The 139,124-nt window shown below is 43.3% G+C and overlaps 2 protein-coding genes and 1 long non-coding RNA gene across 4 annotated transcripts in view; 2 read left to right on the top strand and 1 right to left on the bottom strand.

The window, feature by feature from the left end:
- Positions 1-46,417: 46,417 nt before the first annotated feature.
- Positions 46,418-53,304, bottom strand: LOC142445052 (uncharacterized). Its single transcript, XR_012783974.1, has 3 exons — positions 53,045-53,304; positions 51,616-51,678; positions 46,418-49,281 (listed from the first exon to the last, which is right to left on the bottom strand). It is a non-coding gene; the product is annotated as an uncharacterized LOC142445052 (long non-coding RNA).
- A 95-nt stretch (positions 53,305-53,399) lies between these two features.
- ALKBH8 (alkB homolog 8, tRNA methyltransferase) lies at positions 53,400-107,261 on the top strand. Of its 2 annotated transcripts, XM_075546545.1 has the most exons (13): positions 53,407-53,521; positions 61,469-62,558; positions 65,248-65,383; positions 70,768-71,005; positions 73,227-73,358; positions 74,208-74,303; positions 76,427-76,531; positions 77,633-77,703; positions 88,506-88,612; positions 91,609-91,760; positions 93,058-93,314; positions 102,940-103,089; positions 105,271-107,261. In XM_075546545.1, the coding sequence occupies exons 2-13, from the start codon at positions 62,542-62,544 to the stop codon at positions 105,823-105,825; spliced, it is 2,016 nt and encodes a 671-aa protein (XP_075402660.1). In that variant the 5' UTR covers positions 53,407-53,521; positions 61,469-62,541; the 3' UTR covers positions 105,826-107,261. The 2 variants fall into 2 exon arrangements, with proteins under 2 accessions (XP_075402661.1, XP_075402660.1); XM_075546546.1 differs by lacking the exon at positions 61,469-62,558 and having other exon boundaries at positions 53,400-53,521.
- Positions 107,262-130,226: 22,965 nt separating this feature from the next.
- Positions 130,227-139,124, top strand: part of CWF19L2 (CWF19 like cell cycle control factor 2) — a 92,929-nt gene continuing 84,031 nt past the window's right edge. Inside the window, exons 1-3 of the mRNA XM_075546544.1 lie at positions 130,227-130,357; positions 133,422-133,532; positions 134,768-134,887. Coding sequence (XP_075402659.1) covers positions 130,265-130,357; positions 133,422-133,532; positions 134,768-134,887 — 324 coding nt within the window. The 5' untranslated portion in view covers positions 130,227-130,264. The remainder of the gene's footprint in view (positions 130,358-133,421; positions 133,533-134,767; positions 134,888-139,124) is intronic.

The raw sequence follows: 139,124 nt of genomic DNA, 5'->3' as shown, positions 1-139,124 counted from the left end.
GGAGGGGGCGGAGGGAGGGGACTATGGACTTTCTCTAGATGAAGAGAATAAGGCATGCAAAGTCTTAGAAGCTAAAGGAAGGGCAATATGCATTGACAGAGGTAATGCTCAAGATGACTTTGTGTGGTGCCTTGTGAGCGGGGCAGGTGAAAATAATGTGAAGAGATGAAGGTGGTAAAGCATTAAGGGGCAGATAATGAAAGGTTAGGTGAGCAATTTAAACTTCACCCTATGGAAAATGAGTGACTGAATGTTTTCAAACCAAGGTGTGATATGATCAGATTTCTGTTTTTAAAATACATACTGATTGAAGAGTAGAGAATACATTGGCTTGAGGTGCGATTAGAGGTAGGGATACTGTTCAGAAGGTTGTTATAACCACCGAGGCAAAGACAACAGTGTCAGGATAAAGCAATGGTGGCATAGCAATTATTACACCTGGGCTGGGATCCCCAAGGTTGGCAGTTTGAAACCACCAGTCGCTCCACGGGGCTTTTCTCTTCCTGTAAACAGTGTCAGAAATCCACAGGGACATTTTACCCTGTCCTATTGGGTCACTATGAGTCAGCATCGACTCAATGGCATTGAGTCAGGTTTTGGGTTTTGGTAGCCGAGTGAACCACCTCTCCAGAGTGGAGAGTGCACACATCCCTTGTAGAGCGTAGGCTGTTCTCAGGAGACTGACTGAAGCACGCAGTGTTTGGCATCATTCCTGGTGTGCAATAGGCCTGGGAGGAGCCCTCGCGGTCCAGTGGTTAAGCATTCACTCAGCTGCCAACAGAAAGGTAGGAGTTCTAACCCATCAGCCATGCAATGGGAGACAGAGGTGACGATCTGCTTTCGTACAGATTACAGCCTTGGAAATCCAATCAGGTAGTTCTACTCTGTCCTAGAGGGCCGCTAACACTAAGCATCCACCCGAAGGCAACGGGATTTCAATTTGCTTGCTTCTTTAATATGCATTAAATGTGTGTTACTCACGGCATCACTGAGTCTAAATGGGTCCAATGGCAACTCACAACAAGTCACCATTAGTATTTTGTTACTTTTGTTGTTTTGTCCTCGAGAGTACGAAATCATTTGGTCAAGTGAAGAACCACTTCAGAAGCTGTAAATCTAGATTCTGGTAAGTTGCTGTACCCTGAACAAGGAAAATGACAGTGGTAATCGAGACAGTGAATAGAGGTGAAACTTATTCAGAAAGAGAATCAATTGGACTTACCGACTGGATAGAAAAAGGGACGGGAAGGGAAGGAACCATTTGTTCTAATCATCTGTCCCCACCCAGGAAAGAGCGATAACAGTAACAATTAGTGCTAAGAATCTGTCCCCAAAGATGAAACACCAAAAATGGCTTTGGGTGGTAGAAAACAGCCTGTGCAAATGCTTTCTAATTCATTGCTTGCTGCGTATTCATGGGAGAACTCCTCTAACATTGTTCTAGAAACAAAAGGAATTACTGGTTGCTTTATTTTAAAATCTAGTCTGTTTGGGGCGGAAACACACTTGTCAATGTCTCATTTCCATTAAAAAACAAAAAAAGGCAATCTGTGTGAAATCCTAGTGAGCAGCACAAGACGCTTCTGAGCCACTAATAATAAGAATGTCCTTCGGAAATAGAGGAAAGAACTAGGAGGCAAAGGGCATTTATAGAGGTCTAAATACAGACAGGTGCACATGCAAATATATTTATATATGATGATGGGGAATTGATTCATGTGCATATATTTATAGGTTTAGTGTTAAGGTAGCAGGTGGATATTTGACCTCCAATCAAGTATTCCCTCGGTGCAAGAATATTTTGTTCTATTAAACTGGCATTTCATGATGTTCACCTTCCCGACATGATCGCTGAAGACAAAGAGGGCGCATAAGCAAATGTGGTGAAGAAAGTTGATGGTGCCCGGCTATCAAAAGTTATAGCATCTGGAATCTTAAAAGGCTTGAAGATCAACAAGTGGCATCTAGCTGAGAAGCAACAAAGCCCACATGGAAGAAGCACACCAGCCTGTGTGATCACAAAGTGTTGAAGGGATTGGGTAGCAGGCATCAAAAGAAAAAAAAGCATATCATTAAGAATGAAGGGCACTCGGCTATCAAAAGAGATAGTGTCTGGGGTTTTAAAGGCTTGAAGGTGAACAAGCGGCCATCTAGCTCAGAAGCAAATAAGCCCACATGGAAGAAGCACACCGGCCAGTGCGATCACGAGGTGCCCAAGGGACCAGGTATAAGGCATCATGCAAAAAAAAAAAAGATATAAGTGTGTGTATGTATGTGTATATATGTGTATATGTATATATGTATGTGTATATATGTATATATATATATCATATTAAATGAAGGGGGAAGTGCAGAGTGGAGACCCAAGGCCCAAGTGTCGGCCAATGGAGATCCCCTCATAGAGGGGCTTAGGAGAGGAGATGGGTTAATTAGGGTGTGAGGTAGTATCGATGAAGAACACAGCTTTCCCCCAGATCCTGGATGCTTCCTCCCCCCAACTACCATGATCCGAATTCTACCTTGCAGAGCTGGATAGGACAGAGGCTGTACACTGGTACATATGAGGGTTGGAGGTACAGGGAATCCAGGGTGGATGATACCTTCAGGACCAAAGGTGTGAGGGACGATGCTGGGAGAGTGGAGGGTGAGTGGGTTGGAAAGGGGGAACTGATTACAAGGATCCACATGTGACCTCTTCCCTGGGAGAGGGACAGCAGAGAAGGGGGGAAGGGAGACTCCGGATAGGGCAAGATATGACAAAATAACGAGGTATAAATTACCAAGGGCATATGAGGGAGGGGGGAATGGGGAGGGAGGGAGGGTGAAAAAGAGGAACTGATGCAAGGGGCTTAAGTGGAGAGCAAATGCCTTGAGAATGATTGGGGCAGGGAATGTATGGATGTGCTTTATACAATTGATGTATGTATATGTATGGATTGTGGTGAGAGTTGTTTGAGTCCCTAATAAAATGTAAAAGAAGAAAAGAGAAAAAAATGATTAGGGCAAAGACTGTACAGATGTGCTTTATACAATTGATGTATGTATATGTATGAACTGTGAAAAGAATTGTATCAGCCCCAATAAATTGTTAAAATAAAAAAAAAGAAAAAAAAACACACAAAAAAGAAAAAAAAAGAATGAAGGGCACTGAGGAGTGGGGACCCAAAGCCCATGTGTAGACAACTGGATATCCCCTTACAGAAGGGTTGCAGGGAGAAGATGAGCCAGTCAGGGTAGCAACAACGAAACATACAACTTTCCTCTAGTTCTTAAATGCTTCTTCCCCCCACTATCATGATCCCAATTCTACCTTAAAAATCTGGCTAGACCAGAGGATGTATCCTGGTACATGTGGGAACTGGAAACACAGGAAATCCAGGACAGATGAACCCTTCAAACTAGTGGTAAGAGTGGTGATACCAGGAGGGTGGAGGGAAGGTGGGCTAGAAAGGAGGAACTGATTACAAGGATCTACATATAACCCACTCCCTGGGGGGTGGGCAACAGAAAAGTGGGTGAAAGGAGACGTTGGACAGTGTAAGACATGACAAAATAATAATAATTTATAAATTATTAAAGGTTCATGATGGAGGGGGGCTGGGACGGAGGGGGAAAATGAGGAGCAGATACCAAAGGCTAAAGTAGAAAGCAAATTTTTTGAGAATGATCAGGGCAACAAATGTACAAATGTGCTTGACATAATGGATGTATACATGGATTGTGCTAAGAGTTGTATGAGTCCCCAATAAAACAAAGTTCTTTGAATTGTTTTCCATGAGTGGTGCTCACTAAAGTTACTTCTTCCCACTAGACATTTTTTTATACCCAGCACAGTATTTTTCTTTTCTTTGTTCTTGGGCATTTTACTGTGCTCTAAGTGAAAGATTACGAAGCAAAGCAGTTCTCCAATCAACAGTGCACACACACTGTTCTGTGACATTGGCTGCAAGCTCCACGATGCGTCACTGCTCTTTCCACTTCTACCCTGGTTCCCTATTCACATTTGCCAGGCTTCCCTGACCCTTCTTGCCCTCTAAACTTTAGTTTGGGGCAAAGGTTGCCCTTTTAATCTCCCATGGTTGATTTTTCTATGGAGCATCTGACTCACAAGTGTAATTGTTTCTTTTATGAGCAGTCTATATATAAAGTGCTAACAAGCAAAGTTACCAGTTTGAAGAGTAGAGTGCTCCTGATCCAGGCCATGATATTTCCAGTGGCCTCAAATACATGTAAAGGCTAGACAAGGAGGAGCAGAAAGGAGGAGCGGAGAAGGACGCATACATGTGAATTACAGGGCTAGTGAAGCATACTGAATATTCCATGGGCTGCAAATCTGTCTTGGGCAAAGTACAGCCAGAATACTCCTTAGAAATGCCTTAGGTGCTCATGCAATTTGGACCTGTTAGCCGGAGAGGCAGTCCCTGGAGAAGGACATCATGCTTGATACAGAAGAGGGTCAAGGAAAAGAGAGAGATCCTCAAGGAGATGGACCAACAGGGGTGCAACCAGGGGCTCAAGGAAACCACAATCACAACAGTTGTGAGGAGGGCGCAGGGCCAGGCAGCGACTCTTCCTTTTGTACACAGGGAGGCTATGAGTCAAAACTGACCTGAAGGCATCATCAACAATATGAGTTGGTGGAGAGTGGCTTTAGTCCACGTTACATGGGTGACTCGTGGCAATAATCTTGGGGAGGGCAATGCAGTCAATGCATGTCTGAAGTGATTGGGCAAAACCTAATCCGCCCAGTGCTCTAACAAAAGGGGAGCCACTCCACTTGTCTGTGTATTTGTAAATACCAGCCTATTGACCGTAATTTGATTAGAGCTAAGTAACTCTCCCTATGTAGATCTGCTTTACTCATTGGACAAATTGGCATTAACTTTTTGTTGGTGTCATTTGGGTTTGCTGAGGTACAATTGTTAGCTGGCACTGAGTTGCCTCCAAGTCATGGAGACTGTAGCGCAGAAGCAAAAGCTGCCTGGTCCTACATTGTTCTCAGAATCACCGGTACATTTGAGTCCATTGTCACGGTATGGTGCCAAATCCATTTCTCTGAGGGCCTCTTAGCTCTTTCTAGGCCCTGTTCTTTACTAAACTTGAGGACCTACAGAGACTGCTTCTCCTGTTGACATGGCCAAAGCAGGGAGTCAGGCCACGTTTCATTGTGTTCCATAAGGGTTACACGGGAGAATCTTTGGAAGTAGATAGCCTTGCCTTCCTTCCGATGTGTCTTTGTCTGGGAACTCTGCTGACACCTGCTCCCCATGGACGAATCTGCTAGGGTTCGAAATAATGGTGCCATGGCTTTCAGTGTCACAGCAACATGCAAGACAAACTGAGAGAAAGAGTCACACTTCCTGGCCAGACACCAACTCTGATGCTCCCGACCTGTCTCACAGGATGCCCAGAGAACTCTGCAAGCAGCTCTGTGCAGTCCCTTCCCTGTGACTGCCTCCCTATAGGGGGTCTTCGCCTGAACATCCGAAACACCGGCTCCATTTAAAATCTCTCCGACTGTTGTGAAATGATCAGTTTCATGTTTCTTTCCTCTCCGAACGACACGCTCCTTTAGGACACGTTCCCGGGTTCAATGCCTGGTACACTGTGTGCACACTTATGGATGGAAATGAACTTGGCACTCTTAGAAAATTGCACTTCTTGGCCAGAATTATTTGATAACAGGAATAATAAAACGAACTAGAAGTAACCCAACTGGAAGGGGGAAAATATAGATTTTTTTAAACCAAAAATAAAGAATGAAGCTATAACCACGATTTGCTCATCTTCTTCTCGGTTCATATCCACTCATTTCTCATTACTGTACTGTGTACGGGAACACTGGCCTGGACTCATCCCAGAGGAAGGATCAAATGATTGTGCTTCCAGATCAAACACTCCAGAGATCAATTGACACTTGCTGCGCTGGAGGGTCGTCTGCCCCCTTGCCCCTCTATTCCCAGCTGGGAGGAACAGAGCAGCTGTGAGTGGTCTGCCACTTCTGAAAACTCACTCTTCTGTCTCCATCCAGGAGCTTGCCCTGCCTGCTTGAAGGGAGCAGCCCCCTGAGGGTCTTTGCAAAGTACTTGGAGGCAACCCTGTCTCTCAGAAGTCAGTCTGTCTATTGAGCATCCCAGGGTATGAATTAGCGACTGAACTAGAGGAAACAGAACTCCTTAAAAAAAAAAAAATCTTAACCCTTACCTGTGATGGGAAAAGCTACTTTCTACATAGCCATTCAAATTCTACTTGTATGTCCCGCAATAGCCCGAATGCTTATGGATTTATGATTGTGTATGAATAAAGGAGCCTCTACATGGTGCAGATGGGTAAGTCCTCAGCTACTGGCAGTTCAAATCCATCTAGAGGTGCCTCAGAAGAAAGTCCTGGTGATCTTCTGAAAGATCACAGGCAGGGAAAAGAACATCCCATGGTACGCAGTTTTGATCTGAAACACGGGGCTGCCAGGGGTCAGAACTGACTTGCTGGCCGCTGGCACTGGGTTTACATAGAAAGATAAAGGAAGCACATAAATACTACTACACTCTTTTAATGTGCCTAATTGGAAAGTATTCTTGCTTTTGATAAATAGATTCTGTATGGAACATACTGGAAAATAAATCTGAATTAAAAAATTAAAAATTTCTGGGTAAGGTCTTGTGAAACTAATAAATAAAAATAAGTATTTGCAGGGTGCTTAGTGTGTGCCCAGTGAGAGTCTATGGGATTTACTTATATTAACTCAATCTCATCATCTCGTCTCCAAGGCAGTCCTATAAAACGGCCTATTAGAACGGCCCCCAGGGGGTCCCCAAGGCTGTTTGTCTTTGTTTTAATGCACCAATGTGTATAGCTCCATTATTCACAAGCCAAATGGTAGAGACAACCTTGATGCACATCCACAACTAAGTAGATAAAGAAAACGCGATATACAGTGGAATTTGATTCAGCCATAAAGTCCTGTCACGACGTGGATGCACCTTGAAGGTATTATGTTGAGTATAGCAAGCCAGGCACCAAAAGGGAAATCGAGTATGATGATCCCATTATATGAATTTCCTCAGTCTCACTCACTGCCATCGAGTTGATTCCATACTCATATTGACCCAATAAGGACAGGGTAGAACTGCCCCCGGGGCTTTCTGAGACTATAGCACTTCTATCTCTTTTTTAAAAAACATTTTTATTGACACCTAATCCACATATCATATAACTCAATAGTTCAGTCATTCAATCATATCAAGAAGAATTTTACACTCATTACCACAATCAATTTTAGAACAACCTCCCCCCCCCATTAAATCATCTTTAAAATGAGTTGTGTAATCACAATCGGTTCTAGTGCTCCCTTCTCCCTCTTACCTTCACCCCGCCATCTTCCACCTCCCCACCCCCACCCCTACACCCCCTATAGACGGTTGACTCAGTTATTATCTCTATGCATACACTCCTCTGCTTCACAAACTGGGAAACCCAACAGAGACAATGAAAAACAAAATTGAAACAAAGTGGTCAGGATAAAATAATAATAATACAGAGGCCACAACCCTTCAATACAGATCCTCAGGTTTTGGTGACCCCCAACCATAACATTATTTTTGTTGCTACTTCATCACTGTAATTTTGCTACTGTTATGAATCATAATATAAATATCTGATATGCAGGATGTATTTTTCATTGTTACAAATTGAACATAATTAAACACAATTAAAGCATAGTGATTAATCACAAAACAATATGTAATTATATACTGTGAAATATTTATTTCTATTACAAATAAATGATATTTTGTCTTGAAGCATGGTGAAGCATGGGCAATAGTCTTCACGCTGGGTATGTGGGCATCTCTGCATGTGGGTGGACCTGCCTGGAGATGGAGAGACGAGAGGTGTTTCAGTGCCTAAGACCATCGGAAATATGGTCTTAGGTGACCCCCCGTGAAAGGGCCATTCGGTCCCCAAAGGGGTCGCGACCCACAGGTTGAGAACCACTGACCTAGAACAGATTCAGGTTGGATCAAAAGGGAGGTTGGCAAGTTCAATCCAGCATAATCAAGATTTCAGTCTAATAGTAAGCCTGTTTGAGACCCTTGACTGTGGCTAAGTGGGGAGGGGCAGTCTGTCAGCGACTTAATCTAACTAATTATTCTGCAGATGGGTTTTGGGCTCTCACAGTCCTCCATACCCTTCTACCGGGTATTCATAATTTGAACTCTGATACTTCCCCCTTCATCATATTTGAATGTTGTTATTGTTATCATTGGAGTGCACAGGCTGGTGTGCTTCTTCCGTGTGGATTTATTTGACTGCGGCTATAATCTTTATGGAAGCAGACTGCCACATTTTCTTCTACAGAGCAGGAAGGGGGTTCAAACCATTGACCTTTTAGTTAAAAGTAAAATGCTTTACACACTGTGCCATTAGGTGCCGTTCTATAAAAAGACTTTAATTGGGGTCTATTACTGTATAGTGGCTTACTCATTGGGTTGTCAACTGAAAGGTTGGCAATTTGAAACCACCAGCTGCTCTGAGAGAGAAAGATGAGGCTTTCTGCTTCTGAAAAGATTTGCAGTCATGGAAACTCACAGGGGCAGTTCTGCTCTGTCGTAGAGTCACTCTGAGTCACACCCTACTCGAGGCCTGTGAGTCTGGATTGGGTTTGGTATTACTGCCATCAGGAGAACTTCCTAACTTCTTTGATATTGCTTTAAATGAGTAACCATGATTGTTTCCATTTTACAGCTGAGGAAACTGAGTGACAGGGGACTCCAAGGTCACAGGAGCTAGTTAGCACCTGGCAGAGCTGGGATTCACACCCTCTCAGCCTGGCTCCTGAGGTCATGCTATGAACCGCACTCCTGGGCTGCCATGGAACCACTTCGGTAACATTTCTAACGGAGATAAAATGAAGAGAACGCATAACTCGTTCCATTCAAGTGAATCTACAGAGACCGGGTGCTGAAGGCCTGCATGTTACTCCGGTACTCCAAATTAAGGCGTGTTCCCTGGGCATTGCCGGGGGACTCCTGAATAGGCAGGGGTGCTACGCCTCAGGAAAGCAATCTCTTTCCCTTCTGGACGTTCCTGAACCAGAAACTGCTATGAAAGGAAATATACAAGAGCCCTCCTCCCACCCCCTGCCAGTCCCCCCTCCCAAAAAGTTGTTGTTATTCTGTATTAAGGCCACAATCCCAAGGAGATACAGTGTTTAGAAATGCCCATGAAATTCAAACTCCTGGTCTACATTGCTATCTGAGCAATGATTTCATTCTCCCAAACTGCTCCAGGTTGGCCAGTGTGACCGGATCTAGAAATCAATATTTCCTCTTGTATTCCTTTTGGTCAACAGCTGTTAAGTTTGTCTTCGTAAGAAACTCCCACACCCTACTCACTGCCATCGAGTCAATGCCGACTCACAGCGACTGTGGTGACCGTGGGTTTCTGGAACTGTACGTCTACAGGAGTAGAAAGTTCTGTATTTCTCCTGAGGAGCAGAGGGTGGTTTCGAACTGCCAACCTTGTGGTTAGCAGCCTAACTCCATAAAGACAATACTACCAGGACTTCCTTGTCTTCTTACTACATTAGGTATTTTCTTTTGTAGAAGGAAATGTTGGGGTTTTTTTTTACTTTTTTCCCTATTATTCATAAAAATAGATCTACATCCCTTGCTGTTGAGTAGATTCTGACTCACAGGGACCGCTGGACAGTGTAGATGACCCCAGGGGTCCCAAGACTGTGGTCTTCACAGAAGCAGACTGTGGAGCAGCTGGAGGTTCCACACGCCAACCTTTCAGCAAACAGCCAAGTGCCACCAGGACTCCTAAGCTGTATCTAGTGGCTGGGAGCACATTTCGAATCTACCTAGACAAGGCGTGTACTTACTTGAATGTGTTTCCTTGAACTCACTGGAAAGGAAAGGAAGTTTCATTCTACAGATTTCCCTGATGGCGCCTTCTTTTCATGCTACAATCCATTAAGTGGGGCACCCCAAAATACAATGGACTGTAATTACTGATAAGTAGATGAAAAGGTGGTTAGCATGGTCAGCAGTTCAAAACCACCAGCTGCTCTGAGGGAGAAAGATGAGACCATCTAATCCAATAGAGTTCCCGTCCTGGACACCCACAGGGGCAGTTCTCCCCAGGGTCCCAGTGGGTCGAAACCGGCTCCATGGAAGTGAGTAGAAGATGAAATGTGTTCCACCCTCTTATCTGGAGCCTTAGTTAAACAGATAACTCTTAGGCAAAAAAAAACTTAGCAGCAGTGATAAAAACATATGTCACTTAGCAAGAAGAAAACACACACACACATACAGTACGTACACACAAATACTAAGCTTCTTCTGCAGGTGACAAACTCAAGATGAGCTACATCTAAATCATTTGCCACCATTTTAATTTTATCAGTTTGGCTCTTCTCATTTAGGAAAGAGAGGAAAGAAAAAACAAACAAACATGATGAACCAGAAGGTCCAGTTTGAAACCACCAGCTACACCAAAGGAGAAAGATGAGGCTTTCTACTCCCGTGAAGAGTGACAGTCTTGGAAACCCACAGGGGCAGTTCTACCCTGTCCTGTAGGGTCACTGTGAGTCAGCGTCAACTTGACGGCAGTGAGGTTTCCTGGTTGTTCTTCTTGGGGAAATGAGATTGGGTTGGGTATCAGAAAGAAGCTGTGGCCAGTTGGGTCCCATTCTATTCATCCTCTGCCTTTACTACCATATGATTTCTAAACCTAAACAACAAAAAAATTAAGGTACCTTTCCTAACAGTAATCACTCACTCACTGTCATTGAGTTGATTCCGATCCACAATGGCCTCATAAGACAGGCGAGAACTGCTCCTGCAGATTTCTGAGACCATAGTTCTTTGCACAAGTAGAAAGCTCCATCTTTCTCCTGTGGAACGGCGGGTAGTTTCAAATGGTTGACCTTATCGTTAGCAGCCCAACGCATTTCCACCAGACCTAGGGCTCCTACGTGGCCAAAGTAAACCCCAATTACAGTCTCTTAAGCCATAGGAGAATTTCAGCTTTCCTCTTGATTGGTCGCACACCATATCCTCGTACATGCCTAAGGTCTAAGGAAGTCCTAACAGCAGCATCCCTCCGTCAGTCAGAGGTTGGGAATCCAGCAGACAGATGCAGCATCTCTTTGCCCCTCCTATCCTCATCAGTATCTATGTGTTGATGGAGTACATAAAATCGAGAAGGCCAACCTTACAGATGACTACAGCCAAAGTACTTTCACATTTGGACCTATTCAGCATCGAGCTCCGATGGTTTTAAAGAAATTACAGAAAGTTCCCCCGGATGATTCTGACCTCCCAATACAGCTCTGTGGGGCCTTGAAGACAGTGCACAGAGGGTTTGCGGACACGGAGTGACTGGTGAGGGAAGCGGGGCTCTTGCTGGCTGAGCTGACCCACAAAACAGCGCCTGGACCAAGTATCAGATTCAAATAGGCACCGAATGGTCTGAATGAGCAAATTCAGACCATGGATTTTTGCATCGCGCTTCGTATTTCATCAAACCACAGAAGCACTGTTTCTGTGCGTGGGCCACCCAGTCAGAGCTTCAACGTACATAAAGCAGTATGACTTCACACGGGTCACAGGACGCGGGGGAAACGAAGGCCAAGGAAAGGAAGGGGGCTGGGCAGGTCAGAGAGCAGAAGGGAAACAAAGGAAAGAGAAAAACAGAAGAATGAGGAAGGAAGGAAGGAAATGTGCTTTCTGAGGTTGTTTATGAGCATTTGAAGCCTGTGTGAGCCTGTGTGAGGCGCAGGCTCGTTGGACAGATCTGCACACGAGCAGAGAAAGCAAAAGCAACATGGAAAGGCACCATTCCAGAAAAAGAAAAAACCTTCCAACCGGCCATTTACGTGTCACAGGAGCGCTCCAGCATGTCGCAGGAGGGATGGAATGCTCAGGTGTAAGGATCTCCCAGGGGCCACGTTCCAGCCTCTCCTTTCCTCTTTTCTTGGCGATTAACTTGGAAAATGCTCTGCTGACACGCACTAAAATGACGGCCAAGTTTCCCCGCCCCCCCCCGCCCTCCTGTCCTCGGGAATAAAACATCCATCTGTAGTTTATTTTTGTAATTTATGGCAATGGAGGTCTGCACCGGCCGAAGAATCCAAGCTGCCTGGAAGTCTATTTATGCCCTGCTTCAAAGATACGGAGGTTTCTGTGGCTTTCTCCAGGGATTCCTACATCGTATGTCCTGTTTTCATGACGGGAGACAAAGAGAGAGAAAGTGGGCTGATCAAATCTGTGTCTAAAATAAGCCACAAAACAATAAGGGAATTTTAAGATATAAAATCTAATCCTATTTCCCCCCCTCAAAATAATCCATCTCTGCCTGTGTGATCCAAAGATGACAATAACAAAATCCAAATATGATGAACGGGAAGGTATCAGAGCTTAAATTGTGAACACCCAATTTGTAGAAGGCTATTAAGGGCCGTGAGAGCCCCAAATCCATCTGTGGGGTATCCAGTCAGATTAAGCGTCTGGCAGATCGCCTCTGGCCACAGACAAAGGACTTGAACCGCTTTACTCCCAGAGAATATGGATCGAACCAAATATATACTTAGTCAGCTGATCTCCATCTTGACCCAACCTGAATTGGCTCTAGGCTTAACTATTTCTCGTGTGTTCCACAACAGAAATTTCTTCTCTGGCTTTTAAAATTCTATTGTGGGGTTTCTTTTTTACTTGTTGCTTTAAATTTTATCTTTATATTATTCTTTCTTTTTGGGTTTTATTGTTTCCCAGTTTAGGAAGCACAGAAGGAGTGGACACAGAGACACTAGCTGAGGCTATGGTTTGTGGGGAAGGGGAGTAAGGAAGCAAACAGTGAATGCAGGAGGGGAGAGGAAGCATTAGAACTGATTGTGACGATGTACACACAACTTTAAAAAAATGACTTAGCTATGTAAGTGTATGATGTATTAACTTTATATCAAGAAAAACTATTGAAAAAAAGAACAAATAAACCAAAGCTGACCAATGGTTACCATGGGTGAAGGAGGAAGAGACTTTACTTAGGAGCACTGAGTTTACAATAAAGGTGGTGGAATAATTTGGAAAAGGTTATCAATAATGATTTTACAACATGAAGAGTTTAATCAGTGGCCCTGAATTATGCATGTAGAAGGTGTTGAATTGGAGAACGTTTTGTTGTATATATTTGTGCCACTATTTTTTAAAATTACACTAATAACAATGGGTACAAGGAAGAAGAAATGTTCTAAAATTGATGGTAGTAATGATTGTACAACTCTTCTTGATATGATTGAACTACTAAATTGTATGCTATGTGGATGAAGTGTAATAAGCTGTTTTTAAAAAGAAAAAATAGTCCATCTAGATTTTGCATATTCTCAATGATATATTTTGGCTTAAAACATTACATGTCTAAATAGAGTCACAATCAAGCAACGCTAGACTTATCTTTGTGTAGAAATGAAATATATACATGTGAAGAGATGCTCATGATTATTACCAGCTTGAGAGATGCAAATCACAACAAGAATGAGATAGCGTCTCATCCAGCACTAACAGTAACCTTCAAATACAACAGAAAACAAACGCTGGTGAGGGTATGGGAGACTGGAACACTTACATACTGTGGGGGGGGACACTGCAAGACAGTGTAGCCATTGTGGGAAACAGTAGGAAGCTCCCTTTAAAAGAGTTAAAAATAGAAATATCATAATATTTAGCAAGATCTAGTAGGTATATATCCGAGAGCTGTGTCATGAATAGATAGGTGCACACCTATGTTCATCGCAGCATTAATCATGATAGCAAAAAATCGCAACCTAAGTGCCCATCAAACTATGGTCCATATACACAATGGAATATTGCCCAATGCTAAAAAATAAGAATGAATCTGCAAAACTCCCCACAACATGGAAAAACCCAGAGGATAATATGCTGAGTGAAATTAGTCACAAAAAGACAAATACTGTATGAAATCACGCTTATAAAATGTCCAAACGAGGTTCACACACAGAAAGAATCACTCTTTGAAGGTTACCATTGGTGGAAGCAGGAGCAAGGTAAATCACCAACCAGAGGGCAGCCATGGACTGTATCACTGGGGAAGGATCAGCAACATAACACAAAGTGGGCAGCACGAAATGATCGAGGCCAATGAAGACACGGGGAGCGCACACGTGTTAAAGGCAACAAAGGTACATACAATTACACACAGAATCCTGCAGTAACAGTAATAACAATAACCTACAAGTGGATAGATACACAGACACACGCTGAACAGAGCTCACCAACACACTCGCAAACACATGTAAGCCTGACAGAGTATTTCCACACGATGACAGTGAGTCACCAAGTATGGCTACGAGGACTCCTGTTGATATGGGCACTGGTTTATAAGCACATGTTGAGCCTGTCTTTGGTGGCGGACAATTTCAGTAACACAGTGGCCTTCGTCCCATTATGAGGTGCCATGGACTATATTCTCACAGTGATCCTATAAAACAGAGTATAACTGCCCCTTTGCAAGGTTTCCAAGACGGTAAATCTTTCTGGGAGTAGAAATTCACATCTTTCTCCCACAGAGCAGCCTGGTGGTTTCAAATTGCTGCCCTTAGCAGTCATGTACAATAGAATGAAATACTGTCTGGCCCTGTGCCATCCTCACAATTGTTATGTTTGAACCCATTGGTGAAGCCAATGTGTCAGCCCATCTCATTGCATATCTTCCTCTTTTTTTCACTGATATCCCCCCACCCCCGGACCCCGCCCCACCCTGGGTTACTGTCTGTTCTCTTCAGATAGCATGTCCAAAGTACAGGAGACCAAGTCCTGGCATCCTTAGCTCTAAGGAACATTCTGGTTGTACCTTTTCTGGCAGTCCACGGCACTGCCAACATTCCTCACCAACACCATGATTCAAATGTGTAAATTCTTCTATGGGCTTGTTATTCCTTGTCCAACGTCCACAAGCATACAAAGTGATCAGAAATCCCATGGCTGGGGTCAGATGCACCTCCGTCCTCCCAGGGACACCCTTCTCTTCAACACTTTGAAGAGGCCTGGGCAGCAGATTTGCCCGATGCAATGATACATCATTTGATTTCTTGACTGCTGCTTCCGTGAGCATTGACTGTGGATCCAAGCAAGGTAAAATCCTTGACAATTTCAATCTTTTCTCTAGTTATGATGGACCCATTGGTCCAGCTGTGAGGCGTTTGGTCTTCTTCACATTAACTTTTAATCCATAGTGAAGGCAGCTATCCTTGATTTTTGTCAGCAAGTGCTTCAAGTCCTCCTCGCTTTTAGCAAGCAAGGTTGAGTACTCTGCACATTGCAGGTTGTTAATAAGCCTTCCTCCAATCCTGATCCAACTTCTCTGATTATTTGCTGAGCACACAAATCGAGTAAGGATACATTTTGATGCACATCTCTCCTGATGTTAAACCATGCAGTATTTCCTTGTCTTTTCCCATGCTGCCTCTTGATCCATGTACAAGAACCCCAATGTGCACAGTGAAGTCTTCTGGAATTCCTGTTTTTCTCAAGGATGTGTATAGTTGTTATGATCCACGCAGTTGAATGCCTTTTCAGAGTCAATAAACACAATCATATTTTCTGGTATTCTCTGCTTTTAGCCAAGACTCATCTAACATCATCTATTTCTTATTCCATGCTCTCTTCTGAATCTGGCTTAAACCTCTGGAAGCTTCCCGTCAATGTACTGTTGCAACCTTTGTTAGATGATCTTCAGCATAATTTTACTTACATGTGATATCAATGGTATTGTTCGGTTGAGTCACCTTTCTTTGGAATGGTCACAAACATGGATCTCCTCCAGTCAGTTGGCCAAATAGCTGTCTTCTAAATTTCCCGTCATAGACAAGTAAGTGCTTTCAGTACTTCATCAGCTGGTTGAAACATTTCAATTGGTATTCCATCACCCTTTGGAGCCTTGTTTTTGGTTAATGCTTTCAATGCAGCTTGAACTTCCTCCTTCAGTACTCCTGCATCCTTCAATATTTTCTCCATAGAATCTTGCAGTATTGCAACTTGAGGTTTTATTCTTGAGGTTTTGGGTTTTTTTTTTCACTTTTAGATATGCTGTGTGTTTTCTTCCTTTTTGGTTTTCTAACTCTAGTTCTTTGTACATTTCATCATAATAGTTTACTTTGTCTTCTTGAGCTGCCCTTTAAATTTTTCTGTTCATGGAGTAGATGCACTCTAAGGGGTGACTAAATTACCTACAGAATAATTGTTTTTAAGTAAAGAAGAGCAAGGCTGTATATTCATTACAAACCAAGACCACTATATCTAACATATTATTATTACTAAGCTGAGAGGTTCATAGTAAGTGCATGAGGAACTTTCAGGTACTCTGCACAGTGACCTGACAAGTGGCTCAAAATGCATCACGTCGGTGTGTTACAGTGTGTGTTTCTACCCTTCTTTGATCTGCGCTCTATCCATCTATGAATGCAATCAACATACATTTCTTCTGTATGATTGGGTAATTCTCTAATGAACTAAAACTACATTTTAAAACCTAGACTAGGCGTTCCCCATCATTTACTAATTGTAGATTAGCACTTCGAAAGCATATACTTTGACAATTGATTTTAGAACCTAAATGAACCTCACATCTATTCTTTTCAAATATAATCCTCACTTTGGCCCTGGCATTGGGTTAAGGGAGATCAAATTTTATCCTGATTTCTTACAAATGAAACATCCCTTTGAGCTTTGATAATCAAGAAATCTGATATACAGATGAGTCATTGACACAACTGTAGAAAAGTCAGGATCAAATGAAGAGCTCCAATTCAAGCCAATTCAAAACAAGAACTACCATCTAGGTTGGCTTCTGCACCTATGAACTTCCTTTGGTACAAGTGATTGATCCAGATATGAGTACCCATCCCAGACTTCACTTCCGCATCTTACCCACACAAAGTACTCTAGGGCTCACTTAAAAGACATACTCTAAAAAAATGTGTATATGTGAAATTTGATGAATCTATCTCTATTTTAAATAGTCTAGGTTACATAAAATTGAAAGATATAGTAGGGGGATTTTTACATTAGTGAAGTAAAATTGTAACCCAAAGCATCTGTTTTATAAGTAATGATTTTCACGTATTGGAAATAACCTGGGGAAAGATACACATTACACATAAGGCAAAATATGAAACAAAAAATCCTATCTTAGGTTCTTTAGTAAAGACTTGAAATTACAACTAATGATGTGCATAATTTGCATTTTAATTAAAACTTCTTTGATAAATGTTCAGCATTTTAAGAGGATTAAGACTAAACTTTTCAACTAAAAAACATTTGTTTTAAATTTCCTGCTAATTTAAATGCATTCTAAGACCAAAGAAATATGTGTTCTACTGGAATATGGAATATTTGGGAAAATCTGCCTCTCAAATTTTTCTAATTTTTTTTGGCTTTCAAATTCTTAAGAATAGAATATTCTTATTCTCTTTTTCTAAAGGAAAAAGAATAAATAGACTTGTATAAAACACTCATTCCAGAAATGAGTTTAAAATCTTTCTAACACTAACTGGTGATACAAGAATGAATTAAGGCATAGGATTCATCATACCATGAATGGTATCGGTTAAAATGTAGAATATCTGGGGGAACAAAAATCAATTTCATCATGTATGAAAACTTCAAAACACATGACATCAATTCAACTACTTGTACAAGGAAAGACAGTAAGGAGATTTACAGCAGATCAAGGAAACTGTTACACCAAGCACTCTAGTTAATCAACTCCTAATAGTTGAAGGCAGCCTGGTAGTACAAGTGGTTTAATCAGCAGTGGAACCCATCAGCCTCATTGTCTCTGTTTCTTCCAAGACTGACATCACTGGAAACGCTGGGGGGGGGGGGCAATTCTACTCAGTGTCAATGGGCTCGGTTTGGTTTTGGTTAATCCAATAATTAAAATGAAAAGTCCATTCAATCTGCAGTTTTTAGTTGGGATCAATTCTTTTATGGCAGTTTGAATACACCCAGAGATACCTCAGGAAATAGGACTGGCAATCTGCTTTCAAAAGATGACAGCCGGACAGCCCTCTGGCATGCCATTCTAATCTGCACACATGGGTTTCCATGAGTCAGAAATGATTCAATGGCCACTAACAACAACGAGGCCTCTTTAGGCATTAACTATAATAACCATCTTGCTTTGGACCTGAAAAGCAAAACATTAAATGTAAATTATAGATATTTTTACGGCATCTAAAGCATCATGTAAGGTACACAGCCATTATATGAATTGTCTAACTACATAAAGAATGAAAATATTTATTCTTTAGAGCAGTGGTTCTCAACCTTCCTAATGCCGCGGCCCTTTAATACAGTTCCTCATGGTGTGGTGACCCCCCCAAGCATAAAATCATTTTTGTTGCTACATCATAACTGTAATTTTGCTACTGTCATGAATAAGGTGACCCCTGTGAAAGGGCCATTTAACCCCCGAAGGGGTCGCGACCCTCAGGTTGAGAGCCGATGCTTTAGAGCCATCCCTCCTAGCCCAATGCCATCCGATTGGTTTGAACTCATAGAAACATGCAGGGTAGAGCAGAACGGCCACATCGGGTTTCCAAGGCTGGAATCTTTACGGAAGCCACATCTCTTCCCCATGGGATGGCTGGTGGGTTCACACCGCAGACTTTTCCCTTAGTAGCTAAGTGCTTTAACCATTGTGCCACCAGTTTCTCTTGGACCCATACTAACAGTTAATTTTTTGAACAATTTTTTTCTTTAAAATTATTATTTTTAATTGTTTTGTGCTTTGTTGTCATTGAGAAGACCTAGCAAAACATACATCGAGTCAACAGTTTCTCCATGTGTAAGTTAGTGACACCGATTGCCCTCTAGCTGCTCAACCTTTCTCGCTCTCCTCTTCTGGACTGTTCTCCCGTGTTAACATAAACTCAGCCCTCTGAGGTTCCTGTCATATACATGGTTCTTTTAAAAGTATAACGCTCAAGGCAGACCGTCTTTACTCCTTAAGTTATGCTCTTGTCTTGACTTAGGAAAGCTTCTGGGAGTCTTTGCAGTTTGAGGTTTGAAAATGATCTCAGGGCAATTGTTTCAGAGGTTCATCCACTCTCCCGGGCTCTAGAATCCCTTGCTTTGCTGGGAATTTAAAATTCGGTTCAGCATTTCCCACCTTTGCAGCAGTTAATTTTGCTTCCTAGACAAGCAAGATTGGGGTTGGCACTATATTGGTGTTTTTTTTTTTTTTAATGTGTGCATCTTCCATTTCACAGGGCAGGACCTGATTTAAAATAAATGATTTGCTCCTATCAGCATGATTGAGCCACGGGGTTAAAAGCACCAGAAGGCAAGAAAAGAAGGGCTTCAGAATTTTAAAATTCAGAACACTTACTGAGAACTTAGAATGTGAACTGAGCACACAATTTATTTTGTTTGCAACAGTTCTTACTTTATTCTTTTATTTTTCAACTGAGCACACAATTTTCATAAGGCTTTCTCTAGCTCCGCCTTAACTGCCATTAGAGATCACTGGAGTTAGTCTGTCTTTATGAGCCCCGCTCACCTGGACCTCGCTGAAAATAAAATGTATTGTCTAACTGCTATGAAATTTTAGCAATATCAGTATGTCCTTGATCACCCTCCCACCCCCATACTCTCAGAATCATGGGGCAAGATGTGTTTGGCAGACACTGCAGAAAGGGACAATGATAAATATTTAAAATAGAACTGTTTTCTGCTGTTTTAAAAGATAGTCATTTAGCAAGACCTTAACTACTTTTTATATATTTTTTGTTTGTTTTTAGGTGCTTCAAATCAGTTCCAATTCTTGGTGCGCCTATATGTACAAAAGAATGACGCCCTGCCTGGCCCTGCACCATCCTCACAGTTTGTTGCTATGTTTAAGCCCATTGTTGTATTTTCAAGAAAGGGTAATTCTGTTGATTTTAAGAATTGATTGCAAAATATGAAATGGAAATTGAGTCTCATATATGAATGTTCAAACACGGTCCCTTAATGGAATAGAATTTTGAGAGATGAGTGCTCTAGAAGACACTCTTATTGTCTATTTGTAAATTCTGCTCAGTGTTACAAACTGGAATCCTCAAGAAATGAGTAACTGATCTTTACAAGGCCTGCTTTAGTTGTACCTTCATCTTCCTGGACACCTGCCTATGCAGATGAATAATGGAATTACCCGCTAGGTCCTCAAAGACAGGGATGTATGTAGTGTGCTATTTTGGGGAATTAATTGCACTTGGAAATTCAGAGTAGATACTCTCTGGTACTACAGCCATATGGTCATTTTCACATAGCGCTGTTTCTGTGAAATCGACATTCTTTCCATCATCAGCGTGTTTCTTCAAGTGAGCTGGATCAAATCAGAAAACGATTGAATTTAATCTCTTTTCCTTTTTGAAGCAACAGATTTCCTAAAACCAAAACAGCTGCTTATCTTAATTCAGAAATGTGTGCCAGAAGCAACTGAATATTGATCAGCATCTCAGAGATTACATTTAAATATCTACTTTTACATAAAAGTAAGAAGCCTTTTAAATCGTGTTATAGATAGACTTTTGTGGTGGTGTGCGCCAAAAAAAAATCTGCTATAAACCTAATCTCTGTGTCTGAGGTTACAATCCATTTGGAAATGGTTGCCTTTGGTATGCTAATGAGACAAGATTAGTGTAGAGTGTGCCTTGAGTCTCTCTTTTGAGATATGAAAGAGATTATGCAAGCATGAGAAAAGTAGAGATGGGGGAAGAGAGATGCCAAGCCACATGGAAATCACCCAGGACACAAGCTCTGAGACCAGGACTGCTTCCAGAGCTGACAGAAAGTCTTCCCCTAAGGCAGTGTTGACCAAAGTAGGTGATACCGCCCCCTAGGGGTGCTGGAAGGGTCCAAGGAAGCTACAGAAACAATACCTACACTTACTTCATCCTGGGTACAAAGGTTTTTAATTGCCAGCAGGATGGTGCTCAGTGATTTTGTTTCTTAAAAGGGCCAAGAGCTAATCCCCCAACCAAATACCCTGAATTCAAACTTCTGGTCTCCTAAACTGTTGAGAAATAGATTTCTGTTTGTCAGAGTCACCCACGTGTGGCCTTTGTTAAAGCGGCACTAGATAACCAAGGCAAACGATATACCCTCGTCCTGCGACTTTTTACGGGGAGCGGCTTGGAACAGTGTGGGAGAGCAAAGAAGCACGGAGGTGTTGGTCAAAGGCAGACCCGCGGCTTGACTCAATGCACAGGGACGCATTCACAGCTCCCATTTGCCAATGCCTGCACTCGGTCAGCTCCCTCCTCCAGCCTCTCGGCAACTATGTAAACTCTTTCTGCTAGAATCCCTTTTCACTGTCCTCATTCACATTTCTCTGAGAACACTGGGTAATAATACCCTTCGACTTCCAGCTCCATTCCACTATCTATAAACCCACCAGTTCGTTTCTTCCTTTCTGCTCTGGATAAAGTCTCCATCTTTTATTCAGAGTTAGCCCTATCAAAATGGCTGCTGATCCCCCCCTGATTGGAGTCAGCTGGTAGAGTCTGGCTGCTCACAGTGGGCCTCTCCCCCATCCTCCCACACTTCTGGCATAGGAAGTCCCACGGTTACGACCATTGTTGTCAGTTTCCCTCTAGTTGGTCCCCACTCATGTCCATCTCGTGTGCAAGGCAACAAAACACTACCAGTCCTGCCCCTTCCCCATGACCCCTTGAGGCGTGCACTGCCGTGATCCACGGGTTTGTATCACCTCGTATTGGGGAGCACACCGACAAGGCTCTCTTCCTAAGTCCGGAAGCTCCACGAAAACCAGTTTGTCATCATAACAACATGCACAGCACCCATGACAGATGGCTGGTGGCTGTGAGCGAGGTTCACGGGCTAGGAACCAAACATGGGTCTCCTACAGGGAGGGCAAAAATCCCACCATCAAACACCAGTCCCCCACCAATCTTCTTTCCCACCTATCTCTGTGTCCTTGGCACCTCCAGTAAGCAGAGCAATCAGAAGGGACTTGACACAGGTGTGCGGCACTGAAACAACTCCCTCTTTTAAGCATGCACTATTTTCAATAGCTTAAACCAGAACTGAGCTTGTCCCAGGTTAGTCTGAAGAACATCGCACAGTTCGTGCTCGACTTGAGTTTGGTGTTGTTGTTTTTTTAACCCATCACTGACCCAAAAAAGAAGGAATGAGAGAAATTTCCATGATGAAGGTTACGAGATAAAAAATACAGGCTGTCCAGGTAAAACTGAATTTCAGGTAAACAATGGGTAATACGCTTAGTGTAAGTATGTGTCAAATATTGCATATGACCTGCTTATATTAAAGTAACTATTCAATTCCGCTTTTGATTAGACAGCCTGTATTTTCACTTGCTAAATCTGACAAGCCTAACCAGTGATTCTTTGAAGATTCCAAGAGAAATGCAGCCTGAGAGCCCTGGATTTTACACAGGAACTCCGCAATTAGCCAGATTTTGTCTGTTAATGCTGCAGGGTTTCTGTAAGCACCTCCAGGGAGATCAGTAACACGCTTTAGAAAGGCTGTTAATTATATAACATTCGCACTTACCTTGCTAATTTCACATACATCAGATATGATCTGGCAATCATTTTTGCACCAGGAATCTTGTGATGTTACTCCAAAAAAATTTAGACAGCTGATATTCATGAAGTTATTTATAGGCCTCAGTTTAAAGCCTAAAGAGACACATTAATAATTTCTGAATTTGTGAACACGTCCTATTTTCTGTGAAACCCACAAAGCACAATCTGGAAAATCTTTCATTTGGGGATTTTTCAGGTCACTAATCAAGCACAGCGATCCACACTGTCCTCTCTCAGAGGCTGGGGAGCAGCAGGCCTCCCTCCGGAGGCGGAGCCTGTGATGTAACTGCAGTAGGTCTTTGCTGGAAGTGCCTTACCTAAATGTGAAATATCTGGAAATGCAGCACTTCGGAGCAACAGAGTTGAGGCTGACAAGAGGAAAACGGGTTGCCTTTCTTAGCACCACATACCGGAGGCCTGAAATTCTGGTCAACAGAGGAATTTCTCAGAGGTCACGTAGAAGGTTACACACCTGTCTCACCAAAGGGGACCGGAGGAAGCCGGCTTTTGAGGCAAAGAAGGAGCATTTTAGTTTGTTAGCTGCTGGGTTTGTCAGTTTGTGGATTAATGTCATGATACCTTATACCCCAGAGTGTGGACAGCGGTGACTTGCCGCCTGTTTCAATCTAGAAAGTTCCATCTATTAATGGGTTCTTCGTTCAGAGTTCTTGACCACAATTTCAGAGCAAACGGTTATTTCATACGGCCATGAGAGAGGTTAAGAATACAGAAATATCTCAGTGTGGTGGGAGGGGTGAACCTTGGTCAAAATTTCGACTCTGACCTCAGCGAAAACTTTTCGGCAGAGAGGATGAATGGTCTGCTGTGGACTACAGCTGTGGTGTCACAAGATGATCATGAATTCAGATGTTTATCCCAACACAAGCACACAACCTCCTTTCCACCATATTGGAAGCTCCAGTTAAGGATGGTTGTCAAGCTCCCAGCACCCCACGCACACGCACTGCAGAGCTGCAGAACAATGCCTGGATGCCTGCCCAAAGCTGGTCTCTCCCTAAGGCAGCCTCAATTTATGGGACCAATCTGAATCCCAGGGGTAGCAGCGTGGGGTGGGGGAGGGGGAGGGTAAAGGATGACATTTGGAAAGCTCAAGGCACCGGCTGGGGCTTTCACCTGCTCAGGGCAGGGCAGAGAGGCTGGTAAACATATTCATTAAACTTGATCTGAAGCAAGCGAGTCTGCGAGGTCGTTCCTGAAATATTCATAAGATGTGTTACCGGACTCGCGCGCAGACTGCACCCACACTTAGAAAAAGGGGGGGAGCACCCACAACAGCACATACTCCATCACCATCTTTCCACCGATCTTAACAGCCCCAGGGGCCGTGGCTCTCCGCTGGCACGTCCTATCCTACCTGCCTGGAAAAAGACACGCGCTACGGAAAAGACACTAAGTGAAGAGTTTCCCAGCACTTACAGGCGGCGCCGTGCGCCCGCCGCAGCCAGCAATCCCGGCTGGAAGCCGGGAGCCCCCCACTCCCGTGGGCCGTCAGCCCGCTGCCCCGAACACCCGGCACCAAAGCTCGCGGCGCAGGGTGGCCCTGGGACCCGAATCGACCGCTCGCCTGGGTCCGGAGACCCTCGGTTCCCGCCTCCCCTTTGGGCCTCCTCCTGGGCTCCCTCCCCCGGGGTCCCCGGCGTGCCGTCGCTAAGCGACCCGCAGCCGGGCCGAGACGCAGACAGCTGCGGGCGCCCATCCCTAGACTCCTGGCTCTTCGTTTTAGGGTGTGAGGCGGGGGGACCATCTCCGTCCTAAGGGACCCTCGGGCAGCGAGCCCCCCGGTGCCGGCCCCCCTCCTGCCCCCAGCTTCGCCGCAGACGCCGCGAAGCTCGCGTGCTGTCTCGCCTGCTCGCCGCCACCTCCTTCCTCCCCAAGGGCGTCCAGCCCTCGCCCCTCGGCTCGGCTCCTCGGGGCCGGCCCTCGGCCGCACGCTCACCTGGACCCGGCGGCGGCGGCGGCGGCTCAGCAGGGCGGCAGCCCGGTCTCCATCCCCGCGCTGCCCCGGCGCCCCGGCTGCGCGCTCGGCGGAGGCGAGCGGCGGCGTCCGTGCCCGGCGCGCAGGCTGGACGCGGGCGGCCGCGGCTCCGCAGCGGCTGCGGGCGCGGGAGGAACGGGGGCGGGGCCGGAATCTGGGTCGCGTGGAGCGGAGCTGTCGGGATGCACCCCGGGCGGCCGGCGACCAAGAGCCACCCTCGGAGGGCGTGCGGAGGTTTCCCGGGAGCACAAGGCGGGCGGCGACTGAGCATGCCCAGTCCGGGCACCGGGGGCGCGGGCGCGGGGGTGGGGATGGGTGGGGGGATCGCGGCCCCCAGCGCTGGGGTAGAGGCGGAGGGGGAAGAAGGGGTTAAATCTGCGGACCTAGCTGCCAGGGGAAAGGGCGGGGAAGTGGCTGCGGGGCCCAGTTTGACTCGGCCCCCGTGGGCGCCCCCGAGTTGGGAGCTGGTGAGCCTTGGGTGGCCTGCCCAGCCATTCCCAGCGTCCTGGGATGCGTTGTGCACCTGACATCTTCCCAGAGGATTGTTCAAAAGCCGAAGTTCGCTCTTAGCTTAACTCCAATCTGCCCCAAACCTCTTCCCGCCCCACCTCTCCAAAGACTCTCTAGCCCAGACACCCACCCTTCACCCACCTTCCTGTGTCGAGGGTCCTTCCCAGGGTGCCCAGGCAGCCCCCGCCTTTCCCAACTCCGGACCAGTGAGTCCAGTTCTCTGGGTGCAGCGCTTTAATTAGGCCTCGTGGAGAGATCAGGTCAGTCCTCTCAAGTCACATATCTGCATTTCAACTAGGGCTTCAGAAACCATACCACCGCCGCCGCCACCCCCCTCCCCCACCCCCTCCCCGGGGTTAATGACAATGGCACTAGAGGGATGCTAGGGGAGCACTGCTTAGAAGGACAATGGACTGGCCCGAGAATCCACTCCTACCAGCTGCGTGCACTCGCTAGGACAGGGGGGCCTTTCCGTGAGGTCGTGTTCCCGGTTCTCTCTGGCTCATCAAATGACTTCTTCTAGTAGAGGTAGTTAGGAGAGGGACCTTGCTTTCAGCTTAATTTGTCACCCCACAGGTCCCCTAACCACTCTGCACCTCGGTTAAAAACATGGGTGGTGAGACCTACCTCTCTGGGTTGTGGTGAGGGTTACTGAGGCAGTCTACACACCTGACACACAGTAGCTGTTCACTGTTTACAAGCCTCCACTGGTTTCTCCTCCGCCGTGCTGCTGTTATGAAAGATTAACAACCGCCCCCCCCCCCAAAAAAAAAGAACCAAATTTACTGCCATGGGGTCTATTCCAACTCAACGCTATCCTGTAAGGTGGAGGAGTTCCAGGGCTGGGGTTCTGAGGCTGTAACTCTTCACGGGAGTGGCTGGTGATTTCGAACTGCTGACCTCGTGGTTAGTAGCCCAATAGGTAACAAACCACGCCACCCCTAGACAGGTTCTTTTACATGAAAGGTTGGATTAGTGATCATCCTTATGCGGTGAACACTTTTTATGCTCCCTCCACAAATTAATTATGCTGTGGGGTGGCGTTGTGGGCTGCCTGTTCAGCAGTTCGAAACCACCAGCAGCTCCACGGGAGGAAGATAAGGCTTTCTACTCCCATAAGGTTACAGCTCTCCCCAAAAAAGAGATTTACAGTGTCCGAACCCCCCAAGGGGCATTCTTCTCTGCCCTGTAGGGTTGCTGTGAGTTGTCATCAACTCGATTGTAGAGTATACATCATATTAAATAACTCCAACGCCTGGATCACTCTGATTCCCTTTTATTGTTAAAAACCTTTAGCCGCGAGTTACCTGTCTTTCAACTCTGTAGTTTCTTCATAACTTCCTTGGGCAAAGTGGACCAAAGCCAGATACAATTTCCCCTTGAAAACAAGGCTTTGGGGGAGAGATTCATTAAGGACAGGTGTACTCAGTCTAGATTACATTAGAAATAGTTTCATTTACTTGTATTCCTCAATAGTCCCTGTTGCATATCTACTGCCTAAACTGAGGTAGACCTGTACTCCAGTGTTGAGCAAACAGACCCCCATGTTGTAGATCTTCCACTAAAGTGTGTGAGATGACAGTGTACGCAGGCATGCCTCAGCCCTGCGTTCTCACCTCGACTTGTTACTTCCGAACATTGTTCTTTTCCTAACCAATCTCCTACCTAGAGTTAATTCACCAGTTAATTCGCCAACCCTAACAGTTTATCAGAAGTCTGTTGAATTTTGCCCTTTTCAATCCTACTAATTTTCTTCCCACCACACACCAGAGACCCCCACTTCTGGACTCATGGAGTGCCATGAATAAAAGCCTTAGCCATAATTCACTCATATTTTGTGTTTTTAGCTGAAACCCAGAGTCAAACCCAACCCACTGCTCCCGAGTCAATGTAGACTCATCATGACCTTGCAGGGTGGACTGGCACAGCTCCATGGGGCTCCTGAGGTCGTAGATCATTACCAAAGGAGAACTGCCTTATAGTTTTCCTGGGAGCACCTGGTGGGCTTCAACTGCCATCTTTTTGGTTAGTGGTGCAATGCTTAACCCTCTGAATCACCAGGGTTCCGAAAAACCCATAAGTGCTCATTATGTATAATCAACATCACTGCTGCGGCTCTTTTTAAATATATTAATCATTTTATTGGGGGCTTGTGCAATTCATCACAATCCATCCATCCATCCATTGTGTCAAGCACATTTGTACATTTGTTACCATCATCATCCTCAATGCTCAATGCTATCTACTTGAGCTCTTTGTATCAACTCATTTTCCCTCTCCCTTCCCCGCCCTCCCTCCCTCCCTCATGAACCCTTGATAATTTATAAATTATTATTATTTTGTCATGTCTTACACCGACTGATATCTCCCGTCACCCACTTTTCTGTTGTCTGTCCCCCAGGGAGGGGGTTATTTGTAGACCATTGTGATCAATTCCCCTCTTTTCTCCTACCTTCCCCTTACCCTCCTGGTATCGCTACTCTCATTATTGGTCCTGAGGGGTTTATCTATCCTGGATTTCCTGTATTTCCAGCTCTTATCTCTACCAGTGTACATCCTCAGGTCTAGCCAGATTTGTAAGATAGACTTGGGATCATGATAGAGTGGGGGAGGCAGCATTAAAAAACTAGTGGAAAGTTGCATGTTTCATCAGTACTATACTGCACCCTGATTGGTCCCCTCCCTGCGACCCTTCTGTAAGATGTCCAGTTGCCTACAGATGGCCTTCGGGTCACTCTGCACTCCCCCTCATTCACATTGATATGATTTTTTTGTTCTGGGTCTTTGATGCCTGATACCTGATCCCATTGTGCTTTGTTGTGGCTACAGTTACACCTCCCAGACCTTTGTGTTACAAGTACACAATGCTGTGTGACCTCATGCTCTGTGAACCGGGAGCAGTTTTCCTCTATTTCCCCAGCATCGAACACCTTGTGGAAGAGCACTAGGCCCTGTTCATGGAAATGACACTGAGGTGCGGAGAAGCCCAGCATTTCTCATCAGTTACTAAACATTGGAAAAATACAACTAATAGAGTTGTGCATTCTGCTTAAAACCTAGAACTGCAAACAGAGAACTTTATAGAATTTCTGGCAATAGACTCGTGACAGACAAATACTTCTTTGGTTTGCCCGAGGAAGTCCTCGGGGAAGCAATGGATTCCCGTGTTCACACTGGCTCCGATGTTGGTCCCCACGGCTTGAAGCAGTTATTTAGCGGGATGTAGGAAGTATCTGGGGAAATTTGCTAGAGCGATGTTACATAATGTGAAGGCATCAGTGAAGACGTTAGAGGGATCTGGGCTTAGTCTCTCTCGTTTTAGTTTCTGAAGTGAGGTTAATTGTAGGAGTACCTACCTCGCTGCATTGCTATCAGGATTAAATTAGTTAGTGATTTTGTAAAGGGTTTAGAGTAGTGACTGGCCCATAAGGGGCCACCAAATAGCAGCCATTCATCCAGCTACATTATTTTTTATTAGAACCCCCCCCTTAGCAGATTGGCTTCAGATCAACAGATCCGGTAGCTGAGGGCCTGGAGGCACGGAGGAAGCATTAGGAGGAATGAGTCAGCACCCAGGGGTGGGAAGTTGGCTTCCACAAAGGACTACAGCGGAGCAGCGGAGGAAGAGGACGTCTAGGAGAGACCGCGCTCTGACTTTGATTTAGACTCCAAATTGGCTCATTACAAGTGACACAGACTTGAGTCTCTTTTCCAGACAGGTGGAAAGGCTTTTCTGCTCAGGATAGCTCAGAGTGAACGTCATCCTTAGGTATTTATTTGAATAAAAATGTCTCCACCCAGATATTTCTTTCTTTAGCAAGGTAAGATGGAGCAATGGGGAAGTAGTAATTTGCTACCTGATTATTCTGTGGGTGGGGCTGCAGTCCTGGTCCTTCTATTTATTTTCAATCTAGTTCTGGCCTTAAGTATTGTAGCTTGAAGAACTGGTACTTGACGAGTTTTCTTGGATACTGGGTTTGAAATTAAACTAGAAAGAAAGCCTCTGGGCTTAAAAAAAATAATTAGACCTCATCTAAATGTGCTTGATTACTGTGTAAAATTTAGAAATGAATCTAATGTCACTCAGGTTTTCCAGTAAGATGCACTTGGCTTGGTAGGTCCATGGAGTCCTCGTTATGAAGCTGAAGGGGCAGTTGGACTCCATATACCTATTAATATTTATATGAAAAGTCAGTGACCAGGATTTCTGGAAATTAATCATTATGTTTAAAAAGTACTTTAAACCAAAAATTACTTTAAACTGAGGCTCACAGACCTGCTGCCGTGAGAGTGGTCCTCAAAACAGAAGACTTCCCAGGTGACCCAAGGACCAGTTAAAAATGTAATACGTTTAATAATCATTTATTGAGAACTTATTACATATGCTGGCTACTGAGGATTCAGAGATGATAAGATACAGCTGATGCTCTTGGGGAACTTATATCCAGATAGAGGAGCTAGCACACGCGTGCACACACACACACACACACACACACATACACACACTCTGTGGGCTTTTCCCTCAACATTTGTTTCCAACATAGAATTTAATGAAGATGCTACTACACGGCCTTCTCCATCCACGTTAATTGCCCAGATTCCTCTGTGCCTGGTTTTGCTTAGCATTGGGTTCCCCCATGACAGTGCACGTCAAAATCATCCGTGAAACCTGATGGTCACACCTCTACCCTTGTCAGGGAAGCCCGAGGGAGCTTAACTAATACACTTTTTAAAAAGGCTGATCTTGTAGGGACCCAAGAGCAACAAGTGTTAGCCAAATGGGTAAAAGTTCAACCTTCGCTGAGGGGACACTGTGAAAAAATCAAATGTTAATGCAGTTGTTTTGAAAGCTCAGTGTTTTTGCAGAAGGGAGAGGAAAGGGTACCGTCAGCAGGGGACTGAAAGAGGCCTTCACTGAACGAAAAGCCCCAAAGTGGTGAGACAGCTGCTTAAAGAGATGATTGAGACTTATCTAGAAAGAGACCAAATTCCAATCAAAGGTGTGAAAACTAAGTGTTAGATGTTTCTAGAAAACATGTAACCATGTGTTCATGGGTTAATCCTACAATGGCCTCAACTGAAGGGCCTCTGTGGGGGCTTGGAGGTGGAGGTGACCTTGGCATTGATCAGGTGGCAACTTGCTAGAGCAGACTTTATTTTTCAAGAAGGAAATATACGTTCTTGAAGGCATAAGGGACAGGCAAGTGTAGTAGATGAGAGAAGACTTACGGTAGGTTTGTATAGTCTATGAAAATCAGGCTGTTGATCAAATGAAGGAGCTGTATAATTTCTTCCTGAAAATCTATGCTACTTAGGTGGAAGCAAAACCTTCTGGTGAGACTCTGGAAGGACATGCCAAGATATGTTTTGAGGACAATGCAGAATCTCCACGAAAAGATATTCGTCATAGGACAATAAATCAAAACACTATTCATTGAACATTAAGTCGTTGGCTTGTGACCTAAGATATATAAAATATCCCTTGCTTTGGGGACATGATTTGTTTTGGGAATGGTGCTGAGCTTCTCATGACTGCATGTGACACACGATTTCCTTACTGGTCGAAAACCAGCCAACTGCTTGGATCTTGGTAGTGCTGTTTATTAAATCCAGGTGGCGTTAAACATCCAAATTGCTTGTTGATGGTCCTACGGTTAAAGCCATTCTCAGCAGGGTTGTGTGTGTGTGTGTGTGTGTTTAGGAATAGTGAATTTGCTACACTACCAATGGCATCATCAATTCTACTGAGGGCTGGGACCCAATGCTGATGACTAGGTTGGAACTCAGAGATGGCCAGGATCATCTGAGCATACTCAACAAGCGCCGGCTTCCCAGAACCTCTGCGCTGACTTGGTGCACACAGTCAGGCTGGCCAAGGAATGATAACGTGGTTAGTCAGCACTATGAAGAAATGGTTATCTAATTGGAGGGGCAGGGGGCTCAGAGGAGGAAGGGCTTAGGAATCATTTAGCAAGAAATCTTAAAGCTATCCTTTGTTCAGGACCCTCAATATCACAAATAATTTTTATTTAGCAAGTAGTTTTCATTAGAATATTGACATGTTTCTCATTATCAGAGTAAACTTGTCAGTAGATAGCAATTGGCTAACTTTTAGGAGCAATCTTTATGGCCAAACAATGGAGCTACAGCGAAAAACTTGAATTAGGCTCTGGCTTTTTGAAAAGAATTCTACTGAATCCTTAATTCAGAATAATAAAAAATCATATTTTAAAAACCTCAGGCCCCAACAAATCACATTTAAAATCATGTATCTACTGAATAGGTGATATTCAACAGCTATTTTTTATTATAACTTGAGAAAACATTAGTTAAACATTCTAACATATAGCTATCACGCATTACAGCATTTTTACAAGTTTCTTCTCTCGACACATGCTGTTTATCAGTGGGTTTATTTCATCCAAAATATTTTCCAATGAATGATCCCCATTTATAGTCCACATGTGTACCGTGTAGTTTACCTCAACCTGAAATGTACTATTTACCCACATGAAAAGTAGAGCCTCAGGCTCATCTGTGTCTGTGAGCAGACATTTTCATTTCAAAACTTCAAAATTCTGATTCTTGTGAAATTAAAAAATTAATTAATTTTCTTGTGACATACTGAAGATCAAATTATGTTCTGGATCAGCTTATGAAAAATGTAGTGAAAGGAATCTTAGCTTTCAAAAATTTGTGGCAAAATTTGCCACTTAGACCGTAATTAACCCTACAATTAATCCGGTGGCACCAACTACAGCCACAATGGTGTGCAATCATCACTGCTATGGTTTCCACCCTTTTCTCACCAAGAAAACCTCTGTACCAATTAAATATTAACTCCAGTTCACACGACCCAGGCCCCGGTAACCAATAACCTTCTGTCTCTAGGCTTTTGCCCATTTTAGATACGTTCTATACATAAGACCATACATTTGTCTTTTTGTATCTGACTTATTTAACTCAACATAATGGTTTCAAACTTTGTTCATATTATGGCATGCATTAGAATCACTCTTTTACGACTAAATAATATTCCGTCACGTATCTACGGGTCCCTGGTGCTGCTGTTGGGCAAGCATTGACCTGCTAGCCACACTACCAATCCTTTGAACCCACCAGTGGCTCTAAGGGAGAAAGCGGAGGCTGCTTGCTCCACCAAAGATTTCACTTGGGAAACCCTAAGGAGCAGTTATACTTTCTCCTATAAGGTCGCTAAGGTCTCTTGTGGTGCACTGGTTACTCACTGGGCTGCGGTCCACAAGGCCAGCAGTTTGAAACCACCAGCCACTCTGTGGGGGAAATATGGGTCTTTCTACTCCAGCAGTTATTTACAGTCTCGGAGATTCCTGGGAGTAGTTCTGCCCTGTCCTATAGGGTCTGCTATGAGTCGTTATCGACCCCATGGCCGTGGTTTGGGGTTTTACATACCACATCTGCCACATTTTGTTTATTTATTCATTCATTCAGATGGTGATGGATCATTGGGTTGCACCTACCTTTTGACAATTGTGAATAATACTGCAATGAATATGAATGCTCCAGTATCTGTCTACATTCCTGCTTTCACTTGTTTTTTTAATCTATCTAGGAGTGAAAACGCTGGACCAGGTGTTAATTCCATGTTTAATAATTTTCAGAAACAATTTGTTTTCCACAGTGGCTGAACTATATTACTTTCCCACCAGCAATGTGTGAGAGCTCCAGTTTCTCCACACCCTTGCCAATACTTCTTATTTTCTGTGTTTTTGTAATAGTCAGACTTATGGGTGGAAAGGCTCATTGTGGTTTTGATTTACATTTGAGTTACATTAATGACTAATGATGGTATCTTCTCATGTGGCTATTGACCACTTACATATATCTTCCTTGGAGAAATGTCTATTTAAATCTTTTGTCTATTTGTTTATTGAGTTGCTTATTTTCTTGTTAAATGTGACTTTTCTTGTGATATCTATTTATGTGGTAAATAAGAATTTTGTTTAGGCCTTTGTTTAAATTTTCCCAATGCCTTTGAGATCTGTTTGCTAATATAAATAGAATGTGTTGTGTGAAGTATTAGGGGGATATATATATATATATATATATATATATATATATATATATATGTTATCTATCTGATTATGTCTTTATTGTAATGGAGTCCTTGGATGGTGCATAGGGTTAACTCCTGGACTTCTAACTAAAAGTTCACCCAAAGATGCCTTGGGAAGAAATCCTAGTGTTCTACTTCTGAAATATCAGCCAATGGAAACCCAGTGGACAGAAGTTCTACTCTGACACACATGAGATTTCCTTGGGTGGAGATTTCCTTGGGTGGAGTCAATTAGACAGCAACTGGTTTGTTTATCCTAATTCATTTACATTGAAATGAATACTTTTTCATTTTCCTAAATATGAGTTGACGTTGGTAGTGTACTTTAAATAAATATGAAACAGATGGATAGATTAGTAGTTGATGGATGGGTGGATATGGGTGGATAGGTGGAGGGAGGAATGGATGGGTCAATGATATAACTAACATGTGGATAAGACATTTATTTGTCCACAATTTTTAACACATATTTTTCAATTATGTTTCTCATTGTCAAATTCTGTTTCAGATCATGTGCCTCAACTTTTGAAGGAGAAAATGTTACCATATACATGGAGATAGATCCATATCCAAAGTGGAAAAGGTGAGATTACTGTGACATCCTGTCTCCATTCAACGCCTGTGGAGTGCATGCGACGTCATAGGTTCTCAGTGGGCACTGGAGACACAGAGATGGACAATGTGGTACCTGCCAAGCGGAGCTACGGTAGAATAGCAGAAGAAAGCAAGTAAATAGATAAACTTAATTCAAATGAGGACACAGTGGACTGGAAACATGGATCAATTTCTGATGGGAACCTGGATTGGAAGGAGTTGACTATGATGTCTCTCTCTAGCACGTCCAGGAATTTCCTATGAACAATAAAATATCTCCACCAAAGAGCCTGTCCACTCTCAGCTGAGTGGCACGTCAGGCAGTGCCCTGTTACTCATGCAGCGCAGGTATGTAGGTCATGTAAAAGGTTAGGGCCTCACATTTCACAGCAGCCTGTGTTTACGTGTATCAATCACAGGACAGAGCAGCCTGAAGCGCTGTGCCTTTGAAAGCCTGATTTTTCAGCTCTTGAGATGCCATGTTGAGAGGTATACTTGGAGCGGCTGCTCTTTCTGCTGTTGTTGTTGTAAAAGTGGCATTTATCTTATGAAGTGTCTCTGAAGCACAAAAGGACTGCTTTGGACGTGACAACCCACTCACTTCCTTCACTTCCACTCAATAGGTGCTTCCTGAGTGCCTGTTATAAATAAGATAAAATTCCAGGAGAGCTTCCGCCTATTAAGATCCTAAAAATTAGTTTCAGCTCAAGCATAACAATAATGCCTGGGGATAATAAAAAAATCATCGTGATGATAAAAATAACTAACACACATTGCACCCACTCTGTGCCAGGTACTATTCTAAGCACTGGACATATTAACCTGATTAAAGTGGCATGGGGATTTCCTAAGTCACTAACTTAATTTTGTTTTCTGTAGACTTGGAAACAGAAAGGATAATAAATTGTGCTTGAATATGCAAGTAAATAAAATCTCTCTTAAAATTCCCTTTTTATTTACCGGACCACTTTTTCCAGTGTTTCCCTAAGACCAGTGTAGAAGGAACTTGGAGAGATGGCAGGGATTAGCAATGATTAAAGGTCCCAAATGTCCCATAATAATCGAGAGAACCTTGAAGCGCAGGAGCCCAAGTAGGTGAACCAAGTCATCTTTCTAATTTACCGTATCGATGGTTTCATGAAACTAAACACATTTTAGTTAAATACAGCAGAGTTCCATTATGTTTTTCCTGTTCCCCCGTTGTCTCCAGATCAACGTTGGGAGTGATAGGGTTTCCTCCTTTGTGAATATAGGCAGGCATCCAAAGACAAATAAGAGGAGGAAAAAAAATAGGCAAGAGAAAAACCAAAATTGCAACAACAATAGCTCCTGCTTTCAGCAGGCAGTGCAGAGACGACTTCCGGTGCAGGGGGTGGGTCGTCAAAGAGTCCACAAGGCTCTTGGTTGCTGTTCTCATGAACATGGCAGGAAGATGCACCGGAAGGTACTAGTAGTTCGTCCCAGTGGAACCTGGTGGCTATGTTAAGGATATGAACTAAAGGTATTTTCTTCTATCGAGTAGAGCATATGCTTAGAAATTTCTCGTGCATCTTATTAGGTGGAGAGTGCCATCAGTGTTGTGATTGGTCTTTCTAGTCTGGCTAAAGGGGCCAGACGTTCTTAGAGCAGTAGTTTTGCATCAGAGTTGCTTGAAGGAATGTCTTCCAAGTAAACACGCAAGAACATCAACCTTGGCCTAATGAATCAGAATCCTTTCCTGTGGGACACTTGCATGGATGCTTTGAAAACTCCCTTGGTGATTGTAACGCACACAGCTGATTAGGAACCTTGCTCCTAGGAGATAAACCAAGTTCTTTGGAAGGGTCAACTGCAGCTCATTTGTTTGGAATCTTATTATATGCTTATAATAAAAACAATAAGCTGTGTATGTTGTTCCAGGTTGAAGCGTCTACTCAACAGGCCTCTTGGGAATCGCCTACAACGGGTTATTTCCTTTCCTTGCGTAAGTGAAGTACTAGCACAATAGTGAGAGCATTTAAGGGGCGCTCCCAGAGAGAGCAGCAGGAGCATCAGCTGCCCCAGTGTTTGTCACAGTTGACCACTAGCATTTATTAGTCTGTGGCAGGCAGAGTAAGGCCACAGGGACTAAGCCAGCCAGTTCATTGATAAAGGAACATGCTGTGGCAGACAGAGATGGGGAAGTGCCTGAAGCAAATCATATTTTTCGTAGTGATGGCCAGTTTCCTGGACCTTACTTTGTGCCAAGCCGTATTCTAAACACTTTGCCCATATTGTTTCATGTGATCTTTATAACAATCAAAAGTGGGTTCAATTATTAGCCCCACTTTACAAATAAGAAGCCTGAAACAAATGAGATCAAGGTCCCCAACATAGCAATAATGGAAGAGACAAGACTGGAGTCCACATTTTAACGACTATATATTGACTCTTTTTTAATTAAATTAAATTTATTTATTTATTAATCATTTTATTGGGGGCTCGTACAATTCTTATCACAATCCATACATACATCCATTGTGTCAAGAACATATGTACATTTGTTGCCATCATCATTCTCAAAACATTAGCCTTCTTCTTGATATATTGATTCTTACAGTGATATTTAAACTAGCTACCATGGAGTCTGTTGTGACTTAAGGCAAGTCCATGTATCTCACAGGAAAACAACTAAGTTCCATTGGGTGTTTCAATGGCTGTTTTTTCCTGAGGTGCCTCTGGGTGGACTTGAACCTCCAATCTTTGAATTAGCAGTCTAGGACCATTTGGACCATTGAGGGACCCGTTGGTGAGATGAATGGAAGATGGTAGTTTTATTGTTTTTACTAGATGGTCAAAAGGAGCCCTGTTACTGTAGCGGTTATGTGTTGAGTTACGATCTGAATTGGTCGACAGCTTGAAACCTCCAGCAGCTCCTGGGGAGAAAGACTGGGCTTTCTACTCCTCTAAACAGTTGCAGTCTCAGAAACTCAATAGGGGTTACTGTGAGTCAGCACTGACTCCATGGCAGGGTGGTTTTTTTGGGGGGGAGGGAGGGTTGAGATTATCCAAAGCAGCCCTATCTACAGTGAAGGGTTGTTGGGATGTGGTTTAGAGAAGGAGTAGGGCTGACGCTGTCACTCTGCCAAGAGACATGCACAGCTTCCTCCTCCTCTTCCTCCTCCTCCTCCTCCTCCTCCTCCTCCTCCTCCTCCTCCTCCTCCTCCTCCTCCCCCTCCTCCTCGCTCCCCATCCAGCCCCTTCATCCCCAGCAGACTCCAGGCATTGGCAGAAGGTGGGAAGTCCGGCGGGCTCCTTTCTGGTGAGCTGGCCTGGGAGGCTGGGATGGGTCCTGCTGTCGCTTCTGCTGGGCTTGCTGTGTACAATCAGCGAGGAGGCTGCCAGGCAGGGGGGGCCAGGGTCGGGAAGAAGGGAGCTAGACAAAGGCGTTTGAGGCCAGTCAATCCCTTAACCTCAGCAACCACAAAACCCCACGGACACACTCACTCACTCACTCACTCACTCACTCACTCACTCACTCACTCACTGTCACCCTCAAACACACTCAGACACCCACGCCCATGCCCGCATCCACAGGCGGCTGGCTTGAGGACTCTGGACCCCTGGAATGTCTCTGGTTCAGCACCCAGTGGGTGGGCACGAGGGGCGGGTCCTCTGGGCTGTTATTGGTTGGCTGCCTCGCTGGCGTCTATCCAGTCACTATGTTCATTGCGGGCTGTCTGAGAGATCGGTGACGGGCATCTGGCATGCCGCGAGGCACACAGTACAGGAGATGACTCCGGTATTTGGGCACGGAGCAATTTCACGTCACAGGACTTTCGTGGTTGCAGAAGGGGCAGGTGGACTAGGTTTGTAGGGTGCCCGTCTTTTTCTTGGGAGGTGGCTTCCGTTTTGAGTTTCTGCGCCCACGTTGACCTGCGCTCGCCTTCCCTCCTTGTGCCGATCTGGTTCCAGGGAGACAGCTCCCACCTGACCTCTTGGTTCTCCCTTTCCCCTGTCCTTTTAACTTCTTTCTTAGTCCCCACTTCCTATGGGTGATTGATTCTATAGATATCACCCACAAAAATTGGCTGGCATTATGAGAACTATCAGGTAGAAACATACAAAGGGGGGGGGAAGGAAAATTTTTCAACAAAAGAAGATCTTAAGTAAGAATATTTGGAAGAGAAAAAACAGAATACAAACCACCACCACCAAAACAATAACCAAAGAAACCAGGAAACACCTAAGCTGAGTGGAGGGAGGGAGGGAGGGAGGTGGTCCGAAGGGTTCCCCCCAAATGAGGACACCAATTAGATTCATACCAAGGATAGAGGAAAGAGAGGTGATGACATGTTTGCGATGTCTGAGCCCAGGAGTGCAAGCGAGGTGTGTACTTAGGTACAAACAACATAGCTTCTCTATTTCATCTAGGCCAGTGAAGGTCAACAGAAGCACGCGTCGTGCACTAGAACGCGCCAAAGAAGGCACTGTGAAAATGGTGAGTGGGAGGCATCTGACCTCTTCCAATGTTATGAGGGAAAACTAAATGTCAAAACCAAATCACTATCAGTCCAAGGCTGAAGAGTCCAGGAACTGAAAGGGAGACATATCATCCCTCTTCAACCATGTATCAGTTCTGAACCAGCTGTCCCTCCCATGTCACTCTCTACTTCTTCTCTGCTGGTTCAATCATTCACTGCCATGGCCACACTTGCAAGTGACATGCCAGCAACATACAGTGGCAGAATCCCCATTCCAAAAGAGTGGTCCGAAAAGAGGAGGAGGAGGACGGATAGCCAACACTAGGTCAATCTTGAAGTTCCCAGCAAACACCTTTTGAGAAATCCACGGTGGGTAAAAGGCCTCAACCAATGCTTAGGTGACTCCTTAGGAAAAGAATGCCCCAGAGCAAGGTAAGGCCTCCCTAAGAGGGAAAGGTGTTCCCATAACAGGGGCTCAGAAGATCTAAGCCACCTCATGAACACAGCTCAGCCTCGTGTGATGAAGGGATGTTCTAGGAGGCCTGGATCTTTGTAAACTTTGGCTATATCTTTAGGGATAGATTACTGAGAGGGGTTTCGATCTCCGGGTCCAGACAGGACCTTGCCTGGTGGCCCTTTATTTTGATGTGTGCTATTCTCCCAGTATTTTTTATTTGGCGTGGTGTAGTCGGGCCCCAAACCTGGTAAATCTGAGAGTCCATCCTTCCTCTGAAATCTGTCACTTCTGTGATCTGAGACCTCTGAGTACAGAGCCCAGCATTTCATAGCCCATGGGAACAGTCCTTGGAGCTCTCTCTCTCTTTTTTTAAGTTCTAAAATTTATTGTGGCAATGATTCTTTAACTTTCTTTTTTGTGTTATTTCTATTTTGTTATTTCTTTTTATAGCTCATTTTATTGGGGGCTCTTACAACTCTTGTTAAAATCCATACATCAATTGTATCTGACATACTAGTACATATATTGCCATCATTCTTTTCTAGACATTTACTTTATTTTTAATTTATCTTTTGACATTTACTTTCCATTGAGCCCTAGGGATCAGTCCCCTTTTCCCCCTCCCTCTCCTTGTGGCTCCTTGATAGATTATAGATTGTTTCTATTTTCATATCTCACACTGACCGCTGTCTCTCTGCCCCTCTGGTTTCTGTTGTTCTTCCCCCTGGATGGGGGTGTGTGGTCATGTCCCATTCACTGAGATCTGGTACCCCCTTCCTCCATACCTCCCCACCCCTTTTGGTATTGCTATTACCATTCCTGTCCCTGGGTTCCGTGTGTCGTGAGCTTTATCTCTACCTGTGTACATGCTCCTGTCCAGTCCAGAGTGGGAGGCAGCACTGGGGTCATGATAGTGGGGGGGTGAGGAAGCCTCAGGGAACCAGAGGTATATTGCATGATCCACTGGTGCTCTACTGCACCGATTGACTCATCTCATCCCCTCCTTGTGACCTGTGTGTGTGTGTGGGGGGGGGGGTGGGGAATGTTCCATTGTCCACAGATGGCCTCTGGGTCTCTGCTCCAGCCCTCCTCATTCCCACCAAGGTGTTTTTGTTTGTTGTTTGTTATGAATCTTCTGATGCCCGTTGCCCGGTCCCGATGACACGTCATGATCGCACCAGCTGGTGTGCTTCTTCCATGTGGGCTTTGATACTTCTCAGCTAGATGGCCATTTGTTTAACTTCAAGCCTTTAAGACCCCAGATGCTATATCTTTTAATAGCCAGGAATGATCCTCTGTCTTCACCACATCTGCTTATGCACCCATGTTGTCTTTAGTGATCGTGTGTGTGTGTGCGTGTGTGTTTTGGGGGGGGGAGCATCACAAAATGCCATTTTGTTAAAACAAAGTGTTCTTTTATTGAGGGAGGGTATGAGCTGAGGCCCAAGGCCCGTCTGCAGCCTCAGTGTATGGCCTTATAAATACATGTACATGGGTCAATACCTTTATTTTCAAAGATTATGTATTTACATAAGTACACACCTGTGTTAATACCTCTATAGCTTTGCTTCCTAGAGCTTTTCTCTGCTTCCATTTGCCTCCTCCTGCCCCATCATCACTTTCCCCTTTCTTCTACCCCTTAGTACTTCCTCTCAGCTAGATTGGGGTTGCTCTAACACCCACAGAATCTCTACAACTTCCTAGACCAGTGGTTCTCAACCTTCCTCATGTTGTGGTGACCCCCCAACCATAAAATTATTTTTGTTGCTGCTTGATAACTGGAATTTTGCTACTGTTATGAATCGGGCGACCCCTGTGAAAGGGTCATTCAACCCCCAAAGGGTCACGACCCACAAGCTGAGAACCAATGTTGGTTTTCAGTTCCCTATTTGTTCCCCTGTCCCTAGTGCTGTCTGCTTACCACACCCTTCTTCCCACCTCCTTCTTCTCCCAAGACCCTCCAGGGCCATTGGGTCCTTGCTTTCTCCCCAAGCTTGCCTCCCCTGTCCATCCCATATAACTAGGCAAACCAGCCATATCCCAGCCCAAACAATAAGAAAACAAAAGGTTGAAGAAAGAAAATGAGAGAGAAAAAACCCAAAACCTACATAGATCCAGGTGTGTTTGCTGGCCCTCATGAGTCCCTCCCTGGTCCTGGGGGAGTTCCGAGGCTGCCCCTCCTAGCCCGAAGTCCATTCTTGGGGCTCCTCGGGGGCTCTGTGGATCGACTTTACTCCACTTGCTTATCTGTTATGCTTCCTTCCTGGTTTATCTGGCTGCAGGGACTTCAGTCCACACTGAATCCCCTGCTGTCTGTCCCCATTATTGTCCTCGGTTGCTTTACACTCCAGTTGGGGGACCACATGTCTTGAGTTGTTGGCAGACCCACAGTCCTCTGTGCCTTAGCAACAACTTGGAGCGCTCTTGTCTCATGTGTGAACATGAAACCCAGAGCACTCTGCCCAAGATGACCATCACGTCCTCCCTGCTGCCTGTCATTTCCTCCATCACCTACCTGCTAGCCTTTACCTTGGGACCAAATGTACCAAGCAGCTGGTCTGAACCCGACTTAGGCAGGAGAGGATGGGACTGCTTGGGGTCCAGCAGGACCTTCCCAATGTTCTGCTGGGCATCTGATGCTGAACACTTTCTCTGGGAATTTAACAGAGGGATGGATGACTGATTCTCATCTACTTCTGGGCTCTGGTCCAGGCAATCTAATACATGTGGTCTTAACCCTGCTCATAAAATGCTAAAGAGTTTGACTAGGGAAATTAATATTCCTGAAGTACATTTCCCCTCAGGAAATGCAAATGGCTCCATCAAATCTAAATGTTTTACTGTACCACACCTAACAAAGCCTCTCGGCTCTGCTGTGGTTGACACTAGTGACGCCTCTTCTTTCTTTCAATGTCACCAGCTCCATACAGGTTCAACCACGGTCCCTGTCACAGACTTGCCTGGAAAAACTAAAGCCAGTTCTAGATTACCTGGAGGCGACACTGAACTTAATGCAACAATGCAAACAAGAATGTAAAGCATTGTACTAGCCGTGAAAATTTACTGTAGCCTCTTTCCACCTCGTGGTGAGTAGGCCTGATATATTTTTCTTCTTCCATGAAACTCTTCTTTAAGATACGGAATCATTTCTTGGCCTTCTCTTATTTAATTGACCCCTTTAACTCCCTCCCCTTGTGATTCTACTGAGCCTAACAGCTCATGGCAAAGGCACACGTGTGATCTACACAATTTTCACTGTTCCTTCATCGATTCAACACCTAACCCAGACATTAGTACTCAGGCCCCTCTTGGAGTCTGAACAGAAACAGGGGCTCGCTTCAGTAACGTAGACCTTTCTCTCACTGCCACTGAGTCATAGTGACCCCTGTGGGTTTTCAAGACGGGGCATTTGTTTATGGGGTAGAAAGCCCATTCTTTCTCCAAATGAGCGGGTGGTGGTTTTGAACTTCCCACCATGCGGACTGCAGCCCAACTTCTAATCGCCCCAGCACCAGGGCTCCTCTGAGAACCCTCCATGTCAGCCACAAGCCTTTAGTAATTAGGGAACTCTTAAGGCAGGAGCCTAGTTCCCATACAGTGTTTCTTGCCCCAAATTCCTTCCCAGCTCCGCCCCCCGCTCCCCCCCGCCCCCCGCCTAAATTCCTCCTTCTGTTGCTGTGTTGCTGCCATCTCCTGGCCATAGGTATGGGCTACACTGAAAGAAGATTGACCATGACTCCACTGTATTGCTAGGCCCTCCATCATTTCTTTAACAATTTCTCCCTAAGTCTCAAGCCAGGCTCTCATCTCAGGGGTGTTAGAGCCAATTAGTGTGAAGCCCTTGAGACTATGACATTTATTTATATTCATTGTTCTGAAAGAGCTTACAAAACTGTGGAATATTTTGTGTGATGCAGGGGACAACAAAAAATCTGACAAAGGCTCATAAATCTCATAAATGATAGGTCATGGAAAACATTTGTTAATCTGAGATCAGGGTGCAACCAGATCACCACATCAATAATTCAACTTCACAAGCCTCTTGTTTCCAATGATTTTTCAAAGCTATCTGTTACTAATTTGGTGTGTTAAATTTCATGAGGAAGCGTGCCATAATCAATGCTAATTAATGATTAATTCCTGGGGCTGAAGATAGCAACAGGCTGTCTAGAGATGCTGGAAAGCAGATTCTAGGCTCTGGGAATGCATCCTACTGGCCACATGTTCTTTTAAGCCCTAATTTCAAGTATGTAAGAAAATAAATGACATCCATTATTATGTTTGACTCTGACAGCTGGAAAAAAATCAAATAAAATGAATAATGCTGTTTGTACTTTTTTAAACACTTAAATTTTTTGTCGAAGACTCTGTGCCATGTTCTGAGGCTCTTCAGTCAGGAGATCAGCATTTCATAGATATTGGAGAACATATACTGAAGATTTAAAAGTTGTATGGTATTTAAACTAGATAAATCTTTAAAGGAATAGTACACTGGCTTAACCATAATTTTCTAGCTAGTGTAATGATAAGATACCTAAGATATGATCTTCATCCAACAATATGAGGGGGTACCCCCCCCAAAAAACCCCACAATTGTGCTGGGCAGAGCAGAGCTTTCATAGTACGCATTTTTCCTGCTAGGTGAGCATCGGGCACCTGTTGGCTTCGCCTGGTAAGTTTCTCTCTGGTTACAGTGAATTTTTTCGTGAAAGCAGTTTCACTGAAACCTTGTTTTTTAATGGCTGATTTAAGAGAACAGCGTGTGGCTGTGAAATTTTGTTTCCTGCTCAGGAAAAATGTCACAGAAACTGTTGTGATGTTGAACACAGCTTACAAGGACAGCGCTATGGGAAAACCTCAAGTGTACAAGTGGTTTTCTCGTTTCAAACAAGATCTTTGAGCCTGTGTGGGTCTTTAACCCACACCCACCCTAAGGTCTCTATAAATTTGCCGTAGGTTGGATCGAAGTCCTACAGCTTCAGATCTTCAAAACAGGCTTTTCATGTAAAGAAAAAATGTATGTGTGTCCTGTTTGTCAATCAAGAAGATCTCATAGGAAGTGTCTTCTCTCCAACTGGGGAGGAAATGAGGTTCCATCAGAGCCTTTGCCTTTTCAACAGTCACTTTATACCCCTGAGCTTCTGTTTTCTCATCTCTAGAACGTGAATGCTTTTGAGGACTCATTAGGCTACTGTTCTTTTTTCCCCTTGTAGTTTTATTGCCACACAAGTCAATAGTTCAACAACATCAACAACAGGTGTACAATCATCATCTCATTAGTTTAGAACATTTTTTTCATTCTTGTACTCATTGTTATTAGCTCCCCATCCCCCGCCCCAACCTCCCCGGCACACCCCTCTAAGGAACCATTCATTCAGTTATTGTCTCCATAGATTTACTAGCCCTAGATTCATATACAGATAAACATTAAAAACAAACAACAATAACACCTAACAAGAATAACAAAGTAAAACATAAAAATCTTGATAGAAAAGCAGAAAATATTTAAAACTAGAACAAATTCAATTGATCATAGAGAAGGTCAAATGATAGGGTGCTGAAATTTTAACTAATCGCATCTGCAACAATCATTTTCCAAAGCATCCTGCAGGCTAGTCGCATTCCTGGGCCACGGTCAGAGGGCATTCGCCAGGGGATTAACCACATGTGTTTCCCCTTAACTTATTTTTAACTGAAACGGCTTTCAAATGTGTGTAGAGGAAGGTCAAATGATAAAACAGTACAGTTTGACCTAACTATGCCTGCTATACTCAACTTGACAATGCTCTTTGTCGGATAACAGGGCTTATTTACATCTTTCACCAGACGCAGGAGACATATGTCTTCCATAGCTTTCTGTAAATCAGGTGTTCACAATTTTAGTTCTGATGCCATTCCCTCCTTTAGATTTGGATTATACTATTTACAATCCTTGGATCACACAGGCTGGTGTTCTTCCATGTGGACTTAAGTGGATGCCTCACTTAGAAGGCTGCTTGTTTGAAGACAATCCTTTAATATCTCAGATGCTATTCTTTCTGATAGCCGGGCACCATCTAGTTTCTTAACCACACTTTGCTATAGCACCCAGGACAATGTTCTTAATGCAGACTTTTAATACAGGAAGGTACACCCAGGATAATGTTCTTAATGTAGACTTTTAATATAGGAAGTTATACCTAAGATAATGTTCTTAACGCAGACTTTTAATACAGGTAGTTACCATCGCCCAGCTAACGAAATAACTCACAGGTCCTAATATTTCTCATCATTCCTCATGTCAAATTTTACTTTGAAGTCTACAACCTTTTTTCTGATGGAGGACTTCTTTCCCATCACCTACAAAATCACTTAGGCCGGAGGAGTTCAGGTCTGAGCTCTCGCTCCCCATGCTCCTGGTGATTCCTCGTGCTGCCTCCGATTCTCTGTCCCTTTGTCCCATCTCAGTGTAGAAATGAATCCAGGGTGAAACTGGATGAGACCTTTGCTACGAGGCCCATCAAGTCAGGTACATTGGAAAGGCTAGTAGAAAACATGGTGTCCAGCTTCCTGGCTGGGGACCCATCAGACATCTCCACACTTCTGTGTACCTATATTGTGCCTTCAGCACAATCCAGCAGGTTCTGAGTTTCTGTCTCCAAAAGTAAATATCCCCTACTTCACATCACAATGACTCCTCCCAACTACCAGTTCTGTATTTCAGCAATGTCACTACACTTCTCTGGGCCTCACTTTGCGCCTCTGAAAAGTGATGATATGCAGATGATACAACATTGCTTGCTGAAAATGAAGAGGGCTTGAAATACTTGCTGATAAAAATCAAATACTACAGCCATCACTTCAGAATACTGAATATGCCATGGTTCACCAGAGAATGAAGACATCTGTCTTGGAATGAAGAAGTGCCGCCGGAGCGTGCCTTAGGAGCAAAGACAGTGCGATTGGCCATATAGTCTTTAGACCGGTTATCCAGAGGGACCAGGTCCTGGAGAAGGACATCATGCTTGGTAAAGCAGAACGTCAGCAAAAGAGAAGATGACCCTCAATGAGATGGCTGCAACAATGGGCTCATGCACAGCCACCACTGTGAGGCTGGCACAGGGCAAAGCAGCGCCACAGTGGTCACGGCGAGTCCAAACCACCTGGACAGCACCTGGCAAGAGAGACAGCCTGCAAGAGATCCATGGGCTACGCCATGGAAAGTGCCGTTTTTCCATTTGTCAAAAAGGTGTGAGATCCCATTGACTGAGTTCCCATTCTAAATGAACCTGGAATAGGCCCATTCAGGTGTCAGGAAGGTGCTCCTTGAGTTCATTCACGCCACAACACATATGAAATGCCCATGCAGCGACAAGACGTTCCTAGACACATAGCATCAGGCAATATGCAGAGCAGACAAACACATCGCCCCTCCTGGGGGAGTCAGGGACAGTGGACATTGTAAGCCAATAGCTTGCACAGTGATGCTGCCACGTCTCCTTTAGAGATGGATGCTTCCTTTGCTATTTTGATGGGGACGACAGACACCAGAGTCAAGTGAAGAGGTGAGCAGGACTCCCATCTCTACAGAAGGATGCAGTGGGGAGCGGATAAATTGCAGCAGGGAGGAATACAGCTCCACATATCTTACAGGTCCCCCTAGAGAACGGAATAGTGGGAGCTTCCTCTTACAGGAGGGGAGCAGTTACAGAGTGGTGTGGCTAGAGCTGCTAGGGGTGTCATAAGGAGCGGGGGAGGGGTGGGAACTCCGTGGCCACCCCTAAGAGAACTCCTTCCACCATACACCCATCCCAGTGATACTTGCCTCCCACCTTGATCCAGGGCCCGAAAGGAGGTGTGAACCTTCCAGATCTACCTAAGCTCAGATGTGGGGGCTGAGTTGTATACTGGGTTGGGAAGGCTGTGCACCCCCCCCTTTGGGGGAACAGTGTCCACGAGAAAGAGAGACCAGCATATGCACACAGAGAATAATGGGCCCACTGGCACACCAGCTCTGGTTGAGGGGCCACGGGGAACTTGGACGGGGACAGACTCCAAGTGTGCCCTCAGCCATCAGCCAGCCAGGGAGCATCTACTATGCACTAATGCTGTGCAGGGTACATGCAGCAGACACAGCCCTTTCCGAGCCTTGGGGAGGTTGTTTTCCAAGTAGGAGGGGACCAGGGAGCCAAACAGGTAAGTACATCCGGTTTCCTGAGGATTGGAGTTACTTGATCGATCTCTGCTCAGTGCAGAGTCAGAATCAGGGTGGCAAAGAGGACCATGCCCTTGTAGGAGTACAAGAGAACAGGGTGCTTCTCACACCTCCCCACCCCCCGGTGCATCTCCTTCGTTGTGGATTCGTGGCTGGATCAGCAGGCAAAGGACTTTTATCAGCCTCCAGATTCCGTTTGCCTTACGATGCTGTTGTCCTAATTGCAGCTTTACCTGCCTGGCTCCAACGTGGAGCATGGAAGCAGACTCGGGGTGAGGAGACTGCAGTGGAAGGAGGGTTTGAGCTGGACCACACAGGGAGGAATCTCCAGAGGCTGACAACGTTGGTTCAGAGCACAGAATCACCTCAGACCCGTCATCTGGTGGACTGCAGTCTGGGAAAACTTCTCTGTAGAGAAGTCATGAGCTTGGACTTCTCTTATTAGCTGGGGGGGGGGGGGGCAGAGGGAGGAATTTCAGAATCATCTTCAATTCCAACACCAGTTCCACAAAATAACAGCTAATTGTAAAACCAGCCTTAATACCATCTCCTGAGATGAAGCTGACTCCTGGACCAGCCCCAGCTCCTTCCTCAAATCCAGCCGCAGAACCACCAGTAGAGCTGATTGCAGTATCAGACCCACAACCTGGACCATCTCTAAAACCAGACCTGGTAGCATCTCATGAGGACAGGCCATCTTTTGCTCCAACATCAGAGCTTATTTGACAGGCAGCTCTCTTGTAAGGGCTATTTCCTTACCCGGCATGAGCTAAAAGCCTTGGGAGGTTTAACCTCAAAGCCTTCCTACCCTTCCCCTAGGAGAGTCTCTCCTTGGGGTTTTTTTGTTTTAGATTTCTTTCTTTTCAAAGAATACGTGGTTCTTTATGTTTAGCTTAGTGCTTATACAAAATGTTTGATTTTAATCATTTTCATGTGAAGTTCGATAACTTTCTATCCACTCACAGTACGGTTTTTGTTGTGACACTATCATGACACTAGCTGGTTCCAGAAATTTCATGACCTCCAATAGAAACCCTGCAGGAGAAAGACAAGGCGTGCTACTCCTGTAAAGAGTCACAGCCTCAGAAACCCACAAAGGCACTTCTACCCTGATCCATCGGGTACTCTAGCTGGAATGGACTTGATGGTGGTGGGTTTGGTTTTGTGCAGAAACCCTTGACTCCCCCTTGAGCCCTGGCATGGCCTCTGACAGCTACCCACCAGTTTTCTGTCTATAGAGTTAGCTACTGTGGGTTTCTCTTTTCAATGCAACTCTGTAATGTGTTGCATTTTATGTGCAGTTATTTCATCTGGGTTAAGATTTTCGAGGTTTTTAAAGGGGTTGTATGCATCAGTGATTCATTCCTTTTAATGACTGATTGCATTCCTCTATTAATGTATCACATCTTCTCTGTCATTGTATCTGTTAACAGGCATTTGGGTTGTTTCTCCACTTTTGATTAAGGTGTTGCTGTGAAGATTCATCCACACATATTTATCATAGTACCTGTCTTCTAGTCTTTGGTGAATCACCTTCTATTCTTTTGCAATTGCTGGGTCATACAGAAATTCTAGTTTAAATTCTGAGGAGCCAAACTGTTTTCCATGGAGGCTGTACCATTTTCTATTCCCACCAGCAATGGAGGAGAGCTCTAATTTCAACATCATGTCCTTAATACTCCCTATAAAGGAATGAGCCAGGTTCATTGTGAGGTGATGCTGAGGTATTCCCTTGCTCCCTCCCAATAGCTGCAGGTGTCTCCCAGGTGCACCAGTGAGCTCTGCAGGGAGGCCATTTTGGTAGCATCCAGGAGCTGAGCACAGAGCCTGATTCTCACAGCTCAGGCCCTAACTGACCTGGTCCAGTCATCTGCGGACATAACCTGGAGATAAAAGGCAAGTAAAGCTTTCTCACAAAGGGCAAAAGAAGTGCCACATTACAAGGCCAGTCCAGGGAGGCACTGGTGTCCAAAGGTTTGCTCCTCCCACCGACCTGGAGGGGTCCTGAGAGCGGATACATCGGGAAGAAACCTTTCATCTGTCTGTTCACACCCGCAGGGCAGAGGTAGGAACACTTTGTTGCACCTTTTCACTTCCATCAGCCAAGATGGCAATGACCATCACCCAAAAGAGAGAAACATTGTTTAGCAAGAGTCCATCCCATTCCATCTTTGAAAGGAAATCCTCTCCTTATACTGATGACTCCTTAAGAAAATCAGAAATCCTGCAATGACCCAGGTAGTAGTCACAGCAAGTACCAGGCTTCCAACCTGCTCCTGGAAGGACGAAGGTTTGCACCGGCCAGGATCTGATGCATGGGACAGTAGATCTCCAAATGATTCCCAATGGAAGGTCATTTCCTTTAAAACAACAAAACAAAAACAAAAGATGGGTGTCTGGAAGGTGACTGTTGTGCCAGGAATAGGGGTTGGCTGGCTAGAGATCTCCTAAGGCATGCGCAGGAGCACATCACAGGTCCCTTGGCTAGAAGCTTGGGATACCAGAGATGAACAGTCCAATCCCAGGCCTGGCAAATAGGAGGCAACAATCAATGTTGGCTGCTCTAAAAGTCTTCAACTGCATGAAGACCCAGTTAGAGCTCTGGGATGGCAAGTGGTGAGCCAAGCCTGGCCTCTACCCAATTGGACCAGCTCTGCTCCTAAAGGGATAGGTCCATAAGGTACTCTTACTCTGTCTGTGTGGAGTCCTGGGCTACTCTTACCCACCCAGAGACAGTTTAGAAGACAGGCCTGTAGATCTACTTCCGGAAGGTGAAAATCCCATGAGCACTCCCCTCTGTTTCCATGGAGTCATGATGAGTGCAAATCTACTTGACAAAAATGAACAGCGGCAACCAATTCACCCCTAGCGTGTGCGGGGTCCAGGTCCAGGGGTCTTCTGACATTTGGGTCTTTCTTCACTCAAGCACCTCTCACCAGGTCTCTTAGATTGCGTGGTCAGCAGGATCATGGAGGGGATGGTATCCCTCAGGATGTAATTGGTCTTGGGTAGTACATGAATACTTTCTATTAGAAAGATCAGCACATGCCTGGTCCCTGTGAGGTGGTGATTAAAGATGACCCAAATGTCTACCTTTTCCACACTGTTAGACCATCTCATCATCTCTCACCTCAACTATTCCTGCTCCTTCAGTCCCCTTCCTCACATCTGAGAGTTCTGTAACTCACTGCAGAGCTAGGCATGACTTAGGCTGGGGTCTTATCAGGATGCCTTGGAATGCATCTGCTAACTAGCTTATCCAGGTTGTTAGTCCAATCTAGTTCCTTGTGCTTGTGAGACTGAATCTATTCCTTGTGCATGTAGGACTGAGATCCCCATTTCCTTACCAGCCTTCATTGGGGAGTTGCCCCTAGCTCAAAAGCGGCTTTCCTCCACTCCTTGCCCTTGAACTCTTACATCGCAGAGCCAGCAAAGACTCGTTAAATCCTCCCACAGGCAGAATCATTCTGACTTTCCCTTCTACCTTACTTTTCTTGCTCCAGAGTAAATTCTTCACTTTTAAGAACTTGTGTGCTAAGATTAGGCCTCTGGACAGTCCAGGATAATCTCTGTATTCTCAGATTCATAGCCTTAGTTTCTTCTGCATATGGATTGGAACCTCTGACCTTTCAGTTAGCAGCTGAGCACTTTAACCATTGTGCCAATAGGGCTCCTTGTTGTGTTTACAGGGTTGACGTCATGGAACCTGGTGAATAGAAAATGCTGGGTGATATTTGACGATGTCCAATTAGGGAGTCACTAGTCACATGTGGTGTTTGGATTTAAATGAAAGTTGAGTAAAATTGAAAATCAAAATTCAGTTCCTCAGTTGCACTACCCACCTTTCATATGCTCAAAAGGCACAGGTGGCCACTGTATTGGAAAGCCTGCAGCATAAGACATTTCCATCAGCACAGCGATTCTATTGGAATGTCCTGCTTTTAACAGAAGGTTCAAGTGCTCAGCTGTTAGTGATAAAGGTTGGAGGTTCAAGCCTACTGAGAGGCACCTTAGACGAAAGGCTTATAGATCTACTTTAGAAAACTCATCCATTGAAGCTCTGTGGGGCGCAGTCTTACACATACATGCATAACCATGAATAGGACTTGACTGCTTGATAACTCGTGGGAAAGTGAAACAATGGAAGACTCGTTATGGTTTTCAGCACTTTGCTATGCCTGTTGATTTCACCTCTAATTTGCTCTCTCCTCTTCCCTTTTGCTCTCCAGTTTGGGCATCATGGCTCTTTCACAAGCTATAGCAATAGCTGTCTCCATGGCCTCCTAACTGGCGTTTCCTCCTTCTATCCTGTTCTCCATTGATGCAATCCTGGAAGCACTCACTAGTCTATGCCAAGGAATTTGGAACCCAACCACCTGACCAAATGACAGGAGGAGATCCATGTTGGTCCGCACTCTAAAGAACGTTGACCCAACAGAAGGAAGAAACTATCCAACAAAATCAGTAATAACACTTGCAAGTAAAATTTTGCTGAAGATAAGTTAAAAAATGGTTACAGCACTACATCATCAGGGAGCTAAGCTGGATTCAGAAGAGGACGTGAAACAAGGGATATCACTGCTGATGCCAGATGGATCTTGGCTAAAAGCACAGAGTACCAGAAAGAGGCTTCTCTGTGTTTTATTGGCTATGAGAGGCATTTCACAGGGTAGATAATAATAAATGATAAATACCGTTGCAAAGAAGGAGAATTCCAGAACACTGAATTGAATTATACCACTGAATACATATGGAACCTATATACAGAGACAAAGAGGCATTTGTTAGAACAAAAAAGGACACATTGTATGGTTTAAAACTCGACAAGATATGCATTAAGGTTTCACCATATTTATAATCCTAGAGGCTAGCTAGACTAGATGAACGGAGGCACAGCATCAAAATGGGACTAGGACTCATTAACCACCTGTGATATGCAGATGACACAAATTTGCTTGCTGAACGCAAAAAGGACTTGAAGTAATTACTGATAAAGATCAAAGACTACAGCCTTCTGTATAAATTACACCTCGATGCGAATAAAAGCAAACATTCTCACAACTGGATGAATAAAAACCATCATGATGAACAGGAAAAAAATGAAGCGGTCTAAAATTTCATGGAAGCAATTGTCAAGGAATCAAATGGCATGTTGCACTGGGCAAATATGCTGCAAAAGACTTTTCTAGAGTACTGGAGAGAAAAGATCTCTCGAAGGAGCAGGGTGAGCCTGACCCAGCCATGGTATATCCAGTGGCCTCACTTTGCATGGGAATGCTGGCCAGTGAATAAGGAAGGCCGAAGAGGAACTGATGCATTTGAATTGTGGTGAGAATATGGTATCCCTAACACATTTGTCTACTCTGGACTGCCACAAGAATAAACCGCTCTGTCTGGGAGGAGGTGCAGCCAGAATTCTTAGAAGCAAGGACGATGAGACTTCATCTCATGTATTTTGGACATGTTATCAGAAGAGATCAGTCCCTCAAAAAGGGGATTATGCTTGGTAAAGTCGGGGCTCAGCAAGATGGGTTGATACAGTGACTGCAATGATGGGTTCAATCGTAACCATTGTGAGGCTGGTGCAGGATAAGGCAGTGTTTGTTTGTCCTAGACAACAACCTGGTCTCCAAACAAATCATTGCTCCTCTCAAGGACATTCTCTTGTTCGTGCCACTTTCCCTAGCCAACTGCACTTAAACTTTAATGGAAAAATCCACTGTGTGTGTGTTGGCTGGGAGTGGGTGTTGAGTGGAGGTTGTGTAGGGTATTGTGTTCACGTTTTAGGAATGGTGCCCCACTCTCAATCCTCCTTCCTTGCACTCACCACGCTCACAATCCAATGCAGGCAGAATCCAATCATCCTCTTTTGGTTTTAATTTTCAAGCTCTCACTAAATCTATGACCTTTTCCTCTGTCGTTGCGTCAGTATTTAATATCGTGTGACTTTTTCACTTTACAACTGCCATACCCTGGTGAGGAGTCGGTTTGTGGTCTCTCTTCCCAGCTTCTCCCTGAAACTGGCTGTAACCACTGTACTTCTGTAATCTTCCAGATGACACTTCAGTCGTACGTGATCGAAAGTCAATTCCTCCACACATCTTAGTGCTCTGTGATACTCACTAGGACATGCTCCTCTTCCCCCTTGCCCTGCCACCGCATCTTTCCAACCTTCGGATCCGCAATGGTTACAGGTCCCCAGTGTGGTGGGACCCAATTACTGCGGGCCAGCGCAGAGGGAAAGCAAAAACGTGTTTCAGTGTGCCTGCTTTGGGAATCCACGGATAAAAAGACGCTGGATTCCCCACCATTGCTGCCCCCTCCTAGAAGACAGCAGAAATCCCAACGGAAAAGATGAACAGGCCAAACGCTCGTAGCCGCTGAAGCGGTTAAACGGGCTCGGGGCGGCGAAGGGGATTGTGGGAGCGCTGCTCGTCGCCCGCTGGCTTCTGGGAAATGTAGTGCAGCTCTCTCCAATATGGCTGCGCCCAGGTAAGGCACTAGACCAGTGGGGTCCCGGCTTTCTGGGATTGCGGAGGTGACGGAGAGCATCCGCCCCGGTGGAAGGGCTGGCGAGGACCCGGCGTGAGCCAGGGAAAGGTTTGTGTCTTGCTGACTGGCGCGACGGGTTACGAGCGGGCGCTTCCCCGCATCCGCCTTTTCCGGTCAGCTTGGCGCGCGGGAGGCTGAGAGCCGGGGAGGGACAGAGGCCCGGCAGGCTTGCTTTCTGATGCGGGTGTGGGCGGGTGGGTGTCTTCCTTGCATTTGGCGGTTCTCGTATGTTTTAGGTGCACGGATTTGAATCTCATCAGGTGCTCACGCGATGGCTGTGTCAGCCTTTTGCAGTTTGGGGTCTGGGGACAACCTGGGGTATTGATAAATGCTTCTGAGGTTTTCTGATCTGCTGAGATCGGTTGCAGCAAGGTCCCTGGTGGCTGGCAACGCTCACACACTTGAGCCTTTGTGTGCTCGTGCCCCACTAGCAGCAGACTCTGTTTGCTTGTTTTTTTCCCAACAGTCCTATTGACACACAATTCATATATCATACAATTAAATATCAAGGATTGCACAATCATTACCACGTCAGTTTTAGAGCATCTCCTCCCCACCCCTCGCCCCCGTGGTTAAATCGCCTTTAAAATGAATTGTGCAATCACAATCCATCCTAGCGCTTCATTCCCCTTACCACCTTTGTTATTTACTCCAGAAACCCCCTTTCCCTCTCTACCCCCACCCCTGCATTCTCGATAACCCCTTGTATCTGTTATTATTATACTATATCCACTCCTCCTCTGCTTCACAGTTGGGAAACCAATAAAAACCCAAATCGCACCAAGGTGGTAAGGGTGAAATCAGAATAGTAAGACAAAAATATAAATAATGCCTAAGAAGTCAAACAACCCCATCAACATTGCAAACGCCAGGGAAGACACTTCTGCTATGGAACAGGTAAGAAGAGATAGTTGCACCTAGAACTAAATCAGCGTAAGTCTATAGGATGGTCAACTGGCCAAGTATCGGGTTCAATCCAGCATAATCATGATTACATTGGTCTCTGCCTGATCGTAAGGCTGTTCGACACTCTTGCCGGTAGCTGGAGCGGATCTGGCGGTGGCTCAGTCTGACCAGATACTCTTCAGGTGGGTTTGGGCCTCCCACCGTCCTCCACAAATTGGATGTTCATAATTCTAGCTCTGATACTTTTCACCCTATTTGAATTTTGTGATTGTCATCTTTGGATCACACAAGCTGATGTGCATCTTCCGTGTGGACTTAGTTGATCCTTGCTTAGATGGCTGCTCTGTTTGAATATAAGTCCTTAAGACCAGACATTTTATGCTGATTGATAGCCGGACACCATCTACTTTCTTCACATTTTGCTGTATCACCCTTATCTTCAGGGATTCGTTCATGAAGGTCATTATGGAGCAGGACCATGATGTTCTTAAGTTGGAGCTAGGATTTAGTGGGAGTCCAAAACCCAATCCTGGAACTATGCTTTTTTTAAAAAATTTGTTATAACCTGGGGGTTAACATGTCATATTCCGTAGTTCAATGATGTCAAACATACTTTTCCTTCTGGACTTCTTGATATCATCTCCCTCTTATCTCCACCCACCCCTCCACATCCCCTTTCCCCACAAACCTTGTTATATTGTCATTCCCTTTAGGCTTGACATCCCTGGGCTTCATTTACCCAAAACCAAATAGCATAGCTCCCTGACGGTGAGCCCAAATGGTGACTCCCCTCTGAGACACACCCTAATATAAACAAGCACAAGCAAAATATAACAGAATGGTCGTCACAGGATTGCTGGAACAATACGTATCTTAATACAGCATGCAGGGCATGGATGTAGCAAGACCTTGTTTGTCCACCAACCAACGGTATGCTGCTCTTGGGACAGCTGTTTTTTGCTTCTTCAGACACCCTGTGTTTTCCGGCTTAAGTCCTCAGGTTGCAAGTGTGTCTGGGTAGAGTCCAGTTCACCTAGTGGAGTTCCCATATGGCACCTCCCCGGTGCGGTCGCTGGAACATGATGTGCACCCCAATGATACAGGATTCAGTGCCCAGCATTCTACAGCATCTGGCCCATGTTCCCAGGATACCCCAGGTGCCCTAGGTCAATTCTGTCCACTTGATGCCCTCCACTAAAGACCCTCCCCACCTAATGTTCCCAAGAGCATCCTCAGGCTCTCCTCCCCCCACCTGGAGGTCAGCCTGCCCTCCCCTCCCCTTAAAAAGCATGCACCTATGTTCCCCCAAAGTTGACCCTTCCCTCTCCCCTCTCCTGTGCTGTTTGTCCCATCAGTAAGCCTCATTCATCCCTCTGTCAGGACCCTCTCCCTCTCCAGGGTACCTCACCCAAGATCCACAGGGCAACTACTCAGCAGACAGTATTCCTTCCCCTCCCCCAAACATTGCAGCCCAGCTGCCCTGAGATGCCCTCCGGCCAAGTGACCTACACTTTACTTACCTAGGGCGGATGATGTGTGGTTCAATGCCTCTGGTACAACTCTTTACCAGGTTGTCTGATCCCTAGCCGAAGACTGGATGGCCTGCAAACTTGAGCTTGTACCCGCTTTCTTGTTAGTTCCCACTGTGGTGGACTCATGTAGTATTTGCCCTTTTGTGCTTGACTAACTTCAGCATAATGTCTTCCAGATCCCTCCGTGAGTTGAGGTGTTCATGGTTTCAGCGTGTTTTTTAGGGATGCGTAGTATTTCACTGTGTGTGTGTAACAGAGTTGTTATATCTACTCTTCTCTTGATGGGACTTGAGGCCGTTTCCAGCTTCTTGCTATTGTGAACTGTGCTGTGATGAACATGGGGGAGCAAACGTCTGATTGTGATCTGTTTCTTATTTCTTTTGGGTAAATACCCAGTTATGGTAAAGTTGGACACATATGGTAAGTTCAGTTGCCATTAGGTATCACCACATCGCCTTCCACAGTGGCTGTATGTATTTACAAGTCCACCAGCAGTGGATAAGAGTTCCTATCTCACCACACCCTCTCCAAAAGTTGCTCTCATTTTTTTAAATTGGGCTATAGTAATGGGTGTTAATTGCTTATCTCATTGTTGGGTTGACTTGCATTTCCTGCATGGCTAATGACCTGGATGGCTAATGACTTGCATTTCCTGCATGGCTAATGACCATGTGTTTAATAACCATTCTACTGTCCTCCTTTGTGAATCCTTGTTCAGATATTTTGCCCACCTTCTCAGAGGGCTTGTAGTTTTTTCTTCTTTTAAGTTTGTAAAATTCTGTAGATCTTAGTGATTAGTACTTTGTCTGTTAGGTTGTTTTCACTCTTTTATACTCTTACCCACGTGTTTTATTTTTAATAGAGCCCATTCATCTATTTTATCTTCCAAGGAGTGTGTTTACTTTTTTGTTTCTGATAGATGTATTCCCTGCACTAGGGCTCCTAGCCTTGTCCCACTTTTCTCATTGATGATCCTGAGAGCTGTGGGTTTTACATGAAGGTCCTTGATCTACCTTGAGTTTGTGTTTGTGCATGGAGTGAGATATGGGTCTTGTTTCATTCTTCTGCGTGTGGATGTCTAGCTTTTCCAACACCATTTATTGAAGAGGGCTTCTGCTTCCCATTTCATGTTTTTGTGGCCTTTGTCATAATCAATTGTCTGCCCCTCTCCCCAGAAGAATTTACTTTAGAGGATGGCACTGAAGCTGCAGCTAGGGGAGAGGGGCATGTCTGATCAGAGCACATGGGAGCAAACCAATGGGGAGAAAGAGAGAGTGGAGCACATCCTGGCCCACTAGGGCTGGAGGACGATGTCCCTGCTCTGAACAGCCAATGCACAGAGTGGACCATGTGCCTGATCCCAGTATGAGACACTAATGTCCCTCGCTAATCCAGGGCCCTATGGGGGACAACACTGGAGACTCAGTGTCAGGATTGGCCAGGACTGACTGGTCACTGCAACACCAAGGCTAACCACTAAAGGCATGTGGCAGAGCAACGGGGCGGGGGTGGGGTGGGGAGCAGAGCAGGGAGCTCCTGAAGGAGTACAAAGGATAGACTCTGGGGCCAGAGCAGGACACCCCATTGGACTTGGCTAGAGGATACGGCTAGAGGTCAAAAATCAGACCTTGATCTATTTACAGGTTTTTCTTTTTTCAATTAAAATTTTTTTCTTTAAAAATATTAATTTATTCTTTTATGGGTCATTGGTTTTCTTTTTTGTTGTCATTGTTGTGTTCTCTTTTGTTGCGTTGTCTGCTATGCCTTGTTTTTGGTACATATTATTATCTCTGCAGATCTATCTAGGTAAGATAGGCTAGATGAACAGCCTGGAGGAGAAAACAACAGGATTGATGGTTCCAGGGGTAAGGAGGTGGTGTTGACCAACCCAGAGACAAGGGAGCAACAAGTGATCCAAAATTAGTGGCAAGGAGGGTGTAAGAGACCTAGTAAGGATTCAGCAAGGGCAATGTAATCGAGAGAAATTACTGAAACCTAAATGAAGACTGAGTATGATAGTGGGACAAGAGGAAAGTAAAAGGAAGTAGAGGAAAGAACTAGGAGACTAAGGGTATTTATAGAGGTCTAAATACAGGCATGTACATATGTAAATATATTTATATAGCATGGTGGGGAAATAGATCTACGTGCATATATTTATAGGTTTAGTATTAAGGCAGCAGATGGACATTGGGCCTCCACTCAGGTACTTACTCAATGCAAGAATACTTTGTTCTATTAAATTGGCATTCCATGACACACACCTTCCCAACATGATCGCTGACGACAAATGTGTGCATAAGCAAATGTGAAGAAAGCTGATGGTGCCTGGATATCAAAAGATACAGTGTTTGGGGTCTTAAAGGCTTGAAGATAAACAAGCAGCCATCTAGCTCAGAAGCAACAAAGCCCACAGGGAAGAAGCACACCAGCCTGTGTGACCATGAGGTGTCAAGGGATCAGGTATCAGGCATCAAAAAACAATAAATCATATTGTAAATGAGGGTGAGTGTAGACCTAAAGCCCATCTGTAGGCAACTGGACACCCCCTTACTCAAGGGTAGCAGGGAGGAGACGAGCCAGTCAGAGTGCAGGGTAGCAATGATGAAACATGCAACTTTCCTCTAGTTCTTAAATGTTTCCCCACCCCACACCCCCACTATCATGATCCCAGTTCTACCTTACAAATCTAGACCGGAGGATGTACATTGGTACAGCTAGGAACTGGAAACACAGGGAATCCAGGACAGATGACCCTTCAGGACCAGTGGTGAGAGTGGTAATACCTGCAGGGTGGAAGGAAGGTGGGGTGAAAAGGGGGAACTGATTACAAGGATCTACATATAACCTCCCTGGGGGGTGAACAACAGAAAAGTGGGTGAAGAGAGACATCGGACAGTGTAAGATGACAAAATAATAATTTATAAATTATCAAGAGTTCATGGGGGAGGGGGGAGCAGGGAGGGAGGGGGGAAATGAGGACCTGATATTAAGGGCTCAAGTAGAAAGCAAATGTTTTGAGAATGATGATGGCAACAAATGTGCTTGACACAATGGATGTATGGATTGTGATAAGAATTGTGCGAGCCCCCAGTAAAATGATCAAAAAAAATATATCAGACAGTTGCAAAATAGAATGTCAGACGAGAAAAAAAATTAGCTGAGGTTCAATTTTGATGTGTTTTCAGTTTCCTAAATTTAAAATAATGCGACAATTAAAACCAAGTGTTACTGAAAAAAAGTCAGTTGTCTGTCTGCGGATGTTTTTATTTCTGGGCTTTCTGTCCTGATCTATTGGTCCAAGAACCTATCATTATACCAGTTCCAGGTTGTTTCGACAACTGTGGCTGGATGGTAGGTTCTGAGGTCAGGTAGTCGAAGTAGGTCAGGGTTGCTCTTCCTGTTGAGGAGTTCTCTGCCTGTCCTGGGCTTCTTCCCTCTCCAGGTGAAGTTGGTAATCTTTTTTTTTTTTCATTTCTTTGCAGAATGACGCTGGAATTTGGATTGGGATTGCACTGAATTTGTAGATTGCTTTAGGTAGTATGTTAGCCAGACAGGGTTCTCTAGAGAGGTAAAACCAGATTGTTGATAATTATATATATATATATATATATGAAGATAGATTTATAACACAAGAAATAAACTGTTAAATTACATACAGATAGATATATAATACAAGAAATGAACAGTTTAACTATAAAGTTGTACAAATGGCTCAGTGCAACTCACTCCCCTGAGAGAGTTGTGAGACACTGGCAGTCCTTCAAGTCTTGAGGGCCATCGGGTAGTCCTCTGTAGAGAGAGCTAGGCTATCCCAGCACAGGCAACAAACAGCAAGGCAGGTTACCAGCTGTCAGCCAGGTCACCAACTGTCAGTCCCCAGCTCAAGAGATGTAAATTCCAATCGTGTGGGCTTCAAGGGACCTCAACTTACAGCGACACAGTTCACAGGTAGTGTAGCCTGTAAATGGAGGCACAGAACAAGCAAGGCAGCCGCACACTGGTCCGATGATCAAAGAGCGAGAGACAAGAAAGGAGAGGCTCACCGAGCCATTTATCTCTCCGCCCTTCAATTAATGCCACTTGTGTTTATCGGCCAGGCTGGCACAATAAACTATCTCAGGTAGTATGGACATTTTCACAATATTGAGTTTTCTGATCCACGAACATGGAATATTTCCATTTGTGTCGATCCCTTTTGGTCTCTTGTAGTGATGCTCTGTAGTTTTCCTCATAAAGGGTTTCTCTTTTTGGGGGTGGGGGTGGGGTGGGGGTGTTAGTTTTATTCTTAGGTACTTTAAATTTTCACATTGCTGTTATTGATTCCTTGATATCTTTTTCTGTACTCCCATCACTGGTATATAGGAATCCAATTAAATTTGCTTCTTTATCTTGTATTGTGCTACACAACTAAACTCCTCTTTTGTTTCCAGCATTCCTAACGTGGACACCTTAGGATTCTCAATATATAAAATCATATTGTCTGCAAATAGCAAACATTGTACCTCTTCTTTACCTAATCAAAAACCCTTGATATCTTGCCACTCATCGTCGTATGGTACTGGCTAGGACTTCCAGCACAATGTTGATTAGAAGTGGGGATAAGGGACATTCTTGTTGGCTTTCTTTATTCAGTGGAAATGTTTTCAGCTATTCTCCATTGAGTGTAATATTGGCTATTGGTTTTTCATATATGGCTTTTATTTATTGAGGCTTTCCCATTCTAACCCTATCTTCTTGAGTGGCTTTATTAGGAATGGGCGTTGGGTGTTATCAAATACCTTTTCTGTGTCAGTTGGTGTGATCAGAAGGTTCTTGTCCTTTTTCTTGTTGATGCAGTGGTTCAGCCGCTGGTTTTGATTGAGTTTATTGAATAAGCATTTATTCAGTGCCTGCTCTATACGAGGCATACAGTGTGTACAAGTGGTGGTCGTTAGTTGCCACTGAATCAGCTCTGATTCAGGATGATCTTATGTACAACAGAAGAAGCTTATTGCCTGGCCCTGCATCACCCTCATAATCCCCAGCACTGTCTAGTCTGTAACGTTGCTTGGCTACTTTGCCCATCCACCCGCCTCTCGGAGGGCTCCCACACTCTGCTTCACGTAGCAGCAGCACCATCATGGTGGGCAGGTCCCTGGACAGCTTCCAGAATAAGACAACGAGGAAGACAAGCCGGTGATCTGCTTCCAGTGAAATCTGGTGGATTACACACAACCTTTGCTGGCTTGCTCTGTCCATGTCATCAAGAGGGCTCAATCTCTGGAGAAGGACATGCGGTTTGGTGCAAACAGAGGGCCAACCAGTGCCTGGGAGACCTTGGGTGGGATGGATTGGCACAGTAAGTGCACTGATGGACCTGAACATGTTGGCGATTGTAGTCTGATGTAGGACCGGGAAACACATTGTTCTGTAGAATATAAGGTCGCCATGCATCAGAGTTAATGCTGTGGTAGCTAACAACAGCAAACATATTAATAAGCAAGCCAGCAGATAATCTTGTTATTTCAGCAAACATATTAATACACAAGTAAGCAATAATCTTGTTATTTCACAGAGCGTGCCGGACTGGACTCAACATACTGGTAGTCTCGTAAGTAGTGACCTCATTCCCATGTCATCCCGTGATACTCCCACGACATGACAAGGAGCAGCCAAACATTTGTGCAACTTCCTAGGAGAGGGGGAGGCTCCAGCACCCAGCACCTGCCATCAGCTGATGCTTTTGTCCAGGTGACCCAGCCCACGGGGCTAGCACATTACCAAGCCAGCGAGAAGAGGAAGAGCCGCGTCTCCAGGGCTGTCCCCATTGGCCTTTCCCCCAGGGGCAATAATATTGCATGACTCGGGAAGGTTAAAAAATATGGTTGTACAGCTCCATCTGCTGGCAGCTGAACCCTAAGGGACGAAGTTTTAAAACAGATGTAGCTAGCATTTTTCCTTTCTCATTTCTCCTACTTTGCAGCTTTTTTGTCGTGTGAAATATGAAGAACAGGTTCCCCTAGTCCCTTCCCTTCTTATTCTCCACGGCATCCTGCAGAGTTGCTGCTCCCTAGATTGTGGCCATGGAATGGGTGGCGACACAAAATCCTCAACTTGTCTTCTTGAACTATTCAGACTTGGCTCCTATGAAAAATCATGCTGAGCTTGCTTGGCTGGTCTGGTCGTCTTTGTGGGAGGGGAGAGATCCTTGCGTGTCCGGGAGCAGTCTCTGCCAGGCCGCATGGTCAAAGGAATCCTATGGGTGCCGCGTAAAACCTGAAACTGATTTTAACTCTCATTAAATTCACTTGGATCACGAGCCCGGCTTCGGCGTGAAATCTTTGTCACGCGGAGCCAAGGACCGAGGCTGAAATCTAGTCCCGGAGAGAGAGACCTTACAAAATCATGGCCATCCCAGAGGTGAAAAATTGCATGCCTTATCTTGTCTGATGTCTCCTTAATTTTACCCCTCAATTACACAACCACACCTTAAACCCATTCGATTGCTGGGGCTGGTACCCCACAAGAAATCAGTTATTTGTAACCTCAAAGTGATAACTCATTTTTTTTTACTGTTTTCATCAGGAGCAAGGCATTTGGCTCACCCCACACTCAAAAGAAGGGGATTGTACGGGAATATAAACCACTATGCAGCAGGGACTATTGTGAGTTATCTATGTCGTCTGCCCCACATACCTAGATTTGAGTCCTAGCTCTGTTTCTGTGACTTTAAGCAAGTTACTTAACCTTAGTTTCCCTGGAAGTAATAATAGTACCTACTTCATAAAATGGTATTGAGGTTTAAATGATGAAATACATTTAAGTTATCTGGTACATGCTAAATGCCTGGTTTGTTGTTATTGTAAAGTAGCAAATACTTATTTGTTATAACTTAGGTTGTAGATAGTAAGAATGAAGCTGGCAGGTGAGGTTGGGTGTAGTAGTTGCATTTGATAGGATTACAAGTGAAGGGGTGGAATCTGGCCTGTCAATCAAGACATAGCCAATGAGGCCTCTGTGTGGCATGGCCTTCTCCTGAGAACTCCTGTATTTCCTCCTTGGAGGAGGGAGACGCTTCTCTGCCTGCTCACTCCCTGGGAACAGCTGACAAGACACATGTACCTGGAGCTGGAGAAGCCACATGGACCTACCCTGTTGCAACCAGACCTCTGAAACCAGGGAAGCTACGTAGAGAACCCTGTCAGCACTGAGATGCTTACAATGCCACTGGATCCAAAGACTTTCTACCCACTAGTCTGTGATTGTCCTGTATTCAGCATCATTGCATGTGTTTCATGAGTCTGAAGAAGACTTTATAGATCGATATCAGACTTATGAGCTTGGACTGGACTGGGTTGGGATGCTTTCTTAATGTACAATTACCCTTTATAGAAAGGTGTGAGATATAAAAAGGAAAAAAAAAAGAAAAGTCATGCTGAGACGGCAGTCCCATGCAATTTGTTCTCCTAATAAAATGAGGGGTTAGACATTCTTATTATCGTCACGATTTTATAGACGAGGCAGTGGTCTCACAAGTGGTAGCAAACTCACCAGGATCGTACAAGTCCTAAGTGGTGAAGTGGGGATTGGAGCCTGACTCCTGAACTCTGTTATTACTCTCAGCACCGCACGAGGCTCTGGGGAAACCAATCACACAAAGAGCTCACAGAACATCACAAGAGAACAGACACTAGAATAAATAGCAAAAACTGTCTCTCTCCTTCCTGAGAGCCACTTCATTCTAGGGGCTTCAGAAAGTTCATGGACAATCTGTGTTGTTTTTTTACTCCACTTTTACATGGACTTTTTGAAGTGTCACCTGCTAGGCCGATGTCGCTGCTCTTTCTCTCCCTAGAACCTCAATCTGTATTGTGTCTGAAATCTGGCTCATAGCTTCTCCGTGACAGAGCCGTTCTTCCGGACTCCCCAGTGTGGGAGTGACATCACTGATTGCAGTGACTCACCTCCTCCTGGAAGTCCTCTTTGGTTCCTCTTTTTTCACATCTGGGGAGCCATCACAGCCAACTGACTCCACCTGAGTCCAGGCTCCTTGACCACCTTCGAGCGGCCTCTACCCAAGCTCAGGCCGGCATGTCCACCTGCTGCGCATTTCTCCCACGGGCCTCCTTGCCTGGCCGGGCCTCCTCTCGCGCACCTGGGTGCTAGTCCGGCGGGACGCTGGGCCGTCCTTCCCAAAGGCCTGCCTTTTGCCTTCTTCACTCAGACATTTGTAATGACAGTTTCATCTGCCTTTTGTGAGGTGTTTTGGAATATGATTTTAGTTCACGTTCTACATTGAGCTTATTGAATTTGAAGGCTTTCCAGGGTGGTGGTTGGGGAGGGGACAGGTTCCCCACTTCTTTCCGGTTCTGTCTGCTGTAGCTTCTGCTCTTACGAGCTTGACGGCATACCATCACATAGCTCTGTGTTTTTCTTACCCTTCAGTGTGCCGCCAAATCCTCCTGGAGTTTCAAGTCTTCGCAAGCTGGTCCGTTTATCCTTTTTGAATCTCACATTCACGCCGCACCGAAGGACTGCGTACTTCGTACTTAACCACATAACCCAGTCGCTTCTGTGTGGTGACTTGTGGACGCTGACCTTTGTCCGAGTAGGCTTCTGCCCACAAGGTTTCCGCTGCCCGGTTGCTGGGGGAAGTTCACTGCCGACCTTTCTCCCAAGGTGCCCGAGGTGGATTGCAACCTTAGAGTGAGCAGCCAGTGGGTTAAAGAGTTGTCCTACAGAGATGTGACCTAGTCTTTCATTGTCCACTGTTTCTCTTTTCTTCAGAACTATAGCAAGGGGGTTTAAGACAGTTTGTAGGAAAATTGAGTGAAAAGAAACAGAATTTATCCCTGCACTCTTGGAAGCCCCCTTGTGTATCTATTTCTAAACAAAATGTGGCTTACCCGTGGATTTTAGACTTATGTAAATGGACTCAGACCAAGTGTGTGAATACGAAAAGAAAGAAAAATATATTACCTTTTCATTCTATTATTCTGGGAACCTGTTGAAGCCTCTTCGTATGTTTGTGGAAGAGCCTGTGGCATGTTTTGCCCAGAATGTCGCAAGTCGAGGGATTCAGCACCCGCGGGGAAGGTGACTCACTCAAGAAGCATTGGGCGGTTTCTTAGAACACTTGGAAATGCTACCAGGTGTCCTCACCACTTTGCTTCCTTCTTAGCTGTCCCTTTATGACCTGGGCACTTGCTTGTTGTTACGTCTCGGTGACAGGAAAACCGAGCTTCTAAAAACTCGTGACAGCATTACTTATCAACTGCAGTGCATACAAGTACATCATTATAATTGAGATCAACATGTTTTTATCCTGTTTTAAAAATTATTTTTATTTTACAGCATTGTTATGGACAGCAAGACTCAAAGTAAATACAAGCTAAATAAGACTGAGAAGAAGTTCTTAAGGAAACAGACGAAGGCCAGGCATACTCTGCTGAGACATGAAGGCATTGACACTGTATCCCATGCCACTCAGGTGACTTAACACTCTTATAACCATTTGAATTTAAATATATCGCCATGTTAACATAATATATTAATATTTGTTCATCACTTCTCGAAGAGGAGGCTGTAATTGTTTCATAGTATGTTATATCCATGCTAACTCTATTGCATGAAAGGACTTGCTAACGTTCTATTCTTGGCCTAGTTTATATCCCAGTCTGTGGGTTGAATTCCCTTTGATTATGATGGGTGAACTTGAGGAGGTGGTAGGTGTATGAGGGTAACTCTAAAAGCATTGCCACAAAAGCCAAGAAAACCTTTATTAAATAAAGACTTCAAAATGTAAAGCCATTATTTTTTGATACATCCTCCACCTAGGTCCGTGCACACCTGAAGGAAGTATTTGCGTCTCTCTGGCCCTTCCCTGAAGAAATCTTTACTCTTCAATGGCCAGCAAAGCACATGGCAGTTTGGGCTCCTTGAGGGAGTCAGAGCCTGTTCTTTAGAATGTCCCTTGAGTTTGGTGAATGAAAAGAAGTAGAAGGGGCAATGTTCGGGCTCTAGAGCAGTGGTTCTCCATCTTCCTAATGCCGAGACTCTTTGATGCGGTTCCTCATGTTGGGGTGACCCCCCCAACCATAAATTTATTTTCGCTGCTACTTCATAACTGTAATTTTGCTAGTTTTGAATTGTAATGTAAATACCTGATCTGCAGAATATATGAGGCGACTCCTATGAAAGGGTTGTTTGACCTGCAAAGGGGTCGTGACCCCCCAGGTTGAGAACCACGGCTCTAGGGTCAATGGGATGAAGTTTCCTAACTAAATGCTGATAGGGCAGCGCTTGTGACCCTTGAAGAATGAGCAGGAGCGTTGTCATGTTGGAACAAACATCCTCAGAGCAACTTTCCTAGCCTTTTTTCTCACCAGTGCAGTTTTCCATTAAAAAAATCCCAAAATTTTAGAACTAATAAGTCCCTGTGAAGGTTCTGTGTCCTGTAGGAAAAACAACAACAACCTATCAAGATGATCTCTTTGGAATGCTAAAAACAAAAACCAAAAAAAAACAAACAGTTGCCATAACTCTTGGAGCTAACTCCCCTTCCTTGAATTTTACTGATGCAGCAAGTATCCACGGGAGCCCCTGTTTTCATTGGACCTATTTTCTGAAGGCACCTAAGGAGACCAGGACAATTGTATGACTGTAAGCCAGCCTGTTCGCCCACTGGATTTGGAATAAACCCAGGCGGGTATGAACTGGAAGCCTTCGTAGCCAAACTTGTTGACTTACCCTTGTCTATTAACAATAGTAGCTCTATACAACTCTCCAGTTTCCAAAGCATAATTAAAGGTCATTATTGTAGTTAATTCTCTAGAAATCCCTGTGAGATAGGTGAGAAAACTCAGACTCTGAGAGGCTGTGGTATGATCATTGATTTTGAATAGGAAGAGGCCGAACAGATACGTAAAGGTAGATCTTTTCTATCCTACTGTAGTCTCCTTTCTTCTGTACCCAACTTCATCTCTATTGAAAGTACTTTGATTATATGCTATAGAATGTTTTTCGTCTACTGGATTTTATTTACAAAGGCTTTTCATTAGCAGAGACCAAGTGCCCTCTGAAGTCAGCGTCCTCCTTTCAAAGCACGGGACAGTGTTGGTTTTCTTTTTCCCTCACCAGATTGTTGGACACCACAGAGGATGTGCATTGACAGTACTTGCTAGGCACGGGAATGGGCCATGAGCAGAAGGTATTTTTGTGCGGTTCTTTTGGGTTCATAAAGGTTACCAGTAAGGAGAAGAAAGGAGACTCAGGTGTTACCTAAGGGAAACCCAAAGACATGTAACTGAAAAGGTAGAGCTGGGACGAGATGTGCTTCTCTTGACTCTCGGCCCAACAGTTTCCCTCCCATCAGTCTGGGGAGTAGCGGGGAACTGAGTGAGTTTGACTTTAGCAGATACATGAGCCACGCTTGCAATGAAAGCTTAATGACGGAGAGTTTAAATCCAAGATGAAATAAGACGATAGATAACAGTCTGTATACCTGTTACTGTTTCAGACAAGAGCCTGTGAGGTGTGTAGAAGATTAAACTGACGCACCCTGCTCTCATCTGTTCCCACCATAGCTGGCTCTCTGCCCCCACAGGGATCATGAAGAAAGTAGTTAGGGGAGAAATGGGTCCCGTTTCTTCGTCGCCTCTGAGTTTTTCTCCCTAGGATCTCTTGAAGCTTTCGTTTTACCTCCTTGGCGTCCATAGTGGCATCTCATTTGTGATTTGATTATTTCTTTCTCCGCAATTTGAGGGGACTTCAAAAAGTTTGTGGAAAGTGGATTTTGTGGAAAAGTGGCATTTTCCCACTTTTTGTTTCCCTTCGTATTTTTCAAAGAAAAAAATAAAATTGTAGCAGGACTTCTAATTATCTCTTCTATATCATGGGGATAAAGAAACACTCTTACTGATACTTTACAAATATGTATTTCTTTGCATGTTAGCAGTAATTGTTAGCAATCTCTAGAACAGTGATCCTCAGCTTGTTGCTTCTGAAGAGCATGTCAAAAATAATAAAATATTCAGAACTCTGCTTCATATTTATTATAATTGGGAAACATGTTTAGCTGAATAATTCATATGTTATAGCTCTTTTGATATACAATAGGAAATAAATCCGCTCCCCCTTGCATTGCTTTAGTGTGGGAGTTTCAAAAAGTGAAAAAAAGAATGAAAAGATAATATAATTTCCCCATAACTTTTTGAAGTTCTCTTGTAGGAGGGTACATAAAAAAACATGGCTATAAAAATCACCCAAATATGTATAAAACAAAAATCTCAAAACATGAAGCTGTTGTTTCTCAACATGTCCTTCATCTCTCTGGCCCTTCCCCAAAGAATTCTGCACTCTCCGGTTTGCACCACATCAAAATGGCAATTTTGTTGTCCTCGGGGGATTCACATTGCGTGACTTTAAATGTTCCTTGAGTTTTAGGGGGGAGTCTGAAGTGGGAAGATCAGGGCTGGAAGGCGCTTGGGGGTGGGGTGCTCCTCAGGTCATTTTCAGAGGATAGGACAGGCCGGCAGCCCTCGGAGAAAGAGGCAGCGCGGTGTTTTGATGGAACAGGGCCATCCGGGTACTTTCTTGGTGGTTTTCTCACCAGTGCACTTTTTTTTACCTTCTTGTATCATCTCATTGTCAGACCCTCTGATTGTCCCGTTTTCTTTGAGGAGATCTATCAAGTTTTCCCCTTTGGGATCCAAGAAAACAGGTACCAGACTTTCAGAAGTGAACTCTGTGCCTTGAATTTAACTGGCCCAGCCGATCCCCTTGGAAACCCAGAGCATTGATCGGCCCTTGCTCTCTGGATGGTATTAGCAGGTTCAAAACTTGTCCTCAGTTATGATTTGCTTCATAAAATCACCATCGTTAGTTTTGATCTTGCTTAAAAGACTGATAGAAGGATCGGGTTTTTGTTTTGTTTTTTTGTGACAGCTGATCTTCACACATTGCTTTTGGCGTTGACTTTAAACTTGAAATGCCAAAGCACGTGAGATTCCCAACTTGAGTCACTGTGGCATCCATGGTAATGCTGCGGTTCTGGACTGCTGGGTGGTTTCTTCCTCCTTTGAAGTTGGCGGTCTTCTGTCCCTTTGAGGCCTTCCTGAAAGTACTTGATCCATCAAAAAACTCTGGTTTTATGTGGTACAGCATTTCCATAAGCTTGTAAGTTTCAGTCATTTGGGGAGACCTCTACATGAGTTTTTTTTAAATTTGATATTGGCATCATCCCAATTTTTTTATGTGACAAAAATGTATTATTATTGTTATTATTATTATTAAAGGTACTTAAAAAAATTCAGATGCATATAGTCCTGAGAGAACTTGTCCACAGTCATCCACTGAGGACAGAGACATATTTAAGTACGTTTATTTACTATTATTTTTAAATCAGTGTGTGTATGAACGGGAGCCTTGTAGCAGTGCTCTCTGACTTGCCCGTGCCTGTGTGTACCTGTAACTGGTTTACATGCCAGCCCTGCTGGCACTGGTGGGCTGCTGACTGCAGGGTCTGCTGTTCAAACCCTCCTTGAGGGAGAGGTGGGACAATCTGCTGCCTTAGGTTTGCAGTCTTGAGAACCATTAGGGACAGTCCTGCTCCATTCTGCGTGGGGTTGCTGTGGGTCAGAATCCTCTCCGTGGCAGTGTGTTATTAGGTGTTTGCTGTTCTTTGATAATACATTTTTATAACAACTTTATTACATTGTCTTAAACAAGGATCTAGATATTCCTATTTTGTGTTTGTTGTACCAATTGGGGGGGGGGTGGGTTTGACCCTTCAGCCAAAAAAGACTTGTGAGTTAAAATAGTTTTACAGTCTTGAGAGTTTGTTAGACTAAAGCAAACAAAACTGTGAGATTGAGACTTACATAGTCTATAAAACCTAAGATATTTATAATCTGGCCCTTTTCAGGAAAGACTCATTGACAGCTGGTGTGAAGGATGAAATGGATAGGCGTGGGCTGTGAATAGCTTGTTTTTACTACAGCGCTTTTTAAAGTCATATACCATTGATTAAAGTTCTTAATCAGAACTGTGCAGAACAGGCTTTAGCTTCAAGCACCGACCATGATGGGGCTAAGCCATAAAATATACCCCCCCTACCGTGCACGCATGCACATGCACGTGCACACACACAAATTCCTTTAATACATTTTATTTTGACAGGAAGAGCATATAAATAAGACATAAATGAAAAATTTTCATTGCAAACTGACTAAATTACTTAGACATTTGGGAGGGGTGATTTTTTTTTACCTTAAGTAATATGAAATCTATAATTGGGTTTTCTTAGACCCCAAATCTTTACCTTTGATTTTTAGTAGAAATTGTGTGATGGCTGTACATTCAAAGTTTATATTCTGGAAAGTGGCAGGAATAGCAGCCTCCCACACCCCCCACGCAGTAGCTTCAGCTCATTTTTCTGATGACGGTTGCTTGCTCTGTGGGATTGTTGGGAAGATCATGTCAGCGAGGAGCAGGCACACGAAAGCAGGAGGCCACGCGCTAACAACTTGCTGCTTTTTTCTCCTTCTGGCTCTCTCTCCCTTTCATTATGCTGAATTACATTCATAAGTTATAAATAGTTATCTTTTAATTGTAGTTGATGATCATTGAGACCGTTTTCCTGAATTAAGGTATTTAAACAATTGTTACTTACAACACAATTGTTATTCACAATATTTACACTTTGCCAGCCCCAAATACTGAGTTAATTGATTACATATATTAAAATAGCAAGCCAAATAACCACCACAAGGAAAGCTTTTATTTTCGCTCTCTAATTATACTTTATCGAAGCATGATATAAACTGCACAAGGTTGAAATCAGTGGCTCATGGTACGTTCCATTTGCGTTTTCAGTGCCTGGTTGTTGCCAACGGCGGTCTGGGTAACGGTGTGAGCAGGAGCCGAGTTCTCCCAGTTTTGGAGCAATGCGGACTTGTGGATGCCCTCTTAATGCCGCCCAACAAGCCCTACTCATTTGTAAGGTTCAAAACTACTGAAGAATCCAAGAAAGCCTACCATACTCTGAATGGAAAAGAGATCGTGGATGACTTGGGACAAAAGATCATTCTGTACCTGAATTTTGTGGAAAAAGGTATGTGGCTACTTACTTTCTTATTTATTTATCTATTTTATTGTGCCAAACTGCATCTAGCGGAACAGCCGTGGTTTCAACTGTTTTTGCATGCACAGTGGGGTGACATGAAGGCTCTTCAGCACGTTGTGCATTTGTCATCTGTCCGTTTTCATCATTCTTAACAGAAACCCACGCTAGTAGTAACTTCCCAGTGCCGCTTTGTGCCCCCCTGGTGGGGATGGTTGGTGCCGTCCAGTGGGCTTCCACTCTCGGAGACCCAGTGTACCACTGAATGAATCACGGCCTGGTCCTGTGCCATCCTCAGTCTTTCCCATGTTCAAGCCCAATGTTCAGTCCCTGGTTGACTCCATCTCATGGAAGCTCCTCTTCTTCACCAAGCATGATGGGCTACTCCGGGGCCTGACTGCTCCTGATAACGTGTCCCAGGTACGTAAGACGAATTCTCACCGTCTGTTCTGTGGAACATTCTGGCTGTACTCCTAAGACAGATGCGTTCGTTGTTCGGACAGTCCATGAAGGTGCATTGGACATTCTTTGCCCCATCCTAATTCAAAGGTGTCAGCTCTCCTTTGATCTTCCGTATTCAGAGTCAGCTTTTGCATGCGTGCGAGCTGACGGACACTACCATGGCTAGAGTCAGTTCCGCCTCAGTCCGCAAAGTGACATCCTGGCTTTTTGATACTGAAAATGCTTTCCTGGCTCTTCCCCAGTGGTATTTGGGGTGCCTTCCAACCTGGAGGTTCATCTTTATCAGGCAACGCTCTGTTGCTATTCATAAGGCTTTCACTGGCCATTGTTTTTCAAAGAAGACTACTCTGTCCTTCCCTAGTGTCTCTTCTGGAAGCTCTGCAGCAGGCGGGTGACCCTGCGGGTGCTGGAACACCAGTGGCCTAGCTTCTGGTCTCACAGCACTCTGCAAGCACCGCAGGACAAGTACTGGTAGCCACTAATACATTTTGGTCGACATGCCTTTCTGTATTTCAAATATTTCATTTTAGTGAGATCTGACAGTGCCCGTTTTTGTGTGTCTGACTTCTTTCACTAACAGTAACTTGATGGCTATGTGTGTGTGAATAATGGGTATCTTTTTGGTGAATTTTCTTTGACAGATACAAGTTTAAGAGTTCATTCTTGTGAAATAAAAAAGGGCACTCTTTCTTGAACAAATACTATTAAGCATCGAGATTGTAAATCTTCATGGGATTAGAAAGCCTCTTCTTTCTCTCATGGAAAAGGTAGATTAACTCCTTTATTTTATGTGTTTCTAATCGGTTTTGAAAACTAAACCGTTTAGGAGTGTGTTTTAATAAGAAAGTACAATCTTGAGTCTAATCCTCTATTTAATATGTTGGACACATTATAAGGAATTGTACAAAGCTAATTTTCTAGAATTTTTTCTTTGCAATTCTATAGTGGATCCAGAAGTATAGATCTTAAACTGACGGTGCTCACTTTTACAATATTGGAAATTGTTTAAAATTGAGACTAGAGCAGAGCCACAAACCTTTTGATACGCGTGATCGCAGATTAGCCAATAATCACTGAATTAACACAGGCAGGCATTTATAGTTCTTTTTTTAAAAAAAGAACTGATACATCATGCATCTGACACAATCTTCATAAGAACACTAATTAACTTTTGATGTAAATTAGCCGACTTTGAGGAAGATTCCTTAAATTTTCTCTTATGTAATTTGAAGGAAGAATAATATAGGCACACTATGGGTATTGTGAGAAACTTTTGTTATTAAGATTTGAAAAGTAACTCATTTATTTGTGGACAGAATACTTAAAGACGGTCCTATTTACAGTTGGTAATCGCAGTAGGCAAAATGGCACCGTTTTTCTCTTTGGCGTTTCATTTGGCCTTTTAAGCATGTTGTATGCTTTTAGAATCCTTCTTTCTCAAAGTGAGGATTTGCACCTTATAAATAGAGTGACTGCTGTTGGCCATTTGCTCTCGCTGCCATTGAGACGATGCTGACTCATAGCAACCGTCTAGGACTGGGTAGAAAGGCGCCTGTGCCTTTCCAAGGTTGTAACCCTTTCACAGGAAGGGGGAGCCACCTGTCTCTGCTGTGAACAGCTGACGCTTTCCACCTGCAACCTGGCAGGTAAGCGGTCCGGTGCAGAACCACTAAGCCAGCAGGGTTCCTGTCCTACGATAGGGAGCATGCTTCATCATTATACGTGACGATTTTAATTTGGTTTCCCACAGTACAGTGGAAAGAATTGGGGCTTCAGGTCTTACCTCCAGGACTTATGGTTGTGGAAGACATTATTTCTTCTGAGGATGAGAAAATGCTTTTGGAAAGTATTAATTGGACAGAAAGTACAGATAATCAAAATGGTAAGTAAAGCTTTTCAAATCTGTGCCATCTCACTGCTTCTCCCCCTCCCCTTCCCTTTTTAGTTTGTGAAACTTAATATTTCCTCAAAATTACCCAAAGCATCCTGGCTCCCATGTTAGGCAAGACGTACCAGCAATTCTTAGGAGCACTAATACTAACATCTATACAGTTATCAATTTTAAACTCCAAACCGATTAATGCTGATTATCCCACATTTATTTAGCTAGCATTTATAAATTTCTTCACGAGCATTACTTTACTCAAATGACTCTTCCTACTATAAGGCAAATGTTTCTATAAGGAAACATCCATTTTTATATTATGTCATTTTAATGTAGAAAGAACCTTCTGGATATAATATGCAAAGTATAATTAAAACTTTTATTGTAAATAAAATCTCCTATGAATCTTATCTGTTATGCTTATAGTATTTTATTATGATAAAATCATTACCACTCCGTACATATAAGGCATATTTATTTACATATGGCTTATTTATGTGTATTTGGCTCTTCCATGTTGAATAGGTGAGACCCTTGTAGTGCTGGTTAGAACATCTCTATGGAAACCAGCTGTCATGTTTTGCACTAGTTCCAAGTGCACCGACCTTCCCATTTATAGTCCTGTGCTGAATCCCCAGTACTGCCAGGTCCCTCAATGTGTGGCCGTCAGAAACTCAGCTATATGGCAAAATAGTTCATTTTATTAAAAGCAGTAATCCAGCAATTAACTGAAGTTACTATTACTAAAGTAATCCTGAATGTTGACTGTGAAATGTGTGTAAGAACTCGGTCCTTTCTCTTCGGATAGTGCGCATTTCTGTCACACGCTTTCTTTTCTTTATGCAGTTCAAAAGTCTTTAAGGCACCGGAGGGTAAAGCACTTTGGCTATGCTTTCCACTACGACACCAACAGTGTAGACAAAAGCAAGCCCTTGCCTGGGGGTGAGTGACTCTTCCTAAACGATAACTAGTGCGTACATAAAAAGATGTACTACACTACACGTAGGCCATGCGAGAAGTTGAGGGAGTATGTTTTATGTGTAATTTATAGTTAGACTTTCCAAATGGTTGATTAAATCATTTGATTAGGCAAATGATACAATCCTATTATTAAATTCAAGCGTACAGATGAAGCTACAGTACTTCTTGTTCATTATTACCCTGCATTTCATACTTCTCAAAAGTAAGTACTGTCAGTGGTTTATTTTTTATCCTCGCAGTTCTTAAAAAATTAACTTATATCAAGATATCTTTATCTATAAAAACTTTATATGTATAGAAACCTTGGTATAAACTAATTTGTAGTATTATAAAGTAAGTTGTAATATTATATGGTATATTAAAACAAACCCATTGCCATTGACTTGGTTGTGACTCACTACAACCCTATTGGGTAGGGTAGAACTGCCCCTGTGGGCTTCTGAGACTGATTCTTTACCTGAGTAGAAAACCTCATCTTTCCCCCACAGTGCAGTGGGTGGCTTCGAACTGCTACCATGTGACTAGCAGCCCTACGTGCAACCCCAACCACTCGGGCTCCGTCATAAGGCCTGTGTTGGATGTATTATATGTGGCACTGTAACCTCTTGTCCCTCCATGATAAAGCTTAGAGATCTTTATATAGGTTTTCTTTATACTGAATACCCCATAGGAACTTATTCAGCTAGTTAGTTCTCTGTTGATAGCATTTAATCATTTATTAGTTTTCAGCCTTTACAAGTGTTGTTATTTGTATATATCTTTGTATCCACTTTGTTATGCACTGTGCAAGAGTTTCTCAAGGTGGACTACGAAGAAGTGAAACTGGTGTGAAAGGCTGTGTTCATTTAAAGAATTTAATAGATATGAACCAATTGCCCCTAAAATAGTGGTGCAGACATGCACTAACCAAGTATGTACCCTTCCACTCCACTCCTGCCTGCATGTAATACTTTACTTTTAATCAGTACTTTATTATGCTACGAAGGAAGCCCGGTGGTGTAGCGGATATGTGTTGGGTTGCTTTCTGCATGGTTGGCAGTTCGAAACCACCAGCAGCTCCACTGGAGAAAGACTTGGCTTTCTACTCCTGTAAAGTTTCAGTCTCAGAAACCCACAGTGGGTTGCTAGAAGTCAGCATTGACTTGATGGTGGTGAGAACGAGCTACTATGTTGTTATTTGTATTTCCTCTATTGCGAATTCATTTTCATATCTTTTGCCAGTTCTTTTCTACTGGATTGTGTAATTAATTTCTAAGAAGGAGATATTAATTTATTATATTAATATTAATTTTTGTAGGAGTTAGATTTACTTTTTTATTGAGAGTCATACATGAATCATTCCACAGTGCAGTCATATCCAGCAGAACAGTACATTTGCTGCCACAATCTGCTTTCAAATAGTCTTTTTCTATATGCACCCTTGACATCATCACCTCGTCACCCCACCACTGCATCTGTGCCCCCCTCCTCCCCAAACCCTTATTCCCCTTGCTGACTCTACAGGTTCATCACTCCTGGATGTCATACCCCCCCAAACGATAAAACATATGCCGCAGCTTCAAGAGGATGACCCCCCCCCATGACATAACATTCCAAAGAAAGATATCTTTTTAGTTTTAATTAATTTTTAATTGCTTTTGTTTTAAATGGATTTTTGGTTTAATGGCTCATGAAATAACATTTATAACTGATAAAAGTAAGTTCCACTTTAAATGTGTGTGGTATTTTTAGAAAAATAAAGTTATTGATAATAAGTGGTCATATAAAAGGGTAAAAATAAAAATAGACTAATCTCTTGTACACAACCTAATAAGTTTTACAATTCATTGCTATTTTACAAAATGCGAACTTTGTTGTCAGTAAAATTGTTCTTCAGAATTTTTATTGATGAAATCAGTGAAATAACTCTGAAAGAGGCTCAAGGCTTTGTTTTTATTTTGTTTTGCTGTGGGTTCTTAAATGCGTTAATGGATCTAATTGCTAAATTAAAAACTGATTTTTATCAAAATGATCATTGTTTTATTTTTGTGCCAAATACACAAAGTAAGTAGTTGAATGCTGTGTCTTTATGATCGCTGGCTTAGGTCTTCCTGAGATCTGTAACGGCATTTTGGAGAAATGGTTGAAAGAAGGTTACATTAAACAGAAACCTGATCAGTTGACCATAAACCAGTATGAGCCTGGCCATGGTGAGTAGTTCTTGTTTTAAAGTTCCATTCTGATGGGTAGTTCACAATTACGTGGATCACATAACACTCTTAAGAGCAAAATCTCCTTTTATTGCGTTTTTTTTGTTTTTAGCTCCAGTTGATTTCTTAGAGTAATTTACTTACATTTGAAATCTGTGTTCACATTAATCCCTTGCAAATCTCTACTTCAAAGCTCTCAGGGGTTATTTGCATCATAATCAACACAGGTAACTTTATGATTTTTGTTTCTGGTTCTTCTATCAGTACCATATTTAAAGAGAGGGAGATGGTTGCTTGGAAAAGCAGGAGACACACGATAGAAGAAATGAAATAATGCACAGATCAGTGTAGAAGGAAACAAATTGGTTGGATTTGTTTTTTCTCCTGTACATGAGAACATGGAAGCTATAAGTCTAGTGCTGTTAGTGAAACACCTGTAGTGTATTGATACTTCGTGCTTGTTAGCAACATCTTCATCTGACATTTAGAGTAATCAAATGGTTTGAAGAGTTTTATCCATGCCAAGAGTTAAGAGTTTTGTCTTGTGCATTTGCCACAACATAGTGTAATTACTCATTGACTCAACAACCTTCCTTTGGTTTGTAAGCGCCCCAAGGTAAAGGAGATGTCTGACATGGTAACCGTACCTTGTAGCCAAGTTCCCTTAAGAGGTGTTTATTAACAAGCACTGGCTGACAGATTGCCTGAGGAAGCCGTATCTTAATTGTTGATCTGCTTAGTCTTTACGCCTGGCAGTTGCTTAGGCTCTGCAAATCTTTAATAACTCAGTGCTCAAGAGAAAACTGTCACTTTGGGATTTATCTTCCACATCTTACACTTGTGGTGGGATTGGATGAGTCTCCTAGTTACGCAAGAACTCAAGCCTGGATTTTACAGTCACGCCCTGTTGGCACTTTAACTTACAGTGAAGATGTTTTTCATGTCTACGTTGGTTAATTAGCCACATTCCCCCATAGCCACATTCCCTTGGACTAAAATTTTAGTTCCTGATTCCCAAACAATATTTTCACCATAGTCGTGTGAAAGTATGTCCATTGACAGGAGAAACGAAGTGACTTGGTGTCCTGTTCTCTGCCTCAGGGATTCCTGCTCATATTGACACCCATTCTGCTTTCGAAGATGAGATCATTTCTCTCAGTTTGGGCGCAGAGGTAAATATTCAGACATTCTTATTAACCACCAGCCTGTCTTGAACGTTGTCCATTGTCGTTAAGATTTTATGTCTAATTAAAATAAATTATAATTTTAAATGAAAAGCAAGGGCACCATCATCACTTTTATCTTTTTTTTACACTTGATCTTAGCCAAAAGGCCGAGAAGCGATTATCTTTTTTTTATAAATTATTTTACTGGGGCCTCTTAAACAGCTCTTATAACAATGCACACATCAATTGTATCAAGCACATTTGTACATATATTGCTATCAGCATTTTCAAAACATTTTCCTCCTACTTGAGCCCTTGGCATGAGCTCCTCTTTCCCCCCTCCTTCCCCCACCCTTCAACCCTGGTGAACCCTTGATAAATTATAAATTATTATTTTCATACTTTACACCGACTGCTGTCTCCCTTTACCCACGATTCTGTTGTTCTTCTCCTGGGGGAGGCTGGTGGTGGTGGTGGGGTTATATGTCAATTGTTGAAATCGGTCTTCCCTTTTCTCCCCTTCTCCCCCCCCACCTTCCTCTTACCTTCTTGCTATCGCACCCATTTCTGTCACTGAGGGTCCATCTGTCCTGGATTCCGTGTGACGGGAGCTCTTGTCTGTACCAGTGTTCATGCTCCAGTCTAGCCGGATGTGTAAGGTAGGGCTGGGGTCATGATATTGGGGTGAGGAAACCTCAAGGAACCAGAGGAATATTGTATGTTTCGTCGGTGCTCTACTGCACCCTGGCTGACTTGTCCCTCCCACCACTTTGATCTTTTTTTCCAGAATGTGACTTGGGTATTTTTTCCCCCACACATTTCATTTTCAGCAGTACTAAATAAATGCAGCCTTCCCCTGGTAGGACTTGGTCCGTTTTTTTACTTTATTGATGCAGCATTGCCATCTAGTGGAGGAAATGCAGAAACTGCAGACTATAGAAAAGGGAAAGAAAACTTTCCACTTGTACTAGTACAGTTGCTTCACAAACTCGCAACAGTAGAAGGTAGCATCCTCGTTTTTACGGTTGATGGGTGAGAAGCTCAGGTGTGCCCATCGATGTGTGTTGGGCGCTGAACTGTGCTTGAGCTGCTGCTAAAACCCCAAACCCAAACGCTCTGCCATGACGGTGGTTCTGACTCCCAGGAGCCCGGTAGGACCGAGCAGCACTGCTCCGGACGGTTGCCACCGCTGCACGTGTGATGGACGCGGGCAGCTTCACCTTTCTCCCACACACGGGCTGCAATAGAAGACAGCAAGCGTGTCATTTCCAGTGATCCATGAAAGCTGCAGACAAAACTGTATATAAAAACCAGAATTCTAAGCCTAGAAAAGTCCTTGAAATATGAGATTATCTAATTTGCTATTTCCCAAAGTGAGCTACACCACCCTCCTGTGGGCTGCTGACACGATCCAAGGGAGCTGCAGAAACAGATACCTACACTTTATCCTGCATTGTGGGCTGTAAGCCAAACATTTTTAATTGCCAGGGGGGACGCTGAGTAACTTTTCCTGAAAAGAGGGCAGTAGACCAAATAGATCTGGGAACCTATGAAATGATCTCATCTAATGAACTAGAAGGAGCACAGGTGTGGCTGTGGGTTAGGTGTTGGGCTGCTAATGACAAGGCTGGTGGTTCAAACTCACCAGTTGCTCCTTGGGGGAACGATGAGACTATGACCTCCCACAAAGATGAATAGTCCTAGAAAGCCTCTTAGGGTCATAAGTTGAAATTAACTAGAGGACAGTGGGTTTGGTTTTGGAATCTAACTAGAGGCTACTTCAAAATCTCATCTTATTCCTGGAGTCAAACAATTACATAGTTCCCAGTCCCCCCCCCCCCCCCCCCCATTAGATCTTTACCACTGACTTCTTAGACCATTGCTGGGCTTCTGTGATCATGTGGCTTGAGGTGCCTGTGATTAGGTAAAACTAATGTATCAGCTACAGGTGTAGATTCAGAATAGATGCTTTTAGCCTTCATGACAAAGGAGAGGACAATGAAAAAGCTCTTCTCTTACCTGGTTTCTCTCTACATCTTCTCTTGGTTTGGAACATCACAGGACCAATGAAGAACATGCTTGTCTTTCCCTGGAAACTTTGTAGTTGCTTGAAGGGAGAATAGGGCTTGAGTTCTGTAGCCAAGTGGACTGGCTCGTCGTCCCCCTGTGCACTAGAGAGGTGCACTGACAGCCTCACAGGCATAGCTACACAGCCTGCTCCAGAGGAGGAAAGCCCACGGCACATTAGGGCATGAAGGGGACGTTGCCTCAGATCAAACCAACTGGCCGTGAAAAGGAGAGGGACGGGCCGAGCCGTCCAAGGTGGAGTTCAGACTTTCCAATCAGGAAAGGCATCCTCAAGGAAGGGGTGCAGAGAAGCTAGGAGTGTTTTTATACTTGTCACTCCTAGAGAATTTCCCTCCCCTCTCTGGGTGGAGGAGGAATGGGACTTAGTGTTTCCCAGCACCTGAGCAAGAATGTGATGCAGCTTTGAGTCCAAAGCTGTCAATACGGGATAACTTGAACTGAACATCGGCTGTAACTATCTCTCCGTGTTATTTCTGGAGGCATTTAGTTGACTAAACATTTTCAGCTTATCAAACAGTTTATCATTCCATTTAAAGTAGCCTCCTGTACCAGGGTAATTCAAGAAGTATTGCTGCAAAATCACAGAAACCTCAAACAAAAATGGGAAGCTATTGTTACTGCATATACTTCTGAAAGTGGTGGCTGGAGGGTGGATGCGGAAAGGAGCCCTAACAAACTTCCTGCCCGACAGCCCTTGTTTCCATCAAAGAATGAGCAGATGCACTGTCGTGATGGGAAGACTTCTCTGTGCAGCTCTCCTGACGTTTTATCACCTCTGCAGTTCTCAGTTTTCTTCAAACTTCCTCATAAACCCCCTTCATGGTCCTGTGTCCTTGGAGATTCCAAACAACAGTCGCCATAGCCATCTGGGCTGACGTCTACCTTGGTTTGCATCGGCCCAGCACATCCCCTTAGGCTTTAACTGGTCTTAAAGGATAAAAATAAGAGGTCTAACTGTCACTGCCATTAGCCGTTGGTCTCTAAGGTGGCCCTGGCAAATTTACTATTAATTTTTACATTTTGAAGAAATATGACATGGCAGCAGACTTTTCCTCCAGCTGTCTTTCAGCTATCAAAGAGTACTTCTGGGAGTTTCATTTTGGGGGAGAATTAGAGATCCACTCATGATGAATGCGAGTGGTGCCTCCCCTGGAGTGCTGAATTGGCTCCCTTGTTGCTGTAGAGGTGGTGGCTTGGCCATCTTTCATAGCTCTTGAGATGAATCTGTTGATGTGTTTTGTTTAAGGGAAGCACAGCAAAGAAAGAATTGGAACTGAAAAAGACTTCTGTTAGAAAATGTAAGCTATGCTACCCTATTTTTTTTCCCAGAAAAAAATAGTTTATGATGAACCCACTCATTTATTCTAAATACGTGCCTCTACTGTACTAGACAGACTCTGGCAGCAACCAAGCCATCCGAAGCAACTGAAGTTTGAAGCTAAAATGTCTCCTTGCCTTGTATGCAAAGTAAACCGTCATTTCACTGCAGTGCTTTGTGACTGGATCTTCTTTTGGGAGAGCCCCTTTTAGGGGCAGTGCCGGTGTTAACATCACCATTCCTGTAAACAAATGAAGTCACCTGTGAGAACCGAGAGCCGAGAGCAGGTGTCGCAGTGTAGACACAAACGGATCATATGTGTTTAAGAGCTTGCTTAAGCCTTGCAGCCGAACATTCATGGTATTGTGCATCTCATGCTGGTTGAAAGTGTCTCCAGTTTAGCATATTCTTTTTCAAACTTATTTTTCAGCCATTTGGCAGTACGTTTAGTCCATTAAGCTAAAAGACACCTTTCCTTTTTAGTTTATATTACTCTTAAGCTTAGACACAGCTGTTCAAAGGTGAGGAGGAAGAGATGGCAGAATATATTACTTCAATAACTGAGACCTAGCTTGGACGGCAGATTATTCTTGAAAGGTGGAATTTGCTAACTTGTATTATAAGAAGATTTTTGTAGTGTTTTTCTTTATTAAAAAAAAAATCCCAATAGAATTTTGCCTACTTTGTAAATGCAAAATTTAGGCACCTCCCAAGATGTGCACCTTAAATGTGTGCATGGTACTTGTCAGTCTGGGTAAACTAGGGAAACAAATCCACAGAAAATCATATGTATAAGAGAGAGTTTTATATAAAGGGTAAATGTACATTAAAAAAACATCCCAACCCAGTGCTGGCCAAGCCCATAAGTCCAACATTAGTCCATATGTCTGACACCAATCTACAGTCTTCCTCCATCTCACAAAATACACGCAATGACGCTGACTGAACGAGGGAAGACATATCAGTGAATGTGTAAGCATCTCAGCCCTGGCAGGGGTCTCCACATGGCTGCTGCAGCACCCAGGGCTGCATCGGGGTAGGTCCATGTGGCTTCTCCTCAGGGAAGTCTCGTAGGAAGCAATCCTTGTCAGCTGAACTAGCTAAGGCAGCAGCTGACCCTGATCTAAACATCAGAGAGCAAGAGGCCTGAGAACTAGAAAGGCAAGGCTTATGGAGCCATTTAGCTCTCCGCCCTTCAATTGATCCCAGATGTGTTTATTGGTCAGGTTGGCACAATAAACCTTAACTGTCTCCCTACATGATCAGCTGGGGGAGTTTGAAAATAGAACCATCAGGTGACCCTCTACTTCCCGCGTCTTCTCTGGAAAGCGTGGAGGAAGCGAGTGCCTTTGGGCCGCAGCAGTGTTTAGCTGTAGCATGTAGTCTTAGGGGTTCCTGGTTCCATACCTTGTCTAGCTTGAGATTACTTCTTTTTATGACCCGAACATAGAGGTCGGGCTTGATAACACTGTTTCTGACGCCAGCACTGTAGGCAGTGTTTCTGCATTGGGCTGCCATCTGCAGCAGGCGGAAGGAAGCCAGCAGTTCCTCCTTGGGAGAAAGAGGGGAACTTTCTACTCCCATAATCCGCTGTGGTCGTGGAAACTCGTAGGGGCAGTTTACTCTGAGTACTATGAGTCGGCATTGACGCGATGGCAGTGAGGTTTTTTGGTTTTGCAGGACAAGGGAACAGCTTATTTTCTTTTAGTCATTTGAAAATGAGGTATCCTATATGCTTCATTTTTAGTGGCTTTGGTGGTATAGTGGGTTGCTGGTTGCACTGCTAACCACAAGGTTGGTGGTTTGAATCCACTGTCTGCTCAGTGGGAGAAAGATGAGGTTTTCTGCTCTCATAAATATTTACAGCCTTGGAGACCGCAGGGAGCAGTTCTGCTATGCAGCAGAGTTAGCTGGAAGGCAGTGGGTTTTGGGGGAAAGGTTGGTGAGTGTGTATTGCTGCCATTGTCTCCTTTTTCTTTGGCTTTCTTAAAACTTAGTCATTTTGAAATCCCAAGTTTTAAGAAGTTTGACAGATACATTCAAGGCTTTTCATGGTCATTAAAAAACAAGCCAGCACAACACCTAGCTTGCCAGTGGCAGTCAGAGAGGGAAATGGTTTTGTCGTGGCCTTTGGTTTGAACTGTTCCTAGAGGACAGAAACTATGCTGGCTCCATGGTGTAGAGGGTTGATCTAAATATGCCTGGCATCAGCCCGTAGGTCTCTAAGGTGGCCCAGGCAAATTGACTATTAATTCCTCCATTCTGAAAAAAATATGGCATGCCCCAGCAAGCTTTGCATCGAGCTGTTTTTCAGACTGCTTCTGGGAGTATCATTTGAGGAAAGAATCAGAAATCCATCTTATAAATGCTAAAGGTTTCTCCCCCCAGATCTGGATGAATGACCTCACGATATGGTGGAGTCTATATTTGTAGATCCAGGGAAAGCATATAAACACACTTTTGGTATATCTGTATTTTCTTGTAAGTAGTTGGTAGTTTCAGTCTGTAAACCCTGCCAGCTGTGAGCCTGTCTCCCCCTTCCTTCTGTTCCTTCCCACCTGTCCCTGCTCATTCTTTGAGGGCGGCAATTGCTGTTTGCTGAGAATTCCACTGGGACACCTTACTTCATTCACTCGACAATCCCGGTCTTGCCCCTCTGCTTTCTTCATTTCCAAAACTCAAAGAACATTTGAAAAGGAATCTGATCTTGAGTCGCCTGAGGAGGTCCAAAATGGCTGTTTTGATGTAATCAAAGAGTGCAGAATTCTTTGGGGAAAGGGTTAGAGAAGAGGACATACCACCTTCAGAAGTGTCTATACCTAGATACGGAATATGTCAAGATACAGTAGTTTCACACTTAAATAATTCTGTTTAATAAAGGTTCTGCAATTTTGTAGTACTGTCTTTTACTTATCGTTGCAGTCTCTTGACTGGATACGCTGCAGGGTTTCTTTCAACAGGTTAATGGTTTCAGCCCATTTCTAACCATAGAATGAATTTTCTGTCTTCTCAGAAACGTTTGCAGTAGCAATGTGTTATTATTCACCATCCAGTTTAGCCAACACTGAGAGCGGTTTATTCATTCGTGTTTTTCTCTGTCGTGAACCTTAGCTGTACTTGGTGACAGTGGTGATGTGTAGAGCTGTGTGAAACAATGCCTAGGGCTTTTTATGGTTGGTTGTTTTATGGTGAACATGATCCTCAGTGATGCCCCATGAACTTGCTAGGACCTTGATCTTTATTGACTCTGCCCTCTCCGACAATAAGGAAAACAAGTAAAGCCATAAAGCTCCCATGGTCACAGGCAGAATGATTCCTTGGTTGGAGAAGGGGAATATTATCACTGTAAAGCCTCAGCAGACTCTCAACATATACACGTTTCTGATTTTTCAGAGGTGTTGTTTAGATCCAGATAGTTGAAATTCGAATATATTTTTAAAATACTTTATTTTGATAACAGAATATTTCAAGCATCAACAAAAGCAAACAATTCATATTTTTAGCTTGTACTTGCGTTTGTGATCATTGTTGCCATTGCAGTAGAAACACTTAAATGGAGACAGTAAGAAGGGACATTTCTGTTTTCCTTTCACCCCTTGACTTGTGCGTATTCCTATAATGCGATCCAGCTCACGGATGAGCAGTGGAAGGACTGTAGGTGAAGTTGCCTTGTCTCTCTGTCCCCGTTATGCCACCACTTGACTTGTTGTGGTTGGCCGACGCAGGGGAGGAACATGAGTAAGCAGCGATAGCATTTGGCTCCTTGGATACTTGTTGCCTTCTCTTCTGCACTTCAAACAAGTTCTGGTGGCTGGCCTCTCCCGGCTGTCAATGCCCTGCCAATGTCACGATGTGTATAAAACCCTGACCGTGTATATTTGTATAGAAGCCGAGTTTTTCAGCACATTTTTAATGCAGTTTTTGTGGTAAAATTAGGTGCCTCGACCGATATTCAGGTCAGCTTATATTCAAGTACATACGGTAGCTCATTTTCACCTTTAGTCCTACCGAACCTTCTTACTTTCTTTGCGTATGGGCTTTGCTTATGTGATATATGAACGAACCACCAGTACTGCAGACGTTCCTATTATGTGTAACTTCACCGCCTGTGTACATACTCTCGTTCCATCACAAGTTTAAACAAAATTATTAAGAATTTCAAGATGGTGATGGTAGATGGCTCTAGGTAAGTAGAAATTGTTCACCACAGAATGTTTGATGGATAGTTGTTTAATTAATAAATTGAAATCTATACTCCAGAGTGTATTCCCAAGATGACAGTTTTCATCCAGACTTTCCATTAATTCTAATATTTGGTTGTCCCTATGAGTGTGCTTAGTGTTATTATTTTCTATGTACAGACATGATACCTTTGTCCTAATACCTAATTTTAAGTTTGAAATTTGACAAAGGGTAATGTACATTGTGTTGTTTCTTAAAGACCATCTATATTTGTCTTATCAAATAGAAAGGTTCCCTAGTGGCATCGTGGGTTACCTCAAGGTCAGCAGTTCAAACTTAATAGCTGCTCCACAGGAGATAGATGGCACTATCTGTTCCTGTGAAGACTGAAACCTTGGGAGCCGTGTAGGGTCACCTTGAGTCAGAATTGACGTGGTGGCGGTGGGTGGGTGGGTATCAAGCATCTGTTTCCCTGTCTGTTCATTCTTCTGTTTGTTCAGCAATTCGCCTTTCCCCTTCATATTTCCCCAAACACTGTAGGGATAGTATATTTCACTGGTGAAAGCTTCATGCTGCGCCCACCGTGTGTACAATAAGAATGTTTGAGAGTATACTTGGAACAGGTTAGTATCAGAAAAGTAAATTCTATCATCTTTGGAAGAGTAAACAAGAAAGGGAAAAAGCAGATTCCATGTGGATAATTCTTTGTTTACAGAGGATTTTTACAGGCATTATCTACTTTGATCCAAGTAATTAATAATAGTGGTTAACTGAGCAAATTGCTTTGTGCTGGGTACTGAGCTGAGTTTACCTTTAAAGATGATACTAGGATTGTTTTTATAAGTGAGGAAGCTAAGACAAGAGAAATTTAAAACCTTCATAGGCTTGCACAAGGAGCCCTGGTGGCATAGTGGGTTATTCATTGGGTTGCTAACAGCAAGGTCAGCAGTTCAAAACCAACAGCTGCTCTGTGGTAGAAAGAGGTTTTTTTTTAAATTCCCGTATAGAAAGAAAATGTTTTAAGGGTTAGGGTTAGTGAGATAATAAATTTTTTTTTTAAGTTTTAAAAAGGATGATGGCAACATATGTACAAATGTGCTTGATGTTATTGATGTACAGATTTTTAGAAGAGCTGTAAGAGCCCTCAATAAAATGATTTATTAAAATGCAATGAAGAAAAAGCAACAAAGAGTTAGTCTCAGAAATGCACAGGGGAGCTCCACTCTGTCCTAGAGGGTTGCTTCTAGTCAGAATCAACTTGGTGGCCTTGAGTTTGAGTTCTAAGCCTTGTACAGTAAGGAAGTGACAAACTTGGATGTAAGCTCAAGTTGTCTGGCTTCAGACAACTTGTCTGGATCCAGTGCTATTAAATGTTACACTATCTTGCTGCTATGCTTGAAGGAAGTCAGATAAGGAGTCCAAACTCAAGAGGTTAGCCAATCTGGCTTGTGCCCTGAGAGTAGAGAGAGAACTAGGACTCAGAACAAGGTCTTCTGCCTGGTTATCTTGATGCCTGGTGGCGTAGTGGATTACAAGATGGGCTGCTAACTGAAAAGTAACAGCAATGTGAAAACAGCAGCCTGTCTGGGGGAGAAACCTGAGGTTTTCCACTCCTGTAGAGTTAACGGCCTCAGAAACCCATAGAGGCAGTTCTACCTTGAGGAGATTGGTCACTGTGAGTCAGAGTTTGCTCAGTGGCAGTGAGTTTTTTGGTTCTTTATCCTGCACTAAAAGGTTATCTCACACTTGTAGAGTTCTCTGAAGATAAGAAGTACTCCTCAATCCTACCTCACTTTCTCTAGGCTGGCCTGAGCAGAAGCTATGAGCGAGCCCCGGACTGAGCGTGTGGTTCTTCTTTGGGTGCACGTGCAGACTCGCTCCTGGGTGAGGTCTCCCTTGCCCGGGAGCTCCTTGTCTGCACTCCTTGATTTGGCTTTTGCTCCCTTCATGCTCTCTGTCTTCTACTCTTTAGAGAGGAAGTGATGTCATAAGTAACTTAGTCTTTTTTCTCTTTATTAGATTCAAAATTCATAACAAACTCTTGATCCCTGGTTTTAAGGTCTCAATTCTAGATATCAGGAATTGTCTTATTTATAAATTGCCTTTTATTGTCTACATGTCAAGTACCTACCATTCTATTATGATAAATTCTGTTGACACATTTGTATATATTTTTAAACTATCTTTAATAGGCTTATGTTGGTCAGGTTTCTTTCAGAAGTCAAGGATTCCTTGGTATCAGCTCTTTATCCCTCCCTCTGCCAACCTCCCACCCTCAGGAACCCTTTATAAATTATTATTATTTTCATATCTTCAAAAAAGAAGATCTGCTACCAAGGGCTCAAGTAGAAATAAAATGTTTTGAGAATGATAATGGCAACATATACACAAATGTACTTGATACAATTGATCTGTGGATTGTTATAAGAGCTGTTAAGAGTCCCCAATAAAATGATTTTTTTTAAGTTGAGAATTATAACCTTTTTGAGTGACCATTTATGGATAGAGGGCCCTGTGTGTAATTTTCCTTTCTGCTTTTGTATAGAGAAATATGCTAAATTCTGATACTTGATTGTCATGTTTGCTTTTCAAATGGGGTGATTTGTTCTCTTAAAAATACTTTTCAGCCCTATGCCTTTTACATTTACATTTGTCAGTTATTGCTATTTTAAGACTAAAGTCCTTGATGTTTGATGGGTTTCTAAGGACAAAAACATTCCCTGGGTGTTGTATTTTCACAGGTTGCTATTTAAATACATGTATTTTAGCGTGTCTTAGGAAGGATTGCTGGAAATGTTCTGTTGAGTTCTCTCTCTCTCTGTTTCTGTTATCGTTTTGAGTTATCTCTTATGCGTCAGCTTCCAATATCTAGTCTGTTGCTTGACTTTAAAAGCAAAATGATTTCTAGTGTTAGATCTACATCTAATAGTAGGTATTACATTTATATCTAATAGTTATTTCTTCTTGGACTACGAGTAAGTTATTACTATCTAATGAACAATAATAATCAATAGTAGCTACTAAAGTTTAATTAAATTAATGGAATTCAAATGCACCAGCCACTCCTGTCAAGATTACAGTCGTGGACCCCAAAAGGGGCAATTCTCCTCCACTCTGTAGGGTTGCTTTGAATGGGGATTGACTCAGTGCCTGTGGGTTTATCCCTACGTTCGTACAGGAACTTTCGGATTACTCTTTATACTTGTGCCTTTGCTTCAAGGTTGTCATGGATTTTAAGCACCCAGACGGTGTCACGGTGCCAGTTATGCTGCCTCGCCGCAGCTTGTTGGTGATGACAGGAGAATCTAGATACCTCTGGACCCATGGGTATGTACTGAGGTGACCCGACCACCTTTGCTTGGTGAGCGTTCTCTTCATCTCTGCTTGAGTCACCTGACGCTTGTGGGTTCAAATCTCCTAGCGGCATATTCATGGAGAACATTTTGTTAATACTGACCTTTTATTTTGAAAAACAAATGAGACTTGCTACTACAGTGAAATCCTGTCACCATTTATGTAGATTTACTAGTTATGAACATTTTGCCACATGTTTTATTTCTCCCTCATATATTGTCATTGCTATTATTTTGAACGAAATGTTTTTATTTTTTGTTTTAAAGGCTTTTAAAAGACAATAAAAGGGAATAATCTACTAACACACACACAACAGAAATGAGTCCTAACATCATTGTGTTAGGTCAGCAAAGCCAAAATAATAAGTGATGTGTATGAAATTCAAGAACAGATAAAACTAATACTGACAGAAATCAGAACAGAGTGACTGCTTCAAGATGGGGAGGATTGACCGGAAGGTGATGCATGGGGATTCCTTCAGTAATAGATATGTTTTATATTAAAAAAAAAATCTGGACTTTGAAAAGGAGAATTACCAAAAGTGATGTTGTAGTAAGGATCACTTTTAAACCTTCTTATAATCCACAGTAGCTTGTGGATTCTTTGTTTTTCAATCTTTTTTTAACATTACATTTGTATTTATAAACGTAAGTTGATAATATACTTTTTGGTTCCGTTTTCTATTGCTTTCTAATGTTGACATTTCAGTCCTCAACTGGAATTTAGTACAAGAAAGATGTATTACAAACTGTATTTGGTAGTTGAGGAGACGTCAAAAATGGAATTTCCAGATAACTGAACTGCAGGGGCAGTGAGTTATTTATATTTAATGCAGTTCTTCCAAACAAAGTCTCCAACTTCCACCTTTCCCTGCACGCGTCAGGTAAGGAGGTGGGAACAGTACTGAGAGGACAAGGTTCCTTCCTGCTGTGAATCAAAATGAGCCTCTGAACAGCAGGAGGAGGGCTCTCGAACCAGCTAGTGTCCAGACGTCTGCACCGTGAACTTCCTGGGTCCAGAGAGACAGCTAGACTGTCAGGAGCAGCAGTGAAACAGGAGCCAGAGCCAGAGCGTGGGACGGAGTGTCGAACTTCCCAACCCACGGAGCAGATGGGTGCTTTTACGCAGGAGCTGACTTGCGGAGTAGGAATCTCAGAGCTCTGAATTCAGGAAGTCGGGCCCGCTCTCCCACAGAAGCGGACTGAGTGCTGCCTCTGGCTAACTGGACCGGGTGCTTCTGGGCACTTAGTGCATTCAACTGGGCTTGCTGACTCATAGAGCTTAAGGTGCATGCCTTCAGCTTGAAGTTTATACCAAACTTGACCGAACTTCGTTACGGGTCCTCATAAACAATGCAACCCGGAGCAGTTCTCATTGCTAAAACTTCCTTAATAAACCCTTTAATCGTGAATTATGTTGGCGAGTGTGAGTAGCCATTGTATGAGAAAACGGAGATCAAGTAGACAGCATTAGTGGAACATTGCCGTGAACATTTGGCAGCCTCGGCGTTTTGTCTATTTCCCTTCTTACACTTTTTATCTTTCGCTTTGTGCTCTCTCTCTGTGTTTTGAGGTTGTTTTATTAGGTGTTTACAAATATATAGAACTTTTATAAATTACTGTTTGATTGATGTTATTATGAAATACCCTTTTTTATCTCTACTTGTGCTTTTTGCCTGGAAGCTTATTTGATTAGTTTGACTGTACCCCTTTTCTCTTGCGTTGCTTGGTACATGCAGAGTAACTGTGCTTTGGTATACCCTTTATTCTGTCTTTATTTTCAATCATTCTTTGTCTTTATGTGTAATATGTATGTCTTATAGCCAACATACTTGGATTAGATATTTTTAAATCTGGTGGTCCTTATTCTTTATTCAGGGTATGCAGTCCTTTTGCATTTAATGCAATTACTGATATGTCAGAGAAAACCAGCCTTCATCAACTGAAGGGCCAGTAGACGCAATTGTATGGCCGTGATACATAAAGATTATAGTAAAGTCATAGAGAATAGGAAAGGTGGGAGAGAGAATGAAATAAAGGAGCCAGACACATTTTATGGTAGCATGCTCACCTCAGCTCCTCTTGATGGACCATGTGGAACTGGGAGAGGAGATAGCGAACCTTTACTATCTTGGGACATTTACAGGTGGCCATAAGACATGCATATTCAGTAGTTGCATGCGTCACAAGGTGGGTGGTATGTACATTCAGGTCCCTGAGCTCCTAGGAGAAACCTAATACTTGTCTTGGGGGACGGTATGAGAGGGTTGGGTGACAGGTGGGGAGTGAGAAAAGGATGTCTCCTTCTGTTGGGAGACATCATCAACCGCAGCAGAGCTGTTAAAGGGAGAATCTGTTGAGTATTTAAAGCAGGTTAACGTACTTGGACTTTATCTCTAACTTACCAATGTGGAGGCTTTCCTACCATGGAATACCAGCTTTCCAGATTCCCTCTAAGTTAGGGAATATAGTCCTCATCATATTTCCCTCTGTGTTAGTATCGTACACGGATACAGTGTTTTGTTTTTTTACTTTATTTTAAAAAAATCATTTTATTGGGAGCTCTTACCGACATAACATCAGTCACATCAAGCAGTTTTGTACAATCACTGCCACAGTCAGTTTCAAAACATTTTCATTCTTGAACTCCTGGATATCAGCTCCCCTTTATCTCCTCCCTGGGGTTTAATCGACAATTTATTCTCCCTCTGTCCCAGCTGTTCTTCCTCCTCCTTTGAAATTTAAGTATTTATCATCCTGTAGTCACCTTAATCTCAGTATTATCACACTGGAATATAACTTTCCTAAAGGTGGGTACTGGACTTTCTTTACTTTTTTCATAATGCCTAATGAATCTAGCATTATTTGCAGTAAATTCTCCCAGACTTGTACTGTTCCCTTAATACTTTTTAAAGAGCCAAACTATTATTTTAGGCATACAATATTAAACTCATTATTTGTTGGTTTTAGGATCACACCTAGAAAATTTGATACCGTTCCAGCATCCGAGAGTCACAAAAGTGGAATTATCATCAGCGATGTTGGGGACCTCACTTTAAACAAGAGGGGAGTACGAACATCATTTACATTTAGGAAAGTGAGACAAACATCTTGTAATTGTAGTAAGTATGCAATTTTGTATCTGCTGCAGAATGCAGTAACAATGTAGCTTGCAAAGCATTGGAGTCATGTCGCACTTTCTTTTTGCTTCTCTGATTGCCTTGCTCATTTTCCGTCTTAATGGAAGTGTCTCATTAGAGTTTATACACCTTGAAGAAAGGGGCTGCATTTTTCTTTGTCCTCAATTCAGTACTGGATCACATTTAATTATTTGGATGCTGTGTTTATTGACCTCATAGTTGAGAGTGCTATAGTTGTAGGACAACGAAGCATCAATTGTGCCAAAGTAGGTCTTTTGGAAGCAGCTGGTCAAATTTACTTCTCATTAACCCTACCAAGAGGTTTGAGATGACAAATTGATCATCACTGTAAGAGAATAAACAACAGTTTATGTTTTAGTCAGTTTGGAAATGTAGACGGGGGAATAAAAGAAATGCCCAAAACCTGGTTGAGAGAATGTCATTTTGAATTGTCTGTACAAGTGCATCACGACCTGTATTGCTTTGTCTCAGTTAACAAGAATGTCTTTCATTTTATATTGATAGTAAGATCCTTTCAATATCCTAGTTATAGACAACATTTAACAATAGGCTTTTTAAAAAATGTCATCTTAATCTTTTAAACATTTAAGATAAAAAACTTTATTATACCAGCAAGATGTTATCTTGGTAAAAAACATGAACTTGTTATATTTAATATCTTGATGGCTGTGGAGTTTAAAACAGTCTTTGGCTAAAAGTGTCACTGAGACTTTAAACTCATTATTTTTTTTAACAGTTAACCCATGTTTCGTTAGTATCTAGTGAGTGTCTAACACTCTCAATAGCTTTCAAAGGTCCAGCGAAATAAAACCTGGGTCCTATTCTTGAGGAACTGAAAGTATTTGCAAGGACAAACTTGTTTTCTTAGGCAAATTTTCTTCTGTTTTTTGTTTAATTGAAGTTTATTAATGGAAGGGATGCCATAGAAACTCTGGTTGGTCTTTCATAAGAAAAGTCATGTATCTACTTGTGAAAGACCATTGGAAATCCCAGAGTGCACAGTTCTACTCTGATATCCACAGGGTGGCGTGAGTTGTAATCAGCTTGACAGCAGCTAGTCTGGTTTTGTTTGTTTTTGTTTTTTTTTTCTCCCAATGAAATAGACCGCTTTATTATAAGGCAGATGCAAATGTGCAGCTGGTAAAGCAGAGTCTACTTTTCTTAATCACCAAAATTTCTTTTAAGGAAACTGAATTCTTTATGTATTATTTGGTAAGAAATGAAAGGCTTATGGTGCCTTGATTTTTTTTTCATTTAGGTTACCCTTTAGTCTGTGACAGCCAGACAAAAGAGATCGCCCCCTCGTTTCCAGAGAGTGATGGGGACGCCTCACGCCTGGAGCAAGAATATGTCCACCAAGTGTATGAAGAAATTGCTAGGCATTTCAGCAGCACGAGACATACCCCGTGGCCAAACATCGTGGCGTTTTTAAAAGCTTTGCCAAGTGGTTCAATAGTAGCTGATATTGGGTGTGGAAATGGGAAGTACCTTGGCCTCAATAACGAATTACACATGGTAAGTAATTTTGCTTCTGCCTTCCTTTTGCTTGATTTTCCATGACTGTCAACGTCTTGCTCATGATATCGCGATGTTTGTGTAGGTCACTGCAGTGAACTTTCCAGTTCAACTCTTTTTCAAAAAGGAATGGAAGTGTTCATTAATTGTCAAAAACTGTTTAAAACCTTCTGCAATCTCACTTCATAAAGAGAATCTTTGTCATTGTGTGTAAAGAAAGCGAAGGGGTCTCATGCCCTCAAAGGTGCAGTCTTCACATTCCGGGATAGTCTTTTGAGATGACTCAGAATTAGCAGGGAGAGTAAGTAGGTAGGAGCGAAACAACTGGAAAGAACTTCATGGTCCTGCCGGCTTTTGTAGTCTCTCCCGCCTCCCCCGTGCCCTTTTAGGCTTTGCTTCCAAGTAAGATGATTCTCTCAGTGCAACGGTCTTATGTTTTGAAAACTTTTTATGAATTAGAAAGAACTTTTGTGAAACGGTTTGCTTTGTTTAGTTCTAATTGAGGATATTGAGCGTCTCTGTCATCCCTTTCCAGAGAGGTAGTCAATCTGATTTCTGTGTATTTCAGCTAGTGGGATCCTTGTATACAGTTGCTGTTTGTGTTTTGGAAAAAGATGTTTGCGATGAATAAGTCTTTGGTTTTGTGAAATTCTTTCGCCATCTCTGGCATTGTTTCCATCACGAAGGCCATATTTTTCAGTTACTGATTCTTCTTTGCTTCTATCTTTTGTATTCCAATCACCAGTAATTATCTATATATCTGGATTGCATAGTTGATCAATATTAGAATGCAGGAGTTGGTACATATTTTCAGTTTCTTCGTCATTGGCATTTATGGTTGTGTGTAAATTTGGTTAATTGTGGTATTAACTGGTTTTCCGTACAGGCTTATGCACTTCAGGACAGATCTTGAAATGTTCTGTTTGACCCTGGATGCCACATCTGCCCTTGTCAGTTTACTATTCCCCACACAGTAGACTGTCTGCTCGCCCAATTCAAAATGGCTCACCAGGGCCTGAGAGATCCGTTTTTATGCAATCCGTTTCATTCCTGACAAAATCCAGTTTTCCTTAATTCCTACTCTATGTTCCATGTCTTGACTACTGCAGTACCAGAGTAATTGAGCAGTAAGGAGAATGAGAGGAGGGGTCTACATTCCTGGGCTATTGTCCTGTGCAGGATTGCTCGTGATTTTAGATACTGTACACCCACAGGAAGAAACTTACTACTGCTTTATGCAGTAAGAGGCAGGCAAAAGAATACCTTTGTATCAAGATAAGACGTTGATATGTTCACAACTACACTTTAGTTTATGAAGAAGATGATCTGGTGAGTTGTTTATTTTTGTTGAAGCGGAAGTCGGTTTTTGAGGTGCCACTAAAATCACAACTTTAACCACAGCTTTTTAAAAAAATAAATCATTTTATTGGGGCTCATACAACTCTTATCACAATCCATACATACATCAATTGAGAAAAGCACCCTTATACATTCGTTGCCCTCATCATTCTCAAAATTCGCCTTCCACTTGGGTTCCTGGAATCAGCTCATTTTCCCTCCCCCTCCCTCCCTCCGCCCCCTCCCCCATGAATCCTTAATAATTTATAAATTATTATTTTATCTTATCTTACACTGCCTGGCGTCTCCCCTCACCCACCTTTCTGTTGCCCATCCCACAGAGAGGAGGCCACATGCAGATCCCTGAGATCGGTTCCCCCTTTCTACACCCCCTTCCCTCCCGGTGTGGCCACTCTCACTGCTGGTCCCGAGGGGTTCATCCGTCCTAGATTCCCTGTGTTTCCAGATCCCTACTGCACCGTTGTACATCCTCTGGTCTAACCAGGTCTGCAAGGTAGAATTGGGATCATGATAATTAGGGGGGACGAAGCATTTAAGAACTAGAGGAAAGTTGTGAGTTTCATTGTTGCTACACTGAACCCTTAGTGACTCATCTCCTCCCCACTACCAGCTGTCTACAGATGGGCATTAGGTCCCCATCACGCACTCCCCTCATTCACGGTGATGTGATTTTTTCCCCCCATGCCTTTGTTGTTTGAAACCTGGTCCCCCTGGCCCTTCATGATCACACATGTTGGTGTGCTGCTTCCATGTGGGCTTTGTTGCTTCTGGGCTAGATGGTCACTTGTTTACTTTCAAGCTTTCAAGTCCCCAGATGCTATATCTCTCAATAGCTGTAACCACAACTTAAAAAAAAGTGCCATCTTCTGGTGTTTTAGTCTCTAGATCAGGGGTCCTCAAACTTTTTAAACAGGGGGCCAGTTCACTGTCCCTCAGACCTGTTGGAGGGCTGGACTATAGTTTAAAAAAAAAAAACTATGAGCAAATTCCTACGCACACTGCACATACCTTATTTTGAAGTAAAAAAACAAATGGGGCAAAAAACACCTGGTGGGCCTGATAAATGTCCTCAGCGGGCCGCATGTGGCCCGCAGGCTGTACTTTGAGGACGCCTGCTCTAGATACTGTATAAAATGTTCTTCAGTAGACTCGGCATTTTCACTAGATAAAAACGATGGTTTTATGAAGTCAGGCACCATTGGGACAGTAGGTTAAAGTCAGCCTTATTTGGTCTGAATGATAGCGTTATTTATTCTGTTACAATTGAGAAGAATAATTTCTTGGTAAACTGAACCAAAAGATACAAAGGTGATTTAAGAAGGAATATATTTGGAAGAGCTAGACAATCACAAGTAGGCACATTATCCACATTATCCATTATCCACATTCATTTTTATCAGTGGGAATTCTGTATGTCTTCCTTACTGTCTGCTGTTCCCTAAAGACTACTGTATTGTCTGACCGCTAGAGAAGTTCTGTGGTCATTGAACAAGTGAAACCTCGTCTGGTTGGAGTTAAGGCTTTCATAATAACAGAGAACTGGAAGGAACTGTGATAATGGAAACTTTTTAAGCTGCTGAGACCTCATCCCGAATGGGGCTGTTGCTCGTCTATCTTGAGCAGTCATCTTTGAGCAGGAAAGTATGCATTTCTGGTCACTGGTGAGGCGGGCCATGAAAGTCTCACTCGGTACAGTGAAGTATGGGATAGTCTGAAAATCTCAACAAATTATTGGTGTCACTATTACATAGAATTTTCCTAACAAAACCTACAGTTATTCATCTATCATCAGCACTGATTGTTGGTTTCTTTTCAGAGATTTCATAAGCGAGAGTTTATACACCCCAAAGACTTACGGGAATATAACCAGTACCAGAAATGAGTGAGATGTGTCGCCTGAATGTGGCCAGGCTCATTCACTGTGACTGTTCTGTGCCTTTGTCATGGAACTCACTCAGTTCAAACTCGTTCTCTAAACAATTACTGAATGTCTGGTATGGATTCATTTGTTGTTTTTTTTTTTTTTTTACAAATAGTTAGGGTTGCAAATATACTACTCAATACTGCCAGAAGTTATTTATAAAAATTGGAATATTTGTTTATATAGATCCGCCTGTACATTAATGTACATTTAACCATTTTAATTACCTCAGGAAAGAACAAAAAGAAAATGAACACTGTTGAGCCTCTGCTGCATGTGTTATGTTTTCGCATGTTGAGGGGCTTCAAAGGGTCAGGAGAAAAGTGAATGTAAAGAAAATGGCATCCCCATGAACTTTTTGAAGCCCCCTTGTGGAGTGAGTGAGATTGGTAACACTATCTGCATTTTGCAGTTTAGACAGCTGAGATTTAGATAGGTTGTGACATACCCAGAGTCATAGAATATCAGCCAAAGCATTAGAACTTGTGCGTCCACCTTCAGAATTCATGCTGTGTGGCATTCTGCCAAGAAAGACCGCAAAGGGAAGCCCCGAGGACAGGGAGCAGCAGACTATACGCTCAAAGATGGCAGGAATCAAGTCTGATTCGCTTTCCGCTTACGTGGCCCATGGTAGAAACTTATGAGTGGTTTAATGATGAGGAATGCCCCTCTGAATTGACCTCGTTATCCTACTTGAGAATCAGGACTGTACATCGTGCTTGCTCTGCAGACTGGAGGGAAATGTGACGGCCTCAGAATGGGGGGGCCTTAACTCGGTGAACGATACCTTAGAGTCGTGCATCTCAGCCTTCCTCACGCCGCGACCCTTTCATGCAGTTCCTCAGCTTGTGGTGACCCCCCCAACCACAAAATTATTTTCGTTGTTACCTGATAAACTGTCATTTTGCTACTGTTAGGAATCGGGCGACCCCTGTGAAAGGGTCCTTTGACACCGCTGCCTTTAGCGCTCTGTGGTGTCTGAAGCTGGGGTTCTTTAGAAGATTAAAACCACGGAAGCAGATAGAGATAGAGATTTATTTCAAGGAAATGGTTCATGCAATTGTGGAAGCTCGCAAGCCCCAAATCCGAGACTCAGGAATCCGGCTGGAGGCTTCTCCTGACTCATGTGGTTGAAGGGGCTGATGACCCCAAACCTGCCAGTCAAGTGGCAAGCTGCTGGCACAGAGACTCGTGGGAGCTGCTGAGGGCAGACTCCACATGCCAGACAGCAGGCTGAAGGCTTCTCCCCTCCCAAGGATCACAGGGCAGAGGATGAGGACGAGGTGTGTTTGCAGGATTGGGAGAACTTGAACTTTGCTAGAACATTTGTTTCTATCACGAATACAGGCTGTACCTCCAAGGAAACTCCTCTTCCAGTTGATTGGCTGCTCGGATCAGCTCACAGCGTGGGAGACAGAAATCATGTCGGCCAGACCACTGAGAATTACAGCCTGTCTAAGTGGCACATAACTGTATCACACACAGGTTTTTCTTCATACCTAGAATTCAGACAAGGTTTTGTTCACCCCTTCTCCCACAGAGTAATAATAACTAACATTGGCATAACAGTGCTATGGTTAGTAAAGAGCCCTAGAAACACATTGGGCTGCTAAGAGAGAGGTTGCTAGTTTGAACCCCCAGCCACTCTGTAGGAAAAAGATGTGGGAGGCTGTTTCTGTAAAGATTTACACCTTCAGACATCCTGTGGGATAGTTCTGCTCTCTTCTGAGGGTACTGGTGAGTCAGCATTGACTCAAAAGCATTGGGTTTGGCTTTGGTTATTGGTTAGTAAAATACTTCATATGCATCATTATATTAACCCTAGAAGTAGATAGTCTTTTTCCCCCCTTCCAAAAGGCTGCAGAAACTCTCAGACATTAAACACCTTTCCTAGATTGTATAGCTAGTTGGGGTGAAGCCAGAGGTCAAATCTAGAGTTTGGGATGCCCTTTTCAATCTTCTGAAACTGCCTTTGCTTGTTTCTCGGCACTTTAAACTGTATGATACCAGTCAGATTCTCCCAAGTGTTTGTTTTCTGTATATTAAAAAATGTATATTTTCTTAGAGATAAAAATGAAAGAAAAGAGATTCACTTAAAATTTGTCACCCTAATCAATCAACAAGTTTATTGTGATGGATATTCTCCCAAGATTTTTCTAGAAATGCTTTATGTAGTAGTAGTAATCCCCATGCAAACAATTTGATAACTTATTTTTATTATTTAACATTTACATTTTGATATACAGTAGTGTAAAATTCCTGGACGTATTTCATTAAGTAGATGTTATTGGACATTACGGTTTTCAGTGGGAAGCTGTTAGAAATGACACTAATGAATGTGTCTGTTAAAGGACAACATGAAAAGGAAGGACATGGGAGAGACCCAGATGTGAATCCTACCCTCTATAGCTATTGTTTAACTTTGGGCAAACAGGTTACCTTTCTTGATAGTTTTCTCATCTGCAATATGGGGTTAATAATACCTAACTCGGGTGTGTTGTAGGCTTGAATGTATTAGTGTAAAGAATCTACTTTTATACAGTCAGTGGGTAATTTGTAATCAGTTTGTACCAGCCTATTTAGTTATTTTTCATGTTTTGTATTAATTTCTTAGGATAAATATTTAGAAGCCTATCATTTTGAGGTAACAAGTTGTGAACATTTTTTATCTTTCTTTAAAAATTGGCTTCTAAATTTGCTTTTTAAGTGGTTGAGCCAATTAACACTGTCAATTATATAAGAATGCTTTAATACACCATCACCCTGGCATATTTTGTTTTCAAATATTCAGGAATTTAATAGAAAAATGGAGCCTACTTTAGTTTGCAACTTTGATCACAAGTTTGAATTTAGTCTTAATCTGTACATATAATTGTAGAATTATTTAATGCTTTGTTGGATATATTTTTTTAATTGTGTAGGAGCAAAAGTAAATGAGGGAGCTTCAAAACATGCATAGAAAAGTGCCATGAACTTTTAAAGCCCCCTCGTATCATTTAAGCCCTTGTGTTTTATTATGTCACTGATCTCCCCCCACCCACCTCAGCTGCTGAATTGATTCCAACCTGTAATGATCCTCTGTATAGGGTTTCTGAAGCTGTAAATTTTTCCAGAAACTGACGGCCTCATCTTTTCCCAAAGGAGTTGATGGTGGGTCTGACCTGGCAGTTAGCGGCCCAGTATATACCTGACACAGCGCTGGCCCAATACCTGTTCTATTGTTATTGATCTTCTAGCTCCCGGAAATAGGTGGCGTTACATAATTCCTTGAATGGATAGGATACTGAAAATAAACCATTCTCTATCCCTGTGTTGCTATTTTGTACCATTTTTGGTTATGTATCACCATCCAGTTGATTTTGATTCATAACTGTCTAATGTGACTGAAGAGAAAGGGTCCGTGGGGTTTCTTATTTAAAATCTCTATGGGAGCAGGTTGCCCGCTCTTTCTCCTGTGCAGCGGCTGGGTAGTTTTGAACTGAGTTTATAACCCATCAAAATGCTTGGTTTTTAACCTTGGAATACAAGTAGGGCAAGATTCACAGGAGGCTTATCCACATAAATGCCACTTGGGCTCCCGCTCTCATCCATAGCCTTCTGCTAATCTGGTGCTCACAATTTAAGCTTCGATACCATTCCCTGCTTTGGATTTGGATTTTGTTATTGATAGTCCGTGGTTCACACAGGCTGGTGTGTTTCTTCCATGCAGCCCCTCTGACCCTAGTTGAGGGATGGGAATAACAGCCTTGGTATCAGGCTGAAAGCATTGTAAACTTGACGATGGCAGATGTAATTATTAAAATGTAATACCTGATTGTTTAATTTCCCCTTTGACACATTTAAATTTGTCCTAGTTCTTAATATTTTCTTTCTTTTCAATTGAGGCTTTTCTTTGATTTATTTTGTTTTTGTTAGTCTCCCTCCCTACCCTTCTTGCTGGTTTTTGTATATTTCCCAGTGTATGAAATCGGGATGGGTCAATCTATAGAGACAGTAACTGGATTATTGGGGATACAGGAGGAGAGGTTGGAGGTTTCAGGGAAATGGGGAGCTAATTGTAAGTACAAGAAGAAAGAAAATGTTTTAGAACTGATTGTAGTGATGACTATACAACTCTTTAAGATGACTGAATCATTGAAGTGTATGACATGTGAATTATATGTCAATAAAACTATTAAAATAGAGAAAAATATTGGTGACTCAAGGCAAAAGAAGTGAAAGACAGAAGTGCTGAGGAAGGCATTAGGTAGGGCCAGTGGGCAATCTAGAGTAGGCCTGAGCCGTATGGCTAAAGTTGTCCCCGCGTTCTCTCGTGCCGTGCAGAAATACCCACACATGTCTGGCAGGGAGGAGAGGGGATTCTTTCGTTTTGCTCGGCTGCCGACACACTTGTGTTTTATTTATGGTTCTCATACAATAACTTGCTCCCTGAAAATTTTGGGGATTTGTTTTATAAGCAAGTTGGATTTTTTTTTCTTTTTGACTTTTAGCAAGAGATACCTATTTGTCAGAATTGGGCATGCTTGACACATCTGATTCTACGAGTGGAAATGCATCGCAACACAAGCTAGCTTAGCAAGCACCACATGTAAGAATCATCATCACTAGAATAGTATTTCCCTTTGGATATTACAGCCTTTTGCTGAGTGGTATAAACTGTAGATGAAAATAAAGTAGTAAGTCACGAGTTTCATCTTACATTGGTAAAAACAAAACAAAATAAACTCACTGCCCTCGAGTCAGTGCTGACTCGTAGCTCCCCCCGTGTGGTTTCTGAGACTGTAAATCTTGAGAGAGGAAAGCCCGCTCTTTCTCTCTCAGAGTGGCTGGTGGTTTCGAATTGCTGACCATGCGGATTGCAGCCCTACACTGAACACTACACCACAAGGGCCCCTCTACATGGGTAAAAGGAACTGTTAAATTGAGAATCTTGCCACTCCAGTATTGTTATTAGCAGATATTATAGTAAATTTTCCATCTTAAACAGCAGTCACAGAAGTTTATGTTACTTTTACCTCTGGCTAGGTACCTTTTCTTCTATCTCCAAAATTAATACAGCTGTGGGATTGGATGTAGAAACTGTTTAGTATTGATTAGAAATTGAACAAACTCATAAAGTATGATTATATGGTAATGTGAGTTACCTCAGTAAGGATGTGTTGACCTTAAGATTGATGTCTTTCATCCTCAGAAGGGCTGAGGAACCCTACATGATCAGAATTCACTGTATCAAAAATTTCAAACCAGCAAACTCACTGCCATCACGCCAATTCCGACTCAGAGAAACCCTACAAGACAGGCCAGAACCGCTCCTGTGGGTTTTCAAGATTGTAACTCCTTCTGGGAGTAGCGAGCCTCATCTTTCTCCTCCAGTGCTGCTGGCAGTTTCAAACTGGTGACCTATTGGTTAGTAGCCTAATTCCTAACCCACTGCCCCAGCACCGCTTCGCTTCTCTTGGACTCGCTCTGCTTGTACATTTATTTTTATTAGGTTAAGAAGAAATAGCTAGGGATCATTATTAATCGGTGATTTTACATTTCTTCAGCCCCTCCCGTACCTCATCCACTTTACATATATTCATTTGCTCGCTTTAAGGGCCCTTCAAAAAGCTCATTGAACAAATCCCGTTATCTTTTCCCATAATCCTTTAGAAGACTGTCTGTGAGCCCACCCTCATCCCCGCAGGGTGGCTTACTGACACCAAAGGTTTAATTGCATCGCAGCTTATAAACTTTAAATTCAGTACTTTGTTTTTTATGTACGTTACACATTTAGTAGAACAAGTTTTGAAAGCTTTTAAATGCTGTCTTATTTTATGCTTGTTTTGTGGTGTGTGTGTGTGTGTGTTGTGTGTGTGTGACTGCGCAAGTAGTACATAGTGAACTCTGGGCCATCGCGACATGCAATGATGAGAGCGCACGTGCACCATCGTATTTGTAGCTTCCCTTAAACAACTAAATGTTGATATTTATGGAATACTTGCTATTTTTTTAACGTATGGTATTACAGAAAGATCTAATTAGGACCGTCCAGTTTTATGACTGCTACCTTTATTCCAGTCGAATTTGTTGCGATTCACTAATTTTGCTTCACTTGCTACTTGCTGAGGTACTAAGTGCTACCCCCTCATGAATACAAAGGAATTTCAAAGAGTTGGTGGGAAAATGGAGTTGAAAGATGATGATTTTTGTCTGTGAACTGTTTGAAACTCTGTATTCCAGCTTTGTGCTGGCTCTCCCACCTTTCACAATGACTATGAAATCTGTGTGATTTCTTTAAGGTGTGCACTTAGCCCTTAACTCTTGATGTCAAAGTGTTTGAGATCCTTTCTTTCTGTGTTATAGATTGGCTGTGATCGTAGCCAAAACCTTGTGGACATTTGCCGGGAGAGGCAATATCAGGCGCTTGTCTGCGATGCGTTGGCGGTGCCCATCCGCAGCGAGTCCTGTGATGCCTGTATCTCCATCGCTGTCATTCACCATTTCGCAACAGCAGTAAGTAGTATTTGCCTCGTGTGTGTGCGTGTGTCCACGTGTGTGTGTGTGTGTGTGTGTGTGTGTGTAAGACTCAGTTCTTGATCTCATAGAGCTTATAGTGTAGTGGAAAGGACAACATTCACATTATTTGTTGGTTGGGGATCATATGCTTTTGGTTGAATGTCATAGATTTGGACTTTGAAAGCCTTCAAGAGTGGATCAGATTTGTGTCTTATAGGGATCCTTCTTTTGGCGTTGTGGGAGACACTTCAGGATAGGAGGCAAGATTGACTATGGAAAGGCAATTTGAGCTGTTGGAATACCTGGGAACCGTGCGATAAAGGCATTAAAATCTAGTGAGAGTTCTGCCGCCCTTCACCACAGTGTGCGTCCTTTCCAGCTTGTGTGAATCTTCCATCTCATCACCCCAAGTATCTGTTCTTTTTCACCTTCATGACTCTGAGCAAGTGCTTTTAGTGATCTCTGTCAACATAGTTTTATCAGCTGTAGGATAAGAGCCTCTCTCACAGAATTACTGTCAGGATAAAAGAGTCTACATAAATTGTACAGAGGAAGAATTTCAGCTATTAATTATTTTAAATTATTTACATTTCATGAAATTTAAAAAACTGGTCTCACTCTATATTTTCAGCTTTATTTCTCAGTATTCTCCAAGTTGGAAAATCCTAGACAAAGTTTCCTCCCACTAACTCGGTGCTCTATAAATTACTCATGTCCGGGCTGCTTACTCCCATTCCATCGTGGATGTAAGCCTATTTCTGTGGTTTGTCGGTCTGAACGGGCCATTTAGGTATTCAATAGGAGGAGGTTTCAGAAAATTTGTGGGAAAGTGCCCTAATGTCTTCATTCTTTTGTAAATCAGACATGCTTGATTCTATTGTTGCACCTACTGTGTCACCTCATTTCATTCATAAATGTCTTTAGTCTGCCTTCTTTTATTTTATTTTTTAAAACATTTTATTAGGGACTCATACAACTCTTATCATAATCCATACATACATCAATTGTGTAAAGCACATCTGTACATTCTTTACCCTCATCATTTTCAAAGCATTTGCTCTCCACTTAAGCCCTTTGCATCAAGTCCTCTTTTTCCCCCTCCCTCCCTGCTCCCCCCTCATGAGCCCTTGATAATTTATAAATTATATTTTTGTCACATCTTGCCCTGTCCGACATCTCCCTTCATCCCCTTTTCTTTTTACTTTTTTCCTTCACCCCCTTTTCTGTTGTTCATCCCCCAGGGAGGAGGTCACATGTAGATCCTTGTAATCAGTTCCCTCTTTCCAACCCACTCACCCTCTACCCTCCCAGTATCGCCCCTCACACCCCTGGTCCTGAAGGTATCATCTGCCCTGGATTCCCTGTGCCTCCAGCTCCTATCTGCACCAGTGTGCATCCTCTGCTCTATCCAGACTTGCAAGGTAGAATTTGGATCATGGTAGTTGGTCGGAGGGGGTGGGGGGAGCATTTAGGAACTGGAGGAAAGCTGTGTTCTTCATCGGTGCTACATTCGCACCCTGACTGACTCATCTCCCCGAGACCCCTCTGCGAGGGGATCTCCAGTGGCCGACAAATAGGCTTTGGGTCTCCACTCTGCACTTCCCCCTTCATTCACTAAGTCTGTCTTCATTTTAAAAGATGTTTTCACTGGGTATTTAATTTGAGATTGGCACTGTTTTTGTTCTGTTGTTTCTATCGTTTTTTATGTCTGTCCTCACTATGGACACTGACCTGAATTCCAGGTCAATCATTCTCTGTTCAGATGTGTCTGATTCGCTATTGAACTCCTCTGTTGTCTTTTCGAGCTGCCGCACCCAGGAGAGAACGGTAGTCTCCCTCATAGCATGAGTCATTTTACAGATGTAACAGTTCACAAGGACACTGTGCCGCTGCCCCTGGTCTTTCAGTAGTCGCCAGTTGTTTCGTGTATCTCATCCTGCCAATCAGAGGGAAAGGCACAGGGAAGAGGAATAGAAATAAAATCGTCTTTCCCTACTTCCTCAGCACATTTTCCTCTCAGTCACAGAGCCAAATGGCCCGTCTCGCTCTTTCGAATGTAAGCTAATTTGTTAAATGTCCATCCCAATTGAAACAGGCCTTGGATGGGTTGTATTTTCTTGGTTCCTTTCTGTTTTCCTCCTCACTGATCATACCCTGTTGTGTGTTCGCTTTAATTAGGAGCGCAGGATGTCAGCCCTTCAAGAACTTGTTCGACTCCTGAGACCTGGCGGCAAGGCACTCATTTATGTCTGGGCCATGGAACAAGAGTACAAGAAGCAGAAGTCCAAGTACCTTAAAGGAAGCAGAAACAACCGGGGAAAGGAGGGGGTCAGCAGTGACGCCTCCGTGCCAGGGTTGCCTGGGGAACAAGTGCCTGGCTTGGGCAGTCAAGAGTCGGCGTGTCCTGCACCCTCTGATAGTGACTTTGAGGAGAGAGGCTGTAATTCAAGGAAAGCTACTAATTCTAAGCTGCCTATCCACACTAACAGGACTTCTTTCCATTCTCAAGACTTACTGGTTCCCTGGCATTTTAAGGGAAGCCCTGGTAAAAACAAACCTGCTGAGCCGCTTGGTACAGTAGGATCCCCTGACCCAAGCCCAGTGTTTCATCGTTATTACCATGTATTCTGCCAGGGAGAGTTGGAAGCTGCCTGCGAGACTTTGAGTAACGTCAGCATTCTGCAAAGCTACCATGATCAGGGAAACTGGTGTGTGATTCTCCAGAAGCTCTGATGACTCCTGCAAGCATCGCTTGCCAAGGAAGAAATGCTCAACTCTTTTTGTTTGGTGGGTTGGTTGGTGGAGCCCTGATGGCGTAGTAGTTAGGCGTTGGGCTGCTAACCACAAGGCCAGCAGTTCGAAACCCACCAGCCATTCCTTGGGAGAAAGACAAGACCTCAGAGTTAGTCTCAGAAACCCACCGGGGCGGTTCTTTTCTCTGTGGGGCCATATGAGTTGGGATCAAGTTGAGGTCAATAAGTGAGACTCTTGTTTGTTCGTATTGGGAGGAATGTGTTGTTAATAGGCTTGTTCAAGAGGAAACTTGTGGAAAAGTTAGAACAAAATGTGTGATGAAGTACCACGTTGTCTGTGAGAAGTAGTGATTAGTTAGGAGGCACTTCAGTTGGCCTCTGTTGCTGACCTCCTCATTCTGCACGCAAAGGGAAGCTCCTCCCCTGCTTCCACCTCTGCTTTCCTCAGAGAAGCAGGGATGGGTTAGAAATAGGACTAGAGTCATTTGTGAAGTGGAAGCCGTAGAGGAAAATCAACTTTTGTTCTCAAATGTTACTGAGTGAGCTAAAGTGCGTAGCATTTCCGTGACAAAGCGTACGGCTTTCCTCCCCCCGTCTTTTCCTCCATGTGTTTGAGATGCGCCTATAGGTCCCTGAGACTCCACGTCCACGTCAGTTTCAGTTTCCTCTTTTAGCCGCTCAGACCATGTTTAGATCGGAGGGGAAAGGAATCTGGAGGGTTTTTTTAAAAAAGTATTTTTTTTTTTTCCTGTTAAACCCTCCTTTTTTTTTTTTTTTGCCCCCATCCCTGGCCGTAGTTGTCAAAGTCTGGTCTATTAGTGTGTAAGCTGCGTTTCGTCTAACAGTGGTGATATTAAATATTTATCTTTGTAAGATTGACTGAGTGTGCTACACATAATACGCTCTAGTTTTGTCCACGTCTTGCAGTGTTTTAAGGGAGTTCTCGTGATTTTAATGTACTAATGTACTAGAATGCACCACTGTACTATGAATGTTCTAGAGCGTGTTTATCCACCCCTCTGTAATTGGATGTTTGGTTGTTTCCATGTGTTTGCTATTGTGGAAATTGTGGCAATAAACGTACGAGTGCAAATGTCTGCTCGTTTAGTAATCTTTCCTTCTTCAGGTGTAGCCCGGCAGGGAGATTGCTGGTCAGAGGTACTTGGATTTGCATTTGGTAAGGAGGTGCCATACTGACGTCCATGCTGGGTACAACTCTGCGCTTCCACACAACGTAAAAGCCTCCTTACCTTTCTCTCCACATCCTTTCCAGCGTTTGTTGTAGTCCGTTTTATGGAATTTTGCCAAAAGTGTCAGTGTGGGGTGATAGATTGTTGTTTTAATTTGTATTTCTCTTATTTTTAATGACCTAGAACGTTTCTTCACCTAGTCGTTGGTTGCCTGTGCGTCGTCATCTTTGGCTAGACCAGAGGATGTACACTGGTACAGATAGGAACTGCAAACACAGGGAATCCAGGACAGATGATCCCTTCAGGGCGAGTGGTGAGAGTGGCAATACCAGAGGGTGGAGGGAAAGTGGGGTAGAAAGGGGGAACCGATTATAAGGATCTACATATAACCCCCTCCCTTAGGGACAGGCAGCAGAGAAGTGGGTGAAGGGAGAGGTCGGACAGTGTAAGATATGGCAAATTAATAATAAATTATCAAGGGTTCATAAGGGAGGGAAGAGCGAGGAGGGAGGGGAAAAATGAGGAGCTGATAACAAGGGCTCAAGTAGAAAGCAAATGTTTTGAGGATGAGGGTAACAAATGTATAGATGTGCTTGACATTCAATGGATATAGGTGAGGTTTCCTACTCCACAGAGCTATAACCCCACCCCACACCCCTGTTACCCGGGAAGTTCGACCCTGCCCTGTAGCATTGCTACGAGAGGATCCATGTGGGATGTGGGTGTGTGCCTGAGAGGTGCCTACCTGAGAAAAACCAAGAACTGAGCATTGCCGTCTTGCTGACGCAGTGACCCCCGAGGCCAGCATGCAACAGAACAGAGCGTAGGGTTCCCAAGGCTCCTCTATGGGAGCAGAGTACCCCTTCTTTTCCCCACAGAGGGGCTGGTGGTTCCACCCTTTTAGGTAGTAGCTAAGTGCCTTAACCACTGAGCCACCAAGACTTCCTCCTGACCAAATCCCTAGGCACGGGGTCTCAAATGAGCTGTCCTTGTAAGCAACACTTTTCACATGCCACACCTTGCTGGGGGAATTAAGTTTGTCTTATGTGACACCACTGGGAGAAGACTTGAAAGTTTGCCCCCAGTTTCCTCTAGAGGACAACTCCTGTACCTTCTCCCTTTGCTTGGTATGCTTCCACCAAGTGACAACTTGTGGACTCTCAAGAGCCCTCCTAATGAATCACTGAATCTAGGAAGGGCCTTGGAGACTCCCAACCTACTGTTCTGGGGTCAACCTGGACTCATGGTGACCCTACAGGATGGAGTCGATTCCCAATAAACCACCAAAGTAGTTCTTTGGGGAAACGTTATACTAATAAATCCCTATATTAGAAAAGAAGAAAAAAAAAACCTTAAATGATCTAAACTCCGCTGTTAAGAGAGAAAAAGAAGACCAACTGACACGCAAAATAAGCAGAGGAAACAGCAGAGCAGAAATCAATGAACTGGAAAACAAATCATCAGAATCAAGAAGACGAATAAAACTGACAGTCTCCTAGCAGATCGGGTTCACCAAGGAGAGAATTCTAGGGTGATTATAATTGCAAAATCCACTCAGGAAGAGATCATTAAGATAGATAGGCATGTACCCTTTTCCAAAAAGACTTAACAGTTTAAAAGATTATTAATAGGATTACTTCAACTGGCAGCAACCAAATCAGCTTATGAGTTTGAGTGGGTTCAAATTAAACCATTTAGTCACACATTTTAAAATAATGTGTGTATTACAGAGAGTGAGGGATTATTTGGATATAAAAGTAACCCGGTCTGAGCCAGTTCCTAAATATTAGTTGGAATATTATGTGTTTATTTGCGAGTTTAGAGAAAGCAGGTAAGTCATGTTGACTAGTCATCAATATAAGTCTTCTTAAAGTGCATGATTCTTTTTTGCTACTTTGAATGTTCCCATGCCCGGGTAGTTAAAAAACAAACAAGCAAATGGTGATAAATGCTTTTCTCGCATCACGACTTTTCTGCTTTGAAATAGCGGCCATGTTGTCAGTTTACTGACAACGAAATCCGTTGCTCTTGCCGCAGCATTATGTCAGCTTGCGGACACTGAATGTGAAATGAGTATTCTCACTACCCATTTCCAGTTGCTTCTCCTTGCCTGGGAAATACTAGTGGTTTGCCCTCCCTGACAGCTGGAGAGGGGTATGTAAGATAAAATCTTGCGGCCTTCTGGAGAGTTCCTTAGAAGGAGCATTCTGACCTGGCCATCAAAGAATGGCCAGAAATGAAGAGAGAAAATAGATCATATGATTTTTTTCAGTGATTGTTCTCTAATTCTGACACTTCTTAATTTTCTAGTTAATGAGTTATTTTAATAGAGGATGTTCGTGGATCATGATTTAGTTTATCTCATAATTCTTCAATCCTCCCTCTAATGTGTGTTTTATCAGCTTCTAAAGGAAAACATCAGTAGGCTGAGGGTAGCGATTTTTGACTCAATGTTATTGGTTCCTGATATGTAATCTTAAAACCTTATTAATGATATGGAATAGTATCTGCTCAAGTCAGCTTCGGATACAACAAAAATCTAAAAACAGTAATGGAACCATCAAGCTCTGAATGATGTTTTAAGTACCCTAAGAATTTTAGCCAAGTCTTTGAAGATTTAGTCATGATTTTCAGAGCACGATGACAGTTGTGTACCTGTTTTATATTTTAACCTCTACCTTGCTAAAACTGCTCACCCACTATAATTATGGCCCTGAGGCAAGTTGGTCTAAGTGGCTTAAGAAATACTAGACATCAAGTTAGACTTGGATTTGAAATTGACACTGACTGGAGACCTTGTGGAAATCTGTATCTGTAGAGAGGATAATACTATAATAAATAAAAAGTAATAACCCAAAAAAACACCGACTACTGACCTTGAAATGTGATGTGTAACATTACCATGTTAAGTAATGTATTGTTACATGATCATAGAAACCTTTGATTAAACAATTCTGGAGGTGATATTTCCATCTTTCTAACCCTTCCCCAAAGATGGGTTCTCTGTGAGAAGATGCCATTTGACAGAAGATTTAAAGACGATGGAGGAGTGGATTGTGTACATATCCTGGGAAGGACAGTTAAAAGAAGTGATCGGGTCAGTTCAGAACCCTAAATCGGAAGGGCTCGGGTGCGGAACCACACAACTACTCTGGCCGGAGCACAGTGAGTGAGACTCGTGGCAGTAAGATCAGAGAGTGGATAGGGCTGAGCAGGTGTCATGGGAAGAACAGATTATGTGTTGATGTTAGGAGCTGTTGAGTCTTCCAATTCACAACAACCCAACGTACAGCAGAATGAAACACCGCCTGTCCCTGCACCATCCTCTCACTTGTTATTTCTGACAATGTTCTGTTGCTCTCCAGTAGGTTCCGTATCTGACAATGTTCTGCTGCTCAGGGATGTTAGACTTTCAGTGTCTAAGTCCTCTGAAGTGGACAGCCTACTCCTTTGTAGTCTGTCCTTAGTCTGGAAGCTCTGCTGAAACCTTGTGTTAGACAGGGTTCTCTAGAGAAACAAAACCAGGACACTTGTTCTATATATTTGAGAGAGACACACGTATGGGTAGATATATACAGCATGAAGGAATATAACAGCAAGGCCACACAGAGTGTTCAGTTCAACTCACTTCTGTGGAATAGCTAATATACTGGAAGTCCTTAGACTCACAAGAGCTGCTGGGTCCAAGGTCAAGGAAGCAGACAGCTGAGTCCTCCCTAGGGTAATGCAGGCAGTCTGGCCACAGGCACAAACAACAGGGCAGATCACAAACAGTAGCTCAGGAGATTAGTGAAGCAGGCCCAGATGGGATATCAAACTCAAGCAATGCAAGACAACAGGATCCACCAGCCTCAAGCTCAAGTGATATATATACCAGCAGCAAGGCGAAGCAGGTCTTGAAGGAAACTCAAGCTCTAGCAACACAATCCATGGTTGTCCCACAGGTAGTGTGGCTCACAAGTTGAGGCAGAGAACTAGCTAAAGCAGTCGGGTCTGATTACCAGAGAGCAAGAGAGAGTGGGGTGGGTCTTGCCTGACTATATCTTTGCCCTCCAATCAAACTGCAACCTTATTAATCCCACATGTTTCTATTGGCCAGGTTGGCACAAAAAAACCTACCTATCACACACCCATTCCAACTTACTTACAGATTTGACTTACAAATACACTTAGGAACAGAGTGCCTTTGTAACCTTGGACTGCCTGTAGCGCTTAATATATCTAAGCCTCTATTGCATGTCTGCAAACCCAGGGTAACAGTGCCTTCCTTACAGGGTTTGGGGAGAGCTAAAAGAATGTACAAAATTGCTCAGCAGTTCGTGACACTGAGCAAATACTCTTCCTATTCTCCTTCCTCCTTCCCCTCACTGTTCTTTCCTCTTTCGGTCCACTATTTTTGTATGAAGTGATTTTCACCCTGAAGTCAATAACCACAGCCCCTAAACATGTAAACATGGCAAGAAGCTATTCTTGTTGTTAGGTGCCGTCTAGTCCTGACTCACAGCCAACCTATGTACAGCAGGACACACAACCCGGTCCTACACCAGCCACCCTCACAGTTGTTCTTGTTTGAGCCCATGGTTGCAGCCACTCTGTTGATCCATCTTGTCCAAGGTCTTCCTTGTCGGGTACCAGCCCCCACAATCGAATGTGTCCAAGGGACGGTTGTGTGATTGCGGGGGAAATTAAAGAAACATCAGACAAGGTAAGGCATGCAAGTGCTCACCTTCAGGACCACCATGACTTCAGGAGCCAGGTCCTTGCAGAGGGAGAGAGAGCATATATCCAACCATGGCTTATATACACTCTAAGACAGTGGTTCTCAACCTTCCTAATGTGGCGACCCTTTCATACAGTGCCTCATGTTGCAGTGACTCTCCAAACATAAACCTATGTTCGTTGCTACTTCATAACTAATTTTGCTACTGCTATGAATTGTGTAAATCCTGTGAATGGATCATTTGATCCCCAGCTGTGTCATAACCCACAGGTTGAGAACCAATGCTCTAGGGCATGCAACTCCCACTAATTACAGGTAACCACATATGTAACAAAATGGGCTGTACCCGACCCTAAAGGTCCCTGAGTGTATTGGAGGACTAACCTAACACCCGTGCCTGGGGCAGATAAGGGGGACTGGCTGTCTTCAGAGCCTAGAGAGCAATAGTATGTGTTTGCCTCTATAGTTAAAGCTGAGGCTACTTAGCAATCAGCCACCTGCTTATTAAGAGGTAACTTTAGGGTAGCACTATTATGGGAGGATATTGTGGGGAACAATATTGATTATAAGAATGTGATTGGGATACATCTTCAACTCACCAGGGTGAAAGCATCCTTTCACACCCGAAACTCAGCTGCCAGGCTTCTTAATATATGAGAATAAAGGATTCACCCATCCATCCATCCATTCATCATTCACACACTTCTCATTCTCTGTTCCCCACACTTTCTTTTTTTTTTTTGCTGCTTCTCTACCAAGCATGATGTCCTTCTCTAGGGCATGGTCTCTCGTGACATGCCCAAAGCACATGAGACTGAGTCTCACCACCCTTGCTTCTAAGAAGCATTCTGACTATACTTCTTCCAAGACAGATTTGTTTGTACTTTGGGCAGTCAATAGTACTTTCGCTGTGCGTTTCTAACACCATAATTCAAATACATAAATTCTCCTGTCTTCCTTCTTCAATGTCCAATTTTCACAATAGCATCTGAGGTGATTGAGAATACCATGGCTTGGGTCAGGTGCACCTCAGTCCTCAAAGTAACGTCTTTGCTTTTTCACTACTTTATGGAGCTCTGTGTAACAGAGTTACTTAATATGTTTTTGTGACCTCTGCTCTGTGGTTTCCACTCCTTCCATGAGCATTTATTGTGAATGCAAGCAAGACGAAATCCTGGACAACGTCAATCTTTCCTCCATTTATCATGCTGTTACCTGTTAGGCCAGCTGGGAGGGTTTGGGTTTTCTTTACGTTGAGTTGTAATTCATAATGCAGGCCGCCATCCCTGATCTTCATGAGCAAGTGCTTCCAGTCTGCCTTGCCTTCAGCAAACCAGTGTCATCTGCATATCGCAGGTTATTAACAAGCCTTCCTCCAATTTCAATGCCACATTTTTCTTCATATCATCTGGCTTCTCTGCTCAGCATACAGATGGAATGTGTATGGGGGATGCAATCCAGACCGCTTTCTTGATTTTAAACCATGGAATATTCCCTTGTTCTGATGTCACGATGGCCTCTCGACCCATATACAAGTTCTCATGAGCACAATGAAGTTTTCTGACTGTCCCTTTCTTCTCAATATATCATTAAATATACATATTCTCATTTTATAATTTCTGCCTTGTATGTTCCCTCGGTGTTTGTTAACTATCCACATGTTCAGCACCTCCCTCCAAATCATATCCCACTTATCTTCCTGATCCCATCAAATGATTTTACCGCATGATGTGTAGAGCAAACGTAACGATAGACTGTTTAATTTGCGTAGGGTATTTTTCTACAGCAAGCATCTCATCTAGATATCTAATCTGAGACTGACTAGCCCAGCACGTTTTTGCTCAGGGAAAGCAGACTCAATGGTAATAAAATTACAAACAGTGTAATTAGCAAAGGAAATCTTCTGGGAGAAATAATCGTCCCCCAAAACATGTGGTTTAGGATTGTGCTGTATTGAAATATCTCAGTACATTCTTCTATTACTGGGAATAATTCAGAGTTGACTGATACTTAAAGCACAATGAGTTTTATGTGTAAATAGAAATTCATAGTTTGTTGTTCCAGACCTTCCTTACTGTGAAGACTAAACATCTGCCAGCTATAGGCTCAGCCAACCCAAGTCCTAAGCCAGAAAAGGCCTCAATTGGCCAAACGTTGGGCACCTCTGACACATCAAGGCGGATGGGATCAATTGTCTTCACTTCCAGCCACACAGAGTAGAGATTCTATTGGGTGGGGAGAGCTTGGAGAAACTAAAAAGGGCAGAAGATCCGGCTAGCTCCAGGGAGAAACAATATGGAGCCTTGGCGGTGCTGTCAGGTGTTACTCTGCTCTCCGAGGCCAGTGGGCCGCACTCCTCAGCAGGAAGTTGATACCTCCTCCCACAGAGATGTACAGCCGTGGAAACCCTATGTAGGGTTGCAACGAGTTGTAATGGACTCAGTGGCAGTGGATTTAGTTTAGGGAGAAATAGCACTCAAGCCATCAAAATGGAAAATAAATAGTTTAGCCAATATGAGTCTCATTGGGGTAGATGTCAGTACCTAAGGAATCCAAGGCAAAGAAGCGTCATTGGAGTTCGTAGGAATCTGGCAGGGGTCAGACTAGGTCGGCAAGTAGTGGGTCACCAGTTGTTGTGGTTCACGGTGGCCCCACCGGTGTCAGAGAAGAACTGCGCTGTAGCGTTTCCAATGGCTGGGGTTTTTTTTTTTAGTAGATTACCAGGCCAATTTGAGAGCTGCCAAAATCAAAATCTGCGTGAGGAAAACATGGGGCAGATTCCAGAGCACCCCTTAAACTGAGTGAAGCTGCACGCCTAGGTTCTAGTACTAGGATCCAGTTGCAGTGTTACCTCCGTGGAGGGAAAACCAGAAACTGGGGAAGAGATGAGTGAGGCAGATGGATCACATGGAGTGGATGCTTGGAAGGAGAAGATCCCTTGTGACGGTTTCAGCCCCCAAAACACCCGTGCTGGGTAAAAAGAGTAGTGACCAGGTTCTCTATTACATGAGGCACTTCCAATAAATGTGCTGTCGATTAACATTTGGGTGGAGCCGAGTGCTCTGGGTGACAGATTTCAAGCGCTTACTACTGGTAAACAGATTCCAGTCTCCCGTTGCCCCCGAAGCTTTAGCTGTCTTTAGCATGGAGAGGGACCAAACAATACCAGGATCTGGCAGTAGGCAGAGGCAGGCAGCTTGTGAGTGTCAGCCAGGGCACAGCTGGCATCTCTGACCTTTTCTGTAAGACTATTAGCATGTTCTCTCCTCCTCATTTATGATGGGGGAATTGACTGCTCTCTAGTCTCCCAATGTGCCCTCTCCTGTGATTCTTTCCCAAAGCACGAGTGCTCACGAGTGTGTCTTTATCTCTTCGGGGGGGTCATTTTACACGACCTTTCCAAGCCTTTCTGCTTGAGAGAGATTCAAGGCCATTGTGTGACTGTGCCAGAATGGTTAGACAATAATTTTGGCCTTCTTTCTTGGTACCAGGTGCAGCAGAAGCCCTTCCAATCAGCTCTGCTTTGGCTGGCTACCCCGGCCTGAGATGTTCCAGGGTGCAGCCCCCTAATCAAATGACTGAAATCAGACAATCTCCCACGAGGCTTTCATTTTGAGAGCTTAAGATGGATTCAGTTTAGAGCAGGGCAAAGAGGAAGGATGCCTGCAATTCTCACTCCAGACCCTGCATCCAGCTGCCGACTGGAGCTCTCCTGTGGATAGGCATATCCAGATGATCCCGAGTAAGGCCCAAAGGAGTGGAAAATGGCCTATCCAGATCCTCCTTTATGCACCTATGTGGACCACCTGAATTGAGCACTTATGATGCCTGGTCTTTGGATGTAGAGGCCTGTTTAGTGCCGCCTCAAAATCAGCCTTTTCCTCTTGGCAATGAAAACTCTTCTTGTGCCCTGGCTTCAGGACCCTTTGACTTCCAATGTCGACTTTTCCCAGTGAACAAGCAAAGGAGAAGAATCAAGTGCCGTGCGTCCTTCACAGAAGAGCCCTGTCCTTCCAAGGTTGCTACATCAACAGAGGGTATCATTCTAACTCACTCCTGGCCGGGTTGGCTGGTTGGGCTGGTGGTTTCCTTTGAATGTGCCACACCCTCTGTGCTTCTGTGCATTTCCTGATGTGGTGCTCCCTGCCCAGAGCTGTCTCATCTTTCCCCTGCTAAACATCATAGGATTTTTCAAGATTCAGTTTAGGATTATGGCCTCTGTAAAGCCATTCTGTACGTTAACATTGAGCTAGGTACCTGTGTTGGACTGGGTTTTCTAGAGGGACGGAAACAGTGCCATTCCTATATGATTCATAATAATCGTACCAAGAAAGCATCCCGCACAGCCACAGAGTGGCGGGCCCAGCCCACCTCACATTGATGGGTCAGATTAAGACGAAGGTCCTTCATAACTCAGTGCTGATACACGAGGGAGCCAAGAAGCCGGAAGATGATCCAGGAGGCAGGACAATGAAGCAGGCAGCAGGAAGACCACAGGCAGGTTGAAGCAGCGTTGAGTGGATCCAATAGTGGCGGGCAACATGCCAGGCTCCCAGGACCAGCAGACCACATGGCAGGCTGGCAGCCCAAGTCCCAAGATTGTAGACAAAGGATCCAGGCCATCAGATAGAAGAAGGAAGCCTGCTTTCCATAGACTATTTAGAGATCTGAAATAGTCCATGTGCCCAAGGAGACATAATTAACCCGTGACCTGTACCTAAGGGGAAAGGCCTCAGTGCCACACTACTGAGGACTCTGGCCTACACACATTGACACAAAACCTAACTATAAAGGCATCCTCTAGCCCTGCTCCACAAACAACAAACAGTTGTTCACAGTAGACAATGTTTTAGGCTCTGAAGCAAAAATACACTAACATCTCTGCCCTAATAAAACTTAGCTGCCGGGGAGAAATTGCCCATAAACGAACTTACACATCTTTGCAACAGGAGAGTATTACAACAAGAGAGTTGTAATAAGAAACTGGGAAGATATACAACTGTGTGTGTGTGTGTGTGTGTAGCTATGAAGTGATCTTCAAGGAATATTGTTTGTCTAGAATTTTGCATTTGACTTATTGCTCCCTTGTAGCGTCACCTTTTCATGTCTATTGCCAGTGCTACTAATAAAGTAGTTAGAGCTACAGGGTGATTACATGTTGGTTTATTTATCCTTAGCAAAAGTACATTTTAGATGATGTCATGTGTTTCTTCTTTTATCATATCATGTCTGGCACACTTCCTTTTGAGCTTATAGTTTTTAAAAAAGAAACCAAGAAGGCTAAATATATATATTAGCCAACTATTAACTGCCATCCGAAAATGTGACACTGCTTTCTATAATGCCAGTCCGCAACCTCAATCAGTCTGGAGCACTGAAGAGGCTAAGAAGAGCAGACCTTGTCCAAAGCGACATACTTAAAGCCGGACAGGACTAGGAAAAAACCAGCAAATGATTAGATTCAACTATATGAAGATACTAGGATTTTAAAAATCATTTTATTGGGGGCACGTACAATTCTTAACACAGTCCATACATACATCCATTGTGTCAAGAACACATTTGTACATTTGTTGCCATCATCATTCTCAAAACATTTGCCTTCTACTTGAGCCCTTAGTATCTGCTGCTCATTTCCCCCTTCCCTCCCGACTCCCCCTTCTCTCACGAACCCTTCATCATTCATCAGTTATTATTATTTTGTCATATATTACATTGTCTGACGACTCCCCCTGCCTTCTTCTCTGCTGTCCATCCCCCAGGGAGGAGGATATACGTAGATTCTTGTAATCAGTTCCCCCTTTCTACCCCACATTCTCTCCACCCTCTAGGCATCGCAACTCTCACCACTGATCCTGGAGGAGTCAGCTGTCCTGGATTCCCTGTGTTTCCAGTTTTAAAGATTAAAAAAAAAAGGTCTAAAAAGTGGTCTCATATAAGGCAAGTTTTTATGATTCAACTAATAAGGGTGTTTAAAGGTAGAAATCTAAAGCAGCAATCATCACAACAAAACCACAGCAACAATAACTGAACACCAGTTTCTAGCAATTTTCCAGTGGGGCTTTGTTTCCACCGGGGCATTACTGTTAACATTAAAAATGTAAAGATTATGCCCCACTAGTGGGTGCTGTGTTTGGTTTGATTTTGTGTTGATCCTATATGAGGGAGCTTTGGAAAGTACATGGGAAAATTCCATTAATTTTTAATTCCATTTTTAGTATATGTGCTGCTGAAGCAAACACACTTTTAATTCCATTTTTCCAAGAACTTTTTGAAGCATTCCTTCTTTAGGATGCTGATTTTGTGATTGTGTGTGTGTGTGGGGGGGACGGACGGCGGGATCATTAACTATAGGAGTGGGAATAGGGAAGGGGCAAGGGTCGAAGCAAGACTTCTCTAAGTGTGCTTTGTTGAAACCATCTACACATTTACATCCTTAGCAAAGAACCCTTCAGAGCCTAGGTGGGGAGTGTGACAGACCAGTGATGGGAGCGAAGCCACGAAGTCTCCAAGGAAGCCCGATTATGGACTCCTGTCTCGGGCAGCAGAACTTGGCATCCCACCTGAACTGGTTGGGGGTTAGTCACAAGAGGGCCACACTGAAGTCATGGCATAAATGAGGAGGGCGTGGAGTACGATACTGCTCCATCCCAGACTGTGGGAATAGCAACCTGAACCTACTGGAAATTTGCCTTTTAGACACAAATGCATCTCTATGCCATGATGCCTGTTAGTCTGGTGGCTATCTGTATGTTATTGGTTTTGTTTTTTCCTATTTTTTATTTTATTTTTTTTGGTGTTGAACTATACAAGAAATGCAGGATAGTCAGTGTTATGGAGACAGCTGCTGGACAAACAGTTCCTGGGGGGCACAGGAGGGGAGAAAGGGAGGGGAGAATGGGGAGCCAACAATGACGGGTACAGGGGAACAGTAAGAGTTCTATAAGGGAGCGTGAGGAGGATGTAGCTTTTCTTGGTGTGTTTGATTGGCTGCATGGTTTCTGAGAGGTGAACGAACGTACAGGAGGACCCCTGGCCCGTTCTCGGAACTTTAGAGTGGAGTGAAGCTGAGTGACAGGCATAAATATAGTCTGGAAAGACTGGTGAATGTAATTCTTGAAAATGAGAAAAAAGGTACTAATCTGATGAAAGATTAAATCAGATTTTTAATTAAGAACTGATTTCTTGAGCACCTACCATCCGGAAGACACTGGGAATAAACAGGTACATAGGCCATGATCCCTGCTGTATAGGACTTGGGTAGTCATTAGGGAAGATAACCAACTCACTGACATTGAGTCAATGTTGACTCATAGTTACCCCCTGTGGGTTTCCGAGACTGCAATTGTTTACAGGAGTAGAAAGCCCAGTCTTTCTCCCCCTAGAAGCTGCTGGCGGTTTTGAACTGCCAACCACGCAGATCGCAGACCAACTTGTAACCACTACACCACCAGAGGTCTTCCTGGGGGAGATCCACGTATAAATGCATAATGATAATATGCCAAGTGTTTTTGGCCAGACCTGCTAATGATCTCCCAGCATCTATTTCTCCTCCTACCTTTCATTTGTAGAACCTCCTGCATTTTAGCTGAGTACATGCTCCCTCACCTAGAAACTACTTTTTCCAGACTTTCTAGTGCCGCCATAAAACTATAAATCTGTAGTCAGTGAAATGTGAGCAGAGTGATATGTGCAACCTCTGGATCACATCCTTCTGAAGCAGCTGCTGTGCATCATGTCCTCACTCACCTTTCTGTGGCTGCAATGGGATGTGGTGATGTTGGAATAATTCCCTTAGAGAATGACAGAGCAAGAAGGAATCTGGACCCCTAGATGATGGAGGCAGGCCATCACCTGAGCCCCCTCTCCCAAACAGCATTCATAGCAAGTGCACTTGAGTTGTGCTATTTGGGGTTTCTTTTTTAAAGGGGTGGGAGGAGTGCCCAGGTGGTTCAGAGAGTTAACCTCCTTGGCTATTAACCAAAATGTTTGCTGTTTGAGTCCACCCAGATGAACTTCCTAAGAAAGGCCTGGCAGTCTACTTCCAAAAATTCAGCCACTGACAAGTCTGTGGAGCGCAGTCTTCTCTAGCATAGGGGAAAAGCATGAGTCACAATTGGCACGATGGCAACGGTTTTTTGTTTGCTCCTGTAGCTTAGCTCATAGTCTAGGAAACACAGTGATAGGCAGGGAGGAATGGAGCTGTGCCAGGGAGCAATTATTCCAGGCCTTGGTGCAGGAAAGGAGCACTTCTTTGAGGGAGTGGTTTGTAGCTCAGTACTGAAGTATGGATTAAGTCTTGTTACATATATATATATATATACATACACACATATACATATATATATGTACACATGAGGAATAACAAGCAAATGCCGTGTTTCTAAAGCACTGAGTAATGAAAAAGAAAATATAAAATCCCTACCTACGCTTTATATTTGAAGTTGAGAGCAGCTCTCAGATCTTAGAAGGAGGAGGGAAAAAAGAGTTCCCTGGGCCCAAGCGAGCAGCGCTTCACAGGCTGCCGTCTCCAAGAGGGGAGAAGCACCACTGGGCATTTGGCTGCTGCAGCTCTTTGTTGGGAAAACATCATGGAAGACACGGCATTACGGAAGAAGAAGAATGGAATCACGTGGAAAGAAGATTCCCAGCAAAAAAACACAGGTTAGACACAGCCGTCTGTGAAGGTGGTCATATCAAAATGGAACTAACATAAAAGAAGGTCCGATCCCTTTAATTTCAAGCCTAAGCAACCAAGTTTTAGTCTTCCTGTGGCTCATGATTTTTTTATCATGCAAATCTACCAACTGGGTTTTACATGTGAAACTCATTCGGCATGATTACTATTTAATAACTCTTTTGTAGCTGTGAAAACAGAAGGCAGATTACACAAGCATTTTAAATATGTTTAAGCCATTGAAGTGTATGGTATATCAATTATGTCATTAAAACTGTTACCACCCCCCCCAAAAGGTAAATATTTTAAAACTACATGTACAGGGGAGCTTCAAAAACTGGAAAACTGGAATGAAAACAACAACTCACTGCCGTCGAGTTGATGCCAACTCGGCAAGCCTATCGGACAGGGTAGACTGCTCCTGTGAGTTGCTGAGACTGTAACTCTGCAGAGTAGAAAACCCGGACTTTCCCCTGATGAAAAGGTAATGGAAAATCTCCACGAACTTTTTGAAGTTCCCTTGTATATACCATTTTGTTTATATAAAAGTTTGTTCTGATCTTATTTATAATGTTTAAAGATCAGTTGGCCAAAAAAACCCCTAAGAAATGATTTGCATATGGTAGATACTTAAGATATTTCTAGAATAATTCACAAAAATTTTATTTAAATGATTAACTACTTTCACTCATTGACAAGCAGGACATGATTCATACAAGGCTATAGCTGTCACTGACCATGCAGAATCATGGTAATGACCGGCAGGAAGATTAGGGTTCAGGGAGTTGTCTCCACCAAATGTCTACGCTAAATGAAAATTGGCTGACCATGCTCCAATAAGGGAAATCAGGCACATGTGAGACACCTATGGGAAGGTCCAACGCTGGGCATGTAGATTAAAGTCACCTGGCTATGCACACCAGAAGCCAGCACACTATGTCACACATGCTCCCAAACCCAGGGTGGCCAGTATCCTCAACCATGCCCCTCAAGTGGGGACAGAGAGTAGAGCATACAAAATGGAGTAACTGGACAAGGAAAAGGCTGAGAAGAGGGCCACCAAGAATAATGGAATCAACAACACAGTGGCTGCCCGAGCTGGCCAGAATCCCAGGCTACTGGACTACACACCTGACGCTGCACTTCCTATGGACCTGGCTCCCACATCTACACCTATGGCTACACCCCCCAACATCGTCTAAGACTCCAGCTCCAAGCCCAGAGGGGTAGAGCTTCTGCACTGCGGCAATGGAACCAACTCTTGCCTGCTTTTTCTTAACTTGCTATTGACGTGTGTGAATGCCCCTTGTTATAATTGGTTCAAAGCTGCTTGTCTCACAGCGTGTGTTATGCTTGTGAAAGAACCTCACCTAGTCACTGTGCGAAGCTTAGAGAAGGCAAGGTCGCTGCACGGGGGCATAAGCCGACTGCTTCCTAAACTTTGTCGTTGGAACGGTCATCAGGTGCTTAAGACAGGTAGTAAGGGACAAAAAACAGAGACAGAGGACAGACACCCTCCCTCTCAGGCCTGGTACTCCTCCTTTGGTCCCTGGTCTCTCTAGGGTCCGGTGGCCATGTTCCTAAGGACCGCAGCAGACATGTCTTCTGTTTGCAAAGCTTGCTCGGCCCATCTTCCCTGCCTGATTAAGTGACAGCTCTCCGAAGCTGGTGCCCAGCCCATTGGAGTTGATCCGCCCCAGCCAGAAGGATGCTGGGATTCATCATGTCTGCAGAAATGGATAGCCGGCCTGAAGACTTCACTGCCCGGTGCTCTCTCTCGCCGGGCTTCAAGCTTGGTTCTGCCCCCTGCTTGCTGGCCGGAACTCTGGCTCTCTTTCCCACTCTGACTCTGCCAATTCCCGCAGCAGGCCCTGTGGCACCAGAGCCCTTTAACTCTTTCCTCGCCAGACTCTGTTGTAGCTTGTTAGGGGGTCTGTAGTAAACCGAATGATCTCTTCCTTTATGTAATAGCGGCTCTTGTGGTCTTTTTACCTTTCAATTCTCTGGCCAGCTCTGTCCTTTCTTTATGCGGCTCTCTTAAACCCCTTTCATTTCATTTCTTTGATGTCCGGTTCCCTACAAACTTCACCAGCCGCAATTAATCTATGAAAGGTTTCGCTCAGTCTCTTGTCTTTAAAGCCGCTCCTTTCTGGTCATTTTTCCATGTGGTTTTCCACGCTGCCCCCAAGTGGCCATTTCTGGTAGCGAACTTAATATATATATATATATATATATATATATATATATATATATATATATATATATATATATATATATATATATATATATATATATATTTTAAAACAATTTATTAGGGGCTCATACAACTCTTATCACAGTCCATACATATACATACATCAATTGTATAAAGCACATCTGTACATTCTTTGCCCTAATCATTTTTTTCTCCTCTTTTCTTTTTTTTACATTTTATTAGGGACTCAGACAACTCTTATCACAATCCATACATATACATACATCAATTGTATAAAGCACATCCATACATTCCCTGCCCCAATCATTCTCAAAGCATTTGCTCTCCACTTAAGCCCTTTGCATCAGGTCCCCTTTTTTTTCCCTCCCTCCCCACTCTCCCGTCCCTCATGTGCCCTTGGTAATTTATACATCGTTATTTTGTCATATCTTGCCCTATCCGGAGTCTCCCTCCCTCCCTTCTCTGCTGTCCCTCTCCCAGGGAGGAGGTCACATGTGGATCCTTTTAATCAGTTCCCCCTTTCCAACCCACTCACCCTCCACTCTCCCAGCATCGCCCCTCACACCCTTGGTCCTGAAGGTATCATCCACCCTGGATTCCCTGTGCCTCCAGCCCCCATATGTACCAGTGTACAACCTCTGCCCTATCCAGCCCTGCAAGGTAGAATTCAGATCATGGTAGTTGGGGGGAGGAAGCATCCAGGATCTGGGGGAAAGCTGTGTTCTTCATAGGTACTACCTCGCACCCTAATTAACACATCTCCTCTCCTAAACCCCTCTATGAGGGGATCTCCAGTGGCTGACACTTGGGCCTTGGGTCTCCACTCTGCACTTCCCCCTTCATTCAATATGGTACACACACACACACACACACACACACACACACACACACATATATATATATATATATATACACACATATATCTTTTTTTTTTTTGCATGATGCCTTATACCTGGTCCCTATGGCACCTCGTGATCGCACTGGCCGGTGTGCTTCTTCCATGTGGGCTTTTTTTGCTTCTGAGCTAGATGGCCACTTGTTCACCTTCAAGCCTTTAAGACCCCAGACACTATCTCTTTTGAAAGCCGGGCACCATCAGCTTTCTTCACCATTTATGCATCCATTTGTCTTCAGCGATCCTATCATGGAGGTGTGCAGTTAATTATATGATTTTTTGTTCTTTGATGCCTGATAACTGATCCCTTCAGGACCACTCGATCACACAGGCTGGTGTGTTCTTCCATGTGGACTTTGTTGCTTCTGAGCTAGATGGCCGCTTATTTATCTTCAAGCCTTTAAGACCCCAGTCACTATCTCTTTTGATAAAAACATATATTTTAATTTAAATCATTTTATTGGGGCTCATACAACTCTTATCACAATGCATATATACATCAATTGTGTAAAGCACCCTTATACATCCGTTACCCTCATCATTCTCAAAATTCACTTTCCGTTTGGGTTTCTGGAATCAGCTCATTTTCCTTTTGTCCCTCCCCCTCCCTCCCCGCTCTTCCCTCCCTCATGAACCCTTAATAATTTATACATTATTATTTTATCTTATCTTACACTGCCCGGCATCTCCCTTCACCCACTTTCCTGTTACCCATCCCCCAGAGAGGAAGTTATATGTAGATCCCGGAGATCGGTTCCCCCTTTACACCCTGTTCCCTCTCGGTATTGCTGCTCTCACCCTTGGTCCTGAAGGGTTTATCTATCCTAGATTCCCTGTGTTTCCAGATCCCATTTGTAACGCTGTGCATCCTCTAGTCTAACCAGGTTTGCAAGGTAGAATTGGGATCATAATAGTGGGGGGGAGGAAGTATTTAAGAACTACAGGAAGGTTGTGAGTTTCATTATTGCCGGTACTGAACTTGTGCACGGTTGTAATCCACCTTGCATGTGTTCCAGGGAGAGCTTTACTGTCTGAGACTCTTAGCTGAAACTGCCTTTTCTCTCATCAAAGTTACATGGATTACAAAAGTGCTTCTGCCGCCAGAATTCTTTCAGTGTTGAGAAGCAGAAGCAAGAACTGGTGAAAAACATCCCAGAAACCGAAGTTATGCTCATGCCGGAGCCTTGTTTCAGACCTGGCTTCATCCCTTACAAGTCAGTCTTATGAACTTTTCCCAGTGATTTAGCATTTCTATGCTTCAGTTTCTTATAAAAAGAGGCATTATGACACCTGTAACACAGGATGTTAATAAGGATTAAGTACATTAACTTTTATAAAGTGCTTAATAGACATTATATCTCATAGATGTTTGGTCAATAAGTTAATTTTAGAAGCTAGGATTTTGAGAAGACTGACTTTTAAAAACAATGTTTCTGTGTGATTTGGAAGTCTAAATGAACCAGTGGTTCACATCGCAGAGGGAATTTTGGAAGCTCTAGCCTTAAATAGTTTTGGATGTTATATTTAATGCTCTAAGCACATGTAATATTATAAAAGACTCCCATATTTAAAGTCCCATACGGAAAACCCAGTCATCTAAAAATATGAACTACAGAAAATAAAATTTCACAGCACTTCCAGCGAGCTAGCTTGTAGATAATGTCGAAGATGCGCCTGTGAACTAGGACACTGTGTGACTTGGATGCGATACAAACACCAAATTAAAACCTTACGGGAGCCTGGTTCTCGTTGTCTTCATCGCCACCGCTGCCGCTGCAGCGGCTCGAGCTGCTAGCAGGGCAAGAGGAATGGGTGCCTGCCAGGGTGACAGTGGAGGTGGAGCAAGAATAAGTGAGTGAGCGATGAGGGCAACAAATGTACATATGCTCTTGATACAATGGATATATGCACGGATTGTGATAAGAATTGCATGAGCCCCCGATAAAATGATTAAATAAAAATGAGTGAGTGCTAACAGAGTAGAGGCTGTTCAGCGCCCCAGTGAAGGAGGGGAGCAAAGGAACCCTGGTGGCTCAGTGGTTTGAGCTGAGGTGCTAATTTCAAGAGCAGTTGGAAACCAAGAAGGGTCTTTGTCCTCCCTTAAAGAGGTACAGACTTAGACACTCACAGGGTCAGGTCTTCCTGTCCTACAGGGTAGGCGCTCTATGTGTCCGCATCAGCTCTATGGCAGTGGTGGTGGTGGGATGGGGGTGGAAAGAAGCTGTGGCAGCTTAGACCCCACCCTTGCCTGCTTGGCAAAGCCTGAGGGCTCAAGCCCAAGGCCCAGTCGGCTGTCTTACCTGCCTGTATCCTATCCATGGTCCAAGGCTGCCGAGCCTGGATTTGAGGTCTTTAAAACCAGGAAATAATAATAAAAGGAGAGCTACTCTATCTTAAAAAGACCCCAAATAACCTCCCCTATGAGACCACAAATTCTCAATATCCCTTTAGACAATGTGGATCCAATGTGGTCTGAAGGGATGTGAGGCATGCACACCTCTAGCTACAAACTGGCTAGAAAGTTTCTATGAAAAGACAAAAGAGCTGTCTGCATGAGCCTCCAATAAAATGATTGAAAAATAAAAGACAAAAGGCCTCTCCAGTTGTGATCTGCTGTTACAGCAACTTGCTTCTATCTTTCTAGTGCTTTCCCCTCTTTGAATTAAACTGGTCAAAGTCCATTCACATTGTTCGTAACCCAAGAATCCCAACACACAAAGTCAATTAAAGTATTAAAATGATTATTTTATAATTTTGATAACCTTGTTTCAAAATTCTTGGGATAGAGTAGGTCTGCCAAGATATGATTGAACTATTGAATTGTATATGTGGATGAAGTGCCAATAAAATGGTTTCACAAACAAAAAATCTGCCAAGAATGTCCTGAAAACAAGAGAGAATATGTTCCCTACCAGATACTAGAAATACACTATAAGCTATAATAATGGAAACAGGGTGCTGGGGTTGCAAGAATAGGGTGAACAATTGGACAGAATCCATAAACAGTCCCCAAGAGATGTAAGCATAGGGAGTCTCTGGGGTGCAGGGGGCTCCTGACTACATCTAAAGATGGGCAGTCCTAACCACGCAGCAGCAGCACAAAGGCCTGGTGATCTGCTTTTGTAGAGATCACAGCCAGGACCTCTCTGTGTTCGCCTCTGTGACCTATGTGGTCACCAGGAGTTGAAATTTACTTAACAGAAATGTGTTTTTTTCTTTTATCCAGGAAAATATAGCCTATGCTTTAAAAAAGACCATTTAACATCAGCGTGGCAATTAGGAAACAAACCAGTAAGTGGTGTTCGGGTTTTTGGCTTATTTATATTTTAAAAAAAAATCACATCCCGTGCAGAAATAACTAGCTGTCTACCAAAATCTTTCCTCTCCTTCCATAGTATAGGCTTTAACTGGGAAGTGACTGAAAAACCAGGGGCAACTTTTCCTAAGCCCTGGGCATCTAGATGTGGGTAGTTCGTACTCTGACATGATCTCAGGGCACAAGTAATGTATTCCACTTCTGGTTCAAGGTTTTTTTGTTGGAAATGCCGCTCCAATGCTTTTTGCCTTTCCATTGTCTGGATGCCAACAAAAAAGCCTTAGGATCTGTTTGAGACACAAGATGAAAACTTTTGAAATCACTCCATGAATCACTTTGGGGGGAGGGAAACTGGGCAGTATCTATTGGAATTTAAATATGGGAAAGAATAGAGGAGCTGGGAAGTTCCACTAAGAAGAAGCGCCCTAAGAATAAGGGAGTAGTCTGGAAGAATTCAGCTGATGAACGGCAGTAAAAATACTGATTCAAGGTCCCTGAGGTTAGAGAATGGCGTACACTCAGTCAATTACTGAAAAACTCACTGTCATTCAGTAGAATGTACGGTGGGGAGAGAAACAACCCGGAGAACCTCTTTGCTTATGATAGTAAAAGTCACACCCACGAGCGCTATGACAGTTTACCATTCCCTAGGGGATCACTGTAGCGCTTCCAACCTGACCAAATAATGGAGAGTGAGGGATGGACTCCAAATTTATCAGAAGTTCCCTCCAATATTCCCTGTCCCCCACCAAAATCACGAGTATTCATCCCCTCAGTTACATTTGTAAAATAGGTACCTCTGAACTGAGCCACTCTGGGTTGTCTCCACTGCATGGAGTTGACCCATTTCCTCCTTAGAACATATCTTCACTTTGAAAGAAACGCTTGGCTGAGTGGGATGCTATGGGATACTTTTCTGTGGTTGGGGCAGTGACTCCCCTTCAGAGGGGAGTGGTGGAGTGGGAAGCCTAGGACATCCAGAGAAGGTAACAGTATAACTTTATTTCTCAGTGAGTAATTAAAAATAATTTCATATTATGAATAAAAGTATCACCAAACTGACACCAACTACCTCTAGATTCTTATCATTTCCTCCTTATTTGAATATATCACAGAATTGGATTCCTAGTAGGCATGACCAAACGCTAACAGTCTGATCAACTTGCTTTTTGCTTCTCCCTGTGACACACGATCTTGTTCTAGTTTTTTTCTCCCAATTCCAGCACTTCTGTCAGTAACTTTGTTGAGATTATGTTATATTTATGCATTGGTTCTAGTGTTTTGTTCCTTAAATAGAATTTTAAAGGTTTCTTTATGTAAATTTGCATGATTCTGCAATAAACGCCATTCTTGTTCTGTCAGTCTTGTATATTTCGTAATTGATATAACAGGATGTTTTCCTGAATCCTAGAAGAATCTCCAAAGACTTTAAGGGTGCCTAAATGAAGTGTGAGATCTGTATGTCACTTGCTGCCATCAGTCAATGCAGACTCACAGCGAGTGGGTTTTTGAGAAGGTGAATGATGACGTGAATTGAAAGCCCAGTCTTACTCCCACGAAGCTGCTGGTGGTTTCAAACTGCCCACCATGTGGATCGTAGCCTAAAGCCTGACCACTACACCACCAGGGATCTGATCCACTCAATATGTCACAGTCAGTGTTAAATTCTAGAAGGTCAATTACTGAAAAACTCACTGCCATTCAGTAGACTCACAGTGACCCTATAGGACAGGATCGAACTGCCATTGTGTTTCCGAGACTGGAAACTTCACAGGAGTGGAAGCCCAGTCTTTCTCCTGAGGAGAGACTGGTGGTATTTGAACTGCTGATCTTTGGGTTAGCAGTCTAATGCGCAACCACTACACTACCAGGGCTCCCCACACGACGTCAGTTAATAAAGTAAAATTCAATCTTCTGTAGCAAAAATAACCCATTCACTGCTCATGAGCTAATTCTGACTCATAGTGACCTCCAAGGAAGATAAGACTGACTGTGGGTTTACGGCTGTACATCTCTACGGAACAGAAAGCTTCGTATTTGTGCTGATAGCAAAATTACAACGAGTAAATTCTATTTTGTATGCCAAACAAGTAAACATTATGTGCCCAAGGTTAAGATTTTCATACAATGGCAACTTAGAAACTCTTGAGAAAGCTGCTTGTGAACACAAATGTAACTATGTTTTAAATTCTCCAAGCACTTGTTCAGTACTTCAAAATGGAACTTAAGTTGAGAGACAAACATGAAACAATTCATGCAAAGAGAATTGCACATCATAATGAAAAATACTTAGATGGATAAATATGTACAAATAAGATGGGAACTTGATAAGATGGGGCCAACAGGGAGAAAATGTAAAACTTGTAAAAATTAAAGCATGGGTGAAGTACAGTGCAAAACTAACTTAACTAATTCATAGAGTAAAAATAAAAATCCCCCCAAACACTGAATCTTTTAAAAAATATTTTATTAGGGACTCATACAACTCTTACCACAATCCATACATACATCAATTGTGTAAAGCACATCTGTACATTCATTGCCCTCATCATTCTCAAAACAGTTGCTCTCCACTTAAGCCCTTTGCATCAAGTCCTTTTTTCCCCATCCCTCCCTGCTGCCCCCTCCCTCATGAACCCTTGATAATTTATAAATTACTATTTTGTCATATCTTGCCCTATCCGGCGTCTCCCTTCACCCTCTTTTCTGTTGTCCGTCCCCCAGGGAGGAGGTCACATGCAGATCCTTGTAATCGGTTCCCTCTCTAACACGGAATCTTGCCCAGCCTTTTTGCCCCTCCTGGTTAGACACTGCGTGGGCTGCGGTCCCCCACTGGACTCCAGCAGCAGCTCCGCGGGAGAAAGCCGGGGACCCACCGGGAGGCTGAGTCAGCACTGACTCAAGGCTGACAGTGGCGTCCGCTTCCCACCAGCCTCTGTGCCACCGTCGTGTGAGACGACGCCTGGCACTAACTGCCTCCCTCACCCCGGCGACCTGAGCGGAAACACACAAGAAAATCGCCAGCTCAGTGCCGAACGCTAAGCAAACGCACGTCAACAACACACACTTCCATGAGTCCGATACGCGAGCGGAGGGGGACCATGCGGGGGCTCCTCAAAAACCACACGGAACTCAAGAGTGCATTTCCACGCACTCGGTCCTGTGAGGCGTGGAACTGCCCCCCAAGGTGTCAGACTAGTCACCCTTCACGCCTCCTAAAGGGGCCACTCTCCAAGCAGCACCTGACGCTGAATTGACCAGCGCGCTCAGCGTGCTCGGGTCTGCGCATGCGCCGCAAATCAACCGGCGCTCCTCCCCCTGGTGGGCGAACCCAGTGTTTGCTAGTTTACGACAGTCGTAAAGTGGGGTTTCTCGACGGCTTCCTAGCTTTACGGCGACAACAACTATGGCTGCTGCCAGTGGTAGATTTGAAAGTGCGAGGAGTATCGAAGAACGCAAAGCACAGACCAGGCTTGCCAGGGCCGAGGTGTTGCGCCAGGTATCTCTATTTGGGGACCGTGCGGAGCCCTTCGCAACTGTTGGGGGGGGGGGTTCCCGAGCTCTGACCTTTTGTCTTCACTTCTTCCCTGCCCACTCTCGTGCATGACGTTATCGGGTAGGTCTTCCTTTGGGACTGCTAAACCCTTCCAAACGGAGGTTAGCCCCCTCACATGGCATGTTCTGACTGGCGCCACTGGCCATTCTCGTTTCAGAGCCACCTGTTCGTCTTCTGAGTTTCTTTGTCTTTGAAAGCATCCCTTTTGACGTGTCTGCTTCCGGGACCCCGCACCTGTAGCGACTCTGCCATATAGAGGACTTTACAGCCTTAGTCCTTGCTCCGATTGTATCTGAAATTAAAACTCTCATTTTGAGGAGCAGGTGGAAAACATTGTAGTAGACTGTATTCGATAATTTCATTTTCTTGTCTTAATATTGCTGTTAGTTTCAGGCTTACTAATTCAGAAGGTTTGACCTCTTGAAAAAGATTGAGAACCATTGTATTCTTTAAGATCAAGATGCAGAGGTGATATACAAAGACTAGAGGAGGAAATAAACTATTGATTTCTGTAACAAGCTAATTCAAGTTGTTTGATAATGGAGGAGGAAAGTTATAGTTGGAGAACAATGTAGGGTAAAAATGGGAATACAGGAGTATGTTTGACCGATGAAACATACAGCTTTCCTCTGGTGCTTTAGTGCTTCCTCCTCCTGCTATGGTGACTGTAATTCTACCTTACCAATCTGGCTAGATCAGAGCATGCACATGGGTACAGATAAGAGCTGGAAACACAGGGAATACAGGACAGATAAACTCCTCGGGACCAATATTGAGAGTAGCCATAGCAGGAGGGTAAGGGAAGAGTGGGGATAGAAAGGGGGAACTGATCACAATGACCTACCTATAACCCCCTCCCAAGGGGATGGACAATAGACAAGGGGGTAAAGGGAGATATCAGACAGTGCAAGTCATGAAAAAAATAATTTTTAAATGATCAAGGCTTCATAAATTATCAAGGGGAAAAAGAGCTGATACCAAGGGCTCAAGTAGAAGGAAAATACTTTAAAATGATGACAACATATGTGAAAGTGTGCTTGACACAATGGATGAATTGTGATAAGAGCTGTACTAGACCCCAGTAAAAGGATTGATAATTAAAAAAAAAAAAGATTGTTCCATGACAGGAATTTTAAATGAGATTACATGTAAAATGTGAAGGAATCAGTAGAGTAGGGATAGTAGAAGATACCAGAAGGCAAAGGGCATAATTCTTAGAGTTATAATTCAAAGTGGAAGAGTAGTTCATTAATCGTGGAGAGCTGCAAGATGGTATTACACCCTGACTTCAGTGTGTTTAATCCCTCTGTGTAGTAAATATTCTTCATCCTGACTGACAAAATTTTCAAGCAGAAATATTTTTTGAGCAGTTTTTTGAGGGAGTAGAGTTTGTAAGCATACTTTTAATTGAAATCTTCAAAAGTCTTATCTGCAAGGAGTGGGGCGCAGTGAGTGTGTGTTGGGCTGCTAACCGCAAAGTTAGCAGTTTGAAACTACCAGCCGCTCTGTGGGAGAAGGAAAGGCCTTATACTCTCCTAACGAGTTACGGTCTTGGAAGCCCACAGGGGTCTCGATAATGAGTCACAATAATGGGATCACAATAAAGGACTCCCTGGCAATGAATTTAGTTTTTTGGAAGCCTTATCAGCAAACCTGGCTTTATTTGTTCTCATTTAGTATTCTTGTGAAAGATTTATTCATTGATATGTAAATGTAACTATTTTGAGGTTTTGATGAAGTTTGTTGGACACTATTGGTGGGCAAGGGAGAAAATTTTTATTTGTGAAAGAACAGGTGGTTGCATAGCAGTTCTGAGGTGACCCAGTTGGCAAAGAACAGTGCTCTGTTAGATTGTTGAAAAGGAAGTTCATTATAGAGGGTGAGACAAGGTCTGATAGCTCATTAGAACCTGCGAGAGAATGAGAATATTACATGCCCAAGGAGATGCTGAGGCAAGTGGGAACTGTCGTAGCCATTCCTCCTAGCCCTGCCATGTTCTTTTGGTCGAGGAGGAGAGTTCTGAAAAGATCTAGATCTGCCGAGTTTGGGTTTAAGGAGCCCTAGTGCTTTACTGTGCTGCATGTGGGGCTGCTAGTGAGGGTTAGCACTTCAACCCCACCAGCTGCTTCGTAGGAGAACGATGTGTCTGTAGCTTTGGAACCCCTAAGTGACCCCAAAGCCAGATTCGACTTGATGATAGTGGGTTCAGGTTTAGGAGTGGTTAACCAGTGGATTATTATTATTTTTTCAAATGCTACAGACTTGTGATAAATCCCCAGGTAGATGTTTTATATCACCTAATTTTTATTTCAGCAAACATGAACTGTTTCTGTATGAAGGCTTCTTGTGGAAATAGATTTGAGAGATAGAGTTTCTTACTTTAGGAATATATTGGGAAGTAAGGAGAATTTCAGAATACATCCATGGGACACTTAGTAGGAGAGAGATTTGTAGAGTTTGAAAAACACTAACCCTAGCTTTGGAATTTGGGAGTGACAGTGAGAAGCTGGAAAAAATCTCTCTGGGAAAATTAGGTTTTGTTGATAATTTTTGACGGATAATTAAAATGATCAATGTAACTCCGTGGGCTTTGGAAGGCTGACGCGAGGTTGGAAGGCCTGGGAAGGAGGAGAAAGAAGCATGCGTGCTGTGAGAGTTTGGAGATCAATCTTCTGTTAACAAAAGCTAAGGGACTAGCAGTGAAGTAGTGAAGGGAAAGACATGTTAAGTCATATTTGAGGGTGAGAGGTTAAGGAGAGGGGAGAATCTAGACTAAGTTCCAGCATCAGTCTATTCCTGATTGGTGGCCCATTTCACCAGAGATCAGTCATGCGGATGGAAAGGATTAAGAAGAAACCTCTGTAGTTGGACAAATGTAAATTCATGGCCAGAAAAGTAAATTCATGGCAAGACAGAAACTTCATGTCAGTATCTTATGAAAAAGAGAGAGGTCTATTTTTTGTGAAAAATATTTGGTAAGTTGTTAATTTTCTTTTTCCATGTTTAGGCTAAAGCAGATTTTGAAAAAGAAGAAAGGTGTAAAGAACTTAAGCGTCTTCGGGGTGAGGATACATGGATGCTATCTGATGTCAACGAGCGAATTGAACAGTTTTCCCAGGTCAATACTTTTACCTGTGTTCCTGTTGGAAACACATCTGCTTTCTTTGTACTTAATAAGTTAATATGGGAAGAATAACTTCATAGCAGTTTCCTAAGTTGCAGAATAATATCACATAGTTGGCTTTATTCAATATCTTTATTTAGCTGTTGTCACATTGGGAAGATCTTGCTACTTATGTTAGCAAGTAGAAGACTTAACGTATATACTCGTGTTTAAGCTGAGTTTTTCCAGCACAGTTTTTAAGCCATTTTTTGTGGTAAAATTAAGTGCCTCAGCTGATATTTGGGTCAGCTTATATTTGAGTATATATGGGGGATTAAAATTTCTGCTTCAATTGTAGCAAGTTCAGCAAATTAGATCTAAAAATCATATTTAAACCATGTTTTGTTCTTTCTGTCTCAGTTCTTTTACTCCCTCCACCATTTAATTTATGCTACTTTGTTATGTACTATGTGGTTTAATAATTTTCTGTCAATCCCTTTGGAGGGGGTCATATAAGACTACACACATGCACATATTTATGCATTTTATAAAGTACCTATTTATTTATATTTTTATATCTGCTAGATACTCATTGTATTATATTAGAATATAATATAGCATATTATAAATATTATATAATACCGATTATATAATACTAATGAAGCATATAAGTGAGATTTCTTACCATAAACGTATGAGAGAAGTTTTAATTTCAGTTAAATTTATTTGTGGATTCATTTGACAGATACAAAAAATAAAGACATAAACAGGTGTTTTAAAATGTATACAAATACATATTTTTGTATATTCCTCTGTGATCCCCAGAGGGATTTTTGTAAGATTATTAGGCCATGAAAATATATATTAAAATTAGGGAAAAAAGGAAGAGTTGAGAAATAAAGAACAAAATGTAGTTTAAAGTGCATAATATTTGAAATTAATTAGTAGTATAAATATTACGGGAGAAGCAATCTGCTCTGTAAAGACTATGGTCTTGAAAACTATTGGGCAGTTCAGCTCTGCCCTGTAGATTTACTGTGAGCTGGAATTGACTTGATGGCAGTGATGTCTGCATTACAGATGAATATTAAAGTTTTTTTTGTAATAATGTCTTTACTTATAATTTTGTCTCATTTTTGGGGGGAACATTTGGAGTTTTTTGGAAGATGGATTGTTTTTGGCTCCCTCAAAGATGTGTACGTACTTTTGAATATGGAACTGAAGTTTTATTTCACATATTCACAATGTAGGAACACTCTGTGAAGAAAAAGAAGAAGAAAGACAAACACTCAAAAAAGGTAAAGAAAGAGAAGAAGAAAAAGAACAAGAAACAGAAGTGTGAAAAAAATGAGTCATCTGATAGTTCATCAGTAAGTATGTAGTAAAACTAACCAAAGAACTGTTTAACATTTAAAAAGATTGAATAGAATAATATATGGGAACTGAAAAAAATTACTGGCTATCATGGAAATTCCTGGGACACATGGGGATTCCCAGAAAATAATGGAAACTTAGGTGTTGGTTCCTAGAAAAAGGGAAAATAGAGAAAGATGGTTTGGGAATAATTTTTTGTTGAGGCCATTAAATTGGATGAAATGCTTAAAGAAAGTGTAAGGAAAGAGACACTGACATTTAAGATGTGGTTAGAGAGTTAGGCGTAGGAAAGAGCAGCTTTGTAAGCACAAGGGAAGAGAGTTTGAAGACATTTAAGAATCTGTTATCCTTGTTAGGTGCTTATGTCATTTTAGGAGATAAGGAAGAGTAATTGAGTCTGTAGTGTCTTTGGTCAGAACAAAGGAAAGCAGGTTAAATTCTGCACGATCGTTTCCAGGAAGACAGGTGTGTGTTTGCAAGTGTGGGAATCCTTTGCAGTAAACAATTTGATCATGGTTCCTGAGAGTAGGACCCTATATGAGACCTGTTAACTGAGAGGGATCCCCTGTAGACCTGATGTTACCTAAACCTCAGGAGGCCATCTGCTGATGTCAATAAAAGCCTCGGAAGTTGGAGGCTCACTGGGCTTCCAGGTGAGAATGGGTGCAAACCTGTTCCCTGGAGAATGGGTGCAAACCTGTTTGTCTCCTGGGGATATGGAAGCTCTGTACTAAAGACTGTGGACTGGACCTTGTCCTTCTTGTTCGCATCTCTTATTCTTGTGTATTAAACGTAGCCTGATTCCCGTGGTTTGTCAGTCCATTGGTTAGTGAGCTGAAGAAATAGAGAGGGGACTGGTAAGTGCCGTTGTACCTGGGTAGATGGAGGTCCCAGAGGAAGTGCTGCTCCGAGCAGCTGGGGTCCGAACTGACCAGGAAAGGGAAAGCTGAGCCTTCCCTGGACTGGTTTTTTATTTTTAAATAATATTTTTGCTAGATGTAGAGTTTTAGATGTGTAATTCTTTGTCTTTCTGCCTTTTAAAATGGAATTCCATAGTCACCTGGTTTTTGTTTTCCCTCTATATGCCTTTTCATACTGGATGCTTACTAAGTTTTTTAATTCCTTTTGTCATTTTGTAAAATAGCAAATCACCTGTGATGTATTTATGTGTGTTCTGCTTTGGTTACATTGACTTTAATTTGTGAGTTTAAAATTTCCATCATATTTGAAAATTTCCAGCCATAGTTGTTTCTTTTCTTAATATGTCCCCCAACTTGCTGAGAGTCTGTTTACTTTCTTTCTAAGCTTTGTGCTTTCTATACTTGAGTTGTTTTTCTAAACTTTTTATTGTGATGTCGGTGAAGGCTTATTTAGAAAATTGTTTTCAGTAGTTCATACATATTGTGACATTGATTGCAATCCCCACTGCAGGGACAGTGAAGTAATTAATATTCAATTATTCATATTAATGATCTAATTTAAGTGAATCATTTGGCTTTTCTAGAAAAAGTCTCTAACTCCTACCAAATGATTTGTCTCTGTATGGGTCTGGTAAGAAGGTGGTGGGAAATACTGATACTCACCTGTGAGTAATTTCAAACAGGGTTTCCTGGAATGGGATTGTGCTGTGTGTAAAATGAGCCTTCTGAAAAGCAGGAGGAGGGATCTCATTACTAGCCAGAGCCAGAGTGGAGTGGGTCCTCTGGACCTGAGTTCCCGAGGCACTGAACCTCCTGCATCCACAAGAGTTAGTTGTACCATTCGAGGAGCAGATCAGAACCAGAGCCAGAGCATGGAACAGAGTGATGAGCTTTCTCAACCCACGGAGCAAGTACACACGAGTGCTTTTGTGCAGGAAGCTGGCTTACAGAGTGGGATTCCTCTGGGCATTTAACTGGGGAAGGTAACTTGCTGACCCACCCAAGTGGAGAGCGTGGCTTTGGGCTGAGGCTTACTGGAGTAGCTTCGGGAAGTTGGGTGTACTGACACACAGGGTGTGCTGAGTGCCTTCAGGTTGAGACAGCAGAGTGGTATGTCCCTTCAAGCATTTATTAGTAGACTTGGAACATTGTAACATGTCCTGGTAAACAAGTACCCTGAGCATTTCTCCACTGGCATTACAATTTGTTAACTTCCTTAATAAATCCTTTAATCATGAATTTGTCTGTGAGTTTCTGTGTAGCCAGGTCAAACAGTGGACACTAATTAAGACATTATGCCCAAAATGTAAGAGCAGTCTTCACAAGTCCTGCATGTATTTCCCATTTCTATTTGCCCTTCTTTTCTATCCCTGCCTGCTCTCTGAACGTTATCCCTGGCAGAGTGCCCTTGAGGTCTTTTATGGTTGACTCTTGTAAGGACTGCCTATCTACTTGGGGCTCTGTGGTTGTTTGGTCTGTTGAGTCTGTCCTGGTTCGTAGTGACGCTCTCTGCACAGCAGAATGAAGCACTGCTCAGTCCTGCACCGCCCTCCCCACCTTATGTTGGTGCCTATTGTTGCACCCACTGTGTCACTCTGACCCACGGGAAGTTCTGTTCTTTTTTACTGCCCTTCAGTTTTACCAACTATGACTTCCTTTTCCAGGCCTTGCACTCTCTGGTTTTATTGGCTGGTCTATTTGGCTGAAAGTTGAGTCAGAGGGAGAGGGGCTTCAGTTTGGGTAAATTTATTGTAGTTTCTTTAGGTTTAGATATATTGATATTTTGTAGTATCAAATCTGCTGTGTGTCCCTGCTTAGCAAAACTGTCATTTCAGATATTGCTATTTTTGTTAAAAAGATTTATTTGGATTGTGTTTTATATCTTTTAATTATGTTCATGAATTCATTTCCTTGAACATATATATTTATGTGTTGTATCTTTTTGTTTGTCGTGTCATCTCTTGTTCCTTGTCTGTTTCTCCTGTTAAAGGGTTACTATTTCTGCTTACTCGAAAGTTTTGTTTGTTAGAGTTATGTTCTGAGTGTGAGATTGTGTTGAAGTCATTTAAAGGATGCTGAGTTTTCTTTAGGGATTTAGTTTCTTGGGGCTAGTTTAATAATGTTTAAGGCATGTGTTGATGTTTTATTAGTGTGTGTAGGGTTGTCTTTACTTTAGCTGCTTAGTAAAGACACAGCCTTTGTCAGTTCTTTACTGATTCCTCTGGTGGTTGAATGAGTATTTTTCTATTCTGATTGGTAGAACTAGAACTTCTAGTTCTGTGTGACGTCTGAAGTTTGTCCTGCATTTAGTTTCCCAGGAACTGCTCTTTCCTGGGAAATGATTCTTTGCCTATAGATTGTCATCCTAATCACGTACAGTACAGTATTCAGCTAATCCTGTGCTCGTGAGAGTCAGTGTCTGTAGCCAGTTGTTTTGTATTCTAGTTGTTTAGGGTAAGAAGGTGAGTTTAATGACATTTATTTTATGATGGTCAGAAACAAATACTTGAAAGCCTTTCCTCCCCACCTTTTTTTTTTTTAAGGCTACTATTTTTCTGTCTTAGCCCTACCTCTTAAGACTGACTGCTGTGGAAAAAAAAAAGAAAATGATTAGGGCAAAGAATGTACAGATGTGCTTTATACAATTGATGTATGTATATATATGGATTGTGATAAGTCGTATGAGCTCCTAATAAAATGTTTTTAAAAAAAAGACTGACTGCTGTATAGGTGTGGTTAATCACAAAGGTTATAGGTGAGGAGAGTCTTGGGGGGTAGGCTGAGTCAGAGGCACATTCATTTTGGTGGTGTATGAGTTCTATAATCAGAAAAGAAGTGAGGTTGAAGCTTGGAGCAAGAGGAACGTCTGTCGTGCTGCATTGGTGAGTTGAAGTGCATGCTGATGAAAATGAGCAATACAACCAAGAGAAAGGGAGCGGAGGAGTGTTATAGTCATTCATAAGTTCAAGTGAGGGTTCCAGCTGCAGACTTATTAAGCAAATGATGCTTGAGCTGAGACTTGAAGGATGAGTAAGGAATAGCTGAGCAAAGAAAAGTGGGCTTGGGTATTCCATGCACAAAGAATTGCAAGACCAAAGGGAATGGAAAATCGAAGTAGCTTGAAGTATGAGAGGCAGTTTAGAGAGGTTTGTATGTGCATATGAAAAAATAACTGTAAGCAGTTTGTGTTATACTAGATCAGAAGACCAGGGGAGTGGGTGTTAATGAAACTTAGGTTTCATAGGACACTGTAAGCCAAAAGATTTGACTTCATTCAGTAGTAAGCATAGCATTTAATTAGCTTCAGCTCCAT

This window comes from Tenrec ecaudatus, chromosome 4 (genome assembly GCF_050624435.1).
Source record: "Tenrec ecaudatus isolate mTenEca1 chromosome 4, mTenEca1.hap1, whole genome shotgun sequence".
Classification (NCBI taxonomy): domain Eukaryota; kingdom Metazoa; phylum Chordata; class Mammalia; order Afrosoricida; family Tenrecidae; genus Tenrec; species Tenrec ecaudatus.
This window is presented reverse-complemented; position numbering and strand designations above follow the sequence as displayed.

Excerpts from the sequence above, each read along its gene's own strand:
- ALKBH8 (XM_075546545.1), top strand. Across the intron at positions 77,704-88,505 it reads CTCTCAGTTTGGGCGCAGAG|GTTGTCATGGATTTTAAGCA; the intron begins GTAAATATTCAG and ends CTTTGCTTCAAG. Across the intron at positions 91,761-93,057 it reads ACAAACATCTTGTAATTGTA|GTTACCCTTTAGTCTGTGAC; the intron begins GTAAGTATGCAA and ends TTTTTCATTTAG.